The 132,500-nt window shown below is 35.2% G+C and overlaps 1 protein-coding gene and 3 long non-coding RNA genes across 5 annotated transcripts; 3 read left to right on the top strand and 1 right to left on the bottom strand.

Moving 5' to 3' along the window:
- Nucleotides 1-32,608: 32,608 nt before the first annotated feature.
- On the bottom strand, nucleotides 32,609-35,999 carry LOC127863668 (uncharacterized). Its single transcript, XR_008041140.1, has 3 exons — nucleotides 35,772-35,999; nucleotides 34,273-34,504; nucleotides 32,609-33,152 (listed from the first exon to the last, which is right to left on the bottom strand). It is a non-coding gene; the product is annotated as an uncharacterized LOC127863668 (long non-coding RNA).
- Nucleotides 36,000-41,342: 5,343 nt separating this feature from the next.
- LOC127863609 (uncharacterized) lies at nucleotides 41,343-75,077 on the top strand. The gene is made up of 3 exons (XM_052403211.1): nucleotides 41,343-41,825; nucleotides 52,001-52,971; nucleotides 74,491-75,077. The coding sequence occupies exons 1-3, from the start codon at nucleotides 41,488-41,490 to the stop codon at nucleotides 74,838-74,840; spliced, it is 1,659 nt and encodes a 552-aa protein (XP_052259171.1). The 5' UTR covers nucleotides 41,343-41,487; the 3' UTR covers nucleotides 74,841-75,077.
- Nucleotides 61,104-62,065, top strand: LOC127863676 (uncharacterized). The gene is made up of 2 exons (XR_008041144.1): nucleotides 61,104-61,778; nucleotides 61,936-62,065. It is a non-coding gene; the product is annotated as an uncharacterized LOC127863676 (long non-coding RNA).
- A 2,842-nt stretch (nucleotides 75,078-77,919) lies between the features above and the next one.
- LOC127863650 (uncharacterized) lies at nucleotides 77,920-96,486 on the top strand. 2 transcript variants are annotated; one of them, XR_008041136.1, is made up of 11 exons: nucleotides 77,920-78,738; nucleotides 79,173-79,302; nucleotides 84,262-84,800; nucleotides 85,504-85,630; nucleotides 86,892-87,654; nucleotides 87,771-87,855; nucleotides 90,653-91,167; nucleotides 93,347-93,539; nucleotides 94,038-94,149; nucleotides 95,424-95,553; nucleotides 96,114-96,486. It is a non-coding gene; the product is annotated as an uncharacterized LOC127863650 (long non-coding RNA). The 2 variants fall into 2 exon arrangements; XR_008041137.1 differs by lacking the exons at nucleotides 77,920-78,738; nucleotides 79,173-79,302; nucleotides 84,262-84,800; ... (1 more) ...; nucleotides 86,892-87,654; nucleotides 87,771-87,855 and adding an exon at nucleotides 87,963-88,080.
- Nucleotides 96,487-132,500: the final 36,014 nt, after the last annotated feature.

Raw genomic sequence — 132,500 nt, 5'->3', positions numbered from 1 at the left:
TGCGTAGCTATTAGGGCTGTCACGATTCACCGGTATATCGGTATATCGCGGTGCATGTCGTGAAAAAAATCGCACCGCGGTACGGCGTTGCCGGACCGGTTTTTTTAATATTATTATATTAGCACAGATATAAATACATTACATAATTATTTTGATATAGATATCGTTTTGAAAAATGTAGAAGCAATTCGAAAGGGCTAAATAAATAATCCGTTAATATCCAGGTCAAGCAAGCGCTTCCACTTGTAGATGTTTAACTTTCACGTTTAAAATACGGCGATGTATGGGTCCATACCTTTTTTGGAATTAGGGACAGATTTCCTTTGCAAATAAGTTCATAATTATCAAAAATATGTTTATTCTATTTCTTATTTTCTTTCTTTAGTATATCGATCGTTCAAAGCATGGCATTTCCGAATCATGTTATATTAAGATTCTGAATAAGTCGAGGAAGAGTCAGAACGCTACGGATTTTCAATATTGGGCCCGCTGACTCCGCATTTTGAACATGCCCTTGAAGCTAGGGCTGTCACGATACGCCGTGAGCGTACCGCGGTATATCGTGGTAGGGCAATACTGTATCGCGGTACGTACCGCGATATTTTACAGAATATGTCAGGCATGGCGAAATTAGAAAAAATCTGCCGGTCATCCGGACAGGCATTTCAGAAAATGTGCCGGTCCGGAGAAAATTTAGCCGGACCGTAAAGCAACAACAACTTAACTAGAAAATTCAAAAATGGCAGCGATCACATCTTGATCTCTTTATTCAACCGGCCGTTAAATTGATTTTAATCGCTTAGAGGTTACACTGGCAGCTAATTGGTGTTAATCGGTTGTGTAATGTCAATCATGTTGTGAAAAATTCGCGTGTCAGTTTTTATTACATGTATTCCCTATTAGAACGGTTCGGTGCGATAATTTCAATAACGTATGTGCAAGCCTAATAATTATCAAATTTAAGTTATTCGAAACGATTTAAACATTCTTACTTTAATATGATTGCAGTTTGGAGCGGCTGTTAAAATATACTGCGCACAGTACAAAACACGTTACCTGACATTTAATGATTAAGGCATTTCATTTTTCAGAACGTTTACTAGTAATTAATTAAATAAAAAAGACGATTTATTTACATGCTAACGCAGTGTAATTGTTAACAGAGATTCATTTTCATTTTTGACCAGTATCAGAAAGTCCCCGGGAAGCACGTTTTTTTACATGGCACTGCATATGATGCAATAAAAACATTTCTTTGTACATGTATCGTATTGCATTCAATCTAAATTTAAATTCGCTCGTCCAATGAAAGCTCTGCCCCATAATGCACTGTACTCTTTACACTTATGAAAAATGGCGTATGCATATGGCTGTGTTGATCACGATACCATATTTTATTGTCCTTATCCTACTCGAAAAATATGTAAAAGCTATCAAGATCTTTTTTGTTAGAACGCAGTTGGCGATTTTGCAAACGAGTTTAAAGTAGGTGTTGTGTAACAAGTTGGATTTGCTAATTGTACGTAACAAACCTACAGCAAACATCAAAACAACGAGCGATTTCATTTTCATGATGTAGTAAGCGATTAGCTCTTCGAATTTTCAACTTGAAAAAAAAAGATTTGTTTGCAATCATTTCACATTTTGCCGGTCACCAGGACCGACATTCTTGTTAAACCTGCCGGACCAAATTGAAATCTGCCGGTCAGGACCGGCGGACCGGCAATTTCGCCAAGCCTGTATGTATCTGTGAAGAAAACAGCAGAATAACAAGTTTTACAAACTTTATTTAACTCCATAATCAGAAAACACTGGTATCATAGTATGACTAGAAACTGTAAAAGAAACTGTAATAAACTTGATAGAAGTAGTCATTGTTATTGTTCGCGTCTTTTTCTAAAATGTCCGCCATGTTGTTTACAATAGCTGTGTAAATCGAACGCTTCAAGGGCATGTTCAAAATGCGGAGTCAGCGGGCCCAATATTGAAAATCCGTAGCGTTCTGACTCTTCCTCGACTTATTCAGAATCTTAATATAACATGATTCGGAAATGCCATGCTTTGAACGATCGATATACTAAAGAAAGAAAATAAGAAATAGAATAAACATATTTTTGATAATTATGAACTTATTTGCAAAGGAAATCTGTCCCTAATTCCAAAAAAGGTACGGACCCATACATCGCCTTATTTTAAACGTGAAAGTTAAACATCTACCAGTGGAAGCGCTTGCTTGACCTGGATATTAACGGATTATTTATTTAGCCCTTTCGAATTGCTTCTACATTTTTCAAAACGATATCTATATCAAAATAATTATGTAATGTATTTATATCTGTGCTAATATAATAATATTTAAAAAACCGGTCCGGCAACGCCGTACCCCGGTGCGATTTTTTTCACGACATGCACCGCGATATACCGATATACCGGTGAATCGTGACAGCCCTACTTGAAGCGTTCGATTTACACAGCTATTGTAAACAACATGGCGGACATTTTAGAAAAAGACGCGAACAATAACAATGACTACTTCTATCAAGTTTATTACAGTTTCTTTTACAGTTTCTAGTCATACTATGATACCAGTGTTTTCTGATTATGGAGTTAAATAAAGTTTGTAAAACTTGTGATTCTGCTGTTTTCTTCACAGATACATATTCTGTAAAATATCGCGGTACGTACCGCGATACAGTATTGCCCTACCACGATATACCGCGGTACGCTCACGGCGTATCGTGACAGCCCTAGTAGCTATGAATATTTAGAATATTTAAGTAATTGAACTTTGGCCGTATATAGACGTATATATATATATATATATATATATATATATATATATATATATATATATATATATATAATATTTGATATAAAGTGATAATGCTGGAACAAGCTTACTTAATCATTTAAATAAATAATTTTATAAAATTTTATAAATATTTAATTAAATAGTTTATTTAATTGCAGGACCTTTGCCCCATCATCATTCAATTATGGTTGTCAGGGACAGAAAAACCCGAGAAACCCGAGCTATTGTCATAGCCAGCACGTCCGCCGTCCGACGTCCGGGTGTTAAGATATCAATGAGGAGAATTCATAAACCAATTACCATACACTTAATCATTATTTACGAGTATACCTTTATTCAAAGGATTTGCACCCATCCACAACTCAATTTATGTTTCGGGGGATATGAATTCAACGAATGTACTGGTTCTTTTTTAACACACCTGAGAACAAAATGCGGTGAGCTATGGTAGTAGCTGGCCCAGCGGCGTGTCGTCTGTTGTCATTTGTGAGAGGTCAGTTGTCAATTAGCTCCAAACCGCCAAGCGTATTTTCATAAAAAAACACAGATTTAATAGTTGTTATGTCACATCATCAGTGGTCCTTTATAGTATTTTGTTCAAATCTAACCCAGCAACTACTTTAACTACCTGCTTTGACCAGCGCGCTTTCTCTGTCAGTACGATCTCAGACCAGAAAGTGGTTGACGATTGTCCGTGCTTACTAAAGGTGTTTTTAACCAGGTTTTCCGAAGGAAAAAACTGGTTATTAGATTGGGGATGTTGGCTGGTGGGCTGGCGGGCGGAACAAGCTTGTCGGGGCCATAACTTTGTCGTTCATTGTCAAATTTTAAAATCATTTGGTACATTTGTTCACCATCATTAGACGGTGTGTCACACGAAAGAATTACGTCGATATCTTCAAGGTCAAGGTCACAATTTGAGTTTGAAGGTCAAAAATGGCCATAAATGAGCTTCTCAGGGCTGTTACTTTGTGATTCATGGTGAGATTTTAAAATCATTTGGCACATTTGTTCACCATCATTAGACGGTGTGTCGCGCGAAAGAATCACGTCGATTTCTCCAAGGTCAAGGTCACAATTTGAGTTTGATGGTCAAAAATGGCCATAAATGAGCTTGTCTGGGCCATTACTATGTCATTCATTGTGACATTTTAAAATCATTTGGCACATTTGTTCACCATTATTGGACACTGGTTATTAGATTGGCGATGTCGGCGGGCGGGCTGGTGGGCTGGCGGAACAAGCTTGTCGGGGCCATATCTTGGTCGTTCATTGTCAGATTTTAAAATCATATGGCACATTTGTGCACCATCATAAGATGGTGTGTCGCCCGAAAGAATTACGTCAATATCTCCAAGGTCAAGGTCACAATTTGAGTTTGAAGGTCAAAAATGGCCATAAATGAGCTTGTCCAGGCCATAACTTTGTTGTTCATTGTCAGATTTTTAAATAATTTAGCACATTTGTGCACCATCATTAGGCGGTGTGTCGCGCGAAAGAATTACGTCGATATCTCCAAGGTCAAGGTCACAATTTGAGTTTGAAGGTCAAAAATGGCCATAAATGAGCTTGTCTGGGCCATTACTTTGTGATTCATTGTGAGATTTTAAAATCATATGGCTCATTTGTTTATCATTATTGGACGGTGTGTGGCAGGAAAGAATTACGTCAATATCTCCAAGGTCAAGGTTGCCACAACTAAAAATATATTGATTTTGAAACAACTATGTAACTATGAACAATCAGTAACAATGCACATTTTGATTTTGAGTTGTCTCTCTTTATCAGACTTTTTATGCCCTCGGTAGGATGGCATATAGCAGTTGAACTGTCCGTCAGTATGTCAGTATGTGTGTATGTCAGTATGTGTGTATGTCAGTCTGTCTGTCCGTCCGTCCAAAAAAAACAACAAGTTTAACGTTGGCCATAACTTTTGCATTATCGAAGATAGAAACTTGATATTTGGCATGCATGTGTATCTCATGAAGCTGCACATTTTGAGTGGTGGAAGTTTAAGGTCAAGGTCATCCTTCAAGGTCAAAGGTCAACAAAACAATAATTTCAAAGCGGCATTCTCATGAAGCTGCACATTTTGAGTGGTGGAAGTTCAAGGTTAAGGTCATCCTTCAAGGTCAAAGGTAAAAAAATAAATATTTTTTTTGTATTTATTTCAAAGCGGCGCAATAGGGGGAATTGTGTTTCTGACGAACAAAGCTCTTGGTTTTTTTTAATTGAAATCAAGGTCAATTTTACACAAGGGGGTTAACAATACACATTTTGAATTGTCTCCCTTTATCAGACTTTTTTCAACTAAAAACCTGGTTTTGTGACAATTTTGTCCCTTGTTTGCCATTTGTAGAATATAATAGACGATCTGTGTGTGTCCAAAGATGTACCATGGGGTCATCAGTGTCAAATGTGACGCATTTCTAGTTTCTTTGGAAGAATATATTAATTTAAAAACATATGTTTTTTAACTCAACTTTTCTTTAAATGCTGGCAAATTATACTCAACAGCCTAAGAAAGATCATATTTAAGTGATCTTAAAGGGAGGCATTTTTTGTGCAATCAATTATTGCAAAATTATGTCTGTCATTTTTCATGTGTTGAGATATATATATATGCGCTTCATAAAATTATGACTGTTTGTAGTATTTTGCTCAAATGGACTGAAAGCGGCACATACATATTTACATCATCCGATCTTCACCAAACTTGGTCACAATTTGTATGTAGATACTGTCTAGGTCATGTTTGAATATGGGTCATGCCAAGTCAAAAACTAGGTCGCGGGGACACTTTAAGTGAGTTTTAAAGAGAAAGTTTAACCGGACCAAAACTTTGATATTTATCGTTAGATTTTATAATTATTTGGTACATTTGTTCACCCTAATTGGACGGTGTGTCATGTGAAAAAAGTACGTTGATATCTCCAAGGTCAAGGTCACCCCTGGAGTTCAAAGGTCAAATGCTTTTCTGGGCCATAACTTTATCATTTATTGTGAGATTTTAAAATCATTTGGCAAATTTGTTCACCATCATTGGACGGTGTGTCGCGCGAAAGAATTACGTCGATATCTCCAAGGTCAAGGTCACAATTTGAGTTTGAAGGTCAAAAATGGCCATAAATGAGCTTGTCCGGGCCATAACTTTGTTGTTCATTGTCAGATTTTAAAATCATTTGGCAAATTTGTTCACCATCATTGGACGGTTAGTCGCGCGAAAGAATTATGTCGATATATCCAAGGTCAAGGTCACACTTTGAGTTAAAAGATAAAAAAATGGCCTTAAATGAGCTTGTCAAGGCAATAACTATGTCGTTCATATGTCGTTCATTGTAAGATTTTAAAATCATTCGGCACAGTTACTCATCATCAACGGACGGTGTGTTGTGCAAAAGAACTACGTCAATATCTCAAAGGTAAAAAATAGTCACAAAATGAGCTTGTCCGGGCCATAACTATGTCATTCATTGCTAGATTTTAAAATAATTCAACACATTTATTCACCATCATTTGACAGTGTGTCGTGCGAAAGAATTACGTTGATATCTCAAAGGTCAAGGTCACACATGGAGTTCAAAGGTCAAAAATGGCCATAAATGAGATTGTCTGGGCCATAACTATGTCGTTCATTGTGAGATTTAAAAATCATTTGGCACATTTGTTCACCATCATTGGAAGGTGTGTCGCAAGAAAAAAATTACGTCAATATCGTCAAGGTCAAGGTCACACTTTGAGTTCAATGGTCAAAATGGCCATAAATGAGCTTGTCAGGGCCATAACTATGTCATTCATTGTGAGATTTTAAAATCATTCTGCACATTTGTTCACCATCATTGGACGGTGTGGCGGGCGAAAAAAGTATGTCGATATCTCCAAGGTCAAGGTCACACTTTGAGTTCGAAGGTAAAAAATTGCCATAAATGAGCTTGTCCGGGCCATGAACTATGTGGTTTATTTTAGATTTTAAAATGACTCTGTAAATTAATTTTGTTCACAGTCATTGGACGGCGTGTCATGTAAAAGAATTCAAGAGTTCAATGGTCAAAATGGCTTTAAATGATAATTGCATAATAATTCTTCCAAATTGCCATAAATTAGATTCTCTTGTTTTGTGAAGAAAGCATGCAAAATAGTCTGTGTCAATGCGGCACATGAGGGTATACGTCACGTCTGTGACAAAGCTCTATTTTTGTTTGCAGATTTCAGTCTGAAATCCAACTTTTCTTTTACAACATTTATGCTTGAAATTGTTCAATCTATAAAAAAACACTTTTAGTTGGAAATTTTGTTATTGCCTCTTTCAAAAAGCACTTTTGATATTTAAACCTTCAGACTTGAGGAGGATGTATGGTACATTGTCCTTTAGTGGTTCAATACAGAGTCAAGAATACACACTTCAGCCACTAGTTTATAACAATCAGTGTTCTCCGTAACAAGGAAGATTTTAGGCGGGCTAGTCTATTAATAATGACAAATTTTAAACTGAAACTGAAAGACACACTCAATTAACAATGCTTTCATTGTTACTTCTTACTTGGAAAAGTATTTTTAGTATTACTAAGCATTGGTTCAAGAGGTTTGTATTTAGAAGATTTAATCCGCACTCTTATTATGCAATTTTAAACAAGCCCCACAATAGACTTTGCAAACAAATTGTAATTGACGGACATGTATATGTTAACATAAAATATATCAATGTGCTATGTTTTCTCCTAGATCATCTTTGACAGTATAGTACTTGCATATAACTGCATATACAATTGTTATCATTTATGTCAATGGTTTTCATACCTAGATTCAATAAATAATGTCCCTTTTGCCTTATAATAATGTCTTGAGCAAACGTTTTGGTTCAAATTGAAGTCATAAGTGAATTTTAATGAGTTAAAAATTTTACAGCAATTAACATTATAATTTCACCATTGGTAATAGGGCCTATATAGGAGTCACTTTGTCAGTCGGTCTGTCTGTCGGTCTGTCTGTCTGTCCAGAAATTTTGTCTGGACCATAACTATGTCATTTATTGTTAGATTTTAAAATGACTTGGTACATTTGTTCACCATCAAGGGACGGTGTGGTGCGCGAAAGAATTACGTCGATATGTCCAAGGCCAAGGTCATACTTGGAGTTCAAAAGTCAAAAGCTTGTCCTGGCCATTACTTTGTTGTTCATTGTGAGATTTTAAAATAATTTGCCATATGTGTTCACCATCAGCGGACGGTGTGTCCTGAGAAAGAATTACGTCGATATCTTAAATGTCAAGGTCATACAGTTTGAGCTCAAAGGTAAAAGCTGGCCATAAATGAGCTTGTCCGGGCCATTACTATGTCGTTCATTGTGAGATTTTAAAATCATTTGGAACATTTGTTCACCATCATTGGACGGTGTGTCGCTCGAAAGAATTGTGTGGATATCTCCAAGGCCAAGGTCAGTATACTTTTAGTTCAAAGGTCAAAAATGGCCATAAATGATCTTGTCCGAGCCATAACTATATCAATGTTTTTTTCAACGTTTTTTTCAAAGTCATTGGACGGCGTGTCATGTGAAAGAATTCAAGAATTAAAAGTTCAAAATGGCGATAAATGAAAATGGTATAATAATTCTTAAAACTTGCCATAAGTTGGGTTCTCTTGTTTTGTGAAGACAGCATGCAAAATAGTCTGTGTCAATGCAGCATGTGGAGGTATATGTCAGGTCTGTGACAAAGCTCTAGTTAATTTTGTTTTAATTAGTCCCCTACCAGTTTCACTGGAGGGGACTTATGGTTTTGTATCCGTCCATCCGCCAGTCCGTCACACTTTTCTGGATCCTGCGATAACTCTAAAAGTTCTTAGTATTTTTTCATGAAACTTGGAATATGGATAGATGGCAATATGGACATTATGCACGTCATTTCATTTTGTACCTACATCAAAAATTCCAGTTGCTATGGCAACAAATAGACTAGAAATACTGCTTAAAATGGTGATGTTTATGTCCCCCACTATAGTAGTGGGGGACATATTGTTTTTGCCCTGTCTGTTGGTTGGTCTGTTGGTTGCTCTGTTGGTTGGTTGGTCTGTTGGTTGGTTTGCGCCAACTTTAACATTTGCAATAACTTTTGCAATATTGAAGATAGCAACTTGATATTTGGAATGCATATGTATCTCATGAAGCTGCACATTTTGAGTGGTGAAAGGTCAAGGTCAAGGTCATCCTTCAAGGTCAAAGGTCAAATATATGGGTCAAAATCGCTCATTTAATATACCAGGGGTGTGATTTTTCCGCGGATCCGTGGATTTCCGCGGATCGGGTTGTCCCGGATGTCACTTCTGAGATTTGCGTAAATTCGTTTTAAAAAATGTGGGGGAAAAGGGGCTACCACTGAATCCGCGGACGTATTTCATAAGTGGCCCGAAATATCCGCGGCCCGCAAAATCTCTCCGCATTTTACACTGGTAGATTCTGCCTAAGCATTTTTAAAACGAGCCATATAATTGGCTGTCGTTTCCCAATCTTCCAATTAAAATTGTGTTCTTAAAATGCGCTCTGTGATTTGTTTGCAAATGGCGCCGTTGTGAAGAGAAAATTAAGATTATTGAAATAACAAATAGCAATCGAATAAACGACTGACATCACCTAGTCTGATAGGAATAATGAAATGTGTTTGTCAAAAAAAGACCACGTTTTAGATACAAGCAACACATATTTTGTGAAGAAATGTGCCCACTGAATTTGTGTCACGGAAACCAGTGTTTGCAAATTGGAGTTTAGTCTACTCGAGAAGTAAAACAATTTAGAAGAGTATCCTTCGAACATGGAAATAGACAAACATGATTTGATTTTTATATGTCTGTGGGTCTGTGTATAATCAGATTCATATGCATATTCTGCTTTATTATGTTTGTCACGCTGTTCAGTTAACTGAAATAGCTTTGAACTGAGTGAAGATGTGAAATGCAAGATATTGAAAGGTAAACAAATTAAATATATTAAGTTAACTCAGTTAATACATCATTAACACCAGAAGAACACTCAAGTGTGTTTGTTTATATTTAGTCTATTAACTGTAATTCAATACATTGAAAAACTGCTGCTATTGATCACACTAAATACTTACTTAACAGTTTACTTTGCATCCTCAGTATGTTAAATGTGAAGTTTAACAGGTTTTTATAAAGAAATATTGTTATGAAGTTCAAAAAATTGTTTATTTTAATGTCTGTTTTTATGTTTGTCATTTCGTTATGCGCGCCATTCGCGTAGTCAAAATCAGTCAACAGAATTTTCCTCCCCTCTGACTTTGCCTCAATCACACCCCTGTATACACTTTTGCAGTATTTCAATAGTCAAGATAGCAACTTGATATTTGGCATGCATGTGTATCTCATGGAGCTGCACATTTTGAGTGGTGAAATGTCAAGGTCAAGGTCATTCTTCAAGGTCAGATGTCAAATATATGTAGCCAAAATCGCTCATTTTATGAGTAGTTTTGCAATATTGAAGATAGCAACTTGATATTTGGCATGCATGCGTATCTCATGGAGCTGCACATTTTGAGTGGTGAAAGGTCATGGTCAAGGTAATCCTTCAAGGTCAGAGGTCAAATATATGTGGCCCAAATCGCTTATTTTATGAATACTTTTGCAATATTGAAGATAGCAATTTGATATTTGGCATGCATGTGTATCTTATGGAGCTGCACCTTTTGAGTGGTGAAAGTTGAAGGTCATCCTTTAAGGTCAAATATATGGGTCAAAATTGCTCATGTAATGTCACTTCTGCAATATTGAAGCTAGCAATTTTATATTTGAAATGCATGTGTATCTCATGGAGCTGCACATTTTGAGTGGTGAAGGATCAAGGTCTAGGTCATCCTTCAAGGTCAAACCGTCTACTGAATGTAATAACTAGGGTAACTGACATTTTGTGAATTGTTCAGGAATGCATATTTTCTGACATTTTCTAAAATATAGTAAGAGCACTTACGTGGTTTTTTGCATTCAAAATATTTGAGTGTTGAAATTATGGTAACTGGCCCTTTCTTAATTTTTTATTGTTTTAAAAAAGGCATATCAATTTTGGAGTTTTGTTTCGTTTTTCAAGTGTTATTATAATACTAATCAGAAAGTTTGAGTACGAAAACATGTTTTAATAAAACAGTTTTTTTGCTTCTCATGAAAATTGAACAAAATGCCAGTTACGCTACTTTTTACATTCAGAAAATGACATTTGTTCGTAATGTTAATTTCGAAAATTTGGTAAAAACACTATTTTTACCAAAAAGGTTGACTTAATATTTTAACAGTTGATGTATGTCACCTTAATAAACACAAAAATGGAAAAAAGTAAAAATGTATAAAAATGTCAGTTACATGACTTATTACATTCAGTAGACGAAACGTTATATAGGGGGACATTGTGTTTTACAAACACATCTTGTTTCTGGATCCTGCGATAACTCTATAAGTTCTTTATATTTTTTCATGAAACTTGGAATACGGATAGGTGGCAATATGGACATTATGCACGTCATTTAATTTTGTTCTTACGTCAAAAATTGTGGTTGCTATGGCAACAAATAGACTAGAAATACTTCTGAAAATGGTGTTTGTTTTTCTGGATCCTGGGATAACTTTAAAAGTTCTGAATATTTTTTCATGAAACTTGAAACATGGATAGATGACAATATGGACATTATGCACGCCATTTTATCTTGTTCCTACGTCAAAATTTCTGGTTGCTATGACAACAAATAGACTAGAAATACTGCTGAAAATGGTGTTTTTTTCTGGATCCTGCGATAACTTTAAAAGTTCTGAATATTTTTTCATGAAACTTGGAACATGGATAGATGGCAATATAGACATTATGCACGTCATTTCATTGTGTTCCTATGTCAAAAATTCTGGTTTCTATGGCAACAAATAAAAAAAATATTCTGACAATGGTGGAATTTCTGACAATGGTGGAGCCGGTAGGGGACTTTTATTGCTTGGCAATAGTCTTGTTAATTATCCTTCTACAAACACCCGCGACCTATTTTCTGTAGACATAGACTAAAATTCAAGGATGTTTTGCGATAAATCATGTGGTTTTACTGCAATAAATCATGGAGTTATTCTGCAATCAAAACCTATACATATTGATGGGCTTTTTTACTTCTTTGAGTGTGACCTGCATGGGTCAGCCATCTCACAATTTTGATGCAAGAGTTTTACAAATCGAATATATTCACAATATGTCACAAAAAACAGCCTTTCTAAACTGTTTGGCATGTACTTTTAAGCTTTACACTGTCAAAAGCATACATTTGACATTCAAAAGTACAATATGTGTTGCTGTTTTTTGTTTGCATTTCTGATTTTGCAAATTGTGTTTCCCACTCAGATAACGTGTTATGCTTATTTAAATGCAAAAGGCGGAGTGATATAGCTTTGTCATTGTCCGTGCGTCAGTCATCAGTCTGCCTATCAGTCCGTCCATCTGTCTGTCTGTCCCTAACGTTTAGGGCTATATCTCAGACACTATATAAGTTTCAACATGAAACTTCATAGGTGTTTAGATATTAATGAGGATAAGGCGGGGGATATCAATTCAACAAAATTGCTTTTTGTTAAGAATTGAAAATTATAAAATTGGTGAAACCACTGTTATGACGTAAGATCGGCTAATAAACCACAGTTACAACACCATTGCATTTGGCCATAAGTAAATTGTATAGTCAAACTTGAGATCCCTTGTTTAAGTGCTTTTTCACAGATTTGTGCATGTATTGAAGTTTGTTACTTAATGCTTTATATTGATACATGTAAACATTGGATCTAAAAAGCTCCGGGAAAAAAGCAAAAATTCAATTATAAACATTAAATAGTAACCCTCAACTGGAACCACTGGCCCCTGGAGTAAAAGTCTACCTCTTATACCACTCGGCCATCTGTGCTTATACAATCAGGGATGTATTTTATACTTTATATAAGCAATCGTTGTAGTTTCAAAAAATATAACGACAACAACAGAACACTCCAAATTATTGAATCGTTTTGCACTGCAACGCTTTATAATTATCAGATTTTTAAATTCTCAAAAAGTGCATATATAGTGCATATTTTAGATAATGATAAATGTTCAATAGTTCTGTTTCCTCACAAATATCATAACTGCAACGAAAATTTGCGAATCTGAAACAACTTTGTTTAATTAAGTCAATTTACCAAAACATGAAAAGGCCCCTTTAAAAAAGTCAGTGTAGATTCACTTTAAAGAAATCACATAAGATTAAAGCATGCACTTTTACAACGGAAATAGCTTGAATAAGAAAACACATGAGTAATGTGGTGATGACCGATAGCCAGATAAATGCAGCAATCTGGAGTTGATTTTGTAGTCTTATCCATTTATGAGTTTAAATATTGTTTGATTCTTTCTTTACAAATTGATTTAATTGCATTTTCGTGAAATGCGTTAAAATTTCAGACATTGTAGGGAATCCTGCGGGCATGTGACATGGAACAATTGTTATTGACAAAGAGTTTCAACTTGGAAAAAAATATATTGCTAACATTTCTCACAAGAGAACAAAAATCAATTTATTACTAATGTGTCAAACCAAGCAATAGACATAACATTATCAGAGAACATTTTAATGTTTGTCAAAAGTATTGACTATGGATCATTGACGATACAGTTAACCTGTCAGAATAACATGTTGCTCAGATGATATATGATTTTATTTTTTGAACGCACAAGTGCCCAGCCAAAGAAAATATGATAATAGTGTACTATATCTATGCATAGAAACATAATTTTACAATTTCTACAAGTATTCTGATTTTGCATTATTAATGTGTTTTCATGACAACACCACACCCAAATTGCAACAAAAATTGTCCAAGATGACAGTAGCCAAATGCAGATTGATGACGAACATGACGAAGCTATTTGTACAAGTCCTATGATACTTGAGTATGTTGATGACAAAGTCTATGCACCGAGCAATGGTGCTCATGAAACACTGGAAACAGTGGGACATTAGTTGAAGATGGTGTAGGCAAATTCATTAAAATACCATTTTTCAATTGGTACAATCACAACTTGATTTTCCCAATTGGGAGATTTCGCGACTCATTTAAGCTCACCTGAGCACAGCGTGCTCATGGTGAGCTTTTGTGATTGCATTTTGTCCGTCGTCCGTTGTGCGCAGTCAACATTTGCCTTGTTAACTCTCTAGAGTCCACATTTATTGTCCAATCTTCATGAAATTTGGTCAGAAGATTGGTTTCAATGATATCTTGGATGAGTTAGAAAATGGTTACGTTTGCTTGAAAAACATGGCCAAGGGGCGGGGCATTTTTCCTTATATGGCTATATATGTCTATAGTAAAATCTTGTTAACACTCTAGAGGCCACATTTACTGTCTGATCTTCATGAAACTTGGTCAGAAGATTCATCCAGATAATATCTTGAACGAGTTTTAAAATGATGCCGGTTGGTTGAAAAACATGGCTGCCAGGGGGCGGGGCATTTTTCCTTATATGGCTATAGTAAAACCTTGTTAACACTCTAGAGGCCTTATTTATTTTCCGATATTCGTGAAACTTGGTCAGAAGATTTGTCCCAATAATATCTTGTTATCTCAGGTGAGCGACTTTGGGCCTTTCAGGCCCTCTTGTTTCCCAATCTGATGGTTTCATGACGCGAAAAATTCCCAAGGGCATGTGTACCGGACCCCTTCCCAATTGGGTGAAAAAAATCACTAAAAGTAGATCACAGTTACAGTACAGATCTAGTTAAGCAAACTCCGACATTAAGATAAGGCAAATAAAAACATATTCCAAGCGAATTCATGCACATAATTTCACTATAGAAATAAAACTGTTTATCTGAAAAATATTTAGGTCTCGGTAAAATTTGGGTCAATGGATATAAAAACTGGTCAACAGGTTAAAGGTTACGCAAAAATTGTTGAAACTGTAGAAGCTACTCTTATGATTCATTGGTCCGAATTTGTATCATCGCAATATCACAAAAACTGTCAATTCTAATACTCAGTTTTATATCCAGTAGGGATAAAGATATACATATTTCATAGTAAAAACACTCTTTTATTAATATTTCGCCCAAACGGGCTTTATCAAAGTTATCAAACACGAATTCACTACATAGTTATAACTGTCGTATACACCAATATATGGTGTATACGACAGTTATAACTATGTAGTGAATTCGTGTTTGTAAACTTTGATAAAGCCCGTTTGGGCGAAATATTAATAAAAGAGTGTTTTTACTATGAAATATGTCAATTCTAAGTTAAGTGTATTAAAAACTTATGTTACCATTTAAATGCTTAGAAAAACTTATAGACACTATAAATGCTATATTTTGTTTTAGTCAAAAGAAACTTGGTCTGAATGGTTAAGGGTCACATGGTTTATGTAGATTTTATAAATATCAACATACTATGCACCATCAGCGCCCTCAACATGCAAAGCTAATAGGTTTACTATTTTGTATGTTGACTAACATCCTAAATGATAGTTATGATCCTGGAGTCTAGATTACATTCCGAACTCCATGGACCACATCCTTTTAAACACTTAGATAGACCAAAAAAAACTACTTTTACATGCTATATTCTGAACGGGCTTGTCACTTAGGTTTTGTAAATTTATGTCTAATGTTGTAAATGCATAGTGATTCTCTACAACAGCGGTTTAAATTTGAATGCAGTTGTATAAGCTGGTCACAAAAAGAGGTTCACACAATTTGTATAACAAAATGACTGTTAAATATTCTTTGCTTTAGTATATTCCTTGCATCTTGTATTTTGGTCCTCTAAAAATAGTTTTAGCTTATGTGGTTATTGGCTTGTCAGCTAACCGATTGAGGGGATCGACTTATTTTTCGTGGGAATGTTACAAGTTAGCTATGTTGTGGGGAAGGCTTACTAAGTATAGGGAAAAAATCCAGATAGAAAACAGAGGAGTGCAAAACAAAATAAAAGAGGAGTGCAGTATATTGTTTTGTGCAATCCTCCTTTATTTAAAGCACTGCTTTTATTTTCATTGCCTCTCTCATGCATTTAGTTTTGCATCCCTCTTTATTACTCGATATAATATACACCTCTTATCTACACTCATTTTCTCGACTCACTTAGTCATTCCCACGACATAGCTACTTCGTTCCATCAAGTTAATATGTCGTGGGAGCACGATAGAAAAAGAGGATTGCATTTAAAACAAAAGAGGAGTAAATGTCACCTCTATGGCAACGTACATCAGAGATCTAGATAATATATTTTTATGTCCCCCACCACTTATAATAATGGTTGACATATTGTTTTTGCCCTGTCTGTTGGTTTGTTTTTGACAGTGTTTGTTTCTTTGCTCCAAATTAAACATTTGCAATAACGTTTTCAATATTCAAGATAACAACTTGATATTTGGCATGCATGTGTATCTCATGGAGCGGCACATTTTGAGTGGTGAAAGGTCAAGGTCATCCTTCAAGGTCAGAGGTCAAATATATGGACCAAAATCGCTCATTTTATGAATACTTTTGCAATATATTGAAGATAGCAAGTTGATATTTGGCATGCATGTGTATCTCATGGAGCTGCACATTTTGATCGGTGAAAGGTCAAGGTCATCCTTCAAGGTCAAAGGTCAAATATATAGATTCAAAGCGGTCTAAATGGGGACATTGTGTATCTGACAAGCACATATCTTGTTTCAACCTAAAAAAAGTTTCTTAATATCATGCCACTTGAAATAAAAGTGAAAATGGCTTTTGGAACCATCATAAAACCAGAACATCCTGCGAGTAACTCGCATGCTCTTCAGGTTTTATGCTGTTTGCTGCTCATCAGTGGCTCATGGTTGGAAATGAAGCCTTTAAACTTAACTAGTAAGAAAGGTATTGTATTAAATTAAACTTTCTAAGGGACTTCAAATGAGTCAAAATGTGCATCAAAGTGGTAAGGGGTAACTACATTTGGAAGCAATCATCTATACACAACATGTAGTACTTTTAAACTAAATATATTATTTGATAAACTTCTAAATTGCTGACTGACATGGAAATTACATTTAATATAAATATATTTTAATATATTCATCAATAGTAACTTAGCATAAAACAGGAATACTAGGTTATGAAGTTAACATTGACTTATCAATGCCAATTTGAAGTTTAAAACACTGAACTTGTCAAATATATAGAAGCTTTTAATTGAATTTGCTATGATAGCATTACAATTGTAAGAATTTAATATTCACTCTCTACATACACACCATCTACATACTGCGAAAGGAAGATTTTAATACTTAGTCATGTCAGCACACTCTAACGGCTGCTTGAAAACCTTCTTCAATAACAAGGAAGATTAGTGACAGCTGGTCTGTTGATAGTGAGAAGTGTTCAATCAAAACTAAGTGATGTCGGAAGCATACACAGAATAGAACAATACCCCCATTGTGAGTATGTAGAAAAAGTATTTTGCTTTTATGGAATGAAAGCCCCAGTTCGGTCAACAACTTTGTTTTCAGAATATACAATGTGTACATTATTTTATTAATATGCTGAAACACTTTTATAGTCAAGTTTATAGTTAATGTAAGCAGAAAAAAATTAATTTGAAAAACCAGTTTCAGTCAAATTAAGCCTTGCAACGCCAAGGACCCCAGCCTATTTACAAACTTGTTGAATAAAAACCCTGTTCACAGTGCTCTGTCAATTCTAATACAGATGTACCTAGCTTGTTTTCTTCTTAGCTAACATTAGCACAATGTGCTTACGTAGTGATTTTGTGATGACATTTATTCCCATTGTTAAACATGCATAGCCCGTTATCAAAAATTACACTGTTAAAACACTAGAGATTATATTTATTTCAAATATTCACGAAACTTTGTCAGAACATTGGTCTAAATAAAAAATACGTCTATTACAAAACTAGGTACAAAAACTAGATCCCTACGTCAAATGAAAACAAAAGTGCATTCTAGAAGTAACATGTTTACCCAATTTACCCCTTGATGGTCTTGTCTTCAACCATGGCATACCAATATTGTCATGGTTTTCCATTGTGGCTCTTTCCTGCTTACTACTCAGTACTGATTCCCGGCTCTTTCATGCTTACTACTCAGTACTGATTCCCGGCTCTTTCATGCTTACTACTCAGTACTGCTTCCCGATATTCTCATGGCTTTCCATTGTGGTTATTTCATGCTCACTACTCAGTACTGATTCCCTGCTTACTACTCAGTACTGATTCCCTGCTAACTACTCAGTACTGATTCCGGGCTCTTTTCTGCTTATTACTCAGTACTGATTCCCGGCTCTTTCATGCTTACTACTCAGTACTGATTCCCAGCTCTTTCAAGTTTACTACTCAGTACTGATTCCCTGCTTACTACTCAGTACTATTTCACGGCTCTTCCATGTTTACTACTCAGGTCTGATTCCCGGCTCTTTCAAGCTTACTACTCAGTACTGATTTCCGATATTCTCATGGTTTTCCATAGTGGCTCTTTCATACTTACTACTCAGTACTGATTCCCGATATTCTCATGGTTTTCCAGTGTGGTTCGTTCATGCTTACAACTCAGTACTGATTCTCTGCTCTTTCATGCTTACTACTCAGTACTGATTCCCGAAATTCTCATGGTTTTCCAATGTGTCTCTTTCATGCTTACTACTCATTACTGCTTCCCAGCTTACATCTCAGTACTGATTCCCGACTCTTTTATGCTTGCTACTCAGTACTGCTTCCCAAATGAAAAGTTATGCTGGTCCGAAAGTGCAAGTTTTTAAAATTGTACATGTTGAATATACATATATATTTATAATAAATAAAATGAACAAATATAATTGCTTAAAACACCAGCCAATAATACAGACACTCAATTAATCTGATAATTATTAAAATATTATTTATATGATTTAATATATTATATCACATATCGTTACTATAAATAGTAACAAAATGATAACGAGCGGGCCGTTATTCATATCAGGTGGGCCGATATAAATCATATCAGCCCGCTTAGCCGGGCCGATTTTTCATATCAGAAAAGAATGGGATCGCCCCGCTAATACTGAACAATATGGCGTCCACATTCAGTCTTAGCCATAAAGAGGTAAAACATCATCTACTGGTTATTGTGCTACTCACCGAAGTTGTGTTATAACCATGTTTATTTTCGTGAAATTTAATTTGCTTCCATGACGAATTAAAATCTGGAAACATTTCTTCATCGCCATCCATCTTTTCCATTTAAAAGGACTGGATGTAAGCAGGCAATTCTTTGAGGATAGACATTCTTTGATCGACTGACAAAGGAAGGACGTATTCATCAAAGAAATCACCCTTTTAATTCAACATCGATTTCCTTCAAACAGTTAAAGAACCATTCACTGACGCTTATCTTAAATTTAGACATAATCCATCAATTGTTCAACAAAACATCGCGTTATTCGAGTCGACATTTTAACGAAATCGAAAATGCAGTCTCACCAGTTTCATTCACGTTTTTTATCCCAACACTGTTATTCAAATTCATAATATTATATTAATCCATCGTGCACACATTCACTAATCGTTCGATGCTTAACAAAATATATAACTGTTAAATAATTAATAAAACACTCCAAGTCCGATTTGTTGTTGTCCTAAAATCCAGAGAGTCTAGGTAGTTACGTCATTGAAATGACGTCACATGAGGTACGTCATAAACTGCGTAATCAATTGAATGAAAATAAAAGTACGGAAAGCTGTTTCTGTATAAATGTTCGTGGAGGACCAAAATAGTATGCTATGTGATATAAACGATAACACACGACAGAGCTGGGCCGGGCGTCTACAATCGGCCCTTGCCGAATAATGGCCCTTGGGCCAAAGGCCCTCGGGCCGTTATGTCGGCAGCGGGCCGATTATAGACGCCCGGCCCAGCTCTGCCGTGTGTTATTGTCTAAATAACATTGATTGAAAAATGCATTAAAATTGGAATACCTGATTTCTGTGCATGTCCCTTGTTGTATTGTTAATGTTTTTTAGCTCGACTATTATATATGAAATATATATGAAATATATATAGTGGAGCTATCCTACTCACCCCAGCGTCGGCGTTTGCGTTGGCGTTTAATTGCGTGCAAATGTTAAAGTTTTCGTACTACCCCAAATATTTTCAATGTCCCTTGATATATTGCTTTCATATTTTGCATACTTATTTACCAACATGACCCCAACCTATAAACAAGAGCAGACGACTGTATCAAGCATTTTGACATAATTATTGCCCCTTTTATACTTAGAATATGCATATTTTTGATAAATCTATGTTAACGTTTGCGTACTACCCCAAATATTTCCTATGTCCCTTGACATATTGCATTTTGCATACTTTTTAAAACAATGACCCCAACCTATAAACAAGAGCAGACAACTGTTTCAAGCATTTTTAAAGAATTATGGCCTCTTTTATACTTAGATAATTAAACATTTTGCTTAAATTAATTGCCATAAATTCTTTATTTATGATCAGATTCTATTAATACTTTGACAAAACAACACTTACCTGAATACCACAATGGATTCCACCCAAACAATACCCCACGCCCCAACCCAGAATATCTGCCTCCCTCCCCTCACCTTCCCCCGCCCCATTTTTTTCCTTTTTATTTTTGAAAGATTTATAAATGACCACACCCCACATTATACCCCCTTCTCAACCCCCCTACCCCCCCGCCAATTTTTTTAATTTTTTTAATTTTTGAAAGATCGTCTTATAAATGACCACACCCCACATTATACCCCCTTCTCACCCCCCCTACCCCCCCCAATTTTTTTTTCCTTTTTTATTTTTAAAAGATCTTCCATTATAAATTATTGAATATAAACAATTTCTCCATGATGGCTTATGTTAAACTGTCAAGCACTCGAATAGTCGTGTGCGCTGTCATCTGACAGGTCTTGTTTATAATTCTGATATGTATAATTTGTGCATAATGTTTTCTTTAAAAAAAGTTAAATACTCTACACAAATATCTCAGAAACTTGATCATGATCCCTATATGGTGAAACTGATCACAGTGTCCTGTTAGGGTGGACTTGTGCATATTGTCAGGTTTTTCCTTTACAATTTTTCTCAATGCAGATATAACTAATTGTTCTGGCACATTGATTTGCACATATATTGCCTTTTTCTGGAACTCATTCTTAAAATAAACCCATATATTAACTTAGGGCATTATTGGGGAGCATTGATAAGTTTTAATAGCTTAATTACGTTACCTGCTATCATATGCTACTCACCCCGAAGGATCGTAAATCATCCGGAATCTTTCTGTCCAAAGAATCCCACACTTTTCATAAACCCGTCGGTCAGGTCAGAACGGTCACATAGTGCCGTGTAGCCGTATGGTTTATGTCATAAGGTAAATATTTAACTCTTGAAACGGCAGGGTTCGATAATCAGAAAGATTTGTTTATTAGAAAATTTCTACCAGAACGGACGTGTCTGGATAAACGCAGGGTCACTGTACTACATTATTAATTGTGTGATGTTTTCTCAGACTTAACAACACCATTTCGAAGTTTAGAGCACAGATGATGCAAATGCTTTTAAAAGTTTTAATTGAACAATTTGTATGGTCATATTACATTCTTGTAATTTAATATTTGCCCTCTAAATACTGCAGAAGGAAGTTTTTAATACCAAGTCATAACCACACACTTCAACCACTGCTTGAGAACAGTGAGTGTTCTTCTTAACACGGAAGATTATAGACAGATGGTCTATTGATGGTGAAAAGTGTTTGTTGTTTTGGGATATAACTTTTCAGGGCTATATCTCAGATATGCTACAAGATTTAAACATGAAACTTCATGGCTGTGTAGAAATTAATGGGAAGATGTGCAATGCACAAGAACCATAACCCTGCACTTTTTTAAGAGTTATTGCCGTTTGTTGTTGTTATGTCCCTGGATCAAATGATCGGGGAATATTGTTAATGGCCTGTCTGTCTGTCATTCTGTTACTCTGTCATTATGTCACTCTGTCATCCCAAAACTTTAATATTGGTCATAACTTTTGCAATATTGAAGATAGCAACTTGATATTGTTTGTCATACATATTTTCACATTAATCTGTGATAGTTTTATTTAATAATTCACTTTTAATTTTACTCAGAATAAAACTATTCACATTAACTTAAATGAGCCATGCTCTGTGAAAAGGGGTTTTAATGCGTGTGCGTAAAGTGTAACACAGATAAGCCTGTGCAGTCTGCACAGGCTAATCAAAGATGAAACTTGTCATGTTATGGTATGTGTCGTTTACAGAGAGTATCTTCTTTGCAAAAATCTAGTTTAGGCGGAAAGTGTCGTCCCTGATTAGCCTGTAGGGACTTCACAGGTTAATCTGGACCGACACTTTACGCACATGCATTAAACCCGATTTTCACATAGCGGGGCTCATTTAAATTAATTAACAACAATCTGAGTAAAATATATCAAGCGGTTAATTCCATTAAAAGCAATACTTGTTTCTGCAAATGCATACCTATCTCACAGAATTGTCCCAGCCACCCATCCATAAAAATACTGATCTTTGCCACGGAACCAGTACACTCTCCTCTGTTCTGACATGTGCTATTGTAACATGGATCTTTAACTGAAAGACTTATATAGAAATAATCCCCTAAAACTTGGTGATCTGCGAACAAAAATGCCAATCAAAGAAACTGTTTATGCCCCGGATCGAATGATCGGGGATATATTGTTTTTGACCTGTCTGTCTGTCTGTCATTGTATGTGTCTGTCTATAATAGTATATGTCTGTCTGTCATTGTATGTGTGTGTCTGTCCCAAAACTTTTACCTTGGTCATAACTTTTGCGATTTTGATGATGGCAACTTGATGTTAGGCATGCATGTGTATCTCATGGAGCTGCACATTTTGTGTGGTGAAAGGACAAGGTCAACGTCATCCTTTAAGGCCAAATGTCAAATATATGGCTTCAAAGCAGCGCAGTAGGGGCATAGTGTTTCACAAACACAGCTCTTGTTAAGGCTATATCTCATATAGGCTATAAGATTTTAATATGAAACGTTATGGGTGTGTAGATATCAATGAGGAGAATTGCAATTCATTAACACAAATTACCCTACAAGTATTACTACCTTTTAATTATTACCCTACACTTATTTATTATACTGTATATCAAGGATCGATTTGCACCGATCCATAAACAAAGTTTATCAAATCAACAACTGTGGTTGTTTTCGAAAGATTCAATGTGTCAGTGTTTTTTTCATTCAAAATCGAGTCCTGTAATCTGACTTATTCAACATGGAAAAACGTATAATCGAAGGTTTCCAAAAAAGATTTTTTTTTTAGATTTCAATTAAACCAACTTGCAGGTAAATATAATACTGGAACACTTGTATCCTCAGTTTTGAAGCATTTTTTAGCGAAACAACATCAACGCTATTTTCCCAATTTTAGTCTAAATGCCGCTAGTTTTCCCAATCCAAAGGAACCGGGTCCATTCCCAAAACGGTGAAAAAGCACTGTGTGAATCAATCCCCACAAAATGCTATGCAAAGTAATTTAAGTTGACTAAAATGTATATTCAAGCCACATGCTTCATGGCTGTGCTGTGTTTCCTCCCCCACCTTCATGCCAAGAAGTACTTGTATATACCTGCGTACAAATTTGTGAGCATCATATGTCAAATATATGTAATATCTCGATATAAGAGTGCATTCCTCTTTTTCTTATTGAACTGGCTTAAACTTTATGTTTGGTCCAAATTATAGCAGCATTTTAGCTGCTATAAAAGGTGCAGCATTCTCCTGCATATTGCTATATTATTCTAAGACATGCATTTAGCAGTTATAAGCATAGTAAATAATTTGCACATCTCAGTTTCAATCAAATAACAAGAGCTACTGATAAATGTTTTCACTATTCAGACCTACACCATTTGTATAAGCAGCTGAAATGTGTTAGTTAAGGATAAAGATTTGTATATGGCGTTTGAAAACAGGGCATAGTATCAGGCTGCTCTTATGGAAGGGGATTTCCGCCAGTGCATGCATGATGTTAAATGACATTCTTATTTTAACAACTGTCATGTGCATTCTGTAACATGGTAGTTGCATTTCGCCTAGTTACATTAGCTGCACAAGCACTTCATATACTTGTGTCATATTGATAAATTGATATTTACTTCATATATATCTTTACTGCGTGTGTGTTATTGACAACTGCAGTTAACCTTTTGGACTTTTTGTATGAATGCTAATTCTAACAGCGTTCTTTGTTTTACTATGTGCATTTGGCTATGTTGCTACTGAATTTAACAAGCTGTTAATGTCTTTGTGGATCTATATTTCTTCTTAAGTCGATTGCTAGTGCGTCTCTGATTTAGGATTAGTTTTCGGTTTTGCATACACCGCCATTATAAATAGTTCACGTTACGAAAAGGAGAACCAGTATTCAAAAACATAATTCCAGCGCAAATTGCAGCGTAAATTACTATTGCCGGGAGATCACTCTAAACATAAAAATCAAAATCTTCGGTATCGATTGTGATATATCGACTATCTCTGGAATCCTCCGTAAATAAATGCCTCATTTAAATACAATGAATATTCATTATGTCGAAATACCGTCTTCCAATAGCCTCATTTACTAAAAAGCGGTGAGTGGGTAAAAACATAGCTGTCTGCAACATGCCTAATGCTGCGTCACAAATTACTATTAGCAATTTAATGTTGATGTTTTTACTTTCATGACGCATATCAGCTATTTTGTTGAGAATCTCGAACATGTTTTAAGAAATTGATAAGGAAACATTAGGCATTTTTCGTTTGTCTTGAACACTATTTAAACTAAGCTTTTGGTTGTTCGTTCTGCAGTCGGATGTTTCAACTGACCGAGTTTCTTGACTGTTTTGTGCCGTGGAGTTCACAATGCCTTCGTTCATCCGTGCGTCTGTTCGTTTGTCTATTCTTTCGTCCGTCCGTTCGTTCGTCCCTTCTTCCGTTCGTCCGTCTGTTCGTTCGTTCATCCGTCTACAGTTTTCGCTAGCGGCTGACAGTTTGTTCATTTAATACAGGTTATTGTACCAAAGTTTAGTTTTCGGCTACTTTTTTGGCTACAGTTTCCACTCGCGGCTGAAAATTTGTCAAATTAAAGTAACATTACTATTCAAAATCAACGAAAATTTCGTACAATTGTTCGTACAATAAACTTAACCAATTAAAAATCAGTGTTCCTTATGGCAATTGCCGAAATTTCAACGTCAGATGTGGTCTGGTAAAATAGATGTTTTTAGATACAAAATGCTCGTTTTTATTATTGTTTTGCATATCTATTCATACGACACATGGACACTAAAATGGTGTTAGTGTGTCGTATGAATTGATATATTCGTGGGAATTAATTGTGGCCACAAATAAATAAAAACGAGCATTTTGTATCTACAAAAATCTATGTAATCATACCACACATAGCGTTGAAATTTTGGCTATTGCTATAAGGAACACTGATTATTAAGGTGTTTATATAAAACTTTATTTTACGCAATACTTCACAAATTTTTTGTAGATTTTGAGCGTTATAGAGACTGGAAATAGTCCACTGTGTTCTGTTTCTGGCTACCTTTTGGCTTGCGGCTTAGGTAGCCAGTACCGTCTATAGGTTTTGGCTATTCAGCCGCAACCTAGCCGCTACTGGCTGACTTTCGCTACCTCAAGGATACCCATTTCGGCTGCCTAGCAGCTAGTTAGCCGCTACCTGTTCATTTCTGTAAGGGTGTCTTTAATGTTTCTTATTTATATGTGACGTGCTTTTTTTTAATGTATCTAATGATTTTACCTGTATAATTTAGCATAGAACGCGTATATAAAATAATATATGGTAAATAAAACGGATTAAAAGGTTAATCAGTTCGTATTATTGTATTCAACGGGTTTTTAAAGCAGTAGCCAGGTGCCTGTGTATTGAGCTGATAAGATTGGGATCACCACAGCAGGTTGCTAATACACAGTGTAGACTTCAACTGTTTTGTGTAGATTTGGGAATATCATTATGTAAGTGGTGTGTAACCTATATGTATTAAAGTAATTTTGTGAGAAAAATTACATATGGTCTCGAGTAAAGATGAAGCATAAAACAAAACAATAGTTGGGTAGATTTGGGTAGATTTGGGTAGATTTAGGTAATTCGTGTCGTCCCCGGAAAACACTACATCCAGATAATACTCGCTCAACACGACGTTTGTAACGTAAATGAAAACAAGTTTATAATCAGAGATCACGCCAATTTGCTCGAAAGCCAAATGAAAGCCTAGCGCTCGAAATGGAGAATAAAATATTATGCAATTTAAGTAATAAACAATAATACTTGACCTTTTAAAATTGAAAGGTGTCCACACAGTTAAAATGGCGCGATGAAGCAATTCGTCAAGGTATATATGTAACAACACCGTGCATAAAATTAACATTTTTACTTACACTACCGATAACTACCGAAAATTAATAGAAAACTCTGGTTCCCCATCTCTTATATGAATTTAGTATTACTAATGCGTTCGTCTTAGTGCAGTTGGCGTTCGGCTTACTTCATGATAGCTGCTGCCTTGTGCTTTAAAGTCATTTTGCTTAGTAAAACTTACAATAAATATGCATTTTCACGCATAACTTAGTATTAAAATGATGATAGTTCAGCAACATGAAGATAGGCACATGAACTTTTTAACAGAAATGATTCATTTGTCATTTACTGGCAAGAATACATGATTTGCATACATCGAGTAAACATTAAAACGAAGTATGCAAGTAATGTAACACTAACTGATACAAAAAAGCATAAACACGCAAGGAAGACGCAGTTATTTTAAAACAAATAAAACAAAGCAAAATGCAATTGTCATTTAGCAACATGCATGTAATCGCGGGTATTGCCAATTGTAATATAATATATCAACATGGTGTTGTCATGAAGTAAACTACAATTGTCATTAAGCAAAATGAAATTGTAATTTAGCAGCATGCATGCACTGGCGGATATTCCCTTCCATAGCTCTGACTAGAATATTATGAATGGGCGCGTGGACTGTTGGATAAGTGTTCGTTATATTTTATCAAGCATGAATGTATCTAAAAATATCTGTGTGACTTGCAAATAACAGGTCCCTATGTCCAAGACCAAAGTTCAAGGTCAAAGGTCATATGCATTTAATCTACACATATCACTTTGTTTGCAGCAACAGTTTATGCAGCCTTATAATACATGTATATTCTCAAATTAGATTGCATGGTTTTCCAGTGTTGTTAGACAGAGCGACTTGCACATAAAGAAATGCCCTTTGAAAGGTTGAAGTCAAGGTATTGTCTGGATTATAACCTTGTTATTGAAGCATGGATGGATTTAAAAATGACAGAAATAAGATTAATACAGAGTGTAAAACCAAACAACAATGTCCATCAATAAAAGTCAAGTTTTTTTTAATGAGAGGTCAATGAGTATTCAAAATTATTAAAAGCAATATGCTTCTCTGCATATGAAGGTCACTAAAGTGTAGTATTGAAATAAATAGCAAAAACATTTAATACATCTCCCTCTACAAATGCAAGGGTTAAGATTTAATATGTTTATATTTCCTGATAAAAATGAAGTTAAATAAATGAAGAATAAGACTAAACTACATATCTTTTCCAGAATTTTCAGAACACGAACCAACATTGTTATGTTAACAAACCCAGTCACTGTCAAACATCAATGTATGGGAATCTGAAGGGCTCCCCCCAGAATAAAATAATTAATAGCCAGCCACATGACGGGGGTTTAATAAGGCACAGAGTTTTTTCCTTGCTGTTCAGAACAAAATATAAGTGTTTCAGCTTTATCGCATTATAGACTACTTTGTTTCTCGTCTCAAAAGAACTGTAACTTCATGTTGACCTCATAAACTAATCTTTGGATGGAGGGGCATACAGCCCTATTTGGAGAGGTACTTTGTGTTGATTCCGCTTGTGAAAAGCTCTATACATTGCTGTTACAACAGTGGCTTTCATTTTTCTGCACGCGTTACGACCAAGTCATTTGAACTGTATGATGATAAGATTGGGTACCACTTCAAACCACTTCTATCATCACTATAACTACATATCAAAACAAAAACTTATCAAACGCATGGCAGTGTGTATATAGTAACCTAACATATCAAATGCATGGCAGTGAATATATACTAACCTAACATATCAAACACACAGCAGTGTGTATATAGTAGAGCTGCAACGATTCGATCCGATGAATCGAAAATCAGTTTGAAATGCGTCGATTCGATTACGATACCAAACCTACCAAATTGGATTCGATTCTTTAGCATAAAGACATATATATATATAAACATAGATACGTAAAGCTTGCTGTATTCTGACTATTTGATACGGAAAGGTGTAGGTTTTATCTGGTAATTACCTGTACAAGACCTGTAATTACGAAGCGCGCGATTGGCTGCTTATTACTATAGTCATCCAATCAATAAGTGCGTTAGGTCTACTTTCGGAAAAAGCGTCAAAATGGCTGAACAAGTTGTGGCCGACAAATTGAAATTATCAGATGCGCATATGAAGCTTAAATAAAAAGTGTTGCAGTATTTTGGGTTTCAGGATGGTATAGCGCTCCCAATAAAGCAAAGTGTAAACTGTGCTTCACAGATGCAAACATAACGTTGATTTAGCAAGACTAAGAGGTAGCACAAGTGCAACTACTTAAGTCTCCAGCCAGAAAAGTAGTTAAGTTTCTGTTGGGAATTTGTTAAGTTTATTAGAGAATGTGCTTTGTCCTACAGGTAACAGGTGATGCTGTCACGGCACAATGGTAGACATGCTTGTAGCGGTTTTGGATATAAGTATAATAGTGATAGTACTATCACTCCACTGATTCAAGATGTATTTATGATTATTTATTTAATTTTATATTATTGTGTATTCAACACAATCTTCTAGTCATAAATTTTTTATATTAAAATTGAGTCCTAATTTGCTATTCTATTGAAATATTGACAATGTTTCAAAGACAATTGGCAGTTTTTTGCAAAATATTTCTTACAAATGTTAATTTAACACACTTTCAACAGTTTTTAAAACACTGTTGAACCAACCAAACTATATCAAACAAACACACAATTTGACAAATGCCCAAGATATCTAGGTATGCGACACTTTTGAACAGAAATGTTTATTTTGAGGCAGAAGAGTGAATATGTGATAAAACTATGTTTGAAGATGAATCGAATCGAAAAAATCGGTATCGGAGTGTCTAAATTCGAAATCGAATCGAGCTGTATTTGAATCGTTGCAGCTCTAGTATATAGTAACCTAACATATCAAATGTACGACAGTGTGTATATAGTAACCTAACATATCAAACGCAAGGCAGTGTGTATAAAGAAACCTTACATATCAAACACACGGCAGTGTGTATATAGTAACCTAACATATCAAACGTACGGCAGTGTGTATATAGTAACCTATCATATCAAACGCACGGCAGTGTGTATATAGTAACCTAACATATCAAACGCACGGCAGTGTGTATATAGTAACCTAACATATGAAACGCAAGGCAGTGTGTATATAGTAACCTAACATAAAACGCGCGGTAGTGTGTATATAGTAACCAAACATTTCAAACGTACGGCAGTGTGTATATAGTAACCTAACATATCAAACACACGGCAGTGTGTATATAGTAACCTAACATATCAAACACATGGCAGTGTGTATAAAGTAACCTAACATATCAAACACAAGGCAGTGTGTATATAGCAACCTAACATATCAAAAGCGCGGCAGTGTGTATATAGTAACCTAACATATCAAACTCGCGGCAGTGTGTATATAGTAATCTAACATATCAAACACAAGGCAGTGTGTATATAGTAACCTAACATATCAAACAAAAGGCAGTGTGTATATAGTAACCTAACATATCAAACGCGCGGTAGTGTGTACACTGTAACTCCAATAAAAAGCACTCCGTTATAACGCTGAATCCAATATAACGCGGAGGGTGCTTTGATCCCATTTTTTCTCCAACCTTCCATTTGATTTCTTATTCAAATCCGTATTATGCAACTTCATGTATTTTCAGACAATTCAAAGATGGCGGCAATCACAGTCATGTTGATTGCTTTATTCAACCGTCCGTTGAACCGATTATAATCGCCTCGAGGTTAAACAACACTGACAGCTAATTGGTGTTAATCTGTTGTGTAATGTCAATAAAGGTGTGAAAAACTCGCGTGTCAGTGTTTATTACATGTATTCCTCATCAGAGCGGTTCAGTGCGATAATTTCAATAAGTTAAGTGCAAGCGGGATAGTTATATAATTCAAGTAATTCAAGTAATTCAAAACGATTGAAACATTCTGACTTTGATATGGTTGCAGTTTGACTATATTAAATGAGCGGCTGTGAAATATACTGCCTACTGTATAAAACAACTTTTTCTGTCATTTCATTATCATTCTAGTATTATGTCATTTAATCTTTCATTTCGTGTATAAGAAATTAAATAATGCAGACGATTTATTTACATGCGAATGCAGTGTACTGGCAATTGTTAACAGAGTTTCACTTTCATTTTCGCGCGGTATCAGAAAGTCCCCGGGAAACACGTTTTTTGCATGCGTATGACGCAATAAAACAATTTTTTGTACATGAGTCGTATTGCATTCAATCTAAATTTAAAGTCGCTCGTCCAATGAAAGCTCTGCCCCATAATGCACTGTACTCTTAACACTTCTGAAAATGGCATATATGCGTACGGTTGTGTTTACGAATTTCTTAAACATATATCGTCATTAATGTTCAAGATTATTATTTTTTAAGTGATGTTGCAATTTTATTGGATTATCGGATAAATGTGCACATTAGAAAAGCGGTATGTATACTGTTATCGATTCGGTTTATATGCATGTATTTGCGTCAACACAGCATGGCAATATACATGACCTATATTACAGGCTATTCTATACCTGGTTTTTTTTATAGCGCCCTGCAGTAAATGAGCTCAAAACCTATAACGCGGTTCCGTTATAACGCTGTTTCGCGGCTTGGACCCCATTGACCGCGCTATATTGGAGTTACAGTGTATGTAGTAACCTAGCATATCAAACGCAAGGTAGTGTGTATATAGTAACCTAAGATATCAAACGCAAGGCAGTGTGTATATAGTAACCTAACATATCAAACACACGGCAGTGTGTGTACCTAAGTTTTGGTCAAAATCTGGTTTACACCAAAGTGAGATCTTAGGGTTACAACACACCGAAATGTTAATCAACATAGCCGTCTGTATGGCTAATTAATTAATGAGTTCAATATTTCCCTGCTATTTATGCCCCCCCCTTCGAAGAACAGGGGTAATATTGTTTTGCACATGTTGGTCGGTCGGTCCGTCCGTCCGTCCACCAAATGGTTTCCGGATGATAACTCAAGAAAGCTTAGGCCTAGGATCATGAAACTTCATAGGTACATTGATCATCACTGGCATATGACCCCTTTGGATTTTCAGGTGACTAGGTCAAAGGTCAACGTCACAGTGACTTGAAACAGTAAAATGGTTTCCGGATGATAATTCAAGAATGCTTAGGCCTAGGATCATGAAACTTCATAGGTACATTGATCATGACTGGCAGATGACCCCTTTTGATTTTCAGGTGACTAGGTCAAAGGTCAAGGTCACTGACCTGAAGCATTTAATTGTTTTTAACGTATTGACACAATGGCTGCCACTACAACTGACAGCCCATTTGGGGGGCATGCGTGTTTTACAAACAGCCCTTGTTATTTTTTTAGATCTATTAATCAATTATCAAACTGTGTATTTTAGAATGAATATATGATAGTAATATTTAATTGTTTTGTAAATTAAATTTGTATCAGGATATTGTATTCCTTGCCTAATAAGAATTTGATAGTCTGACAGCATATTCATGTGTTGATGATTGCATATAATTTTAATTTATCTTTAATGGTTCAAATAAAGCATTTTTTCATCATACTTGCTATACTTTCAACGAGTCTAAAAAGAGAGATGTTGATGTTATTTGTACTAACTTTTTATGCCCATGGTAGGTTGGCATATAGAAGTTAATTGCCCGTCAGTCCGTATGTCTGTCTGTCCCCGGGCGTACATTGTCCAGGGTTTTCCATGGAAAGCCATGGAAAATATGAGGCTGGAGTATTCGGACTAAGTTTCCAGCCTTTCCAGCGTCAATATTAAAAAAAAACGGTGGAAAATTGTCCATGGTATGAGGAAATAGCCTGGAACTATTTCCAGCCTGAAGTTTAAACCCTGGAACATTTTCCAGGGTTTTCCAGCCAGCAAGGAAAAAAAACCGTCCGAATACTCCATGTAATCTGGAAAACCATGGATTTTTTTCCAGGGTTTTCCAGGCAGCATGTAATCTGGAAAACCCTGGAAAAAATTCTATGGTTTTCCAGATTACATGGAGTATTTGGACGGTATTTTTTCCATGCTGGCTGGAAAACCCTGGAAATTATTCCAGGGTTTTACATGCTTAATATTCCATGGTTGCCTGGTATAACATGGAAAATTGTCCAGCTTATACCATGGTCACTGGAAAGGAAAAATAAATTCCTGGTCTACAAAAATGAATACATGCATACAAATCTTCTAGGTCCATTATTTAAAAAACTTGCCATTACATAGAAGAACACGCCTGTCTTTAGTTAAACAATAAAAAGAAGCAAAATAACAGTATAGTACCCTCAAAAAGTGTATTCAAAGCCATAAAAATACAAATAAGTCCAGCAATGTACAGTCACAAACCTTGTAACAAGAGCACTGCATAACGGGTGCCAACACTCGGCTGCGGGTGCAGTTTTGAGAATAAATGAAAGCTTGTCAGAATATATTTTTTTAGAGGTCACAGTGACCTTGACCTTTGACCTGGAAGCACTTTGATTTTAGAGCCAATGTTAAAGTTTTAGCAGGACTCCTACAGCGGACGACACGACACGATGTGCTAGCTATGACAATACCTCGGGTTATCTCCGAAAACAACCGAGCTATATGCCAAGAAACAAAAGAAACAATGATCAATGGAAATTCTTTAAACATGTTTTGACACAGAATTATTTTAAGCTATTATGTCACAATATGTACACATGAGCACCAGGGTACTGTTTTTAGTATAGAACTCCCATCATTTATTAAAACTGTTTATTTAATTTGCTGGGTTTCAGTAGGCCGCGGATCTTCTCTCGCACTTGCACAGATTTGACCTTGTACTGCTTCTGCATGATCTCTGAAAGAAAAAGCATAATAGTCATTCATCTTTAAAAGTCACTGCGCAGCAATCATGAGATGGAATTTCTTTATTCTAACTCTCATTCATTATTAAGTCTACTTAAGATATTTCATATTGATCACTACACAAAGCAGAATATAATCTATTCAAATTTTGTCTACTTGAAAGTTGTTCATTTCAGTAAACATTTATGATTCAAAGTAGTTTGTTGGCATTAACTGAAATTAATACTCTGAAAGTTTGCAAGTGGCTTTTCGATTTACTTCCAGAAAGAAAAAGACATTCAGAAAAAAATCATATTACTTTCTAAAATACCTAATCACAACTGTAACAATAACTCAGTAACCACTTTGATTCAGTAACCAGACAGGGTAATGACGTGATAGTCAAGATGGCGATGTCCATACCGAGACCGTTATTTTTTTCGCTGTTTTATACCTTTTATTACTTTTGCTTATATTTTAAATGACGCTCACTTTTCAGCAATTAGCAGTAAAAAGGTGATTAGCGTTTATTTCGTATTTAAATTCGCTTTATATCTCGACTTTACTCTCCGCAGATTTTCATAATGTAGCCCTAATTATAAGGTTATCCCGCTAAGAAATTTCGCACCAAGTAAAGGTGAGATATTGAGCGAATATTAGTATGAAATAAAAGCCAGTAACTATTTTCCTAATATGGCTGGAAAGTGAGCGGAATAAAAAATAACAAGATATGTGTTTGTCAGAATGTGCAGCTCCATGAGATACACATGCATGCCAAATATCAAGTTGCTATCTGAAGTGATATAGAAGTAATGAGCATTTTTCGAAACCATAACGCGTCACCTAAATGCAAAGTGTGACAGAAAGACAGACAATCGGACAGTCCGATCACTATATGCCCTCCTTCGGGTGCATAAAAATAATTTTGTATAGTTACAAACCTTCTTTTAAATACCATATCTACTTAACGTGTATGCATATTTACTACACAATAGGTTCGAAAAAGTGAGAAACATCTCTATTTTGAACTTTTCCATTTCAAACTATTTTTAACAATCACTTTGACTGCGCATTTTCTTGTAATACTTTTATACATGTATACTCAAATAATGCAATACCCTGTATAAATTTACCTCTCAACAAATCCAGATTGTCGGCCAAGGACAGGTATTTGCTCCTCACCAGGGTGCGGTTTTCCCACTCCTGTTCCCCTTGAGCTGGCAAACTTGTGCAGGGTACCTTGTCTAAAAGTCCATACATCATGAGGTAACATCTCCCTTTCGCTCCATTTTTGGCAGCCGATGTGCACACATTCCTTAGGATCTTCTGTTCAACGTAAATTTTGCCTTGGGGCAAGAGTTTAACCTTCAAAATTAAAATATAAAAGTAAATATGTGGGAAAGCAATCTGTTTAGTATCATGACCAGAAATAGCTAAACAAAAATTAAGATTACAATAACCATTAAACCCAGCCATTATAATTCACTGTACACAACATTTACACTTTTTCATTTGTATGTTTATGTACTTGTGTTTCAAATTGTGTTTTTAACCAGGTTTTCCGAAGGAAAAAACTGGTTATTAGATTGGCGAATGCGGGCGGGCTGGCTGGCTGGCGGGCTGGCGGACTGGCTGTCTGGCGGGCTGGCGGGCTGGCTGGCTGGCGGGCTGGCGGAATAAGCTTGTCCGGGCCATAACTATGTCGTTCATTGTCAGATTTTAAAATCATTTGGCACATTTGTTCACCATCATTGGACGGTGTGTCGCGCGAAATAATTACGTCGATATCTCCAAGGTCAAGGTCACACTTTGAGTTCAAAGGTCAAAAATGGCCATAAATGAGCTTGTCCGAGCCATAACTATGTCGTTCATCGTCAGATTTTAAAATCATTTGGCACATTTGTTCACCATCATTGGACGGTGTGTCGCGCGAAATAATTACGTTGATATCTCCAAGGTCAAGGTCACACTTTGAGTTCAAAGGTCAAAAATGGCCATAAATAAGCTTGTCCTGGCCATTACTAAATCATTTGGCACATTTGTTCACCATCATGGGACGGTGTGTCCCACGAAAGAATCACGTCAATATCTCCAATGTCAAGGTCGCCACGACTAAAAATAGATTTAAAAAAAAAAAAAAAACTTACAAAGGGGGTTAATTTTTTTTGGTCATTTCAAAAGTTCAGTTTGAGTTTTCTCCCTTTATCAGATTTTTTTTTCACAATGAAAACCTGGTTTTGTGACAATTTTGTCCCTTGTTTCCCTTTAAATTGCAATATAACATAAGAGAAACTGCCATAGCTATCTTATATCTGAAAAAAACTTAACATTAAATGGCAAATTTTTTGTTATTAATAAATAAATTAAAGTAATAGTCATATTGCCATTTAATTAGGTCACTGTATTTTCAAGCAATTAATCATTACAGCCATGTTTGTTTTGAAAGATACACACATACAACTTTGACTGCATTATGTCTTTTATGTCATGTGAAAATATTGCAAAGCTAACTGGGTTGAGCATTCATTTGAAATGTTAACCACCTGCCAAAACAGATATTACTGTAAAACAATATTATTATAATAATCACAGGATTATAAGAGAACAATACAAAGTAAATAAAGACACAAACCTGTTCAGTAGTTCAGGGCATTCAAAAAAGGTCCATCATAACTCACTGAATCACTCTTTTCAGCTTTTACAGAATGTTGATTTCTACAGTTTACCAAATTATTCAGAATGTTCATCAAAGTACGTTATTTCATCATATTATCAAAACTTCAAATAAAAAAGTCCAAACATTGCTTTAAGACTACATTTCAAACTTTCAAGCCAGTCAGTAACAAGTCTGGCAAACACCGCGGTTATTTTCAAAATTTCTGACTTGCTCTGAACCAGAGTCTGTCTTATCAGTGTTTGTAGCATCAAATTACCCATGAATTCTTTGTTTATAACTGGGGAAATACAAAGATTAGAGGGACCAAATTGACATCTTACAACAAAACCCTACTGATAAACAGGGATACATTTACTGGACAATTTTCAACCTGCATACAGCCCTTAATTGATCAAGTTTACTCTAAGACCCACAATTCAAAGATAATAATGTTACATACATACATGTAGTAGATTTACATGTACTTTAAGTGTTGTATTAAGGTAAACTATCATAACAAAGGGATCTTATTGTAATAAAAAGATATTTGGTACACAGTAAGGTTAAGTCTTATATTGCAATTTTGTGATCAGATTTTTAGAAAATTTTAGTTCATAATAAAACTTTACATGTATTTCAAAGTATTTTTTAGAATATAAGAAAGAACTTAGCTGCACTATTTTGAATGATATTTTTTTCTATATTGCTTTCCGTGTATTATATATAATTTTGTAATGTAATTAAACTATGCAAATTGATTTATGCTTTATTCATATGTTGTGTAAATTGTTAAACTGTGATTAACTTTGCATAAAATGTGTTGCATTTGTATAAGTTATTTTCTCCTCTTAAAAAGTCTAAGTTTTTTCCAGGGTCAGCTGAAAATATTAAAGTATTTTCCATGCTTTAAAGATTCTATGTTCCACTTTCCATGTTATCTGGAAATATTGTCCATGGTTATCCAGCCTAAATCCACCTTCATTCCTTTTCCATGCTTTTCCATCCAAAGCTGGAAAATGCTGGAAAAAAAGTCCACATTTCATGGACATTTCAAGAACAAAACCCTGGAAAAAACTGGAAACTGTTTCAAATTCCAGGGATTTCCATGTAATTCCATGGTCTACCATGGATTTTCAGCACAAGTTCCATGATTACCCTGGACAATCTACACCCGGGTCAGTCTGTCCGAAAACTTTAACATTGCCCACAACTTTTGCAATATTGAAGATAGCAACTTGATATTTGGTATGTATGTGTATCTAATAGAGCTGCACATTTGGATTGGTGAAAGTCAAGGTCAAGGTCATCTTCAAGGCCAAAAATCAAATTTATTGCCATAAAGTGGCGCCGTAGGGGGCATTGTGTTTCTGACTAACACATTTTTTGTTATCTCTAAAACATCATCATCGCTGATGATATAAAATATATAATTTACCAAAGCAAAAAAATACCCTGTATTTGTGTTATGATTGAGAACCAGTTAATGAAATCCTTAACAATTTTGTTCTTGTACTTAGACCTTGCATTATTTTGCTATCTAAGGGCAATATTTCAACCAATCTTCGTGAAATTGAAAAATACTACAACTGAAGTTATGCCCTCGATGTTTAGAACTTTTAACAGTTTCATATATATGTTTATTTCGCTACTAGTTTTACTAACGGGGACTATAGGTTTACCCTACCTATCTTTATGTATGTATGTCCTTCTTCATGTCCGTCAGTCTGAATGTCCGCTGAACTAGATCCTGCAATGTCTCGGAAAGTAACTAAAGATACTTGCAAACAAAGTATGTTTTTCCCAAGTTACAAGACCTTAACATTCCAAATTGATATTTTTTGAAGATCTCAACATCTTGTTCATCTTCGATCCAGCTATGTAAGTTCAACTTTAGTGAATATAATACTGAAAACACTTGTATTATCAATTTTGAAGCATTTTTCAGCACAAATGGACAAGTTATTTTCAAAGGCTTTAGTACCCATCACTGTATAGCTTTTGTTGTTTATATTTAATTAAAAAAAATTGTATTTCATTATATTAATTAAGAGCTAAATTATGTGAACAAAAAACTAAAAGTAACTCTGTTCAGCTTTAAGCACCTAGGTCATTTGATGAACAGCAACCCTTCCACTCCTATTGGATAAATTACATATGTGGTTCAACATTTTAGACATCAAAAAGGGCTAAGTTCACAAAAGTCATTTTAAGGCTACCATTTAAAAGTTGTTCAAGAAAATTTGATTCGTCAAAAAACATGGCCACAGGAAGTTTAACTTTGCATGTTTATGCGTTTTTGCTATTTATTCGATATGGGATTAATAAACTATTTTCGTCTCAAACTAAAAGTTTATCGAAATACACTTGGAATAACTTTTTAATTATAAGAGATAAATGCATACATTTCGAGCGTGAAAGGTAGACCAACATGTTAACTATCCATAAATGTTAACCCTTTACCAAACAACACATTTTGGACTGCCCCAAATTGAAAGAGATTGCAGACGAGAAATAAAATTGTAAAGGACTATTTATTAAGTGGCTGGGTAGGATAAAAATTATTGTGATAAAAGGAGAAATTGCTCATAATGAGCAATTTTTCCTTTTTGAAACCAGAAGTCCTGTTTTCAAAACGAAAACAAACTCTGCAGAAGGAGTTATGGTCTATTGGAACGTCAGATGGAAAAAGTAAAGGAAAGTTAGGTCAAGTTCAGAGCTCCAGATAAGGTTTTGTGAAATTCTTAAAGTAACTACCAGATTTTCAAAAAGAATTCTTAACTCTGAAATTTTATTCTTACAAGGCTTTTTTTCCTTCTTTTTGACCCGCCGAAAATCGGCCCTTTCCCCTCAGATATTTTTTTCCCCTCAGCAGGTAAATTTTCCCCCAGACTTCATTTTTTCCCCTAAAAAAAAAAAAAAAAAAAAAAAATTTTTTTTTTTTTTTTTTTTTAACTTTAAATACATAAGTTAACCTGATCCAGTGTAGAAAATATAACATATTGCATAATTAAATTATCTTTTGCCTTAATTTTGTTTTAAAAACAGCAAAATATGTTGAATTGATTATTTTAAAGACTTTCCTTATTTTCCCCAAAATCCGGCGTTTCGCGCGATTTTTTTCCCCTCAAAAAAGGCCAGGCCCTTTCCCCAAAATCAGATAAAAAGCCCTGTCTTAACGTTACTACTAAGTTTTGGAAAATAATTCTTAACTTTTCTAAATGACCTAAAATAAATAATAATGGTTATTTTCAAGCAAAAAAATAAAAATAAAAATACTAGCAACTTTATTTATACGAGTTCAACAGTGTCTATTCAGTATTATACAATTTTTTTTAAAATACCTTCATATGCCCAAACTGTGCTTAGATTGCATGCCTTTGATTAATTTTTACATATTTCACAATTAAAACGGGTCTTCCCTTCAATCTTTTCAACGATTAGCCACGGAAATTGTCCCTTCCACTCGTTCAATATTTTTTTGTGTTTAAATTTGGACCAGTCGAGTCGCGTTTTTTATATAGCTTTTACGACTGTGTCGGCAACTGAGCATTCAACATCGTATAAGATCTTTTCTATAATGTCTTTCTTAACATTCAACTTCGGCTCACTTTGCGTACAATATGTTTTAAGCGTGTTTTTGCACGCCTTGCTTTTTTTTAACGCTCTCTGGGCGCCGCCATTGTTTTTTGACAGACTGTACACGCCATTTTTATTGGAAAACATGCGATTTGTTAAACAACCCGATAAGCACCAAAAAGATCTTAAATACGCGAAAAGAACTCAATAAAAATCGATACGAACCGATGTAAAAATAATATTCGTAACTTGATTTTGTAATTCTGAATGGTATGACAAGATATTAAAATAAATACGTAACGGACTTGAAAATAATTCGTAATTACGAAAATACGACCCTTTTCTGGAGCTCTAAAGCTAATTGTTTGTCATGATATCTCTTTAAACCTCACGCCATATACAAGTAGTGTTGCCATGATATCAACATCTTGATGAATTATAATTCAAATTTTTGTCTCATAAACATTTACTTTGTTTAACAAACAACCTCTACAAAGCTATCATTCCTACTGCCTTTCGGCACCTCATGAACCTGAACCAAAAAAACTCGTAACTTTATGTTTCCTTAGGCAAATATCTTATTTGTACAATTAACAATTTCGTCGCCACATTAACAATCCTGCTACACTCACTTATGCCTCAAGAATGAAGTAAAGTTCAGGTGATCTACGTCATTAGATATTTTGCATATGTCTCAGGCTTTTTCCGCCCTATGTCACGGATCCGAAATTCGGCCCCATTCCCAATGCAAATCTGGTTGTTTTTTTCCACTAATGCCTCAAGAATGAAGTAAAGTTGTTTTTTTTTAACCTTAAAATATATAAGTTAACCTGATCCGGTGTAGAAAATAGAAAAAAGTCTTGCATAATTAAAATATCTGTTGCCTTGAATTTGTTTTAAAAACTGTAAAATATGTTAATGATTATTTAAGACTTTCCTTATTTTCCTCAAAATCCGGCGCTTCGCGCGATTTTTTACAACTCAAAAAAGGCCAGGCCTTTTCCCCAAATTCAGATTAAAAAACCTGCACTTATCACACATGTTCATAATATTTTGTAAAATTTTAAAAGTCGTTTTTTACCAGTTAACGGCTTCTTTAAATATAAGAAAAAAATATAAGAAACACTATTAACATGCGATAATTTTTCCCAATTGAGCCAATTTTGCGATTATCTTTTTTCCCAAAATTGGGGTTTTCACGACGCGAAATTCCCAAAATTTCCAGTGTGGCGTTTTCCCAAAATGGAGCGGAAAAAGCCTGCTGTCTTGAAGTATATAAGTAACAGAAACTTTGAAACCTACATACACTTTTTGGAATTTAATGGAAAAAGATTCATGATTGAATGAAGGAACTTTCATTAATCTTGAAGAACAAGCGTAGATTTGATCTTCAGCATCTAAAAATATGTGAAATAGAAAAAACGATAATATCTTTTGGAGAGATAAATGTACCTACGCGATAAGCAAAGGACCTGTGCGACAATTCCCGGGCTTTTTAGTCTGTTTAGTTAACACCGTAGTAACATTTTCCATTAATAAAAATGCTCACCTTTCCAATATTAAGAACCCAGTTGGACGAGGGATAGAAAGAGACAGTCACATGCATGAGTACATTTCAACCCATGCGCATTGCACGCTTTTTTCGCATAAAAAACAGTGGAGCGATTCAGGGCCATCATGACCCTCTTGTTAATACTGTATGAGGGAAAGGATCTGATATTGTAATAAAATTGGTTTATGTAAGAACCTGCTTAATATTATCATTATAATTCCATGTTCATAACATGTCATTTATTAGAGCAATTAAAAATGTGGTGTGTTAAATAATTTGGTTTAAAGGTTTTATCTATACAGCTTGTTTGGTACAGTTTAAACTCAAGTAATCAAAACACACATTACCCAATAGTCATGTGACAGTATGCATAGTTACACTGTTAACCTCTATCATACAAGTGCCATTTGACGGTTAACTTGGGCGCTGTTCAGTTAGAAATTTCATATCACTTGTCTATGTTTAATAACATTGTGTGGGTGTGTGTAAAACATATGCTTGGACATAACTATTTCAAGTTATTTCAGATTGTAAAATCTTGTTTGTTGAAAGTGAATTAACAAAATGGCGACATCTGGAATTTCTAGAAATTCTGATGTGGTTATGTATTATTGTTGTACAATCTGCAAAACAGAGCGGTCTGTAGAAATAGATGCAGATTTTTACTGTAAAAAATGTCTTAAATACTTCTGCAGAACATGTATAAACTCCCACAGACAGCATGGTAGGTGGTTTTATAAAAAAACACCTTATGGAAAGGATAAAATAAGGAAGTGGCCACTTTCTAAGAAGATGGAGACTTCTCTTTTAATATGCATCATACACAAGCGTGAAAAGTTAACAATGTTCTGCCCGGACCACAATCATCTGTGCTGCTCTAAATGTGTTGAGCTTAATCACAGGTAGCTAAAATTATTGCTTATTTTATATCAGTATAAATTACTGCATTGTATAATTCAATTACCATCATCCATTTTCATTTGTTTGGATTATTGTAATATTAGTTATATAAGTATTTCCAAATCAGTGCATGTGAACAATTTGTTGTACAGCTTTAATTTGTTAATTTGTGTTTGTTAATAAATAACTCTTCAATGGTTCAAGTACATGGATTACAAGATATTGGCCATATTTCAGCAAAAAACATAGTGTAAAGTCTTTCACTGAAATGACTAAATTATAAACTCTTTCTTTGTTGTTTCAAGTAAAAATGGTAAATGCAATAATCGTGATGGACCTAAAGCTGTGACAATCAACAATTAAAAAAACAGTAAATTTCTCATAAATAATGACTCCCATGCGGCAATGCGAGCTTTGTTTCAGAAAAACCTTAATTCAACCTGCCTGTATAATGTCTGATGCATGTATTCCTTTACCCAATTTACATGTATGAAGGATATACGTCACACTTAATGGCTGAATGTTTGAGCCTGCATTTTTAACTCACTTGAGCTTTATTATAACCTGCTCATGGTGAGCTTTTCTCAGCCTGATCTCTTTATGTTGATTGTTCGTTGTCTGTCCAACAATTAGCTAATGAAAACTATAGAGGCGTCACATCATTGTATTGCCCAATATTAATGGGATTTGGTAAGAACATAAATTGCCTCAATGATATTTCTGCCAAATTTGAAACTGGGCTTTGTGAGATAAAAAAATGTAGGTCACATAGTCAAATTGAAAAAAACAACTGTTTTTCAACTCTATACAACAAAAGCATTGTTCACATACATTCTTAAATGTGCCAAACCGTTGTACCTGACCAACGTTTTGAAAACAGGTCCGAATGAAAATGCTTTGTTGTCGGTCCAAATGTCCAGTAAATAATTAAAGAGCAAAAGTTTCTTTATTTCATAGAATTAAAACATAAAAAACTAAAAGCGAGCTTGAATGAAATATGAGCAGTACAAATTACCTCGTTTTTTTGTTAACAGTCATGAAATGTTACTGCACATGCGCACCGAACACTTTCTCCTATGCAAGTAAATGTGTCAATAGGTTTTACTGTTAAACCAAAACATGTTCTGCAACTCAGATCGTTGTATTCGGGTATTTATACAGGCTTTTTCCGCCCTATGCCACGGGTCCGAAATTCGGCCCCATTCCCAATGCAAATCTGGTTGTTTTTTTCCCAATTCCAAAAAAAAAAAAAAAAAAAAAAAATTTTTTTTTTTTTACCTTAAAATATATATGTTAACCTGATCCAGTGTAGAAAATAGAAAGTGTTGCATAATTAACTTATATGTTGCCTTGACTTTGTTTAAAAAACTGTAAAATATGTTAATGATTATTTAAGACTTTCCTTATTTTCCTCAAAATCCGGCGCTTCGCACGATTTTTTTCACCTCAAAAAAGGGTGGCCTTTTCCCCAAATTCAGATTTAAAAACAAAAAAAACCTGCACTTATCTCACATGTTCATAATACTTTGTAAAATTTTAATAATAAGTTATCAAAATAGTCGTTATTTACCAGTTAACGGCTTCTTTGAAATATAAGAAACACTATTTACATGCGATAATTTTTCTCAATTGAGCCAATTTTGCGAATAATTTTTTTCCCAAAATGAGGGTTTTCACAACGCAAAATTCCCAAAATTCCAGTGTGGCGTATTCTCAAAATGGAGTGGAAAAAGCCTGTTACAGTTGATATTGATATAAATTTACGCTTAATAGTGCTTTTTCATTGATTTTTATATCTTTGTGGTCGGTTTGTTGATATTTGTAGTTTTATTCTGAGTTTGCATATAATTCAAGACCGGGAAATTTATGTCATTGAAATATTGTAAATACCTAGAATTGCTTTTAAAACTTAGTCTGTAAAATTATGTAATTGATAGCAACATGTGTTAAATTATTTGAGGTACTTCATTGAGTCCTTTCAAGTATAAAGGCGATGTTTTTGTGTAGAAATAATTTATTTACATTCTTCAGTCATCGTGACACCTAACTATAGGCATCTGAAAACATTGGTGTTCACAGAAATGTGCATGCCAGTATACAATTACTGAATTTTCAATTGAACACTTGCATTGTCTTTAACTTCATTTTGGTTTAAATATTTTTCTTAAGAATACTGTGATTGTGTTGTGATTTGTTAGTGTTAATTGTTCAGTGCTGTGTTTATTTTTCATTTCATTTTTATGCCCCCGGAGGAGGGCATATAGTGATCGCACTGTCTGTCTGTCTGTCCGTCACTTTGCGTTTAGGTTTTGAAAAATGCTCATTACTTCTATGTCCCTTCAGATGTAATCTTCATATTTGGTATGCATGTGTATATGGACAAGGCCTTTCCATACGCCACAACATTTTGACCCCTGTGACCTTGACCTTGAACTTAGGGTCCGTGTTTAGGTTTCGAAATATGCGTTTATGTTTCGAAAAATGCTCATAACTTCTATCAAAGCGTTTATAGGGGGCATATGTCATCCTATGGTGACAGCTCTTGTTCCAATAATCTTTTTGTCAATAAATTTGAGTTGATGACATGATGTATAGGTCTTATGAATCCCAGTCTGGTCGTACATTTTTTTTTAAGTCAACAGGACCCAATATCCTGTGACCTTTAAATACTTTTGGGAATGTTTGGTTTGTCCGATCTTCATTAAACTTTTTATAGAATATTTTTATGCCCCCCTTCGAAGAAGAGGGGGATTATTGTTTTGCACATGTCGGTCCGTCTGTCGGTCTTTCTGTCGGTCCGTCCACCAGATGGTTTCCGGATGATAACTCAAGAACGCTTAGGCCTAGGATCTAGAAACTTCATAGGTACATTGATCATGACTGGCAGATGACCTCTATTGATTTTAAGGTCACTAGGCCAAAGGTCAAGGTCTCAGTGACTATTTAGTAAAATGGTTACTTTTTCTTTTTTTTTTTTGTTTTTTTTTTTTTTTTTAAAGTTTTTTTTTTTTTTATTCAATATAATACATACAATGTATACATGAATATATACAACATAGTGATTGTACAAAGCAATAAAGTTCAGACATGTTATACAAGATATGCTAATATGTATTTTTCTTTAAAGAGAAAAGAAAAAAATAATAGAAGAATTGTTATGAAAAATGATGAGTTGTATAAAGTCGGAAGAAAGCATACTGGACTTGTGTGTTTCGTTGTATATTCAAAATGATCTTATAAGATTGAAAAAAAAAACATACAAAAATATTTTAGAAAGATAACTTACATTAGAGTGAAATGTATATAAGTGGACAAGCATCATGAGAATTTAATCCGATTCCATTTTTGTTCAAAGTTTTGTAATGTGTCATTACTGAGGGCTATTTCTTTCTCAATCTGGACTTTAAGTTTAAGACTATGGATAAAACAATTAAAATTTGGTACTTGTTTTTTGAACTTCATGTTAAAGATGAACAATTTCATCATTATAAGAATAAAATTCACAATATTATTACAATCTTTTGATTTCAATGAGTAAATTCCGAAACTTACATTTAAGAAAGATAATTTAACGTTTAGTTGCTGTTGTTCAAGAAAAGATGTTAAATGATTCCAAATAGGCTGGATGTGTTTGCACTCCCAAAACAGGTGTTCTATAGTTTCGATGTTTTCACTGCAGAAGTCACACAGATTTGAGTTAGATAATTTGCATTTAAAGAGGTATTTATTTGTAGCTATAATTCTATGTATGTATTTATATTGAAAATTTCTCAGAGTGCTTTCAATAGTTGCTTTATATGGCATGGTAAATATGTGTTTCCAATTAAGTTCATGTACTCCGAAAAGGACTTGCCATTTATTTTGGGTTTTTGAGTTTTCTGTTGGGTTTTTAATTTGTAGTGTGTAAAATATTTTATTTGTTTTGTTTTTTCTTCCAAGTATATTTTCTACGAATGTTGTTTGAGTACATGGTGTATTATTTGTATTGATTTCAGATTTAATATGTATGGGTATGCTTTTGATTAATGTGTAGTACTTCAGAAAATTATTTGAAGGTATTCCGTATATGTAGCATATATCATTAAAAGAGTAGAAATCCTTAATTCTGTAGTCATATAATTGGTCGACATATTTAATGCTTCGTTCAAACCAATCTTTATAGAAAAACGTCTTATTGTTTGAAGTTTTGTCTTTATTGTTCCATAGAATAGTTTTACTGCTTGTTTGGGTTTCTAGGTTATGCGTGACATCACACCATGCTGATAGAACATCAGACAGAAATATGTTTTCGTTTGCAATTTCATGTAAGATAGATTTGCTGATGTTACATTCAAAGAGTAAGGAGTCACCATATTTTTTTAGGATTTTCTGATAGAATAATTTCCATTTACTTGTATTGGCATTGTCTAGGTATCTTTTAACCCAGCTGCATTCAAGAATGAGTCAATGTTCGTTAATTGGATACCTCCATTTTCTACAGATTGAATTAACTGAGTTCGTTTTATTTTATCAGGCTTACCGTCCCATATGAAATTAAATATTGCTGATTTTATATCGTTAATAATATCATTTGGTGGTTTTGGGAGGACTGTTAATACATAAATTAATTTAGGAAGTGCAAACGTTTTCAATACTGTGTTTTTTCCGATAAGTGTAAGTTTACGGTGATGCCATGATTTTAAGCAGTTTTTAAAATTCTGTAATTTAGGTAGTATGTTTTTAAGAACTGTATCTTTTTCATTATTTGTGAAAGTAATTCCTAACGTTGTGGCTTCATCGGATGTCCAATTAAATTTCATTTCTTTTTTATATAGGACATTACTTTGTTTTAATTTACCTGCTCGTAGCACAGTACATTTACTTTTGTTTAGTTTCAGACCCGATGTCATTCCGTAAAGGGTTAGCGATTCTATTAGGTTATGGAAAGATCGTAATTGTCGTTTAAAAAATAAGTTGCATCGTCAGCAAATAGGGACTGTTTGATTTCTTCGTCAGGTTCTAGTGATATGCCTTTTATGTGTTTATTTGATTGGATGTGATGTGATAGATACTCGATGCAGATAATAAATAGCGATGATGAGAGTGGACATCCTTGTCGAACCCCTCGTTCGATGTTAAAACTGTTTGAAAAGAAGCCATTGTTAATGATTAAACTGTTAATATCGGTATAGAATAGTTTGACCCATTGAATGAGACTTTCACCAAAGTTCATATTTTCTAAGCAAGAGAACATTAATGAATGATCAAGCGGTTACTTTTTCTTGTTTGTCCGATAAAGTCCACAGTTTTCATCTGATTCTTTTCAAACTTGTTCAGTGTCTTCATATTAATGATGATTTGAACCCTATTGCTTTTCAGGTCACTGGGTCAAAGGTCAAGGTCACAGTGACTCGAAATTGTAAAAAGGTTTCCGTATGATAACTCAAGAATGCTGAGGCCTAGGATCATGAAACTTCATAGTTACATTGATCATGACTGGCAAATGACCCCTATTAATTTTTAGGTCAAAGGTCAAGGTCACAGTGACTCGAAATAGTAAAATGGTTTCCAGATGATAACTCAAGAATTCTTACGCCTAGGATCATGACACTTCATAGTTGCATTGATCATGACTGGCAGATGTCCTCTATTAATTTTCAGGTCAAAGGCCAGGGTCACAGTGACTCAAAACAGTAAAATGGTTTTCGGATGATAACTCAAGAATAATAAGGATCATGAAATTAATAGGTACATTGATCATGACTGGCATATGACCCCTGTTGATTTGCAGGTCACTAGGTCAAAGGTCAAGGTCACAGTGACAAAAAAGTATTCACACAATGCTGCCACTACAACTGACAGCCCATATGGAGCATGTTTTACAAACAGCCCTTGTTTAAAAAGAGCAATATCGAAGCAATAACTCTAGAATGACTTCCCCTTGAATATGAGAAAATTTTGAAATCCCGCTTGTTTACGTAATTAATTCCACAGTTTTCATCCAATTATTTCCAAATTTGCACAGTATCTTTATATCAATGAGGACTTGAACCCTATTGAATACGAGCAGTATCGGAGAAATAAGTACACGAAGCACATTACTCACATGTAAAGTCCATCTTCATGAAACTTGGTAATAACATTAAATTTTGTTCAAATGATGTCAGTGGAGTTCAAAACTGGTCATGTTGGATGTAAAACTAGATCACTAGGTAAAATTGAAGAAAAGGTTTGTTGACATACTTGTAGATAACATTTATTGCATTTTTTTTTTCATGACATTTGGTAAGAACATTTGTCACAATCATATCTCAGACTAGATCATAAATGATAAGTGGGTGCTGTAGGGTGAACTCTAGAGGCCAAATTGATTTTATAATGCTCGTAAAAGCATTTGTTTTAATGATATCTCGGCCAATTGAAAAACTTTCGAAGTAAAACATTTGTCCAAATGATTTCAAGGTTGAGTTCAAAGCTAGATCAATAGGTCATATTTAAAGAAAATATTATGAACACACAGTAGTAGTATTATATGTTTCCTCAATATCCTAGAAACTTGCTGAACATTTAATTGAGTTATTTCTCCACAACAAAAGATATGATTTAAGTCAATTAATAAACATGTCTTCAATGCAGCCGGTAGTTTTGCTAAAATTACATGTATCTTTTTTCACACAACAAGTTGCATTTGTGACCCGCTCTTAATGAAACTTTCTCAAAATATTGATAAAGTGTGCTGTCATAATATCTGTTCTGCATAAACATTAAACTTTTTTTTAAATGTACACCAGATGTTGGGGCTGTTTTAATCACCAGACCAGGAAGTGCTATAATTGTAATCACCATTTTTGGTGTAGTTCGGTGTGTGGCTGTAGTGTTAGGTGTTCGTTTTGTACCGTCTTTGTTACCACTTTAGATTCACATTTTAATATATAATCAATGAAACTTTAAACTTTGTTAGAATGTTTATCTAGACAGTATTAAGGCCAAATATGAATCTGATTCATGTGCGCGGCCGGTGCATACAAAACTTCATTATTGAATACGCCTGAAATTGGTGCGAAGATTTCACGTTGCATGCAGCACATCCGTGTATATGAATTCATTACTCATCATATGTTTGGCCAATAACAAAGGCTTATTAAATTATAAATAAAGTAATTCCAATGTTTTTCACACTGTCATAAACCATATATAAAACTGTCGTGTATGCACTGTTTGAAATTCTTTAAAAAAAATGATTTTAAAGTTATTTGAAAAAAGCATCACTTACCTGTGTGTTTACATCCATTGACATGAATTAGTGAACCCTTTAAAGTCATGTGATCCTGCTTCTTGAATATATGTCAAGGCCGAGTTCAAATTTTGTGTCATTTGTGTGTTGAAAGTAGTTTACCAGATGAACAATAAGAAAATCCTTTGTGCAACTACGGAGACCATATTTCATGACTCATTCTGGAAACAACTCAGAATGTGTACTGGTATCTTGGCAATATCTAGGCCAAGTCTGAAAGTGGATAACATGCGTCTAGAAACAATGTCACCAAGTCAAATCTTAAACTAAATTCTGAACACTCCAGTGGGGTCAACAATAGACCACCAGTTGAAGCCTTCCACAATTCATGTCCAGGAACTCAGATTGGCCCTTAAAGGGACTGTCAACCACAACAACGAAGATATAAAAAGTTATAAAATACCGTATATTTTACCATTATAAGTTTATATTGATTAAAATAGCACGACTGGTATATTACATTACTTGAAGAAAAAGTGTTAAGTTTTCATATTTTCAGTATATTCGGTAATAAATTTTACTGGGTATGTCTACCAGGTAACTACCAGGCAAAAAAATAAATAAGGCCAGTAGATTGAACATCATCGTCACGTGGTAAACACAGGAATGCAAATTGTGCATGCATAGTGAATTGTATACATTTTATATATAAAATGATCAATATACTTGCGTTATTTATAGTGTGTATATCGTTATGTCACATATTTTCGCGATGTACTTTTGATTTCACATTGCGAAATTGTATTACCTTATATACTGACAATATGAACTTTTTTCAAATTATGTAATATACCAGTCGTGATTTTTTAATCAATATAAACTAATAATTGTAAAAAAATGCGGTATTTTACAACTTTTCTTTTCTTCATCGTTGTGGTTGACAGTCCCTTTAAGGGCCATGATGGCCTTCTTTATTCATACTATGTTTTTTGTTTAATTTTAATATGACATGATGCCTACATTCTTTATACTCCGAAGAAAGTCAAGGGTGGGCTACTATGCAACCAATTATGATGGGAGCTAAACATTTTGAAACAATTATATTCAAAGAAATGGTTTCATAAATGATAACATGTTTAAATGCAAGATCAATTCGCCATGTTGGTGCAAAAATTGCTATGTGCCTTCTCATTTCAATGTCATATGATACCTTTTTGCACTAAGTGATAAAATTATACTGTTGAAAAATCACTTGAAATTCGTCCATTGCTTTACATTAGACGGTAACAAGAATTTATCTCTTGATTAAAAATAATGGAGTTTCAATATTTGTCAATATACTTGTGATTTGTGTCGAAATGGTTGAGTGTATGTGAGTATGTGCTAGCCCATTGTTAATTTTTACAGTATTTAACAATAAGTATGAATTACCACATCATTCTTCATCTATTTATTAATGACGCTAATGCCAATTTATGCAAGAAAGCAATTAGTAAAGAGGAATTAAGTTCTCATAATTTATAACCTTAAAAGAAAGAAAAATATTATAGTAAAAAACACATATTAACTGCTTATGCAAACACATATTTTATTTTATACTTAGATTGCCATTTCATAAGAATTATTATGCCCCCCTTCAAAGAAGAGGGGGAATATTGCTTTGCTCATGTCAGTCTGTCGGTCGGTCGGTCCGTCCACCAGGTGGTTGTCAGACAATAACTCAAGAAGGCTTAGGCCTAGGATCATGAAACTTCATAGGTACATTGATCATGACTCGCAGATGACCCCTATTGATTTTGAGGTCAATAGGTCAAAGGTCAAGGTCACGGTGACCAGAAATAGTAAAATGGTTTTTGAATGATAACTCAAGAACACATATGCCTAGGATCATGAAACTTCATGGGTAGATTGATCATGACTTGCAGATAACCCCTATTGATTTTGAGGTCACTAGGTCAAAGGTCAAGGTCACGGTGACCCGAAATAGTAAAATGATTTCCGGATGATAACTCAAGAACGCATACGCCTAGGATCATGAAACTTCATGGGTAGATTGATCATGACTAGCAGATGACCCCTATTGATTTTGAGGTCACTAGGTCAAAGGTCAAGATCACGGTGACCCGAAATAGTAAAATGGTTTTCGGATGATAACTCAAGAACGCATACGCCTAGGATCATGAAACTTCATAGGTAGATTGATCATGACTTGCAGATGACCCCTATTGATTTTGAGGTCACAAGGTCAAAGGTCAAGGTCACGGTGACCCGAAATAGTAAAAATGATTTTCGGGTGATAACTCAAGAACGCTTTTGCCTAGGATCATGACACTTCATAGGTACATTGATCGTGACCCGCAGATGACCCCTATTGATTTTCAGGTCACTAGGTCAAAGGTCAAGGTCACAGTGACAAAAATCGTATTCACACAATGGCTGCCACTACAACGGACAGCCCATATGGGGGCCATGCATGTTTTACAAACAGCCCTTGTTTCAATTTGAAACACTGAAAACACTGGATATGTCTTAATAAAAACACATTTTGTCTTGTGGCACTTCAATGAGTATAATAATGATGAGTTAAATATACATAACTTTATGTTATACACATGCATTCTAGTAATGACATTACTAAAGAGTGGTAATATCATTATAATGAATAAATGCACAATTTGTTGTTCAATGCGGTTTGCATTATTTCCCAAACACACAGTAGATAGATACATATTTATTTATATATTTTCATTTTAATAATAATCAATATAGTATTGCCTCTAGAAAAGTAACATGTGAATTGATGTAACATATGCATTGTTATTGTATGTGCCTAAATATTTTTTTTTGTTAAAATGCCCCTTTTAATTTGTATTCTAATTAATATCGTTTCGGGGTACACAGTTGGTTATTGGTCAGTTGATTACTATTCAATCACTTACTGTCTCCCATGTGGTTGTATTTCAGACTATGCGTACAAGTAACTCCATTACCTCAGGCTGCCGGAGGGAAGTCAACCAACTTCAAGAACCTGTCTGTCAGCACAGAAAATACTCTTTCACAACTGAAACAATGTCAGACGTGTCAGGAGGACAGAATCAAGTCTCTTAAGGTTTCATACAAAGAACATGAGAGGCTTATTGTGGATGGTTTGCGTGTGAATATAGTATCATATTTACGCGAATGTGAAACCAGCACAGTTAATACAACACATAAACATATGCAATACCCAATCAGTGAAATGCGTGAGGAAATCAAATATTTATTAGCAGATTTTGAGAAAAGCACTATTAAGGAGAAGAAAGAAGAGCTAAACCTGAAACAAGCTCCTCTCAAGGTTGTGAGAAACAGCTGCATTAGACTTCACTATGAATTGTTCCATCTCCATGTAGCCATACCGAAAGTACTGGGTAAAGAACTCTCTTTTATTGCCAGTAAAAAATGTCTGGAAAATATACAACAGTCTAATATATTCATAAAAGAGAACTTTCCAAACCATGTTTTCACTGTGAATGGGAAGTCTGTGCACAATGTAAAAATGCCAAGTGAATCAGGCACATGTCATATCACAGCAGTATGTGCTCTCCCAAATGGACAGGTCCTGGTTGCAGACTACATAAATAAGAGAGTAAAGCTTCTGAACCAGCAGTACCGTGTGGTGAGCCACTTGGATGTAAGGGATGGATTCATAGAGGACATGTGTCTTATCACACCCACTGAGTTTGCAGTGGCTATGTCGAATAAAGAGGTCCAGTTTATCACAGTAAGCCAGAGCCAGCTTGCCAAAGGCAGGAAGCTTAAGTTACAACATTATTGTGCAGGTATTGCCCACAACCAGAGTGACCTATATATCTGCTCTGGTACTGCTCTGTACAAGTTCACATTGAGTGGCGAACTGGTCTGCAGACTTTATGAAGATTCATCAGCTGATGTTACAGGTAAGAATCATGGTGGATTCATCCTAATAACATGTGTGATATGTACAGAGGTTTTCTAGCCATTTTAAGAAAAAGAGTCTCGTCAAATTGATATTTTTAAAATCGATAAAATGGCACATTGGGGAATTTCGTTATCGACTATATCGATTTTTTCTTAACAATAAATATTCGGTCTTTTCGAAACTAAGGGCAAACAAGAGTTGTCTCGCATTCAGGTAGGTATCAGGTAACAAGTAAACGAACCAAAAGAAAACAAGTTATCATATGCTTCTCAGATCTCTGAAATCGTAATATTTACTGTTCATTTCAATTTACATATACAGTTATTTCTTTATTGATTGATATACTTATATACTAGTTTGTGTACATTAGTATTTTAATGCTGTATTGCCATATAACTTTGCAACCAAAAGCTCTTCATCAGTAAAAGTTAAGCACCACTGATAATTAAGCTGTCTGCTTTTAAAACTGTGCCTGTTGCATTATTCAATTGATTCCCAACATTTATTACGTTCCTGTCAAGTATTTCATTGATTCATTCACCTCAGTAATGTGGGTTTATTTTAAATATTGATTGATATTCTTCTGTCACTGTCACACTTGACTATCAGTTTCTGAAAGAAAAATTGTTTTAACAGCAGTTTCATACCAGTTAACTTAGTACATTATTTTCTTGATTTTACGATAAATACTTTGTGATGTTTTTAACTGATTTTTTGGTTTAAATATCTTCTTGATAATAATGTGTGAGAGTGTTGTGATTGGTCATAGTTCAGTGTTGTGTTGTTTATTTTGAATGTCCACTGACAAAATTAATTGACCGGTTTCTTTTTCGAATACAGCACTCCTTCTAGCACTCTCTTATGCTACGGTTCATTACATTCACCTCTGTCGTGGGCTCATAGACTACTTTCTAACGCACGTGACTTTAGTCACATGATCATAGTCACATATTCAAAATGGCCCCGCCCATCGGCTTTGCTTTATCTGATAGTATTTGAAGTTTACAACTGGGCGCGTGCTATTCAATTTTATTTCATGCACATATTTAACTAAATGAACATATTGCAATATTAACAATGAGTCAAAGCTGTATATCTGTATTAGAAAATAATATAAAATTATACAGAAGCATCAATAAGTAGTTGCTGCTTTGACAAGATTTTGAGTGAATGAGAAATATTGAATATATATATTGACCAAAGTAAACCGTCTGTTAAAGTTTTACCAATGCAATGCCAGTTTGGTACACATAGACCCTGAAGATGTTTACTCAAACTAATTCTATGGTAAAATACACGTCTTAAAATAAATTGCAGGCCAACATCAGTACAGTTGTTTTGTTATTGTTGTTTTAACAATATACATTTCATTGTCCCATGCTTATCCTGAAAGGGGACAACTGGAAGCATCTATCATACACTGACAAGTTCATTCAGGAATATGTTTACAAATACAAAATTATATAAGAGAAATATGACAATCTGTCAAAGAAGAATAGTATCAAAACTTCACAAAATCAAATTATGCTGCTATAACAAATTCAATTCTTTACATGATCTTTTAACTAAATAATAAATTGCAATACTTGTAATACTCATGCCTTTTCCCCGGCTCTTTAAGCACCTTAGCGACTGAATCTTTAATTTATTACTTTATCTCACCAATTTGTGTTGCTGTAATTCTTCAATATCATGAAAGACATTAAAGATTCATCAGGTTTTTAAAGGCTGATTAGTTTACTTATATTTGTTCAATTATTGCACTTTCTTAAGTACAGTGCCTAACATTAAATTAATTCAAAGGAGTAACCCAGTACACTGTAAATCACATATTTTCTCCTGTGCAAATTTCTGGAAAAAGATCTGCATTGCTGATACAGTAGTGGATGTACTTGTTTTGTTCAATGTCAATATCATTATTCAGGATATTCAGAAGGTTCAGAAATGCATCAAAGTACACACATTTAAACAAACTTGATTACATATAACAGGATTTTTTAGGTATTCTTCGCAAGTGTAGAGGATGAGTTTAATAATAGAAAGCAATACGAGAAAAAGGGATGGTGGGGTGTAAATTTGAATGTCCTTAATTAATACTTTTTATGCCCCCGGATCGAATGATCTGGGGTATATTGCTTTTGGCCTGTCTGTCTGTCTTTCTGTCTGTCATTCTGTCCCAAAACTTTAACCTTACAGTTAAGTTTTGTAATAACTTTTAAAATATTGAACATAGCAACTTGATATTTGGCATGTATGTGTATCTCATGGAGCTGCACATTTTGAGTGGTGAAAGGTCATCCTTCAAGGTCAAAGGTCAAATATTTCAAACTTTTATATAGTAAAGTTTTGCAATAACTTTTAAAATATTGAACATAGCAACTTGATATTTGGCATGCATGTGTATCTCATTGGGCTGCACATTTTGAGTGGTGAAATGTCAAGGTCATCATTCAAGGTCAAAGGTAAAAATTTTAAAACATTACATAGTAAAGTTTTGCAATAACTTTTGAAATATTGAACATAGCAACTTGATATTTGGCATGCACGTGTATCTCATTGAGCTGCACATTTTGAGTGGTAAAAGGTCATGGTCAAGGTCATCCTTCAAGGTCAAAGGTCAAAAATTTAAAACTTTACATTGTAAAGTTTTGCAATAACTTTTGAAATATTGAACATAGCAACTTGGTATTTGGCATGCATGTGAATCTCATGGAGCTGCACATTTTGAGTGGTGAAAGGTCAAGGTCATCCTTCAAGGTCAAAGGTCAAAAATTTAAAACTTTAATATAGTAAAGTTTTGCAATAACTTTTGAAATATTGAACAAAGCAACTTGATATTTGGAATGCATGTGTATCTCATGGAGCTGCACATTTTGAGTGGTGAAAGGTCAAGGTCATCCTTTAAGGTCAAAGGCAGTGTCCGACAAATTCATTGCTTGGAGCCCGGGGGCTACCAAAATTTTTCATCGGGCTACTGAAATTTTCCAGCTGACGCCCGCCGGGCTACTATAAATCTATAAGAGCGGTAGCCCGGTTTATTGACAGACATACGTAGAATAAACACGCTGACCATGTGTTTGTACACTGTGTATTGCTTATAATCCGATAACAAAGTGCAATCAATTATCTAATCAGTCACCGATCACTTGCGGTAATGTCTTAAACAGTAACAGTGAATTTTAATCATCCAATCAGAATCAACATTTGTCGTCTGCTAATAATATAATGAGAGCCGGTTGGATAGTTGGCGCACATGATGTCGTTAAATATCCAAGGACGCCGAATATTAAATAAATCTAAACAATAGCGGATTCTTCAAAACGGTAATGAAACCGAAAATGAATATTAATAACAACGGTGTGAACGCGGGTAACACCTGCTAATAAGTTTGCATAGTCAATTAATAATTGGATTAATCGACTGTTAATCAATAATCCCATATATGTCCGATTTATATTTTTAAAACCAAATTATGGGTGGGTAATATAGACGATAAGAGTCATAAACGCAAACGTTTGAAATTTTCTAAAGTGTCAAATGAATTTCGGCATATGGTTCTATTTAAAGATATGATGAAATAAGCTATCAATCAGGACCGTACGTTGTATTGCAACTTGCGTAAATCACCTGCCACGGTTTGCACGCGTTGTGTACAGCTATTTAAGGTTACAAAATTCTACATTTCATAAATGAATTTCTTTGTCCAGATAAAAAGCGCGCGAAAATTGGCGTGGGTGTATTTATTTGTAAAATTATAAAAATTTCGTAGCGGGTACAACATTGAAATCATTTAATTTCCATTAAAAGTTTCGTTGTGAATTTCAACTAAAGTACCGGGGTATCTCGCGAATTATTTGGCATTGACATTTCCTCTTAATAAAATATAATGTAAACACGCTGTATCGTTACCGTTACGCTGTATCAGTTCCTTCATTATTGAAACAATTATTGTATTGTATACTGACTGCACACAAGTGTCGTAACATACGGATGCAATACGTAAATTCGGACAGTACTTAAAGTCAGACACAAGTAAATAAATGATTTAATACTCTTTATTTCTTGAAACTCGGTATTTGTTGTTAAAAAGGGCAATTGCATTGATTAACACCATACGAGTCAATCGTGTTGATCATCTAAACGCTTTATTTACGTTTCCGACTTAACGTGCTGTCGGAATTTAAGTACACATACATGTGCACATACATGTAATATCTACATGCAGTATATGATTTTCTTTGGTAAATTTACATTTAAGTACACGGTTCCTGTACTGTAACATTAATTTACGATATTGACTGTGTACATCCGACTACTTGCTGTATTATGTATATGTATGTATACATATTATGTATATGTAAATGAAGAAATAAAATAAATATGAAAACATTCCTCTTATCATTTTGTAGATAAAAATTTTATGGGCTACCAAATATTTTTATTGGTAGCCCAGTGGGCTACCTGAAAAATAAGAAATTTGTCGGACACTGGTCAAAGGTAAAAAATTTCAAACTTTAAGATAGTTAAGTTTTGCAATAACTTTTGAAATATTGAACATAGCAACTTCATATTTGGCATGCATGTGTATCTCATGGAGTTGCACATTTTGAGTGATGAAAGGTCAAGGTCATCCTTCAAGGTCAAAGGTAAAAAATTAACTTTTTCACTATTGAAGATAGCAACTTGATATATGGCATGCATGTGTATCTCATGGAGCTGCACATTGAGTGATGAAAGGTCAAGGTCATCCTTCAAGGTCAAATGTCAAATTTATGGCGTCTGTTCGTCTGAAAACTTTTCCATTGGTCATAACTTTTTCAATATTGAAGATAGCAACTTGATATTTGGCATGCATGTGTATCTCATGGAGCTGAACATTTTGAGTGGTGAAAGGTGAAGGTGAAGGTCATCCTTTAAGGTAAAATGTCAAATATATTGGGGTCTGTCCGTCCGAAAACTTTAACATCGGTCATAATTTTTTTAATATTGAAGATAGCATTGATATTTTGCATGCATGTGTATCTCATGAAGCTGCACATTTTGAGTATTGGAAGTTCAAGGTCAAGGTCATCCTTCAAGGTAAAAAAAACAAAACAAAAATCAAAGGGGCATTCTCATGAAACTGCACATTTTGAGTGATGGAAGTTCAAGGTCAAGGTCATCCTTCAAGGTCAAGGTTATCCTTCAAGGTCAAACAAAAATTCAAAGCTGCGTTATCATGAAGCTGCACATTTTGAGTGGTGGAAGTTCAAGGCCAAGGTCATCCTTCAAGGTCAAGGTCATCCTTCAAGGTCAAATGTCTTTTTTTTTTTTCAAAGCAGCGTTATCATGAAGCTGCACATTTTGAGTGGTGGAAGTTCAAGGTCAAGGTCATCCTTCAAGGTCATTCTTCGAGGTCAAAGGTAAAAAAATATATTTCAAAGCGGCGTTCTCATGAAGCTGCACTTTTTGAGTGGTGGAAGTTTCAAGGTCAAGGTCATCCTTCAAGGTCAAAGGTAAAAAAAAAATTTTTTTAATTCAAAGTGGTGCCTTAGGGGGCATTGTGTTTCTGATGAACACATCTCTTGTTTCTTTCATACACTTGCATACTTTTCCATAAATAATAAATGATTAAAATAAAAAGGAAAACACAGCTTGACTTTTAATGTTTAATCCCTCATGTTCAGCTTTATTTATTTTTCAACATACAGTACCATACCAATAGCATATTTTTGAGTCTCTTTTCAATCTAAACAACAATAAATATACATGCACATGCAAGCACTTCAAGATAAAAATATTCTAGCATTAAAATTTGATCTAACCATTTTATCTATATGAATGCTATTCATAATCATGAATTCTATTATTATGAATGGGTACATAATATTGCACTGATAAATGTAAACATTGATTGGAGTGAAGTTTATTCATTAAACAATAACTGTGATAATTTACTATTTACTATTATATTGTAATAATTACAATTAACTTATTAAGATAATAAATGTTTATAGTATTTTTGTTTAAAAAATATATTATTTATATTGTGAATAATTTGTATATGGGGCCTATTGTACCACAAGCTGTTTCAGAATATGCTTGGAATTATAAAACTTTAAACAAATTTCATGATACATGTACATTACATTAAGAATGGTTCTAAATGTAATCTTAGTCATGTATCAAAATTAAAGATAGCACATATATCCTAGTAAACCTGTTTAAAGGAAAGTGTAAGAAAATTTGACCTCTTTTCAAATGGGTTGACTGGAAAGTATTCTCTCTTGAAAAGCAAGGGCAGGAATTACGAATTCAGCAACGTTAAGCATTTCATTTATCATAATTTATTATATCTGTAAGTGGCAATAAAGACCTAGAACTGCAGTTTATACATTTATAGTTTTAAGCATTATAACAAAGAAACAATCATCTACTATTCTACATGTACATGTAGGTTACGGTAGTCAATTTACTCATAACTTGATATAAAGGTCCAATAGTATGATCGCACAATGGTGGCAGTTCCAAATTAGCAGGTTACAGGTAACCATAAATAGTGATCAAGAAATTAACTACATGTTTATTAATTGTACACATGTAAACAGCATAATCCTAGACACTGGCCCTGATAGCCAGGGGTAAAAGATTCGAGTTCCGGATTGGCTGTACAGTTGTCCCGTCCTGCAACGTTTGGTGCCCAATGTGGGACCATGGCACAATCTATTCTCAATAAAACCTGTTCATGGTTTGAATGGATCCAGTTTACAATGATCCCGTGACTCGAATTCTCGAAAAAATTCCAGCTTGGCAGAAGAAAATGTTAGTGCACGAAGTTAGTGATTGTCACTAAACAGAAGATGTTTTTTGGCATATCATTAGCTCAATCAGAAAAGCAAGGGGTCCCTGGTTAAAATCCCGGACTGGCTGCACAATTTTCTCATCCTGTGTCATCAAAACATAAAATACCATAGTATATTTACAATGCCCAGTATGTATTATGCTTGAGCATTAATTATGTGTATAATTTTTACCACAGGAGTTTGAAATTCTATACATGAAGCTAATCTTGTGGCAAAATAATAAAAATAGACCCCTATATAGTAAGTCTATATACTATATTAGTATATAGGGGTCTAGTTTTTATTATTTAGCCATTAGATTATTAGCTTCATGGATAGAATTTCAAACTCCTGTGATTTTTACTGAAAAAGCTTTAAAAGCAAAATATTGAACAAGCACAGAAGTAACATTTCTAAAGTAATTAATAGTGCTTGGTAAGTATTAAAGGGGCCTTTTCACAGATTTTGGCATGTTTTGAAGTTTGTCAATTAAAGCTTTATATTGATAAATGTAAACATATTGGATCTAAAAAGCTCCAGTAAAAAATATAGAATAATATAAAAAGGGAAAAAAAGGTAGCCCACAGCAGGGCTCGAACCAGTGACCCCGGAGTCCTGGAGTAAAAAATAAAATGGTGTAAACTTTTGCACATATTATTTTGTTCCTCTCTTATTCACAGTTTAAGTTCAAATGAAAATTTCTATGGAATGTGTTGTCTGTATTATTTTAAGGAGAAACAGCAATAACATGTTTTGGATATATAATAAACAGAGAGAGCTATATAAAAGTGAAGATAATAATAACCCTTGGAGCAAATACATAGAACCAATTGAGCACATTTTATCAACAGAGCCTGAGGTGTGATAAATTTACTTGTATTCCTTGCAGAACAAATCCTGCAGTATGAAAACATTATGTACAGTTGATAGAACATCATATTTCGGCTTAATAATAACTCATTTTTGAAAAATACATTAAAGATGTATTTCTGATTTACAAAACTGATCAAATATTTAAAAAATAAATTCCATTTGCTTTTTCATGACATTTTGAAAGTCAAAACTTTGGTTTCGTCTGTAGAAATTCAATTAAATGAACTGATTTAAACTGACCTAACTTGGTAAAGGTACCGGAAAAATGGTTAAAGTGTTGATATAAAAATAGTTATACAGTTTAATATATGGAAAAAATGTTTTGTTTTAAGTTAATGAAGAATAATAAGCATGTTTATTTGCTTAGTAAAAATAATTAAAACTTTCTTGTGACTTTGACGGACATACGGACATCTGGACCCAATCTAATTTTCTTCAGAAGCTGTGTTGAATACTTTTTTTTCTAAATAAACAATATATATAGGTGGGTGGAGAATGGGATTATTGATGCAAGTACCTGCGGTTCAGTCCTCGTGTTCATTATAAAGAAACGTGAAGTAGTACTTCTTGGACATTTTCGGGATGTTGATTTTTATACGCCCGTATAAAATACGGGACGTATTATGTGAAACCCCTTGGCGGCGGGCGGCGGGCGGCGGGCGGCGGGCGGAAGGCATCACTTTGTCCGGACTCTAATTCAAATTGTATTCATCCGATCTTCACCAAACTTGGTCAGCAGTTGCATCTAGTTGATATCTAGGCCAAGTTCGAATATGGGTCATGCCGGGTCAAAAACTAGGTCATAGGGTCAATAAGTGCATTTTCAAAGGGGCCACTTTGTCCGGACTCTATTTCAAATTGTATTCATCCGATCTTCACCAAACTTGGTCAGCAGTTGCATCTAGTTGATATATAGGCCAAGTTCGAATATGGGTCATGCCGGGTCAAAAACTAGGTCATAGGGTCAATTAGTGCATTTTCAACGGCGCCACTTTGTCCGGACTCTAATTCAAATTGTATTCATCCGATCTTCACCAAACTTGGTCAGAAGTTGTATCTAGACAATATCTAGGTCAAGTTCGAATATGGGTCATGCCGGGTCAAAAACTAGGTCACAGGGTCACTTAGTGTATTTCAAGCATTTAGCATGGTGTCCGCTCTCTAATTGAAGTAGTTTTCATCCGATCTTCACCAAACTTGGTCAGAAGTTGTATCTAGACAATGTTTAGGTCAAGTTCAAATATGGGTCATGCCGGGTCAAAAACTAGGTCACAGGGTCACTTAAACCATTTCAAGCATTTAGCATGGTGTCCGCTCTCTAATTGAAGTAGTTATCATCCGATCTTCACCAAATTTGGTCAGAAGTTGTGTCTAGACAATATCTACATGTAGGTCAAGTTCAAATATGGGTCATGCAAGGTTAAAAACTAGGTCACGAGGTCACTTAGTGCATTTCAATCATTTAGCATGGTGTCCGCTCTCTAATTGAAGTAGTTTTCATCAGATCTTCATCAACTTTGGTCAGAAGTTGTGTCTAGATGATATGTAGGTCAAGTTCAAAAATGGGTCATTTTAAAGTTATCAAGTTGTCCAAAGCCTTAAAACGGGCGTATCTTGTGACAGTTTGGCACTCTTGTTATCTAAAAAGAAATGTTTTATAAAAACATTACAGGATCTACATTTTAATAAATACGCACATTTATTAAACCTTCCCAAATCATTTAAACACACCGAAAATAATCGATGGTGACACCTCTGCAAAAACTCAAATTATTTTCAATTTCATATCACATAATATGGGCATGATATCAACAATGGTGTTCTGAAGATTAACTTTTCTAATTGAAATTGTTTCTGCTTCGTTTTTAATTAATTTGATTTTAAAATATGCTACATTTGTCTCGTTGTTGTTAATGTCTGTCATTTCGAAAATGCAATATGAAAATCATTTGTTAAATACTCACCAATTGGCTAATAGCGTGTGGTATTGGCTGCAATAGCCAATGAAAATCGCCGAAGCTTAATAAGTCGACTTGGCACAACGAAACAACCCGTATTATAAACACATTTTGAACAACACTTTTGGCAATCTCCGGATAAAATACGAGGACGGCGGGTGAAATGTAAATTAAAAAAACAAAAGTGACTTTTATTTTTATTTTTATTTGTCGAAAAATAGGGTCGGGTGCTCCCGTAAAACAAATAATTAAAAAAAAATGCTGGCCTTAGAAGCACATAGTAGTATATATATATATATATATATATATGTATATATATATATATATATATATATATATATATATATATATATATATGAGGTAGAGCAATAACCAAGACCAGCCTAGCCAAATAAGCAACACAAAGCAAAAGATAAAGCAAAATGATAAGCAACTAATAGTAATAAATAATAACTGAGAGATTTGCGCTAATCTAAACCGTAAGCTTACAATTAATGAAGACAATTAAAGACATAAAATAAGCATGGCAAAGAGGTTATTAAGCACATGGTAGTATACAAATATATGACAGAGCAAAAACCAAGACCAGCCTTGCCAAATAAGCAGAACAAAACAAAACAAAAACATTGATCATTATCTTCAAACAATGATACACTATTAATTATCAAAAATAATTATTATCTATCTATCCAAATTGCAAACTTACAATATGTTCCCATAATAAGCTATTTCATTTGATTACACATTTATATAAACATACACGAAACATTCAATGTGTTTGTAGATTAACGCTTGCTTTTCATCACCATTTCGGCCTTTGTTTACATTTTAGCGGAGTGATGCTATCTGCGTAAATGGCCATGAAAATTGTTCTCATAACTGTTATTAAATATCTCGATAAATTAACAATAAATGCAGTTTTTAAAGGTAACTACTTAAAATATTATGCTTGGTGTCCTAGATATTTCCATGAAAGAGCGTAAAATTACTTTGATGTGTTTCGCCAAGATTTCTGGAATTTATTGAGCCCGCTGCAGAGATGGTGTATGTTGAGGCACGAACAACAACTGTGCTAGTAGAATGTCTTTCTAGATCAAATGTTTTGTGCCTCCCAAAAAGAGATAATTTATTAATTAAGTGCCTTATTCGTCTGCTTGCTTTAAGATTCTGATTTCATTTCCAGTCAGTTAATATTAATGCTTTTTACTGATAATGATTTAATCATGTGAAATTAAATTGCTTGGATTATGAAGTTTCGATGAGTGTCTCCTTTATTTTTGTTCTTCATACAGTCAATCTTGTGGATGCGACCACTTGTATTAAGCGACCTTTGTCTTATGCGACAATTTTGAAATCCCACGGAGCTTTTTCGCTATATAATGATATTGTATTCAGCGACTTTTGTCTTACGCGACCGCTGATTTCTATGTATTTTGATGTCCAAATCTTGAATTAAGCGACCACTAGGAGGAAAAAGTGGTTAATGTATTGATCTTTCAGGGACAAATCCGTGTTAATTGTTTATCTAAGCCGATAAGATGTACTGTTACACCGCTGCTTTGTTACACACCAACCATTATGATTATGCTTTGTCTCGTTGACCGGTTCTGACCGGTATTGTTGTAGACTGCATATCAATTTATTGAGTTCAATAATAGAGGAACGTTTTACGCACAGTCTACAGCTTAAAAAGTTAACTATGTTGAACGTTAAGAGACAACGCCGATTTTTCTCGAGTATAGATAACAGGTGCAGAAACAATGCACTGTACGCGACAGACATTTCCTGAGAAGTGTGGAAAATAAACTATTAATCGGCAACATCTGTCGAAATCCGTACATTACCATAATTTGTAATTATGCTAATTAGTAGATATTTGTTAGCCAATCACATTGTTATTTACTTAATAAATTTTCCAATCAAGTCTGTTTGATTGTTTTCAATTGACGTGTTTTAATTTTTTCAGCTCATTATGTATCATAATCGAGTCAGATTTCCTTAAGCGTACATGCAGAAATTAAAATGTCAAAAGGAAAAGTGTTAACGTTGAACAAGAAAATTCGGGTTTTGGAATTGTCAAAGAGTAAAAGTGCACGTAAAGTTGCAGATGAGTTTGGAGTCGGTAAAACTCAAATTCAGAACATTCTTTAGCGTAAAGCAGAGGTGCTTGAAGACGTGGAAAATTATGTGTCAGGTAAAAAAAACGCGAAAAATATTTCCTTGTCTATGTTGTTTTTGCAAATAAATATGTACACACAATTCATTTATAATATATGATAATTTATAATAAGTGAAAAAATAAAACACATTATAAGTAACATATTGTTTATGTATTGTGTTCATATTCATTTTATTATAAAAGTTAAAATCATTTTTGACAAAAGAGATTATCCTTCATATAGATTAAAATTGAGGGTAAGCATTCTTCCAGAATGGCCTTTTTTATTTAAAGACCATTTTATTAAGAGACCACTTTTGATTACTCCCTTGAGTGGTCTCTTAATACAAGATTGACTGTATATATAGTAAAACCATCAATAGAGATACAATTAAAATTAGGAATAATTGTGGTAAAAGTGGAAAATTCTAAAAATGAGCAATATCTCTGTATCCCATAATTTTTAGAAATGTCTGCAAAAATATGTAATTAGATATATGTTCATTTATAATGAACCAAAAAAGTTTCCAACAGTTTTTTTACAGATACCTGAAGTGTTTTATTTTGATATCAAAGAAATACACTTATAAATTCATATGGGCACAGTAACAATATAAACTATTTTCATATTATTCTACAAGTCTTTGTTGGTTCATTATATAAACACATGGCCAATTGTTTAGTTTTTAATCTATTGGGAAATAAATATGGACTGTTGTGATAAATATATCAATCTATACTTATATGGCCTGTGATATATGTGATTTGAAAGTATATGTTACTGTCAAATGTGACTGTACAAAGCACTCAAAGAACAACAATACAATGAAAAGATACAACTCACAGGCTTTTTCCGCCCATAGCCACGGGTCCGAATATCGGCCCCATTCCCAATTCAAATCCGGTTGTTTTTTTCCCAATTGAAAAAAAAATTCCCAATTCGAACTTCCAATGATCGCAATCTTGATTTTTTTTTCGGCTGCTAAAAACGCGCAAAATAACGGTACCTTAATCTGCAAACTAAACATTGCCGAAAACCCGCGAGTTTTTGAGCCCGGCTTTGTATCGATCAATACTGCGCGCACGTTTATGTGCAGGTAACCATTAATCGTCATGGCGTCTCACAACAGTAAATACTACGTTCCGAAAATAAGAAAGAAAGATGCAAAAAATACGCCGACAATTTCGTCTCTTTTTAAAAAGCAAACCAAAAAACAAACAACATCGGGTTAGGTAAGTATAATAATGCACCGAAATATTTCTAGTAATAAACGAAGATCGTTATAAATGATTTCCGAAATTCTACAACAAGATGCGAGCGACAGTCTTTCTGGCTCGTTTTGTTTTTGTTATCTGAAATTGATACTAGATCGATTCATTTGTTAGTAATTGTTTTCTTTGATATTCTTCTTATTTTAAGGCATTCAATCAGTACTAAAATCTTAAACATGCATGCATAATATGCCCAACTGCAATATAAAAGGTAACTATTTGTTTGTGCAGCAGTGTCTCATAAATAACACTAGCTTTTATGCAGTGAAATGCTTTTATTTCAGCAGCCACAAGAGACAGATTTGATACATCAAACAGAAGTAACCCAGCCCCCACCAGGACTGACTGACACAGAGGTGTCCCATCCCCCACAAGAACTCACAGAAGTGACACAATTCCAATCAAATACAAGAGCACATTAGTTTGTGAGAACTTAAAGACCTCCGGTTCAGAAGCTGATGCCGCATATACAATTGTTATTGTCTTGTTACTTTGACATTTAGGTTAAGAAATGTTGAATACTGACACTGTGTTTGTTTATATTTTATTAACATAGGCATGGCAATGTACACTTATCACAAATATTCATAATATTTTGTAAAAAATTTATAATATGATTACAAAATAGCCATTATTTACCAGTAAACAGCTTCTTTGAAATATAATAAACACTATTTACATGCGATTATTTTTCCCAATTGAGCCAGTTTTGCGATTATTTTTTTTCCCAAAATGGGATTTTTCACGACGCGAAATTCCCAAAATTCCAGTGTGGCGTTTTCCCAAAATGGAGCGGAAAAAGCCTGACTCATTCAAAATTAACAAATGTTTTATTTATCAATACAGTACTTGCAATGAAGAGTTTTTTTCATTTTGTTGCATCACAATTCAAATAATTTGTTTATTATGTCATTGAAACTCATCAACTGGTCAACTTTTTTTACGCCCTTCTCAATCTTAACAGTTTTCAATTTTTCAGAACATAACTCGTAGGCAAATATAATAGATGTCAAAAACAAAGAATTAAAAATAACGAAAGTTGGGAAGTCCAATTCTGATGAAATTTCTCAGGTATGTTCCTGGGGTAAAACTCTTTCAAATTTTTTCAAAATATGCCCCTGGGGTAAAATTTGACCCTGCCCAGGGGGTCACAAATTAAAAAAAAATCTTATAGAAGGCCTATTTTGTAAAAACTTTCAAAATCTTCTCGTCCATAACTATTGAGCATAGGGCTATCAAATTTAGTATGTAGAGACATCTAATAGTCCTCTACCAAATTTGTTCAAATTATGCCCCTGGGGACAAATTTGACCCTTCCCCAGGGGTCACAACATTGAACATATGCTTATATAGGGTCTATTTTGTGAAAACTTGACAAATCTTCTCGTCCATAACCATTGGGCCTATAGGAGTACCAAATTCGGTATGTAGTGGCATCTTATAGTACTTTACCAAGTTTGTTCAAATTATGCCCCTGGGATCAAGTTTGACCATGCTCTGAGGGTCACAAAATTGAACATATGCTTATATAAGGCCTATTGTGTTTTTTTTTAAAAATCTTCTTGTCCATAACCGTATGGCATAGGGTACCAAATTTGGTATGTAGTGACATGTAATAGTTCTCTTCTTAGTTTGTTCAATATGCCCCTGGGGTCAAATTTAAAACTGCCCCGGGGGTCACAAAATTGAATATATGCTTATAAAGGGCTTGTCCATAACCATTTGGCCTAGGGCTACCAAATTTGGTATGTAGTGACATCTTATAGTCCTCTACCAAGTTTGTTTATATTATGCCCCTCTGGTCCAATTTGACCCTGCCCTGGGGGTCACAAAATTGAACATACGCTTATATGGAGCCTATTTTGTGAAAACTTTAAAAAAATTCTTGTCCATAAACATCGGGCCTAGGGCTATCAAATTTGGTATGTAGTGACATCTTATAGTTGTCTACCAAGTTTGTTCAAATTTTATCCCTTGGGTCAAATTTGACTGTGCCCTGGGGTCACAACGTTGAACATATGCTTATATCAGGTCTATTTTGTGAAAACTAAGAAAATCTTCTTGTCCATAACCTTCCGATCTAGGGCTGTCAAATTTGGTATGTAGTGACATCTAAAAGTCCTCTACCAAATCTGTTCAAATCTTATCCCTGGGGCCAAATTTGATCCTGCCCCTGGGGTCACAAAATTGAACATATGCTTATATAATGCCTATTTTGTGAAAACTTAAAAAAAAATATTGTCCATAACCATTAGGCCTAGGGCTACACAACTTGGTATGTAGTGACATTGTACAGTCCTCTATTTAGTTTGTTGAAATTATGCCCCAGGGGTCAAATTTGACCCTGCCCTGGGGGCCACAAAATCGATTATATGCTTATATTGTGCCTATTTTGTGAACACTTTAAAAATCTTCTTGTCCTTTAACCATGAGGCTGTGGCACTTCTAACCTTATGTGAATATATTAGTGTTTAAAGGTTCGTTTAAGTTGTGTAATTTTCCGTTTTGACTTAAATGTTCCTGAGGTTCGTTTAACTACTCATCAGTTTGCGAAAGAAAGCAACTAGTCTTTTTATAGCATATATAGTCATTTATTCTTGTTAACAATGTTTGTATATGTTGTTTTGTAAATGTATATTATTCTTATTTGTATTGTAAATGTGTGTACTTCTTATTAGTGCTGCAACAATACGCCAAAAACTGTATTGCAATATATTGTCAGTTCAAAAACCCGTATTGCAATATATCGCAATATATTGCTAACTTGTACCAAAATTATAACTTGCCATTTACCTGATAATCCCGTATATTCCAGTTTTAAAGCAAATTCTGGTAAATATTTACTATAAATGTGCTCAAGAATAACAAGAAACACAAACATTTGCAAATTTTCTTAAGTATCAAATACATTTTGGCATTTGTTACTATTTAAAGATGTGATGAAATAACGTCCAACCGGGGCGTTTTTTTCCACTGAGCACGCGTAATTCACCTGACGAGATGTTCCCATTTTTATGCAACACAAAATACACCCATACTTTCCATGCGACGTTCTACATGTCTGTATATTTTTCGCGCGCTTTTTATTGATACAAAGGATAAAGCAATTTTTATTTGACTTTAATTAATGTCGCAATAGCATTAAAATTTGGAAGCGTATTTCCGAAATTCGCATTACAAATTTAATAATGCTCAATTCAGAATCGAACGAAACATTTACAGTTGTTCGCAATTAATTCAACGATAATCTGTTCAAAAGCATCGAACGAATGCTCTGATGTAACAACGCTACTCCGTATAATACACTTTCAGAATGTTATTTTTACGAAAAAAATATTTACACTGCTTTGTTTTGTTTACCTTGTTATCATTATTTCGGATGGCTTTTCTGGACGAAATGTGAATGAATTTTGTAAAATGTTCGTACCGGTATGATGAAAATCGTATCGCAATACAATATTCAGATTGCGTATTGCGATATATACCGATATACCGGTATATTGTTGCAGCACTACTTCTTATTAAGAAATTGAACAAGATCAAAACAAGAAAGAAACAAGATACTCCAACACAAATATAATCCGTCCAGAAAGTAAATGTCCGTCTCTCCTGCACTTACTGAAAGCCGTAAAATTATAATGTTTACTGTGCGAGTTGCTATCAATAATGGCTCGATTTGTTTTAAAAATACCCCACTTTTATACTCATGCTTATATAAATGCTTATATAAACGGTCATGTTCCAGAAATCGTGATCTCAGCAAGTAAACAAAACTTTCCATCACCCTGTCAAATTGGAGTATTTTTTCCTAACCCCAGTAAACAAGCAGTTTTAACATCGGTCTGACTGCCAAATAACCAAGGCTTAAGAGCATCCCTACATGTATGATAATTTGAATTGAGTTCAGTCAGCTCACTAGAACAAAAGTGTTACAAGGCATAGGGCTACCAAATTCGGTATGTAGTGACATCTAATAGTTCTCTACCAAGTTTGTTCCAATTATGCCCCTTTGGTCAAATTTGACCCTGCGCGGGGGTCACAAAACTGACCATACACTAATGGGGCCTATTTTGTGAAAACTTTAAAAATCTTCTTGCCCATAACCATTGGGCCTAGGGCTACCAAATTTGGTATGTATAGACATCTAATAAACTTCTACCACATTTGTTCAAATAATGCCTCTGGATCAACTTTGACCCTGCACCTGGGGGGTCACAAAATTGAATAAACGCTTATAAAGCGCCTATTTTGTGAAATCTTTAAAAACATCTTCTTGTCAGAAACCATTCGGACTATTGCTGCCAAATTTGGTATGCAGTAACATCATTCTTATAGTCCTCTTATACCAAGTTTGTTCAAATTATGCCCTTTGGGTCAAATTTGACCCTCGGGTCACAAAATTGAACATTACATACGCTCATATCTTGCTTATTTTGTGAAAACTTTTAAAATATTCTTGTCCTTAACTCTAGGACCTAGGGCTACCACATTTTGTATGTAGTGAGATATAAAAGTTCTGTACAAAGTTTGCTCAAATTATGCCTCTGAGGTTAAATTTGACCCAGCCCAGGGGGGTCACAAAAGTGTACATGTGCTTAAATAGGGCCTATATTTAAGTATTTGCACATGCCAAGAATATTTGTTTCAGCCTTTTCTTCAGCAGTGGAGTGATACAGGGCTTTCATGGCCCTCTTGCTTGTTATTTGTGGATATTTCATGCTTGTCAGGAGATGCCTGCCCACCGACACTTCCAGAGCTGCCATCACCGACACTGGTGTCATCAGCATGTGACCTGGCATACATGAAATACATAAATCTTATATACATGTATACAGTATTTATTTATTTATTTATTTATATATTGTATCGTTTAATAATCTTGTTGTGGCATTGTAGATATGGTGCCTGCCTAGCCATTGGGAGGCCACAGGTTTGATCCCTACTTGGGGAGGGTTCTCATGATCTTTACAAAAACGCTATGTACTGGTTCTTCCCAGAAAACAGACTTGCGAGTATCTCAATAAGCCTAAGGCTTTGGATGCAGTCTAGCTAAAATGAATTAGTTTATTATTATACATACATTAATCTTAATGTTTATATGAATGGTTTTCAATAAAGTTAATATTAATTTCCTAGTCCTACCACATACAGTATGTTATGTTTTGTTCTCACAAAAACCATTCACGTCCATATTTAAAAAGTGGTTGTTAATCTTAAGAATCTTTGAACTAGACGCATGTTACTGTATAGTTAAAATTATATTTACATAAATATATACATAAATGCACAACCCTATGAAGAATAAATAGCCATTTTTGGAGACGACATATATTGATATCATTACCCATGAAATCATTCAATCTGATCCCTGGAATTACTCTAACTTGGTGGACTTGAAGAGTCATCATGACTGATTAGCACTTTCAAACACCTATAAAAAAGTAATAGCAAGATATAAATGCATGTTTCTTTTATATAAATACAACAACAAGCAAATATACTGATTAAATGCAAATAACAATACAATTTAAATTCAAAGGAGGTACTTCATACTCAAATTCTAATAACCAAGTGCCTCAGTGATAAGCTAGAAATAAAGGTTTGATATTTTGAAATGTTATTGAATAATATTGCTGCATACATGTATAAATATGCATGATCTGAGTGTCATATAACATACATTTTTTAACTGTTGTTGTTTTTTGCACTATTTTCTAATGAAAAGTTTAAGTAAAAATGCGTTGTCTATAATTAATTAATTTTGATTGCATATATTATAATGCCCCCCTTCAAAGAAGAGGGGTTATATTATTTTGCACATGTTGGTCTGTCGGTCCGTCCACCAGATGGTTTCCAGATGATAACTCAAGAATGCTTAGGCCTAGGATCATGAAACTTCATAGGTACATTGATCATGACTGGCACATGACCCCTATTGATTTCAGGTCACTAGGTCAAAAATCATGGTCACAGTGACTTGAAATAGTAAAATGGTTTCCGGATGATAACTCAAGAATGCTTATGCCAAGGATCATGAAACTTGATAGGTACAGTACAGCCAAAGCGGCACAAACATAATCCGCGGCTACGCCACGGCCAGATAATTAGTACGCGGCGGCCGAATCGTGTGTTGACGCGGCGTATCGCCGTGGCACTCGGCATCGATCCGCGCAACGACGCCGAGTCTGTAGTTAACCTCGCGTACTTTCGCGGAGTAAATACGCCGCATACGTACGCGGCGGATCGAGTGAAAAGACATCCACCTACATGTACATACATGTATGTGTAGCGTAGAATTAATTTACGCGCAACTATTAATGTTTCGTTTGATTATCATTATTAAATTTGTAATCCGAAACACACTTCCAAATTTTAATGCTAACGCGACATTTGGCAAATTCTAGCATCAAATAAACAGTGCTAAAATATCCTTTGTTTCATAAATAGCGCGCGAAAATTATGCAGACATGTAGAACGTCGTTCGGAAAGTTTGGGTGTATTTTGTGTTGTATAAATACATGAACATCACGTCAAGCGTAAATCGCGTGTTCAGTGGGGAAAAAAAACGTCTCGATTAGACGTTATTTCATCTTCTCTATAAATAGTAAAAAATGCCAAAATGTATTTAATACTAAAGGAAATATGGAGAATGTTTGCGTATCGTAAATATTTACCAGCATTTTCTTCAAACCTGGAATATACGGGATTATCAAGTAATTAGTAGCGATATTAACTATATAATATGAACAAAATAAATTGTGTTTATATACCCCTATTCAAACAATAGTAATAATTAGCTGATAATTAACAAAACAACAAATACGTCGTCACCGTCTTGTTTATTGATGTGGCTTCAATCTGCTTATTTTCTCAGCTTAAATATAATAGCAAATTCAACATGCAATTAATTTATAAATCCACCATATGCAGGAGCCTTGACCACTTGCATGTGTGAAAACATAATAACGTGACCTTGTTTATGTGTGAAATACATACACTAATTGGCCAGACACATTAACTATGCTTACATGTATATGCTAATACAATCGGCGCGCAATAAATTTATTATGATTTAAATTATTATTATAATTGTTCTTTCAAAATTTGTTAACTACATGTAACTAATAATTTTTTAAAGATTTTTTATTTCATGATGCGCATCGACTCGGCATCATGTCGCGGATCGCGGCATGCCTCGGCGGACAGATGCGAAGTTTCGCGGCGAAATGCGACTTGCCGCCGCATACTGACGCGGCTTCAACGACTGACGCGGCATCGACTCGTTTCACCTTGCCGCCGCGGATCGCGAAATACGTTTGTTCCGCTTTGGCTGTACTGTACATCGATCATGACTGGCAAATGACCACTATTGATTTTCAGGTCACTAGGTCAAAGGAGCTGCACATTTTGAGTGGTGAAAGGTCAAGGTCATCCTTCAAGGTCAGAGGTCAAATATATGTGACCCAAATGGCTTGATATTTGGCATGCATGTGCATCTCATGGAGCTGCACATTTTGAGTGGTGAAAGGTCAAGGTCATCCTTCAAGGTCAGAGGTCAAATATATGTGGCCCAAATCGCTTATTTTATTAATACTTTTGCAATATTGAAGATAGCAACTTGATATTTGGCATGCATGTGTATCTCATGGAGCTGCACATTTTGAGCGGTGAAAGGTCAAGGTCAAGGTCATCCTTCACAAGGTCAAGGTCATCCTACAAGGTCAAACATCATATAGGGGGACATTGTGTTTCACAAACACATCTTGTTTTAATCAACAAATATTGACCCATTAGGCCATTATCTTATTATTTTGAAAAAAAATCTTATAAATTATAGTTATATACTTTGTGAGATGATAATAAAATAAAATTCAGATGTAATAGCAGAAAACCCGCTGATGTATTATAAAATATTTGTTATATAATTCATATGTGCCCTTTGAATGCTACAGTGCATTGTAGCCAAAACAAGATTCAGAATTATTGATTTATAAACATGAGTAATGAAGTACTTTGACTGTCACTACATGACATGTCTATAAATAGAAACTGAGTTCCTGGGAAAGAGACACTTTCTGACCCTGTCTTAATTTTGTGGTTGTTAAATGATTGTACATGTACAATATGTTTACCTGTTGATTGAACTGAGCAATTGTTTAAGTATGTGTAATTGTTTCCATCTGTGTAATTTTGCTCTAATTCATATCTTACTCACCAGTCGCATTTCAACATGTCAAACGTTAACTAAATAGCTCTGCTACTGAAGTTTAATGTCACGCTTAACTATTGAATCATTGAAATGTATGCATATATTTTAGATGTGTAAAGGCCTCTTTATAACAACATATGTGTAATACAATATCACTGCAGTATGTTTAATAAGATTATTTAACAATTACAGTAATTCAATATCTTGATGTTACTCTGTTTTGCAGTATTCAAGTGTGCTGTGAGTCCCACAGGAGACAGGCTGTACATCACCAGCTACTGGCAGGACGAGCTTCTCACCCTGGCCAGGGATGGCACACTCCTGGCTACATACACAGACCCAGCACTATGGCGCCCAGTGGGTCTACATGTGACCCCTGCAGGCCAGGTGCTGGTCTGTGGTAGCCGGTCCGACACTGTACTACAGGTGGGCTGGGAGGGGCAGAGTAAGCTGGCTACTCTTGCTACTCAGAAGGATGGAGTGAAGTTCCCATGGTCAGTCTGCTACAGCAGCATAACATCATCCATCATTGTGGGACAGCTGGGGGACAACATCCTGGTGTTCAGAGTGGAATAGTGTGTACATGTATGTATTAGTTGTTGTTATTAGTGATTAGTATTTCAATGACAATGTGTTGTTTAGCATACGAACATAGTAGTGTGTGATGTTACAATACAACATTGTTTGTGTAGTTAAAGATACAAATAATTTATGTGCACATATTGTTATCTGATTATACAATGTGAGGGTTTTTGTTGGAACATAAGATGTAATGCATATTATGTTATGTTGTCATAACATTTGTGTCATAATGGTCCTAACATTTAGTTCTTGTAAACTTTGCATGAAAAAACAAAGCATTTCAACTGAAAATTTAATATTTCTACATATATGCACATGTACATAGCAACTGAGGCTATTTTTAGACTTTCATTTCTATAAACACCATGCCATGTAAGAAATGTATATGGATGAATACTTTTTTAATAAAATATGAAATTGTTTAAGTTATCTTTGGAGGAGTATATATTGATATTTTACGCAACTCAGTTTTATATCCAGTAGGGATAAAGATATACATATTTCATAGTAAAAACACTCTTTTATTAATATTTCGCCCAAACGGGCTTTATCAAAGTTTACAAATACGAATTCACTACATAGTTATAACTGTTGTATACACCAATAAAGTAAATGTTTTACAACGTCAAATATGACAGGAAATGACGTCATGACGTCGTACTTTACCATGCGATATACAATTGCGCCAAAATACATAATATACATGACATTTCGTTACGCAACGTTTACAGAAAGGTTACACTTGATGTGAGATTTATTAATTTGCCATATTTTATGATGTTGAACATGTCTTATTGATTGTTATTAAATTTATATCAGTGTGGGTGAGTCCTAAATATACATACAAGAAATACATCAAGCTATTCTGCTGCTTTATTTGCTGCTGGGTCGGGACAACGATGCTGAGGATGTGGGGGACAAGCATGACGCAGAAGGTAAAAGAGACGCTTTGTCAGGCCTTTTCTTGGCCACTTTGGGAAAAAATGCAATTTTGGGATTTTGAATTTGTTTTGTGCTAAAAGTCCATTGATTTGGGAAAAACACATTTAATATAAGTTTTAATTATACTTCAAATTATAGGAATAAAATCCTATTATAATAGTTATAAACTTTGTTAGATCTAATTGAAACATAATTGAGATATAATTTTCATAAGGAACAGCATATAACACGCTTTGGGTATTGGTCCGTTAAACAGACCCATGAATACTCAAGGAAAAGCCCTGCTTGTGTATTTCCTGTTTATTATGATGAGGTGGCAAAGAATGGTATGAATTTACATAAGGTAAAATATCCTTTTAAATTGTTTGTTTATTGTAAAATCATATATATTCGTCCGCATGTTATTTCGTGGTTTAAAAAAAGACTTTCATGGACGTGGTAGTTAATGCATGACTTTCTCAGTTTGGAAACAATAAATATGGAATTTGTGTAAGTTATTTTCCAGTGTGTTTGTATTTAATTTGTGGATCGTTTAACCCTTAAAATCAATAAAAAATAATGTCCCGCGAATAATAGTGTTTTTGCAGTGTATAAATAAGTGAAGTGTACGAGAATGATATGATATGATTTCACAGAAGGTAAAATGGCGTCTATTCTTGTGTATATCGTGTTTTCAGTACAACTTATTTTACTTGATGATCAATAACTCAAACCCTTTTCCAGCTCGATTCTTTATAACTTACCCATACAGACACCTCAAAAACACAACACCGCAATAATTTCTGTCATCCCCATGCAGGCCTTGAGTTTTTGTAAAGCTGTAAGATATTTAATTAAGCCTATTTGATTGGAATCTATTCCATCTAATGCCGTATAGAGTCTTATTGCGAGGAGGTGTTAAGTTTTCATTGAGTATACAGTGTTTTTTTTTTTAGTCAAAACAGGCCCCGTAACAAAGGAGCATGATTTACATAAAACCACCATTTTTTCACAGGATATTATGCGTTCTTGTTAGTTTCATGGAATAAATGCGTTTTGTTTCATGGAATTAACGAGTATTGAAAAGTGTAAAGAAAAATAATTAAATTGGAAAATTTGTATGGGAAAATAATTAAAACAAGCAAATTCGTTGAATTGATAGCACACGCCAATATGCTTCTGGACACAAAAGTATTATATTTGACACTCAAAACAACAATGTTTCAAGATACAAAGGGCCAAAACTCCGTTATGAACAGATGGTGTACATTGCCATTTGGCGTGCATCATCCTCTTATCCATATATATTCTCATTTCATATTTCAATAAAATAGGCCAAAGCACTTCAAAAATATGGCTCCGGACACACAAAAAGCATTTTCAAGATACAAAGGGCCATAACTCTATTATTAACTGATGGTGTACAATGCCATTTGGCGTGGATCATCCTCTTATCCATATGCATACTCATACCAAGTTTCAATGAAATCCGCCAAAGCACTTACAAGATATGGCTCCGGACAGACGGGCGGACGGACGGAAAGACGGACGGACGGAAGGACTGACAGACAACGCAAAACAGTATCCCTCCGCCTATGGCAGGGGATAATAAAAAGTACAGAATCTCGTATTGAGCACATCTAAACTCACAAATTCGCACTGAAAGAAGCCCAAACACATTTTAATAATATTATATTTATTCTTCGATATAGCATAAAAGAAGTTTACAGTATATTTACTGTATTCTGTTATATAAGTTAATATTATTTGCTCTTGAAAGCCCTTTATAAATTTAAGCACCGACAATGGAAGCCATATGTCTTATCAGGCATTATTATAATAATTTTCATTGTTCAAACATTTTTACGTAAAGGATCAATCTGAAGTTTGGCATGCACATTGAGGATAGATGAAAAATGATAAGGAAGTGCATATTTTTTGCGTTTTAAACAGTTCAGGTTGTCTTATAGGTTACATTATACTAAATAATCGTTTCATGTAGGGCTGTACTGACTTAAAAAATCATATTTTACTCGAAGCCATGTTTTACACTTTAGACTGGTGTTCTGACTTATCTCTTGGATATATTGGAAGGGAAAGAAAGGTGCTCAGTATTTAATCCCTGACATATGATAAAGTTAGAGACTAAAGTACAAGTTTGACCTGAAAACAGTTACATTGCACTAGAAAATGGCCGCAAAATTTAAGGCGCAAAAGAAGTAGAGTTTGATTTGAGTAAAGTAAATGTTTGGTTTAACATGACATATCTTTTTTATTGCTTAAATCGATTCAGCTTAGAATGAACTTTCAGAAAAAGTATCGTTATGGTGGTCTCTATGTTCAAAATGTTGCATTTATTTTCTCTTTAAGTTGTCGCGTTTACATTGAATTATATAGGGAAATCATTAAGTATATTGTGGCCTTTAATAAATTTAGCTTACACTAACAAGGGAGAGAACTGTCAATATGTACCAGCAGTGAGTTGTTGCCATTAAATTGTTTCATATTTATTAATTTGTAATATGTCTTACAACTTTTATGACATGATGGTTTACTTTGGAATTGTTGTCTAGTGTGAATTTAAACAGAGTTTAACACCAAAGACCTGTAAAGGCATGGTAAAAATGGTGTGTGTGTTTTTGTTACTTTGGGAATACATAAATATGAAGTTGTTGCCTCCCATTTATTATTATCCCCCGCCATAGGTGGAGGGATATTGTTTTGGCGTTGTCCGTCCGTCCGTCTTTTCGTCCATCCATTCGTACGGAGCCAAATCTTGGAAGTTCTTTAGCGGATTGCATCAAGATGATTTTCCTTTTGTTTTTGTTGTTATGCAGGAAAAACTGGCTAAAAACATCAATGAGCCACGCTGTGAAAAAATAGAGCTTAATGCATGTGCTTAGATTGTAGTCCCAGATTAGCCTGTGCAGTCCACACAGGCTACTTAGGGACAACAATTACCTCTTTAAAGGTATGTTTTGTTGAAAATAAGTATCTTCTTTTGTGAACATCCAGTATCGTCAGAAAATGTCCTCCCTGATTTGCTTATGTTGATTTCACATGCTAATCTGGGACGAAAGCTTCTTATATTGATGAGCGGCAAATTGGCTTATAAAATTACACTGAAAGTTAAGTAAGAATAATAATTATGAATTTACAGGTTATTAAAGCATTAGCCAACACGTTTAATGTTTTAATATGAAATGGTTTAATTGCATTAATTTTCATTAATTGCTATTTAGGACAAGACACCAATGAAATGCCAAATTAGAAATTCAGATAATTATGTTTTGCTGTTGAAAACCTTCACATCCAATCAAGAGGCATATATGTAGTGTATTATACATTGTAATATAAAAATGTATTACAAGTTCATATCCCCCACTCTAGTGTTGTTGTTTTCAGGAGAGCACCAGCATTGATATCGAGTTGGCCAAGCAACAGCACAAGTCCGGCCTGCAGGAGCCCCAATACAGAACCATCCTTTCCCTCCCCTGATCCCTAGCTCCTCCCACTGGACCTCTGGCCACAAAGGGTCAGCATCGTTACACAGTCTGTTCTGCAATAAATCCCCAGCACGTCAAGTTTTCATGCGCTGTTATGAACAACCAAAATGTCCGCGTCGAGATTTCCCCAAGCAAGCCCGAGTAGTTTTGTTTAGCTCTAGTGCCCGAGTGGGATGAGTGTTACAGAAGCGAGACGTTATAGCAGTACATATGGTAACGCAAACAGTTAACGCTAACAGTTAGTTCTCGCTGTGGACATCATGAAGAATCTCACAAAGAATTAAATGTTGAATAATTTGTTTCATTCTTTATAAGACACAGGGTTCGCACAGGGCTTGAAAAGTGCTTGAAAACGAGTCTTAGGCTTGAAAAGCCCTTGAACAAAGGTTGGCCTTAAAACAGTGCTTGAAAAGTGCTTAGTTCATGTAAAAAAGCCTTGAAAATGTTTATTTCTGCTCAAAATTACTTTTATCATGGCTTTAATTACAAACTTAAATCGTTCTTATGGGAAATATTACGAAAATGTATCATAGATTCCTTCGCGCAAAAAGTTGAGTACGAAATATAAGTTTCGTACAATATTGAGTACGAAATGTTATGTGTACACGTCACAGATTATGTGTGCTACGTCAGAGGTTCTCCATTGTGATCAATTTTCGCGAGTGAAAACGCAGCAATGGGGAAGTGTCGTTTCAAACCAGGGTGGTTAACTGAATATTCCTGGGTACAGAAAACAAATGACATTCGATTAGCACATTGTTGGGTCTGTATGAAGACTATTGATGTCCGGGGTATGGAGGAAAGCGCTTTGAAAAGCCACAAGACAGTGAAAACCCTCAAAGAAAACATGAAATTGAGAAGCAAACAGGGTTCCTGGGATGTGTTTTTTGTTAAACAGAAAGGTACTATTGTTAAAACTGTTAAATCTAAAACAGACTTAAAAAACAACAGCCCATCTGTGTCGAACCAGGAAGGCACAGCCACATGCAGAGAGTGTGCAGATAGAAGATTCAAATTCCAGGACCTTCGCAACTTTCAGCTGTAGTATCAAACTCGCAGACATCCATAGACAAATTCGTTTAAAAAAATGATATGTTGAACGCGAAAGTATTTTGGGTATTTATACCGTTTGCACACAACCATCCTTTAATTCCAATAAAAACATTACAAAGTTTTTTCAGGTTGTGTTCCATGACAGTACCATAGCAAAGCATAATTATGTGGCTGTTTTGGGGCTAGCTGAACATTTCAAAACTGTACTTGATAGTTCTATAACTTAATTAGTGGACAGTACTCAGTGTCTCAGTACTCAGTGTCTCAGTACTCAGTGTCTTTTGATGAAAGTTTAAACAAGAAAGACCAATCCAAGTAAATGGAAAAGGCATTTTATTTAAAGGAAACTAACGAACAGTTTACGGATTTGAAAATGAATATTTGGTCTTGGAAAGTCCTTGAAAAGTGCTTGAATTTAGATTTGAGATTTCTGTTTGAACCATGAGACATCTATATATTCAGCAAGGAACGAGAGCAAATCAAGGAACAATCGAAACGATTCATTCAGAAGTGTTTCTGCTGTAAATAGTTAGGACAGTAGTAGCGTTACGGACTGTCCTCAGCGCACAATTTATTTATGTGGTGCGCCTCAGACGCGAATTCCGCCCATTATTGAAAACAAGTTGCTAAAAGTAAACACATCCGGTTTTGTTACGAGCACTTTGCACTCCGAGCCAAAAGGGCATTGCATTGAATTGAGACTAAAGAAGGCTTGAAAACATGACCCCAGTTTTGTTGTATGGTCCAGTAGCTCTTCGACTCTCAACCTGAAGTTAATCAGAACTCAAACTCGGCCCTTAACAATATCCACGAGGCCAGCATATCAGCTCAGCTTCTGAGCTTCAGGTGAGACCGTACAGTGTTATTAATTGTGTCAAAGATTGGGCCTAAATTCAGCCCCATTCCTCAAAAAGTTTTTTTATAAATATTTACTGGTTAAAATTTACTATGCAATATTTGCCAAAAAAAGTGTTTGATAGGTTGCAACAATGAGTTACTTGCCTTATTAAGCCCTATAAGTTGAAACTTAGTACAATTAAAATACACATCAAAAATTATAAATTGTTAAATATTTGTGTTCACGTATAACTGATTAAGATTTTTATTTAAATTAGAAACCTGATGTTTGCAAAGACAAAATCACTATTATGCACTGCTTTCATATCCTTATGCACACACTTTCAACGCCAGTGACTAAAGTTTACATCTAAGGTCTGTCTTACAAAAACAATGGCATAAAATGTAGACATCAACTAGTATCGATTCAATATCACGTACATATAATAGATTTAACCAGAATAGGCTATAATTACTAGTATAATGGCCCCTGGTAGCAAGACAGAGTATCATATACTTAATTCACCATAGACTTTCATCTGTTTTTGCATTTCTGTCTAATCCATAGGTAAAACATGTGTGATCAAGTACTCATATACTTACAGTATCGTGTCTTATGATTTGTTGTATTGTCTATCCTTTAAAGTTGTTTAGTCTTGCGTAATAAGTTATGCACATTTAAATGTGTACAGTCTCATATTTTAAGTTGTTTAGTGTCATGTTAAAAGTTGTATTGTTTTACAGTTAAAGTTGCAGAGAATCACATTTAAAATTATATAGTCATACATTTTAAGTTGTTAATTCTCACATTGTTTTAGTCAAAACTATTAAGGGGGACAGTCTCGCACTTAAAATTACTGAAGTCATGCCTGTTTTTTTTATTTATTTTTATGCCCCCGGTAGGGTGGCAAAATAGCAGTTAAACTGTATGGCAGTCCGTCCGTCTGAAAACTTTAACATAGGCCATAACTTTTGCAATATTAAAAATCGCAATTTGATATTTGGCATGCAAGTGTATCTTATGGAGTTGCAAAATTTAAGTAGTGAAAGGTCAAAGTCATCCTTCAAGATTAAAGGTAAAAACAAATCCAATGGAAGTAACACGCTTAAAAGGGAGATAATTTATATTTAGCATTTGGCAGGTACAGATCATTTTTACAAGGGAAGTAGTATTTGTAAAGGGTTATAATAAAAAACAAAAATATATAATCAAAGCAGCGCAATAGGGGCATTGTGTTTCTGACAAACACATCTCTTGTTAAAAAAAGAATTACACATTGCTATGAACTGTACTTTACTATGTATTTTTTGTGGTTTTAAACCCAAAAATTTTAATATTAAGTTTTTTGGGCATAACATATTGATACAACGCTATTCTGAGTTCTTATTGGTAAAACAATAATTGCAATATTCTAAATATCAATTAGGCCACGACTTTTATATTTCTTGGTTTACAAAACCACCGACCCTAATTTTTGGAAAATGGGAAAAAAAATAAAATCGGAAAATCGTCTTTTTTTTAAATATTTTATTCCCGACCGCACTTCAAAATGAGCGAAAAAAACGATCCGGTTTGAGTACGGTTGCGAATAAAATCAAGTAAGTACAATCAACGATTGGTTCACATATATTGCAGAGATCGGGATATTTTTCAATGTGACACATTATGTACCAGTCCTTTTATGGGCACTTCTCAAAATTTATTTCGGGTAAAAATTACAGACAATAAGAAAATCAGCGTCAGTCAAATGTCGACCCCATCAAAATTTATTTCCGTGTCTGTGACGCAACTATATTGTTTAACATGTTAATTATATTAAACAAACCCGATAGTATTTGATAATAAGTATAAATAATCCAATAAAACACTGCCATTATTTACGATATATGTGTTTAGGAATTTTGTAAACACGTCCGCCATAGTTTATAGGAACTGTACAGAAAGTTTGGAAATCGGAACAAATCGGTATATCTCGGAAAATCATTGATAAATGTATTTGTCGTTTCAATGCTTAGGGCCGAGTAATTTCGGCAAATCGGAACTCAACTTGTGTAAAACACTAGCTCAATTAACCGTTAAACTCCGCCTCCGTTCTCTGCAAAAGATTCGAAGGCGGAGCTATGCACGTGCTTTTATTAAATTGGAGGATTGCAATTGAGAAACAAACACACGGCATGTTGATTGCTAGACAAAGGAAGCCAATTTTTTCGGCGCGAAATTTGTCGCTTTATTGCTTCCGACAGAAAGCGGCTTTCCTTTGATGACGTCAAACTGTCAATTCACACAGACTGCACATTTTCGGAAGACTTGAACTGACTCCTTGTTTACAATTCCACTAAAAAAAACTCTTGCTAACATTAAACTTTGGATTAAATTATCAAAATAAAGCAAAAGCGAAGTTGACAAATATGATTAAATTAATTCGCGTCAGTTCAAATAAGACGTTTTGCGTTGTAAATCAACGAGTTTTCATGACTACAACAACTTTGACAAACATTACCGCGACGACGCATGGATCGATCTACCTCGATTTTTTTTTTCATGTACGATCTCATAAGTCGAGTAAGAGCAAACACATACCGGGTAATTTGTGTATGAGTAGTTTATCTTATATAAGATTTATGCAACGGGCATCGCATTGCGTAATGGTGCGCATCCAATTATGGAAATGAAGTGCAGTTTTTCGTTTTAATGGGAGAAGAACGCATGTCATGTAATGGAGTGTTTAAAATTGCCTGATGTTACATAAGGTGCTGTTAGGACTCATTTCATTTGAAGATATAGATGTGTTTCATTGCATAATTTGATTTTTTGTCTCTGTGTTAAGGTTATAAAAGATATGTTGTCTTTGTTCTGATGTTATTAGCATTAACTTTTTTTTCCAATGATGTTTTTTTTTTTTTTTTTTTTTTCGACCGCCCGATGGACCATTTTCAAAATAATTTTTGTAAACCAATAAAAAAAAAAGTCGTGGCCTTATAGACGCAACGTTTGGCATTGAAGAGCAGGTGTGTTTAGTATTTTGTTGCAGGGCAAATTTATTTGTCACTAAGTCTAAACCAATCGGGTTTTAGTTTACTTTCTATTTTCTTTTCAGCAAACACTATAAGCCGCCAAGATAAAAACATTGTTGAAGTGAAAGTCGATGTTAATCCTGACCCCTTCGCTTAAGTAATTCAGCACAAAAACGTCTTGCGTCAGAGTAGCAAGCCTCCAAACATCTTCTCCCATGTTGGCTTCATCAACACTTCTTACAGCGGAGCCTTGGCGAGTTCGACTTCCATCCCAGCATCGATGTTGCTTAGCAACAATTCAATGCTGGGAATTGACAAATTGTTCTAGACGAGTCGCTTACACAGAAACAATCTGATCCAACAGATAGAGCAGGTGTTGCGTGACTTGTCCCTTATTGCGACTGACCTCGATAAGTTGCTCTCGAATAATGTTAACCTTATGTTAGTATGGGATTTACGCCATTTAACAACAGTTGTTGTTGAGAATTCCCGGGTTTGAGGTGGCAACTTTGGCGACGGGACTCGCTCCATCTCTGTCTATGGCCCAGTCAAAGCAGCAGCAGCAGCAGCAATAAGAACAACAAGTAGTATCTGAGCGGTGCTCTGGAGTACGGGGCTTCATGTATGTGCTTAAAGTGTCATCCCAGAATATCCTGTGCAGATTGCTCATATATTAAGTCCTATTAAAGTGTCAACCCAGATAAGCCTGTGCAGACTGCACATACATTAAGACCTATTAAAGTGTCATCTCAGATTAGCCTGTGCAGACTGCACATACATTAAGTCCTGTGAAAGTGTCATCTCATATTAGCCTGTGCAGACTGCACATACATTAAGTCCTATTAAAGTGTCATCTCAGATTAGCCTGTGCAGACTGCACATACATTAAGTCCTATTAAAGTGTCATCCCAGGTTAGCCTGTGCAGGCTGCACATACATCATGTCCTATTTTCCAAGAATGAGGCTCATATAGTTCACTTAACATCAGTCCTTTTTCTGCCTGATTGAAGAAAAGCTCCTAACATCAAATGTGAATTATTCGTTTTTAAATTGATCAAACTTGGAAAATAAATAATAAATAAAAGTTGATCTGATATCAATTTTAGTCATAGAAGGTCAGAACATAGTTTTGTCTATTTTTGGGCCAAAATTCAAACCCTGAACCAAAAGTTTCTCCTTGCATAATTAAAATATCTGCTTAAATCGAATTTGTTGAATTCTCTTTAATTTGAGTAAAAAAATATTTAAATGCATTCAGCACATTTAAAAATTGTTTTCTTCATTTATTTTCAATATTTAATTTTATTCCTGCATTTTGTTTTAAGAGCCTGTTCCTCCTGGTCCAGGACCTTTGGACAAATGTTCAAATAGTACTACCCACAGGATGAAGCCACTCTGAATCCGGGGCTCCATACTTTCTTGGCCAGGGGCCAAGACTACCTCATCAATAAGGTGCGTTGGTAATTTAATTTACCATGTATAATTTGTAGTGTTTAACTCCAAATGTCAATAAAAATAGTTTGTGTGTGTTTAATATTTATAAAACTCTATTCGTACTGCTAACTAAAACAAATCATTTATGTAATTGTAAACTATTTATAATAGCTGCCATTTGTATTGCCTTGAAAGGGCTTGATGGGAGTGGAAGCATACAAATTTGTCCTTGTATGTAATTTTCCCTGTCCTTCCTTTCATCCTTATTTAAGTCCCAAAGGGACATATAATGTTTGTATCAAGTGTTTAGTTTATATCTCATTTGTATGAAGATCCATCAAACATACTTTATTTCTTAAATATATTTTTAATCAAACAACATTGATTGACTTCTGATATAACTGATGCCATTATTGCGAATATTCAAAAGGAACATTTGTTTGCTTTTGGGGTAAGACAGTCAATTATTGTTTTCAGTGGAGTGAGGAAGTTTACATGTTTCCGCAGGTGCTCGTAAACATATCTATTTTCTTACTTTGCTGAGAAAAAGAATTCACGGTATTACCCCAAAAGCTAACAAATTTCCCATTTAAGTTAAATTTACAAGGACTATTAACCCATTTATGCCTAGCGTCTGGAAAAAAGGCCTTGGTCAGCAGCGTAGACCTGATTAATAGAATAAGTACAATAAAAAAATATTAAATGTTTAACCAGATGGTTTTCCTTCTTTTTGTTATGCAGCAAAAAATTGGCTAATAGAGAAATAAGCTGTGATGTGGAAAAATGGGGCCTAATGCATGTGCTTAAATTGTTGTCACAGATTAGCCTGTGCAGCCCACACAGGCTAATCATGGACAACACTTTCCTCTTAAAGGTATTTTTCATTGAACAAATAATCCTCTTTATGAAAATCCAGTCTAGTCAGAAAGTACCCTCCCTTATTAGCTTATGTGAATTTCACATGCTAATCTGGGACGACACTTTCTGACATTAGTGATCCGCATATTGGCTTATGAAAATACATCTCTGAAAATGGAGTAAAAATAGATATAAATGAACAGATAAGTATAGCATAAGCCAACACTTTTCTTGTTTTTATACAAAATGACTTAATTGTATTTATCTTCATGCTATTAAGGACAAGGAACCAATAAAATGCCAGATTAGAAATTCATGTTGTTGAAAACCTTCCCAGCCAGTCAAGAGGCATAATTTGTGATAGATTGTAAAATAATTTGCAACAAGTTCCTATCACCCACTGTGTTGTTGTTGTTTTCAGCAGAGCACCAGCATTGATATCGAGTTGGCCCAGCAACCGCACCAGTCCCGCCTGCAGGAGCCCCAGTCCAGAACGACCCTTCCCCTCCCTTGACTTCTAGCTCCTCTACCTTGACCGCCTGCCTCAAAAAGTCAGCATCGTTGAACAACTCCGTTCTGCAGCAAATTCTGAGCATGATTCTGTTCTGAACAAACGCAATGCCCACGTCACGTTTTCCAAACATAAGCCTGGGTAGTTTTGTTAAGCTAGAGTTCTGCGTGGGCCTGAAAGGGACGAGTGTTACAGACACAAACAGTTATAGCAGTAGTTATGGTAACGCTAACAGTCAGTTGTTGCTGTTGGACATCACAACAAATATCATGAAGAATAAAAATTTCGATTAGTTGTTCCAATCTTTATGGGACAAACAGAAATTGAACGGAAGAAAATCAAGGAACAATAAAAGCGTAAGCTTTCCTAGTGGGATACATCTGCTGTTGATAGTTTGGACAACAGTAGGGTTGCGGACTGCCCCAGATTGTCCTCTCAGCGGCCAAAATATCATAATAGAACGGACTTTTGGCAATGTTACTGACACAGAAAGGCAATAATGACTTGGTTATCAATACCCAGAGCACGATACATCCATGCTGACAAAGAAAGGCAGTAATGACTTGGTTGTGAACACCCAGAGCACAATACATCCATGCTGACACAGAAAGGCAGTAATGACTTGGTTGTGAACACCCAGAGCACAATACATCCATGCTGACACAGAAAGGCAGTATGACTTGGCTGTGAACACAGAACACAATACACCCATGCTGACACAGAAAGGCAGTAATGACTTGGTTGTGAACACCCAGAGCAAGATATTTCCATGCTGACACAGAAAGGCAGTAATGACTTTGTTGTAAACACTAAGAGATCCATACATCCATGGGGTGTGCAACAGACGCAAATTACGCCCACTATTTTGAACAAGGTGCTTAAAGTGAACACGTCTAGTTTCTGTTATGAGCACTCAGCACTCCGAGTCCAAAAGGCCTCGCATTGAATTGATGCAAGAGAAGGCTTTGAAAAATAACAGCAGTTTCGTTGTGCGGTCCAATACGCCCTTCGACTCTCAACCTGAAGAAATCAAAACTCAAACTCGTCTCTTAGCAATATCAGCAAGGCCAGCATGTCATCTCAGCTTCTTGAACTTCAGGTGAGACCTTACAGTGTTAATTATTTTGTTGAAATTGAGGCCGAAATTCAGCCCCATTCTTATCTCATAAAGTCTATATCCATGATTACTGGCTAAAGTTCTCAATTCATGGTTTCCCGGAAGAAAAAGAATGTTTTGATTGCAACATTGAGTTAATCAAAACTCAAATTCAGCCTTTGGCAATATCAGCTAGGCCAGCATATCAGCTCAGCTTCTTGAGCTTCAGGTGAGATCATACAGTGTTATTCATTTGTCGAAATTGGGGCCAAAATTGAGTCCCATACGTAATCTTAAACAGTTTATTTTTTCCATAATTACTGGCTATAGTTCTCAATTCAAGGTTTGACCCGAAACAATGTTTTAATAGGTTACAAATTGAGTTTGTTTCCTTATGCAGCTCTATAAGTTGAACCTTAGTGCAATTTATCTTGATAGCACTTATTCTCAATTTTTTAAATTATGTTTAGCAAAAACTACAACCATTTTCCCAATTTAATTCAAAACACTATGATTTCCAATCCGAAAATGGTAAAAATAAACTCTGCACAGAGCTAGCCCCTAGTTATAGAACATGTTAAAGTTTTTTATCAGAATAACTGGCTTAATTATACACCCACAAACGAAGTTTAGGGGGTTTATAGAAGTGAACTTGTCTGTCGGTCTGTCTGTTGGTCCGTATTAAGTTTTCATCCGATCTTCACTAAACTTGGTCAGAACTTGCATCTACATGATGCCTAGGCTAACTTCGAACATGGGCCTTGCCGGGTCAAAAACTAGGTCACGGTGTCACTTAGTGCGTTTTAAACATTCAGCATGATGTCCGCTCTCTTATTCAAGTAGTTTTCATCCGATCTTCACCAAACTTGGTTAGAAGTTGTATCTAGATGATCTTAAGGCAAAGTTCAAACATGGGCCTTGCCGGGTCAAAAACTAGGTCACGGGGTCACTTAGTGCGTTTTTTAACATTCAGCATGGTGTCCTCTCTCTTATTCAAGTAGTTTTCATCCGATTTTCACCAAACTTGGTCAGAAGTTTTATCTAGATGATCTGAAGGCCAAGTTCGAACATGGGCCATACCAGATAAAAAGCTAGGTCACAGGGTCACTTAATACGTTTTACACATTGAACATGGTGTCCGCTCTCTATTTCAAGTAGTTTAAATCAGATCTTCACCACACTTGGTCAGAAGTTGTAACTAGATGATGTGTAGGTCAAGTTCGAACATGGGCCAAGCCGGGTCAAAAACTAGGTCACGGGGTCACTTAGTGTGTTTTAAACCTCACCATGTTGTCCGCCCTCTAATTCAAATAGTTTTTATCCAATCTTCACCAAAATTGGTCAGAAGTTGTATCTTGATAATGTTTAGGTCAAGTTTGAATGTGGGTCATGCCAGGTCAAAAACATGGTCAGTTGGTCAGTTACTGCGTTTTGAACATCACAATGTTTTCTGCTTTATAATTCAAGTAGTTTTCATCCAATCTTCACCAAACTTGGTTAGAAGTTGTATCTAGATGATGTCTAGGTCAAGTTTGAATATGGGTCATGCCGGGTCAAAAACTATGTCACGGGGTATCTTAGTGAGTTTTAAACCTCACCATGTTGTCCGCTCTCTAATTAAGTAGTTTTCATCCAATCCTCACTAAACTTGGTCACAAGTTTTATCTTAATGATCTCTAGGCCAAGTTAGAACATGGGCCATTCCGGGCCTAAAACTAGGTCACCAGGTCACTTTGTGCATTTTTTAACTTTCAGCATGGTGTCCGCTCTCTAATTCAAGTAGTTTACATTCGATCTTCACCAAACTTGGTCAGAAGTTTTATGGAGATGATCTTAAGGCCAAGTTAGAACATGGGCCTTTCTGGGTCAAAAACTAGGTCAAGGGGTCACTTAGCGCGTTTTAATAATTGAGCATGGTGTCCGCTGTTTTTTGTGAAGATGACATGCAAAATATTATGTGTCAATGCGGCATGTGGGGGTATTCGTCACGTCTGTGACAAAGCTCTAGTTTGCTTATTTCACTAAGTTTAATAACTATTTTGAACTCACATCTATTGTTTCTTATTAAATGCCATACAGTTATATTGTCTCACATTAAAAGTTGTTAAGGCTCAGGTATAAGTCATAAACTTTCACATTTAAAGGTGTGCAGACTCACATTTAAAAATGTAGATTGTAACATTTAAAGTTGTGTTGTCTCACATTTTAAATTGCTGAGTATCACATTTAAAATTATGAAGTCTCACATTTAAAGTTCTATAGTCACACAATAAAAGGTGTACAGTCTCACATTCTAAATTGCTCAAGTAATGCCTGTTTTTGATTTACAAAAGAATAAATATTACACCTTGCTACAAACACAAAAAATTCCAATTTCAAGTTGGTGCGCGTAAAACATTGATACTACGTTATTCTGAGTTCTAATTAGTGAAAAATTAATTGCAATATTATAAATATCAATTATAGGCACAATGTTTGGCATTTAAAAAACAGGTCTGTAAGGTAAGGTGTTGCAAGGCTTATTCATGTGTCACTAAACAATCCGGTTTTAGTTTACTTTCCATTTCCTTTTCAGTGAACTTAACTAGCAAACATGACAAACGTCATTGAAGTGAAAGTCGATGACAACCCCCTTCTTGAACAAATACTACAATTGCTTAAGAAATTCAGCACGAAGACGTCTTGCGTCAGACTACCAAGCCTCCTATCAATATCTTCTCCCATGTTGGCTACATCAACACTTCCAACAGCAGAGCCTTGGTGAGTTCGACTTCCGTCTCGGCATTGATGTCCCTTAGCAACAATTGGATGATGGGCGTCGACAAATTATGCCGGACAAGTCGCTCAAACTGAAATGATCTGATCCAACAGGTAGAGCAGGCATTGCGTGACACGTCCGTTAATGTGACTGACCTCGATATGTTGTTCTCGAATAATGTGAACCTTAGGCCTGGAGAGCAGTATGCGATTGACGCCATTCAACAACAGTTGTTCTTGGCAATTCTCAGGTTTGGGGTGGCGACTTCAGCGTCAGGACTCGCTCCATCTCTGTCTATGGCCCAGTCGCAGCAGCAGCAACAAGAACAATAAGTAGTATCTTAGCGGTGTTCTGGGATATGCGGCTTCATGTATGTGCTTAAATTGTCATCCCAGATTAGCCTGTGCAGACTGCACCTACATTAAGTCCTTTTAAATTGTAATCCCAGATTAGCCTGTGCAGACTGCACATACATTAAGTTCTATTAAATTGTCATCGCAGATTAGCCTGTGCAGACTGCACCTACATTAAGTCCTATTAAATTGTCATCCCAGATTAGCCTGTGCAGACTGCACATACATTAAGTTCTATTAAATTGTCATCCCAGATTAGCCTGTGCAGACTGCACATACATTAAATCCTATTAAAGTGTCATCTCAGATTAGCCTGTGCATACTGCACATACATTAAGTCCTATTAAAGTGTCATCCCAGATTAGCCTGTGCAGACTGCACATACATTAAGCCCTATTAAAGTGTCATCCCAGATTAGCCTGTGCAGACTGCACATACATTAAGCCCTATTTTCCCAGAATGAGGCTCGTATACTTCACTTAACATCAGTATTTTATGTGCCTGAAAAGTTTCTAGCATCAAATGGGAATTATGTGCTTTTAGATTGATCACACTTAGTAAATAAAATGCAAATAGCACTTAATCTGATATCAATTTTAAAAAAAGAAGGTCAGGAGTGGTATTCCAGAAGCATCTTAAGTTAAATTTTATTTTTATCCTTAAATTGGGAATTTGTCTTCAGTGTTTTATTTCATACTGCAATAGTTAGGCATCGAAAATTACATCAAAATAACATCATTATGTCAATGTTATTTGAGAGTTACCAAAAAACATGCATGTCTTTATTGAGTAAAGAAATACAAAACATTGTATTTTTATACGCCCGTATAAAATACGGGACGTATTATGTGAAACCCCTTGGCGGGCGGCGGGCGGCGGGCGGGCGGCGGGCGGCGGGCGGGCGGCGGGCGGCGGGCGGCGGGCGGAAGGCATCACTTTGTCCGGACTCTAATTCAAATTGTATTCATCCGATCTTCACCAAACTTGGTCAGCAGTTGCATCTAGTTGATATCTAGGCCAAGTTCGAATATGGGTCATGCCGGGTCAAAAACTAGGTCATAGGGTCAATAAGTGCATTTTCAAAGGGGCCACTTTGTCCGGACTCTATTTCAAATTGTATTCATCCGATCTTCACCAAACTTGGTCAGCAGTTGCATCTAGTTGATATCTAGGCCAAGTTCGAATATGGGTCATGCCGGGTCAAAAACTAGGTCATAGGGTCAATAAGTGCATTTTCAAAGGGGCCACTTTGTCCGGACTCTATTTCAAATTGTATTCATCCGATCTTCACCAAACTTGGTCAGCAGTTGCATCTAGTTGATATATAGGCCAAGTTCGAATATGGGTCATGCCGGGTCAAAAACTAGGTCATAGGGTCAATTAGTGCATTTTCAACGGCGCCACTTTGTCCGGACTCTAATTCAAATTGTATTCATCCGATCTTCACCAAATTTGGTCAGAAGTTGTGTCTAGATGATATGTAGGTCAAGTTCAAATATGGGTCATGCCGGGTCAAAAACTAGGTCACGAGGTTACTTAGTGCATTTCAAGCATTTAGCATGGTGTCCGCTCTCTAATTGAAGTAGTTTTCATCTGATCTTCACCTAATTTGGTCAGAAGTTGTGTCTAGATGATATGTAGGTCAAGTTCGAACATGGGTCATGCCGGGTCAAAAACGAGGTCACATAGTGCATTTCAAGCATTAAGCATGTTGTCCGCTCTTTAATTGAAGTAGTTTTCATCTGATCTTCACCAAATTTAGTCAGATGTTACATCTAAGTGATATCTAGGTCAAGTTCAAATATGGGTCATGCCGGGTCAATAACTAGGTCTTGAGGACACTTTCAAGCATTGAGCATGGTGTCCAAAACCTTCGAACGGGCGTATCTTGTGACAGTTTGGCACTCTTGTTTAACTTAAGTGAAAATATTTAAGAAATGACTTAAGATGTTTCTGGAATACCACCCATGGGCATTAAGTTTTGTATATTTTCGACCGAAATCCAGCCCCTGAACCAAAAGTTTAAATCTGCTTTAATAGAATTGTTAAATTATATTTAATTTTAGAAAAATAATTATGTAAAAGCCTTCAGCTCATTTCATTTTTTTTTCTTCATTTATTTTCAATAATTATTTAAATTTCTGGATTTTGTTTTAAGAGCCTGTTCCTACAGGAACCCATGCAATCATAGATCGGTACCTAGCTGAACAACAGGCTGTCTGGTCAGTGACACTTCCTGGCCCAGGACCTTGGGGCCAATGCTCAACTAGTCCTACCCGCAGGGTGGAGCCACACTGAACCTGGGGCTCCATACTTTCTTGGCCAGTGGCCAAGATATCCTCGTCAATTAGGTAGGTTGGTAATGTAATTAATTATTTATAATGTGCAGTGTTTCACTCAAAATTTCAATTTAAACAGTTTGGTGTGTTTAATATTGATATAACTCTATCCTGGCTGCTAACTTAAACAAATCATTTATGTAAGTGTTAAATATTTATAATAGCCGCCATTTGTATTGCCTTGAAAGGGCTCAGTGGGGGGCATACACATGTGTCCTTGTCTGTAATTCTCCCAGTCCTTCCTTTCATCCTTCCTTATGTCCGTCCCACCTTTTTAGTGTTGTACGTTACTTAATAAATATTGGTTCCAGAGGGACACAAAATGTTTGTATAAACTGTACAATTTATAGAAGGCTATGTTTGTATCAAGTGTTTAGTTTTTATCCCATTTGTATCAAGATCCTTCAAACATAATTTATTTCTTAAATATTTTTTTACTCAAGCAACATTGATGGACTGCTTATATAATTGATGCATTTTCAGAATGCAATTAAATTATTTTGTTTACAGGGACACATTCCTGGGATGCCCTAAGGTCTTTCTATCTGTTCACAGAGGTCTTATACTCACAAGTTCAAGCCCAGTAGCGATGTCCACATTATCAAACTCTGCATCTCAATAGGTAAGTAACCCTGTTGTTGCAAACGAGTTCACTGTGACAAAGCATTCAGGAGACCCAGTTGTAATAGCCTCAACCTTTTGCTTTCACAAATACCCAATAGTTAAAATCCAATACAAACTGGGGTTTCTGTTCTTCAATTAATTGATCAGATTATCTAATCTAAGTGGGTTCAGCCACAAACTACTGTATATAATATAGAAATGTGAAGAAAATGCAAAAGTTTCAAGCTAAACCCTCAAATTTGCATTTTAAATTTAACATCTATAGTTACATTAAAACTCAAAACCACAACAACAATAACATGAAACAATTTATCAGCAGGTACCAACATATTTGACTCTTTAAATCTTGACAAAATCAGGTTCCATATTAACTGTAAATATGGTTTTAAAACTAACATTGAATTACGAAGAGGGATCAGTGACGTTCGTAGCTTTTAGTTTAGGTGAACATGTCTGTCGGTCTGTCTGTCGGTCAGTCGGTCCGTATTAAGTGTTTATATATGGGTCATGCCGGGTCAAAACATAGGTCACGGTGTCACTTAGTGCGTTTTAAACATTCAGCATGTTGTCAGCTCTTTGATTCAAGTAATTTTCATCCAATCTTCACCAAACTTAGTTTGAAGTTTTATTTAGATGATCTCTAGGCCAAGTTTGAACATGGGCCATGCCAGGCCAAAACCTAGGTCATGGGGTCACTTAGTGCATTTAATGCATTGAGTATGGTGTCCGCTCTCGGTCTCATATTGACGAAGTTTACTTCCGATCTTCATCAAACTTGGTCAGAAGTTTGATATAGATGATCTCTAGGCCATGATTAAACACTGGCAATTCCTGAAAAAACAAACTAGGTCACGGGGTCACTTAATGCGTTTTTCACATTCAGTATGGTGTCTGTTCTCTTTTTCAAGTACTTATCATCCCCTCTTCAACAAACTTGGTCGGCAACTTAATCTAGATGACCTTTAGGCCATGTTCGAACATGGGCCATTCCGGGCCATAAACTAGGTCAAGGGATCACGGGTGCGTTTTACACATTCAGCATGGTTTTCCCTATTTCAAGTACCTTTCATCCCCTCTTCATATGGGAGTATTCGCACGTCTGTGACAAAGCTCTAGTTTGTTTGTTTTTAAGCTAATGAATGGCTTTTTGAGAGAGTATCAAGTGTGTTGCCAGGGTTGAACCCGCATTTTGATACTTGACAATTTTAATGGAATGCTTATAAAGTCTTAAAAATTGTTTTCTTAATTTATACATGACATACTAAATTGCAGAAACCCGGATAGCAAGGCGTTGAGTTTGTTCTTGAAGCATTTGCACCAGAAGCAGTCATCATCTTGATATTCTGGAATCTCCATGGTGAAGGACCCTCAGTCTGTGAACAAAATGCAGAGCGAACCTCAGGTGAGTGTCCAAGTCATGTGCATGTTTTTTTACGCCCCCAAGTTCATAGATGTGTGGGTGAATGTAGATATACCTTTGTCCGTCCATACGTACATCCTGCTGTTGGATTTTTATGCATAGTCTAAACTCGAAAAGTATTGTTTCTAGTGTGATTAAACTAAACATATTTTCCATTCCATACTTTGAGCTTGCCTACTTATGTATTTTGAATTCGTTTTCTTTGACATATGTGGAATTTTGAGAAAAAAGCAAATTGTGGTTGAATGGTGGCAAACCCTTTCACTACTTCAAAAAAACAACATTTGATTCCGATGGCAAAATGTATATTCATCAAATCACAATCCAAATGATTTGGTAATAAAAAGAATACACTTCAATTAAATCATTTATTATTAATTATTATTTTATGAAAAGTCTCAAGACCATCATTTTCTCGATGGATTCAAATCAGATTAGCTGTATCATTCTGAAATACCAAGTGCTCTGCGTGTTCTTTTTTTCCATCGGTATCAAAAATAAAATGAAAAACTGACAATTACAGTAACAAGTCTTTTTTTTAGATGCCTTTTGACGAAATCAAATCATCCAGTCAGAAACACAGACTGTTGCAGCAGTTGTTACCATATTGACCCCAGTCAAACCTAAGAAGCTCAGAGATAAATACTGATTTAGTTCTGCTAGTCTCTACATACAGCCTGGTTTGGTCAGCACTTACTCTGACTCTTTGAATATTATGACGGATGGAAATGAATGACCTTGTTCAGATCGAAATGGCAGAATGACACATCACAAGAATTCAAGCGGAAAGCCAGAAAGTCATGTCAACAGCCACATTTTGTATGTCACCAGCCAAGTTGTATTCAAAGACAAACAATATTTATGCTCTATTGTGTATGTGACCAGCCAAGTTGTATTCAAAGAAAAACAATAGTTTATGTTGTTTTTTTTTATGTGACCAACCAAGTTGTTTGTATAGGTCCCTGGTTTAACAAAGCATTTAACATATTTTTAAAAGCACACAAAGTATTGCATGTCTATTCAATGTCTTTGCCTGTATTATGAAACTTTCACTACAGATGTTGATCCAGATGATAGTAAATAAATAGGAAATACAATGTTATCAAAGATTTGTTAAGATTGCCAAAGCTGTTTAAATGATGCTGGTAACTTGAACAAAATTGAAAAAAATATTGGAGTGCTTTCATGTTATGAGACATGTTTCAGTTGTCTGTTTTTAACAATAAATATAGATAAGCTAGTGAAAAATATTTGTTCAGGAAGGTGTAAAATGTTTACGCTTCAGATTTTTGTCTATTAACCTTCTGAAAACAATACTAGTAAATTGGCTCATTCGGGTCGGTATTCGATCATGAATCTTTTTTAGTAGCATACTATGTATTTCATGGGAATATAAATAAATTCTGGGCAAAATTATTTAATCTATCAAAAATAATCGATTCTGTATTTACTACTAATACTTTGTTGATTTCAATGGATATTGTTTGTTAAATGATTAGAGTATGACTCTTGTTGAAAAGCTAATGAAACTGTGAATTAAAAAATAAATATTAAATTTGTTTTAGAGTTTTATGAAAAATTGCAAAAGATTGTTAAGTTGTGTTGTTATATCATATACTAACATTATCATGAGTGTTAAAATTTGTTTTCGGACATAATAGTTTATTATGCTTTATATTTGTATATGTACATTAAGACAACCAGATTTTATCCTCTTTAATCAGTGAGTAACTTAATCAAGATTTCTTGATCACTGTATCAAGTGTATATTCTTCCATTTATAAATAGAGCAGCTGTAAAACAATTGTATTTTAAATGTAATGTTTTCATGTATTGTTGCCATTTGTATAAGATAAACTCTCTGTAAACATTAATTTGTACAAACCATTGTTATAAAAAACATTTCTTGTGTCAATGCTAAAATATGTATTAAACTGTTAAAATAATGTACAGTAACAACTTCTGAAGAGAAAAATATACTTAAGGCAATAGAAACACATTGTTATATGAAATGCTTTTTGTCAATAACACCTACTTAAAATTAGTTTAATTTTGTTTTACATTATCTGAAGAAAAAATAGTACCTTGTAATTTGAAATCAGTCAATGAAAAATTAAGGGAGTGTTGCCATATGCTAATAATAGTCAAGAAATGCAATTGTCTCTGTTGGTAATACAACAGAGCAATACAATTTCCTTAAACAAGAGCACCGCATAAAGGGTGCCATGCTCGGCTACGGGTGCAGTTTTGAATAAATGAAAGCTTGTCAGAATATATTTGAGAGGTCACAGTGACTTGACCATTGACCTAGTGACCCCAAAATGGGTGTGGTGTGAAGAACTCATCAATGTGCATCTACACATGAAGTTTGAAAGTTGTAGTTGGAAGCACTTTGATTTTAGAGCCAATGTTAAGGTTTTAGCACGACGCGGATGGCGGACGACACAACGAACTGGCTATGACAATACCTGGGGTTTTCTCCAAAAATACCAAGCTAAAAATAAAAACTAAGATGTCTGCTTTGCATTTTTTTTAAGTAGACTTAATCACTGGGGGCTGACGAGGTCAAAGCGTAGTCCGTTTCGCTACGACGTCGAGTATATGTTTTACTACGAAAACATTGTTTAAATACACATGACATCGAGAACGGATAAGTCGAAAATTGTGTTTAAAACATGTAAGATTATGATTTTGTAAAAACAAAACTCTGAATTTAAGCACAATGTCATTTCATAGGTCTGTTACATCAAATTATAATCCAAGATGTGTCTGGTTTATGCGGTTAAACATGAAATAGACCGCTGATTTATCAAACCGAAGTCAAGTTTCACTTTAAAAAAATGCAATTAAGGTTTACAACTGTGTTTAAATGACACAATTTTACAATTTCCATATTGATCTATGTATTGTTAAGCCACTGGGGTGTTTAGAAATGTGTAGGGTGACCCAGTTATCAGAAATAAAGGCTACATATTATTATAAGGCATGATCATGTCTCTGACAGCATACGTATATGCCTCGCTACGACAACGCTTTAGCGTGCATGCGTTTCTCACAGAATACGTATTGGTTATCTCTCAAAGGCAAAATAAAGAAGAAAAAAAATTAATACAGAGTCATGGAGTGGCTGGATGTTTCCTTTGAGACAGAGGTAGTAACAACGGCACAACATGATCCGAAGCGCACAGTCGACATGGTAATGCACATTATTATGATATAATTACATTCACGACTAGGCCAAAGGAAACGATTAAAATCGAAAATCCATATATAAGATGACAGTTGAGAGTCGAGAACCTAATGTCGTCGGTCTCAATAAAAATGACGCATCTTCACCTTTTGACAATCCCTTATACGTTCATTTTGATAGAGACCGACGATAGGTTTTCAGCATACGGTACTCTTTATCAAATGACATTCGATTCTCGTTATTCCCAACTCGCTTATCTCGAAACTCTGCTTATGTCAAAGTAAATCCCATGTTCCAACTTCGATCATTATTTATCTCATACGGATTTTGATTTTTACATTGTATATATCAAAGCGATTTTCTTGAAAATCGGTAATCGTCAACTAATTTTGAGGTGAATTTCATGTTCGTATACATGATTGTACCTGTAAAATCCACACCTGTAACAGCCGTAAGGTGTGGAAAGTAGGACCCCAATGGCACAAATCCGCAATTGCATAATCAATATATTGTTGTAAAGTTGTGGCAGTGGGTTTCTGTCACAGGTTATTGTTAACTGCGTACATGACGGCCGGTAAATTTACTTCGTGTTACAATGCGGTTAAGGCCCAGTCTCACTATGATGCCGGCGGAGCCCCAGTGCGTGATCAGGCATCTACCGGGATGAACCGGGGCCCTACCGGGACAACCGGTGCTCCACCGGGAAAGTATTAAAATGCTTAATACCTCCGGGATGAACCGGGAGTCACCGGGTAGGACCGGCAACGACCTGCGTGGCACCTGGAACAACCGGGACTGTACCGGGAACAACCGGGACGGCACCTTAGCTCCACCGGGGCCCAAAACCACCCCGGCAGAGCTACGGCAACGCCCCGGTGAATGCCGGCAGAGTCCCTTTATAGTTACGTTACATAAGTAAACCGGTGCTCTGACGGTACCGTCCCGGTTGTTCCCGATGCAGTCCCGGTTGTTTCCAGTGCCAAGCCGGTTATTGCCGGTCCTTCCCGGTAACTCCTGGTTCATCCTGGAGGTATTAAACATTTTAATACTTTCCCGGTGGAGCCCCGGTTGTCCCCGGTTAAACCGGGGCGTTGCCGCAGCTCTGCCGGGGTCTGATGCCGGTATAACCCCGGTGAGTGCCGGCGTAGTGACGGTATACCGGGGCTCTGCCGGGACTCTGCAGGCTTTCACCGGGTTCAACCTTTTCGTTTGGATGTTCATGCGCACAGTGAAGCACGGCATCTTTTGCACTGGGAAATGGCAGTCTGCAGTAACTGAAAACTGCATGTGATATGTCCAGAAATGGATACAGAAACTTCGTTGAGCAACCTATACATTATATTTGTACTTCGTTGCGCAACCAATACATACTCTGTGCGAAACCTTTGCATAAAACGACTTGTAATTTCCTTCGAAACAAAGAATTTGCATAATTAAAATATATGTTCGTAACCTGTTTTGTACTTTAAAATGTGTAATGTACACTGAATCGAAGTAAAATGTAGTTTTATTTCATTTAAGTTACCGTAATAGGCTATTTTAACAGAATAACCACCTTATGCATTGCTTCAAATCAAAATATTTCGATTTTAGCTCAAAATAAACTTAAAGGTTGCAACTACGCGCATTTGTTATTAGTTTGTTATTGAAAATAAGTACCTACCATTACTGGATGTTCCGTTCTCTAATCCATAAACACCAGAAAATATGGAACTCGCCTGATTAAGTAGTGTATTTACACCATGTTTTCGTAGTAAAACATATACCCGACGTCGTAGCGAAACGGACTACGCTTTGACCTCGTCAGCCCCCAGTGTTAATGTGCTTATATTAAACGTAAACAGTATTGACATATTGCTTACGATAAAGTTTAACATTTTATTAGCTCATCTATTTTTTGAAAAAAATTATGAGCTATTGTCATCACCTTGGCGTCGGCGTCGGCGTCGGCGTCTGCGTCGGCGTCGGCGTCGGCGTCGGCGTCCGGTTAAGTTTTACGTTTAGGTCCACTTTTCTCAGAAAGTATCAATGCTATTGCATTCAAACTTGGTACACTTACTTACTATATTGAGGGGACTGGGCAGGCAAAGTTAGATAACTCTGGCGTGCATTTTGACTGAATTATGTGCCCTTTTTGTACTTAGAAAATTGAAAAGTTTGGTTAAGTTTTGCGTTTAGGTCCACTTTTTTCAGAAAGTATCAATGCTATTGCATTCAAACTTGGTACACTTACTGACTATCATTAGGGGACTGGGCAGGCAAAGTTAGATAACTCTGGCGTGCATTTTGACAGAATTATGTGCCCTTTTTATACTTAGAAAATTGAAAATTTTGGTCAAGTTTTGTGTTTAGGTCCATTTTATTCCTTAAGTATCAAAGCTATTGCTTTCATACTTGCAACACTTACTAACTATCATGAGGGGACTGTGCAGGCAAAGTAATGTAACTCTGACTGGCATTTTGACAGAATTATGTGCCCTTTTTATACTTAGAAAATTTAAAATTTGGTTATGTTTTGTGTTTAGGTCCACTTTATTCCTACAGTATCAAAGCTATTGCTTTCATACTTGCAACACTTATTAACTATCGTAAGGGGACTGTGCAGGCAAAGTTATGTAACTCTGACTGGCATTTGGACGGAATTATGGGCCCTTTATACTTAGAAAATTGAAAGTTTGGTTAAGTTTTGTGTTTTGGTCCACTTTACCCCTAAAGTATCATAGATATTGCTTTCATACTTGGAACACTCGCAAATTATCATAAGGGTACAGTAAAGGGACAAGTTGCATAACTCTGGATGTCATTTTTACGGAATTATGGCCCTTTTTTGACTAAGTAACTTTGAATATATGGTTAAATTTTGTGTTTCGATCCACTTTACTTCTAAAGTATCAAGGCTATTGCTTTGAAACTTCAAATACTTTCATGCTATCATGAGGTTACTGTACCTGGCAAGTTGAATTTTACCTTGACCTTTGAATGACCTTGACTCTCAAGGTCAAATTATTAAATTTTGCTAAAATTGCCATAACTTCTTTATTTATGATTAGATTTGATTGATACTTTGACAAAACAACTCTTACCTGACATACCACAATAAACTCCACCCAAACCATCGCCCGTGCCCCCCCCCCCCCCCCCGAATCCCCCCTCCTATTTTTTTTTTTTTTTTTTTTTTTTTTTTTTAATATTATCTCACAACCACCACACCCTCACACTATATCCCCCCCCCACCCCACCCCCTCCCCAATTTTTTTTTTTTAAGGTTAAAAAACAAAACAATTTATTTTGCTTATTTTATGTTTGAAATACCGTCCAACCATCGCACCCAAGAATCCCCCCCCAACCCCCCACCCGAATCCCCCCCCCCCCCCAAATTTTTTTCTTCTTTTTTTTTTTTTTTTTTTTTTTTTTTTTTTTTAAGATCATCTCACAAATAACCACCACACCCTCACACTATACTCCCCCCCCCCCCCACCTCACCCCCCCCCCAATTTTTTTTTAAACGGTTAAAAAAAACCAAATATTTATTTTATTATTTTATGTTTGAAATACCGTCCAACCATCGCACCCAAGAATCCATACCCCCCGACCCCCCCACCCCCCCCTTCCCGATTTTTTTTCCCCTTTTTTTTGGCATTTTTGGAAGATAATGTAATAAATGTCCACACCCCCACACAATGCACCCCTCTTCACTCCACCCCTCCCTCCTTTGTGATTGAAAATGAGAGTCCCTTCACCTATAAAAAGAAAATAGATGAGCGGTCTGCACCCGCAAGGCGGTGCTCTTGTTAGTTTTGTAACAGCGTGTTTGACCTTTCACATTGACCATCCCACAATCCCACATTTGCTTTCAGTGGGGCCAGTTTCTGTAAATCTTCCTCTACAAGTTCAGCAAATGTTTTATGACCAGATTTCCTCATATTTGGGAATGTTTATATTTAACTTTTATTGAATGCATGAAACATGTTTGTTCTGTTGTTGAATAGCTGAAAATAGCTTGATGTTTGAAAATTGTGTGACATGTTGATCAAATCGATACATAGAAAAAAGCACATTTTGCATTAATTTGTATTGGTAGCTAAACAACACATGTTACCAAATACAAATTTAAGTATTTGGTATAAATATATAATGATTGTGCTTTATTCGTAATACCGTATGAAATGCAATTTTAATTATAATGTGTTTATATGTTTGTCTACTCCAAATAATCATTTTGAATAAGTAAATATAGGGTAATAATGTATATGGAAAGTACCTGTAGGCACGTTTCAATTGCTTGTGTACCTCATATGGTTCAGGGTTTTTCTAAATTAATGCATGATTATTAATGCCTATGTCTGATTGTGTAAATATCTTCAAAGATATTTGTTAAGAGGATTTTAATATAAAAAGATAAACTAGCATCTAAACTTTAACCAGGCATCTTTTGCATTTATTTTAACATGTTTATATTGTTTGGCTTACCAAGTTTAATATTGTCTATATTCGTGCGTAATATTATTGTGGTTGTTTTGTTAAGACAAAGCGCATATCACTAATGCTGTTGTTTTTGTTTTATGTTATATGTAAATAATTAAACCTGTTAATTTTGGTGATATGTATTTCCCAATCTAAGTGTAATGTTGCATTCTCAATAAAGTACATACATGTAGCCATATGCGTGGAATAGTATTGCTAAGTGACAATTTGTTGTTATGCCCCCCTTCGAAGAAGAGGTGGTATATTGCTTTGCTCATGTCGGTCGGTAGGTCGGTCGGTCCGTCCGTCCACCAGGTGGTTGTCAGACGATAACTCAAGAACGCTTGGGCCTAGGATCATGAAACTTCATAGATACATTGATCATGACTTGCAGATGACCCCTATTGATTTTGAGGTCACTAGGTCAAAGGTCAAGGTCACGGTGACCCGAAATAGTAAAATGGATTCCGGATGAAAACTCAAGAATGCATACGCCTAGGATCATGAAACTTCATGGGTAAATTGACCATGACTCGCAGATGACCCCTATTGATTTTGAGATCACTAGGTCAAAGGTCAAGGTCACGGTGACCCGAAATAGTAAAATGATTTTCGGATGATAACTCAAGAACGCATTATAATAATACATTGATCATGACTTGCAGATGACCCCTATTGATTTTGAGGTCACTAGGTCAAAGGTCAAGGTCACGGTGACCCGAAATAGTAAAATGGATTCCGGATGAAAACTCAAGAATGCATACGCCTAGGATCATGAAACTTCATGGGTAGATTGATCATGACTCTCAGATGACCCCTATTGATTTTCAGGTCACTAGGTCAAAGGTCAAGGTCACGGTGACCCGAAATAGTAAAATGATTTTCGGATGATAACTCAAGAACGCATATGCCTAGGATCATGAAACTTCATAGGTAGATTGATCATGACTTGCAGATGACCCGTATTGATTTTGAGGTCACAAGGTCAAAGGTCAAGGTCACGGTGACCCGAAATAGTAAAATGATTTTCGGATGATAACTCAAGAACGCTTTTGCCTAGGATCATGACACTTCATAGGTACATTGACCGTGACTTGCAGATGACCCCTATTGATTTTCAGGTCACTAGGTCAAAGGTCAAGGTCACAGTGACAAAAGACGTATTCACACAATGGCTGCCAGTACAACGGACAGCCCATATTTTTGTATTGTTTAACTATAACACAACTGATATTGCCCTTTGCTACAACAAACTTTCTAACTTTATAATGGAGGCATCTTTGAAAAGGGGGCATAGCTTGGTTGAAATTATGAGAAAGCAAATTGTATAATTTTTGAGGGGGCACGCTGTTCCAGAATCATTTGGACAATAGAGTGTCTAAGCTGCCATTATGGCTCTGTTGAGGCAGAAATGGCCAATAATCCCCTTTGAGTAGTAATGCCCTGTTGTCCTTAACACTAATGGTTAGTTATGTTAACATTCTTAAAAAATAACTTTCTTTTTTTACCAGAATTTAAATTAACCATGATATTTAAGAATTTTGATTTGTTCTATTTGTGTAGTAACATCAATGTGGTATTAAAAACAAGTATCCTGCCGATCAGCTTTGTCATGATCTGTTTATATAAGTGATGAATGTCCAAAATACACAGAATCTTCTGTTAATTTTATTTTATGCCCCCCTTCGAAGAAGAGGAGGTATATTGCTTTGCACATGTCGGTCGGTCTGTCGGTCCGTCCACCAGGTGGTTGTCAGATGATAACTCAAGAACGCTTGGGCCTAGGATCATGGAACTTCATAGGTACATTGATCATGACTCGCAGATGACCCTATTGATTTTGAGGTCACTAGGTCAAAGGTCAAGGTCACGGTGACCCGAAATAGTAAAATGGTTTCCGGATGATAACTCAAGAACGCATACGCCTAGGATCATGGAACTTCATGGGTAGATTAATCATGACTCGCAGATGACCCTATTGATTTTGAGGTCACTAGGTCAAATGTCAAGGTCACGGTGACCCGAAATAGTGAAATGCTTTCCGGATGATAACTCAAGAACGCATACGCCTAGGATCATGAAACTTCATGGGTAGATTGATCATGACTCGCAGATGACTCCTATAGATTTTGAGGTCACTAGGTCAAAGGTCAAGGTCACGGTGACCTGAAATAGTAAAATTGTTTTCGGATGATAACTCAAGAACGCATAGGCCTAGGATCATGAAACTTCATAGGTAGATTGATCATGACTCGCAGATGACCCCTTTTGATTTTGAGGTCACAAGGTCACGGTGACCCGAAATAGTAAAATGATTTTCGGATGATAACTCAAGAACGCTTTTGCCCAGCATCATGACACTTCATAGGTACATTGATCGTGACTCGCAGATGACCCCTATTGATTTTCAGGTCACTAGGTCAAAGGTCAAGGTCACAGTGACAAAAAATGTATGCACACAATGGCTGCCAGTACAACGGACAGCCCATATGGGGGGCATGCATGTTTTACAAACAGCCCTTGTCTTTACAAATAAAATCTGCAAGGATTGTCGTATCAATAATACTAGTATATAGCTTGCCCCTATTGAACCTGGGTAAAAACGTGACCGTGAGCTCATTTTGTTTTATGTTGACTGCCAATATATATATGTATATATATAGAAAGAAATTGTTCAAACAGTGTAAAAAATGTGTATCTTATACCCTAGCGCTTTTGACTACACGTCAGGGGTGTATACAGATACGAGTTAACGATTCCCCAGTGCGAATGCACAATAGAGGTTAACTTTTTGGCTTTCAGTCTTGTTTTTTTTTAGTTATGTGTCGTTTTATTTTTGTATTTATTTATTTATGCATATTAAAATTGTGTTATAGACTGATGCTCGTAATATAAATTTTATCGATGTTATAATGAAAAATATTATAATTTGCAGTGAACGATTTGCATTCAGTATTGTGTCATACTAGTATTTATTTTTCGTTTTATGATAATTTACATACACTTATTAAAATTGTGTGTTATAAAATGGCGCTTGAAATGTTTATTATATCGATTTAACGTTTAAATGATTAAAATGGAAGTTAGAATTTAGCGTGAAGTTGTTTTATTTTTGATATGTCGTTTTTATTTATTCCATGGGACTGAAGAGTATTGAGTCGCCTTATATATAAATAGGGAGAAAGGTGTGTGTACAACCAGATACACAGACAGACATACATATTCCCATTTGAGTCTTCGGCGTGTGCGCCTAGCTACGGTGCAGAACAAGACATACATACTATGAAATCCCCATCCCCAAAAAAGGATGGTTCATACATATACATACATATATACACATACACAAACATATATATAACTATATAATAAAATATAATGGTCGTCGGATGCTTCTATACAAAAAAATGATATTGTCAAACGAGTGGCCAGATTCGCTGAAGCGTGCGGCAACGGGAGACCTATTGAATCTGCGAGTTTTCCAGTCGGCCTATATAGGTTAATGCGCTTGTTCAATGCCAGTTTTGTTTCGCCAACATACTGTTTCTTTGATTCTCCTAGAACAGCTTCTTCGGAAATTGGTGTACTTTTGACACGTACCAGTATGGGTCTTCTATATGCCAAAATGGGCTTTTCAGGAAATATATGTTTAAGCTAGCTTGATTTTTCGTTTGTGGTCCAGTGGCAGTCAAAGATGTCTTTTATTTTAGGTAGCCCTGGATGGTAAGTGACCTCAAACGGTATACGAGTGTTTGGCGTTTTACTTTTGTATTTGAGTAGGTTTACATATATATATATATATATATATATATATATATATATATATATATATATATATATATATATATATATATATATATATATATATATATAAAGGCGCGCTCTATGGAAAAGTGGTTAATGCACGTGCGTAAAGCGTCGTCCAAGATTAGCCAGTGCAGTCCGCATAGACTAATCAGGGACGACACTTTCCGCCGAAACAGGACTTTTGCTAAGAAGATACTTTATTTTAACGAAAAATATCATAAAAGCGGAAAGTGTCATCCATGATTAGCCTGTGCGGACTACACAGGCTATCTGGAACGACATTTTATCGACATGCATTAAACCCCTTTTCATAGAGCAAGTCCCATATATATGTATGCAGTGCCTTCCCCAGGAATTTGTTCAGGCGCCCCGGGGTGGGTTCGGGAGGGGTGTCCCCTCCCGACGTTGATTTTTTTTTAATTTAACGTGTCAATTCACGTTCTGTGGTGCGTTATAACTCAAAGAAAAACAGCGTCAAAAGACGTCATTTGGTGCGCTATGACTCTTCAAAAAAATCCCCCAGTCATTTAAAAATATATTTTTTTATATTGTTTAATTGTTTTAAAACTTTTCCGCACAGATAGTAAAATCCCGACTCGAACGATTCCCCAATACATCCGTTTCAACCCGACTCTATTACTGTATACTTACTATTTTTCAAGTTTCTATTTATAACCCGATAATCCCGTTTATTCCGTTTTTATCAATCTCTTTCTGGTTAATATTTACGATAAAAGCTTTCAGTTATTTCTTTAACACAAACCTTGCCATTTTTTAAGTGACTATTTATAGATTTGATGAAATATTGCCTCTGAATATGCGTCAATCCCCTGACCTGTTGTGTGCTTGTTAAAACGCTCAATACACGCCATGTGTATGCAATAGACGCGACGTTGTACATGCTGCATAATATTCGCGCTCTTTTTAATTGAGAAAAAGATTCGACACAAAATAAATTTGCACTGCTAATTTGAAGCAAAAATATTTAACGTTGCGGTAACATTTACATTCGGAAGTGTGTTTTGGATTAAAAACACGTTAACATCGACTTACGGTAATGGGTTTCGGATTACAAATTTAATTATTCCCATTTGACATTTCAACAAATATTAACCGTTGCGTTATAAATTCAACGATAATTTGTTAACACACTTTACGACTTGAATAAATGTTTTGACGGAATTATGCATGAAATTCACGTTGTCCACGAGGATCACGGTCGGTTGCCATCATCAGTCTTCTAACTATCGATTATCGGACGAAACATTTACAAGTGTGCGTAATTAATTCAACGAAAATTTGTTAAAGCGCTTTACGTGTCGAATAAATGTCAGAAAAACGAGGTGAATCAGTTCTATAAATGGACATGTTGAAATATACATGTACTGGAATTAAATAAATTGTTATCACATAATTGCAACCGCTATAATAATTAATTGTTTACCACTTGCAATTAATTTCTCGTATTAATTATGAGTCATAGGTAACACTTGTTTACAGTAAAAAGGTGTAATGATGATGCCCGAAACCGTCTTTAATGTTCTGTACTGTACTAATTACCGGTTTTATATTACTCAAATGGTACAACTACTTGCTAATCAAGCTGCGATAAACTCTTACTTCATGCCCGACGTCAATCAAAAATAATGGTCGATAGTTAACCCCGCCCCCATAAGCATTCGTGTAACCGATTGGACGATGAACTTCACAGTTTGACGACTGGAAAGTTAACAGATACATCCTTGTCAGCATTTAAATGACCGTGTAATGTGGCTAGAATAATCGATACGCGCGTCATGCTATTCTCTTATCAGTAGATTATCCATTACCACATGTGGTGTTTATGGCGATTACTTGTGAAAGTAGGTACCGAGTGCTCTTTTAAAACAGGGAATATTGATACACTGATAGGGAAACCTTGATTTTTTTGGACAATCTCCACTTTCTTTTACTGAAGAATACACTGATCGGAAAATTTCAAGCGCCCCGGGGACTCTGATTTCGAAATTCAAGCGCCCCGGCAAGGGGCGCTTAAATGGCCTGGGGAAGACCCATATTATGGGTAACAAACAAACAAGTACTTCTTCGACTGTAACAGGAAAACGAACACCGTTGACGTTATGTTGTTCATTGATTAAAGAGATTTTTTTTTGCTCAATAATAAATCAAAACACATTGCGCATTCAATCCCGATCTGTCGGCTGCTAACATTCTCTCAGGTGCATAGTGCAGAAAATGGACGACAATTAGTCTCACACACTTGTGTTACTTCAAATACTTCCAGTCCGCGTTAAACATCTCGAGGGACGCGTGGTTTGTGTGTTTTCAAACAGGCGCTTAATTGGTGTGAATCAAGCGCCTCTAATGCAGTGACCAGAGAGACGCGCTTAATTTGAAATCCAGATTTGCAAGGCTTAATTAATTCCAAAATAAACAAACACGCGGACAGACAAAACATGGAGTGCCATTGATAGTCTGTTTACGCGTGCCTCGTACATATGGCTTTCAAATGGAGGAATTTAAATATGAAAATAATTCAGCAGCGATCTTTGAAAACGGGGCTTTATGCATGTGTGTAAAGTGTCGTCCCAGATAAGCCTGTGAAGTCCACCCAGGATAACAAGGACGATACTTTCCGCATTTATTGCATTTTACATTTCAAGGAAGACTACTTCACGAAATCTAATCAAGGCGTAAAGTGTCGTCCCTGATAAGCCTGTGCAGTCAGCACATCTTTCTATCTATCTATACTGTCTAACTCTCCTTGCGGGTATTATTGACAGGTGGATGCAACACATGCAACGACACTCTCCTTATTAACGAAAGTTTTCGTTTACAGGAAGTATTTCTTCAGCGAAAATGCAGTTCTGGGTAAAAGTGGCGCAACGTAATAACTTAACGGACCTATAGGCTAATCGGGACGACACTTTACACACATGCATTAGGCCCCGTTTTCCAAGTGCGCGTCTTAAGTGTTTTGTACCTCTTGCCGACGTCATATTTTGCAGCGGTTATTCCTGAAGTATGCTTTAAAGTATACAAGTTATTTCTGTGTTGTAATGACTTTGAACGAAGATGAATACCATTTTAATATGTTTATGCCACTAAGTTAAGAAAAACTTATATAAGCCATTCATTTTGTATAAACCCATCTGTATATAAATTCCACAACTTACTAGTTTCATGTGACAAATCAATAATTTATAATGTTTGTAGATTTATCAAAGAAGCTTTTGTTAAAAGAAAGACAATACGTAATAATACTGTTCATTTAACTTCAGTACCGCCTTGATAGAACCCAGGTGTTCTTACCATCGATTGTATTTATTGGTATTTTTATTCTTTAATGTTATCTTGTTATGCCTTGTTTCGAGACAGATTAAGCTCAGCCCTTAATTTTTTGCAGAATAACCAACACTTGATTTCCTTCTTTGTCTTTAGAAAACAAGTCGCGTGCCGTGTTAGAATTCTTAAATAACTTATGGGCGGAGCTTAATGTTTCGAAAATAGTTCCGAATAAATAAAGAAAATATTGCAGTAAAATGCACGTGCTAAAACCCGCTCTAAAAGAAATGTAATAAATGCAGCATGTATATAAATGTAATGAAACAACAAATTGTATATTTGGTGATAAGTGGCATTACCACGCCTCCAAAGAATGTTATTTGTTAGGAAACGTAATTCAAAAAACATTTATAGCATGTCAGCTTTTCAGTAGCATCAATAATCGTGACGTCATTAAGTTTCTACGATTGTTGTTTTCAATGAAAGTGACGTCATTTGCAAAAATTTATTAATGAAAACGACGTCATATGTTTGTACAATTCAATGACGTCACCAAATATTGAACTTTGTACTATTAAAAAAGGGCGGAGTATTGAAAAATATAGTTCACGTTCTAAAGCCTGAACCAAATTAATTGAGGAAAACTGAATTCTGAACATTTAACATGCTCTAAATTATCCATTATATGCATTCTTTGACAATTTTAAAACCTTAAAATTATAAAGTGTTGCAACGCGAAACGATTGAATAATTTGAAGAGTTCATGTTGTTGTCTTTATATTTTGTGACACTACGAGGATTGTTTATATAAAGTATTAGAACAGCACTTATGGTATGAGCACGGATGGCCGAGTGGTCTAAGCGTTTAACTTTTACTCACGGGATCAGTGGTTCGAGCCCAGTTATGGGTTACATGTTTTTCTTTTTGTAATTTTATTCTTGTTATTTTTTTACACGAGCTTTTTTAGATCCAATTTTTACATTTATCAATATAAAGCATTTAATGACAGACTTCAATACATGCCAACATATGTGAACATGTCCCTTTAAGGCACTTGATTACACGGCGCGAATGCTGAGGCTGGTCTTGGGCTACGCTTGGCGCATATCACACAATGCACAGTTTCGCATGACTCGGCTCCAATCGTGAATGATGCACATATTTTGGCCATTTAGTACGTTATTGCAAGCAAAACACAAATTGTATAACTTCATTGTCGGATATCGAAGTTTTCTACGATGCTATCGTTTGCAACCAGGTAGCATCACTGTTTTTTCGTGCACTTTTGTTTAGTGAAACTATATCTACTGCGATGCAGGAGGTGTCTTTATACACACTTTATCTTAGTATTCACTATTGAGCTTCCATATCATACAAACGCATCAAATAGCACAGCAAACGCTGTTGAAACATCTGAATTTAGGCATGTTCATAGCTAAAAAAGGGATACAAACCCAAACAAGTAAATAGTATTGCCCCGGGATAGCGACGTGCCATACATATCAAGCGACGAATCTTGTGTATCTAATAAGCATTAAGGTGTCATATACATAAACATAATCATGAAAGAAGCGAGGGTCTCATTATGAAAATAATTATCATAATTCTTGCGGCCACTTGAATGCATCAGTACTCAAGAGAAAGTCAGCAACACAACGCCTCTGGCTTCGGCTACGCGATCGCTCGACTGATGCGATCGTATTTGCAAATTATTAATCATGCCCTTTGTCTCTTTTATTCTACTGTGTTCCTTCTATAGCATGTTGGCAATTTGAACTTTCATGGCAGCAACTGAGCGAACATTCTCTGATCTCTGACATAAGCATGATTTTTTTATGAAAAAGGAAAATTACACTGAAAAATCCCTGAAAAATTAAACTTGCCTGTTATTAAAATAAAATGTGAAGCATAAAGCTATGGGACGTCAATCCAGCGACCTTTCGTGAATGATAGATATGCGTGATTACAAGCGCTCGAATAAGATTCAGTTTTCACGCGCATAGGAAGTTAACTAAAAGTTGCAAATGTGATTCTAAAGTTCAAAACTTGTTACAGAATGGAAATATTTAGCTAAAAAGCAAATGTGTCATTAATCGTGTTTATATAATTTAAAGTTGAAATGTGTGACACACAGAACACTTAAGTATTAAGGCTTTAAAGGTATCCGGAACAACGGCAGCCGGACAATCGGCTCAATGCGGTTTTTTTGCATTACCCAACGATCGGCACGGGAATGTCCGGGAATGCCAAAAAAAAACCGGGTCACCCACTGGTCATGTTTATTATGCCATTAGTTCAATTAAGCCTGTCTCTGATAAAACGGGCTTTAATGCATGTACGTAGAGTGCCGTCATAGATTAACCAGTGCAGTCCGCGCTGGCTAATCAGGGACGACACTTTCCGCTCTGATGTAATCTTGTAGTTTAAAGGAAGTCTCTTTTAAGCGAAAATCTAGTTTACGTGGTAAGTGTCGTATCTGATACGTCTGTGCGGACTGCACGGCTAGACGGGAACGACACTTTACGCACACTTATTTAGCCTTGTTTTCACAGAGCGCGGCTCAATTGTATACATGTATATGAATGCAGCTTGTGATATCTGCATATGTAATGTAAATGCAACAATTCGGAAGCGATACAATCAATCGTCACGCTCGCAATTTAAACACGGGAAGTCAAGTAGTGAGTAAACAACATCACGCTTAAATGCCAAGGTCAAAATATGTTTATGGCGGGAAATTATATCAGACAGATGCTTAATCTACTTTAGTAAATATCACGCAATTGATAAAATAAGAGTAATCATTATCAAACCCGTTTACTCCGCTCGTCCTCTCTTCATCGCATTAACGTATGTACTTTAGTCTGTCGGAAACGGATAGCTAAAGTATCAATGACATGTAAATGCATATGATATTCGTCTGATTTGTCGTTGAAATAAAAGTTAGTTTGTTTTCGTTGTCGTGTGCACACGCTTGCTCGTCATTCCTATAATGTGAAACCTATGCGACATCTCTTGGTTAATGTTGACAATTAAAACTTCGACACTTAGTCTGTTATCAAGTATTATGCAAAATAGATGGAAATCGGTTGTTTTAAAGAAACATGTTGTGTGTCTTAGTATTTTTGCGCTTTTATTATTGCGGAATTCAGTAATAGGTCAATAACCACATGCAAAGCTTCAATGATCTACAGCCGAGCACGTGTCTCGATACGTAAACTATGATTAGATCGTCATCAACTCTTTCGAAACTAGTAAATAAATCATTCTAACAGACAGTAAATCTTTCCCGCTTTTTAAGCGTGCAATTACATAAGTTCTTATTGTCAAGTAAATAGTGAAGCATATTAAACTGTCGCATGCATCAAAGATCATCAAGGCGCAGTTACGCGTGTATTTTCTGAACAAGCGAATCATGGCAATAAATAGTTTTTGAAAGTTGTAAGAAATCAAGGTAATTTCATTGCCAACATTTCATTGAAAAGTGACATGTTTTATTATCTTTATTGTTGAAATCAAAAGCAGTGGATGCTTAATCTAGAACGTCAACGTGATACATCGATTTCAAAGAAACCAAGAAAGCAACTACCCGCAGCCAAACTTGCTAGTAAACCCTAAACATTTAACACAGCAGGGAAATAAAATACTTGAATGCAAAAGACCAATTCATGCCTCAGCCAAATGGTAGCAATATAAACTCTTATCCGGGGTCGTCCGGTTTGCCGCAAAGTGAGCCCAAAATGTCTTGCATCCCAGCAACATCACGAGGTAACGTTAAATATTTGGATCGTTCAAGAACAAACCTTGAACCCACCTTTTTGAGCAGGAAATCTTAGCAAGGAACGAGTATGGTGGATATCAAACCTACACAGACAAAATAAACAACCTCAGGTACATCAACAGTGTTCAACGCCTTAACCTTAAGCTAGTGTAGCAGAAGAGAAAAATGCTGATTAGAAGTTTGTTGAGGATGGACAGTGAGAAAAGTGGATAGAATTTAGCTATTAGACAAGTTAGGAAAAACACGGTGAAAGAAATCATGTCATACCTGTATCAGCTAGAGTTGAAGCCATTTATAGTGGATGTTGTTGCTCCTAGGGAGGGTACAGCAGAAACGCAGGATGGTGCTTTTTGTATTTCAATGAAGGGTTTGGGGTAACGTGTATCAAACCAAACCTCTATTTATATAATGCCAAGAGCCTGTCTGTGGGAAAGCGTGGCTAAATGCATGTGTGTTAAGTGGCAGTCCGCAAAGACTGATGAGGGACGATATTGTTTGCCCAGACTTGTTTCTCGTTTAGAAAATACTACATTTAAACAACATTTCCTTAAACGCAGAGAGTGTTGTCACTAATTAAGACCGCATTGGCTACGTGGCACTTTACTTTACTCACATGAATTAAGCACGGTTTTCCCAGAGACAGGCTCGTCCTATATTGAACAGTTAACATTGACATTTAATTCATTCATGCACAGTAGCTGCTTGATCAAGCTAGCTCAAAATCTTAATATTATTCATTGAGACCAAGACATTTTTACTGCCTGCCAGTACAAAGATGGATTGAATAGAAATTAACTGGTTCAGGGTATTTGGGTTGTACTTCAGTAACATGTTGTTAATTTTTTAGGTGATAACACCTGACTTAGTATCCACTTTTAAATAAATGTTGCAGACATTGTTCTACACTCATCAAAGTATTTTTTATGTAATATTATTAAAATGGCCACGATGCAAATTAGATAAGTCATATTATATTGCAAACATGCATTATTCAGAGCAAGTGGTAAACATCATTAAGTTGTACGAGAATATTTTTACAAATTCATTTTTTTTCACGGGTCATATAACAGTAATTTGTGGGGGGGGGGGGGGCTTAAATACGGAAATTAGAGTTCCCGTGACGTTTGAAATTAATGTATCAAATAAATGTATTTTTACAGCAACTGCAACTTGCCTTTTTTGCGATCATGCAAAGTTTGCAAATCCTTTCCGTCTTATGTATACATTTGTTGCTAGATTACGTAGTTTCGGATCTATATCAATAATTGTAGAAATAGAGTATTTTATAGAGTAACCTATTGTTAAATTCTTAGATGATGAAAAAAGTTCATGTTCATGAACATTTTGTTTGAAGTTTGTTTACTTTTTCAGGATAATGGCATGTTTATTTAGTATACCACTGTGCCAAAATATCCATTTGTTATGTTCAGCGTTGTTTATAAAAATACTTGCTAATGTGCAATGCATTGTTTACAGTAATGTTGGCAGAAAAAGTGTTGAGATGCCTCAAATTGCAGACTTTAAATGTAACAATATTAAATAGTGATTATAGGCCGTTAATTTGTCCCCCAGATGTAAGACGAATATTCTGTTAAGTTTGAAAAGATAGGATACAGTCATAAGAAAGTGTGTTCATTTCATGCATAGTAATTGTTTTATGTGCGGATGTTATGTGTAGTTGATATTAAACTTGTGTTCAATGTATTATTTCACTCATGTGAATAATCATAGTAATAACACATACTTATAGGCGCTATACTATTTAATGATGTTACTACGCTGGTGGCTCAAGTAAAACTGTATCAGTCTCGTTGCTTGTGCTTTTTAGCATCACACTCGAGGCTCCACATCTCGTGTGATACGTCATTAAACAAGCCACTCGACTGATACAAACTCTTTAAACAATTGACTAGCGTTATATTCCGCATATAAATCTGTTTTGTAACAAGTAAAGTACTTCAGCTAAGGTTTCAAAAATAAACGACACATTGTTTACTAAAAAGTTATCAATTGTTTCGTCGGAAAAAACTGCAGGATACTTATGTCAGGAGTACCAGACAAACAAAATCTTAACATCCTTTTTCTTGAAATGAAAAGTAACACATTTAGATTTAGAAAAAAATATGTTATTCTAATCTAGAAAGGTATTTTCTATAGGTAGGGTCTTCTCATGATGAAGTATATAATTAATTTGAAATACTGGAAATAGAATAAATGTCGTGATACATATATAGTACAATAAAGCATAGTAATTTTTAACGAAACCCATATCATAGGATTTGTATATACTCACTTCATGTTGACGAAATGCCTATTCTTTTTGAAAAAAATACCGTGTGCAGTCGAATTAGTTTTTGTGGATTTTCTATACATTTTATTCAATGTATATACACATTTATATATAATACTATATATGTTGTATAACATTCAAAGAACCATGTTTTAACACTTAATACGTGTCCTTTTATGTCGGTCATTCAAAGGACCATGTTTTAACACTTAATACGTGTCCGTGTATGTCGGTCATTCAAAGTACCATGTTTTAACACTTAATACGTGTCCTTGTATGTCGGTCATTCAAAGTACCATGTTTTAACACTTAATACGTGTCCTTTTATGTCGGTCATTCAAAGTACCATGTTTTAACATTTAATACGTGTCCTTTTATGTCGGTCATTCAAAGTACCATGTTTTAACACTTAATACGTGTCCTTGTATGTCGGTCATTCAAAGTACCATGTTTTAACACTTAATACGTGTCCTTTTATGTCGGTCATTCAAAGTACCATGTTTTAACATTTAATACGTGTCCTTTTATGTCGGTCATTCAGCCCATTTAGCCGCATTCTGGGAAAATGTGACTTAACGCATGTTGGTTAAGTGTCGTCACAGATTGGCAGTCCGCAGATGCTAAGTTGGGACCAATCTAAACGCATCGGACAGTGGGCTACACCACACCGTCGCTCTGATGTACGTAGGCGGCCGTCATATTGGATTTGGAACTACTTTAGAAAACAAGATGGCGGACCCTTCGTAAAGAGGAAAAATTTTAATGTGTGTTTTAGCTCGTCTTTTTTAAGAAAACATTCTTTAAGTAATAATTTAATGTAGATCTGTGAATTCCCACAACGTACTTAAAAACTTAAAATTTAAAGATGCCATTACTGACATACTGATAGGAGTACTTATAGTATTGACATCGAGTAAATTTAAAAATTAAATCGACTGTTTTCGTTATATTTTGTGAGATACGAGGATTGCTTACATAAACTTGATAGACTTTTACTCCATGGGGTCAATGGTTCGAGCCCATTTGAGGGTTACTTTTATATTTGTATTCAATTTTATTCTTTTTTTTATTGCAGCTTTTTAGATCCAATGTTTGCATTTATCAATATAGTTCTGGCTACCATAACTTTAAATGTCACTTTTTATGATTTTTGAATGACGCGACTTTATAGGTCTGTCAATACTATGTAAACTGACCGCTGAAGTTTCTTTAGCTATTATCAATATAGCATAGAGTATAATGAAAAAAATAATTTGGGGAGTTCTTATGTTATAGTTAGATTTTGTAACAGTACAAGGATTGCTTATATAAAGTATAAAATAAACCACTGACTACATAGGAGCACTGATGGCCCATTGGTTTAAGCTTTTACTCCAAGGGTCAGTGGATCGAGCCCAGTTAAGGAAGACTTCCTTTCTTTTTTTATATTTTTTTTTATTGAGGTATTTTGCTCAAATATTTACTTATCAATTTAAAGTATTTAATAACAAACTTCAATACATGCCTAATTTGTGAAAACGTCCCTTTGAAATTGCTAGTTTTCCTCTTTCATGCCCTTGTATTTTAAGATAGAATACTTTCCTCTCCAGAGGAAAGAGGTATGGGTTTGAATCCCATCGGGGGCTTCAGAGGATGATTCATTTTGAGACAAATAATTATAGTTGCTTTAGTGTATCCCAAAATTAACCTAATATTTTATATAACTGTGAAAGATAATTCAAAATAATGTTTGTTTCTATATACATTGTGATCCATGGACATGAACATTCAATTATGCAAGAAACATTTATGATTTGAGGGAAGAATACAACAGCAAACTTAGAATGGACATTCATTTTAGATTGTTAAGTAACTAAAACTATAAATGTTGCAAAGCTTGTGTATGACGTCCTTGCTTCTGGACAGCAGAACAGTTTAGGCATAAATGATTACTCTTGTTCTTTAGAATCAACATTGATGCATTATTACTTAAGCAAAGTGGAAATTTTTAAAAACTTGATGAATTGGGGACTGAATTTTTCATGTTCGTTGCTTGCAATTTACCAGTACTGAACATAATGTTACTGGTGAACAAATGCCTTCTCTCTTTACACTTAACAGGGAGATGGTGTTTTTCATAAATATCCAGGTTTATTTGTATAAATACGGGGTAAGACCTCGTATCATATTTATATACATGTAAGCTATACATTTATGATAATGACATTTTGTGTTTCGCTGTAAATTTACAGAGAAAATATACTACAGCCGCATGTCACCAGAGTTGTTAAAAGAGCATTTAGACAGTATTGTCCCTGACTTTTGCCCATTTTGACATATTCTTATAAACAAGAGGGCCGCGATGGCCCTGTATCGCTCCACTGCTGAAAAAAAGGCTGAATCAAATACCGGTATTCTCGGCATGTGCAAATATTTAAATATAGGCCCTATTTAAGCACATGTACACTTTTGTGACCCCCTGGGCTGGGTCAAATTTAACCCCTGGAGCATAATTTGAGCAAACTTTGTAGAGGACTACTCTACCTCACTACATACAAAATGTGGTAGCCCTAGGTCCTAGAGTTAAGGATAAGAATATGTTAACAGTTTCACAAAATAAGCAAGATATAAGCGTATATAATGTTCAATTTTGTGACCGCCGGTCAGGGTCAAATTTGACCCAAGGGGCATAATTTGAACAAACTTGGTAGAGGACTATAAGATGTTACTGAAAACCAAATTTGGTAGCTGTAGTCCGAATGGTTTTCGACAAGAAGATTTTTAAAGATTTCACAAAATAGGCGCTTTATAAGCGTTTATTCAATTTTGTGACCCCCGGGGCAGGGTCAAATTTAACCCAAGAGGCATTATTTGAACAAATTTGGTAGAGGTTTATTAGATGCCACTACATACCAAATTTGGGAGCCCTAGGCCCAATGGTTATGAACAAAAAGATTTTTAAAGTTTTCACAAAATAGGCCCCATATAAGCGTATGTTCAGTTTTAACGGCCACCGGAAAAACTTTGCGAAACCGAAATTTCGCAAACTTAAGTACCCTTTTTCTTGAAGGTTTGCTTATTTGTGATAAAGTATAAGATAAAAGTCTAACTTGTGATTAATAATTGGTTATTTTTGCTTGTTAAATGCGTTTTCTTCACTATGAACTTTATTTGCAAAGTTGGGGTTCCCATGGGATTTTTGTATTTTCCCATGGGATTTTTCATTATCCCATGGGAATTTTGGTTTCTCCCATGGGATTTTTCTCCAGCTTTTTTTATGGGAGAAAAAATCCCATGGGATTTTCAAAAACATAAAACACGTTCGTTTGTGCTTAGTTATCGATTTTAAGCATTGTTAAAGCATTTGTGCTTATTTTCGTTCAATTTACTTTGATAGAAAAAAAATCCCATTTTTTTATGGGAAAAAAAATCCCATGGGATTTTTTTCTGATTTTTAGAGATTTATTCATGTAACCTTCAGAAACACTACCTTTTAACAAATGATGAGCATTTCTCGCGATTTCAACGCGTTAAATCGTGTTTAAAAAAAATAAAAAAATCCCATGGGATTTTTTTGTCCCATGGGATTTTTCCCATGGGATTTTTTTTTCCAATTGGATTTTTTTTAAGGTATAAGTTTCTAAAAGCTATATAATAATAATAATAATAATAATAATAATAATAATAATAATAATAATCGTGCTCAATATGATGAATTTGTACTTTTAAGCGACTAACATTTTTATTCGAGCCGATCGTCGAGTCCGAATGGTGAGTATAAGAGCAATTTACCAGTACAAATAAATCTCACTTGTTTAGAGAACGCTACCGTACTATAAAATAATCTTGATAATAAGTCATATCATTTTCGACAGAAAATGAAAACAGTATCCATATTGATGTCAGCAATGTCCCCTGCTATGATAAATATTAACAAAATGAAAAACCTTGACAATAATTCCGTGTCGAATACGCATTAGATTATAGCAATCAAATTCATATAAGCATTGATAAGATAATATGCGAAAATGGGTCTTATGTCAAATACGGCCAGCGTAGCTCCATTTCATAATGTCCGGTATTAAGTCACGTCAAGTTTCGTGGTCGAATTATAGCATAATAATCATTTTCACATTACGCGAATCATATGAGTTTCCCTACATATATTGTGTTAAAATTTATGTTACACTAATGTGCGATGATGAAAAGGGGATTTCGGTAATTCTACATTCGCCCGCCTAGTACCGAAATCCCCATATTTACGCCTTAAAGGGTCAATAGGTCATCGGTATGAATGGTTTTTGACTTCACATGAATGTTAAGGTGCAAAAAAATGATATTAATTTTAATTATTAAGCACTCTTGACAGCATTAAGTTGCCTCTCAGTGGGGATTTCGGTAATTCTACACTAGAATTTAAACGCGCGCCGGTACCGAAATCCTACTGTACAAACCTTCAAGTGTCAACAAAATTATTATAGTGTTTTTTTTTCATTAGCAACCAGTGACATGTATTATCTCCCATTCGGTTACATCTTTTGGAAAATAATTAGCGGGGATATCGGTACTGCTACATTCGTACGCCCAGAGCCGAAATCACCCATGTTTACGCCAATCCCTCATATTACGCCTTAAAAGGTCTATATGTCATTATGTTTGGGTTTTGGCTTTGCATTAATGTTGATTTGTACACAATCATATTAGTGTTAATCATTTAAACACTCTTATTAGAATATTTTTCCATTATTAAATAGTTTATTAATGTGAAAAATGTGTAAACGAATGTAAAAAAGGTAAAATGTACATTTAAAACATTGGTTACACAAAAGTATATGTAAATATAACATGACATAGTAATAATAAGTCTTCAGAAAGTATTTTCCAAACAAATCTGATGAAACAAATGATATCGTACTACTTTATTTACAATATGCTATACACTTTTGCAATTTAGTTATCAATGTTTAATCAAAGCATAAATCAGCATATGTTGCCTCTTAGCGGGGATTTCGGCAATTCTTAACAAGCACATAAACCCGCGCCGGTACCGAAATCCCCGCTGTGCAAACCTTCAAGTGTAAAAAAATACTGATTTAGGTTTAAATAAAGGGAACTATAGTATTTTTGGCCACCAAAAAGCACTTCCGCGTCAACAAAAAGATTGAAATTATGTCAGAAACCCAGCTTTTCATTGTATATATTGCAATACACCATCGGCCGCCGAGAGCGGAATACTGCGCTTGGCCGCTAAACAATGTAGATTGCATTAAATTAAATGTCAATTTTCGATTTTATTACAAAAATAAATACTGCCTTTTTATAAATATGTCAAGCACGTACACTTAACAAAAAAATCGATATATCTTTATGTAATGTAGAAAAGTAAAGCGCTTTATATATAACAATGTTTTATAATGTCTCTCTGGTTGAGAAAAAAAACTAAACATAACCATGTAGAACATATAATATGTTTTCATAATTAAAAAAAATTTTTTAATGATGCACGTGATGTTTTATAATTGATATAAGTTCACGTGTCATTGAACGAGTTAAGGGAGAGATGCGAATTAAATTACACATAATTAAAAACTGATACTATACTGTCAGCTTGATTTATAAATTGTGTTTTATCGCGCCAATATATTCATTGTTCCATGAAATTGTGTATAAAAGCAAAACGATTGAAATTATGTCAGAAATCCTGCTTTTCACATGAAATGATCTTTAACACTTTATTTATTCCAATCAGGAAAATAACAAATACAATAATAGGGGAAGTCTATACTGTGTATTAGAAACTTGTTGTGGTGATCCCTATCTTATCCGCTCAATACACATCCACCTGGCTACTGTACAGAAAAAATTAGATTTACTTCCAAAATAACTGATTTCATTAATTGCTAACTTGTTGTCTACATTTTAAATTAACAACGATAATGGATCAACATCACCGTTGCACAATTATTAAGTTCACAGTAATCTGTACTTTAAATAGAGCCTAATTAAAGACGGTGCTAATAAAGAACAAAGCGTGAATGTGGATATTAAGAAATTAGATCCTTTTTTGCATGACACTGGCAGTATATCATTTTATCTTATATAAATAAGCGACATTTAAGACATGGATAAAATTAAAATAAGACACATTTGCATCTTTCATTTCTTGAAAAAAAAATAAGCACGCAGTCACATATAAATAAGATACATTGAAGACACAGAAAAAAATAAATAAGACACATTTGCATCTTTCACTAAATTTTCTTAGAAAAACATGTGAAACTGAAGAAAAACATTTATTACTGACACATTATTCTAAAAGTCGACTGACAACTTAAGTTCAAAGAGGGATTTACAATTAAATAAGATCCATTTTCGCATGATGCTGGTTGTAGAGCAAGCAATACATTTCTTACTGACACATTATTCTAAAAGTCGACAGGCAACATTAATTCAAAGAGGGAACCACAATTAAATAAGATCAATTTTCGCATGATACTGGTTGTATAGCAAGTACATGTAGTCACATATTAATTACATCTTGCATTAGTTGCAATTATTTTGTTAAGTGCGCGTGCTTCTGAACGTTGCGTTAAGCGAGAGTGTTGTCATTTTGTTAGTTTTATATTTTGGTATTATGTATGATTATTGCTTGTTTTGAATTTGAAATAAACGCTTTCTGGCAAATAAGCATTGTCTTAATTTTAATACAAATAATGAACATTTGACATACAAAATGTCCAATAACATACCGGCAATAACATTATATATATGTTAATTTCTTTGCATGTTTATACCGAAATTATAGCCGACATCGGCAGTTAGGGAAATTTTGTGACACACTTTAACACATCAAACATGCATGATAGTTCTTTTTTCATATGATATTCCCCTGGTTGCTTACCGGTGTATTGGTGCAGTTGATAACCCCGCCGGGACTACAGTAGGGTGCTAATACACACGTGTATCGTGTTCAATACAATCGTCTTAATTTTAATACAAATAATGAACATTTGACATACAAAATGTCCAATAACATATCGGCAATAACATTATATATATGTTAATTTCTTTGCATGTTTATACCGAAATTATAGCCGACATCGGCAGTTAGGGAAATTTTGTGACACACTTTAACAAATCAAACATGCATGATAGTTCTTTTTTCATATGATATTCCCCTGGTTGCTTACCGGTGTATTGGTGCAGTTGATAACCCCGCCGGGACTACAGTAGGGTGCTAATACACACGTGTATCGTGTTCAATACCCGATCCATGCTACAACGTGTAAGAACGGGAATTTCGGTAATTCTACCTTTTTAAGCTTGCGCACCTCTAATGGGCACATATCCAAATATAATTTAATTAATTATTTTCCTAATCAGCATCATTTCACTAAACTACATGCAAATTTGTAGGTAGGCTTTCCATGCTTAAAAAAAATAAACCGATTTTTTCAAAACCACCCTCACGCTCGGCTTTTGTCCAGTTTATTTTCACCCCTGGGGTATATAAAAGTTCCATAATTCATTCAAATTTCCAAATATGGGCATGCAGTTGGTGTGTACAGATGCAGTAAAGGTGTTTAAAGTTTAAACAAGATGAAATAAGTATTCTTTTACAGACATTTATTTTTTACAAATTTTAATCTATGGAATAGCGCCATGAAATGTAAGTGATATCAGCCAAGTAAAAATTGGGTCGGTTAAAAACAAAGTGTCATAAAATTCAAAATAGTATCATTTAAGTTATATTTTAAACTAAGTTTTTATAGAAACACTATATACAGCAAAAATACAAAAAAAATAGACAAATTTACCGTTTACTTTTTTAAATAAAAATAAAAATGCAACATGCATCATTCGTATTTTCAGCAGTAAATTAATCAATTTAGCCATAACGTTGTTTTAATTTTAAAATTGAAAGATGTGCATACAATTTTCAACATATTTAACAATAAACATAGCTTATGTGCTATATTAAATCAAATTACGTTAGAAAAGAAATAAAACGCGTCGCAAAAAGTATGCGATGTCGGCAGGAATCGAACCTGCGCGGGAAAATCCCAAAACATTTTTAATTCATCGCCTTACCCACTCGGCCACGACAACTTCACATCTGTGTAACCTTAAATTAGATATATATAAGTAAAAAGGTAAAAAGGCTCGCTCGATCTTTGAAGAAATCGCGAAATCGTATTTTTCAGTTGATAATTGGATCAAAGTCAATATTTATAGTGAAACTAATGTAATCTAAATGAATAAGTTAAACATATATCAAAATTCGAAGTTTGAAAAAAATAAAATGCATCTCTCGGAAATAAGCGATCATTGAAGATCGGCAATGGCTTATGTATGAAGTGAAAGGACAGTTGAAAGTTTCCATTTTGCACGTTAATGATTCTGATAATATGGTGACAAAGGCAGCAGTCATATGTAGTATTGTGTTTGACCGGAGAGTAGCGTGATCTGTGTCGGTGTTGGGCGCTCTGAGGGCGCAATCCGGCTACATAGGTACATAGGAACCTCTAGTGGCTATAGTCCATGGATCGGGTTCGGCAGACAGGGAACATGTAAATTTTTATATGTATGTTTTATATCTTAATTACCTAAACGTATATTTATCCTGGTTACTTATTTACTGAGGTTTGAGTTAGTCGCAATGATTGTAGATACGTTGTACTATATTTAGTAAGTATTTGGAGGACGAGTGGCACGGGCACGCGCTTTATTATCACTTATGCTAGGAACGCGTTTTGTTTATATACGTATTTTTGATATTCCGATAGGCTTAAGGGAGGTAACTTATTCAAGTAAAACGCGATATTTTTTGCGATGCCTTTTTATAACTCTTGTTTAATTAATTACATACGAATATACAGCTAAATTTAAGATGATTTTTACCAGAAAAAAATTTCGGAGAAAGATATATTGAGATTTTGATATTCCATAGAATGCGAGTCTCCATATATATTTTCTATTGCAGGGGAGGTAATTTAAAAATTTTAAAGTCTCCGAATTGGTCTTTGTTGTATCTATTTACGTTTATTTTCAAGCTAATGGCGATTAAAAAATTAATTATTATTAGTATGTTCTCACATGGATATTGGTACGGATATATCGTGTTCATATAACTGTTACTACATCCATTTCATTTATCATTACAACAACCACACTTGGGTAAATGAAAGCCAGAATACAGGACATAATCTGTAATATTATGAGTTTTACAAATTAACATCAAACATAAATAAATCATATTATATATCAACGGAGTTTTTAGATCACTTATTTACTTAACCTATCCAACTATAATAGCAAATACAACATAACAGCAAAATTAATACATCCCAGCTTGATATATGGTCTGGATGTTTGGCAGGCGGGTGGGAAGGAACGATGGTGACTCTGGGTAGGGCTTTGAATGGCTCCATGGTTGGTTCTCGACTGATTTGTTGTCGCGCGCAGCAAGTGGGTGGATGAGGGTGCTTGTCTCGGGGGTCTTCGGCGGTTGGGTGCTCGGGCCGGGGCCGTATGCGGGGGGGGGGGCTCGGGCTCGCTCGGCGTGGGTGCGCTTGTGCGGGGGCGGCGGGTTCTGCGATCTGGGAACTGCAACAATATACAACCCTTCACGACTGACCGACGACCGTAAATTACCGACAGACACCTCCTCTTCCGCTCCAGACAAATGCACAACAATCACATACCACACACTATACACAACCATACACAGATCACCACCAAGGAACCCGGAACACACGGGCGTGGCGCTCTCATACGCGCCACCCGTAATGAGTGGGGGTGTGAGAGCGATACGTGTGTGTGTTCCGGGTCCTACGTACCGGGTGGTGTTGGGATGTGGGTCGCGTTGAGTGTCTTGTACATTAGTAATGTGCGGGACACTCGGCGGGATCCGCTCCTCATCACCACCTTTAGGTAGATAGCACATTAAGGTCTCATTGGCCAACGTGCAATGAACTCTTTTAAAAATTAAAGTATTTGGCGAATACCCGGGAAACCGGGGTAAATTTGACCGACTTTGACTCTAAAATTAATCTTTTTCCCCTGAGAGGTCACAGGGGCAGGTCGGGCTACCGTAACCTCGTGAATAGGCCAGAAGGACCTGTAAATAAACTCTGAAACACACACACTCATTTATCATTCAGGTCGGGCTACACAAATCTCGTGAAGAGGCCAGTAGGACCTGTAAACAAACTCTCATACACTCACTCTTCACTCATCGTGGCGCTCTCGCATGTCTGAGGCGATATATAAGACCGATGTCATATATAATACTGTATTCGCTGGTATTTTCGGTTGATATGTTTGATTGCTTAGGACGCAATTAATATAGTGTATTTATATTTAATCGAAGTGAGCTCATTGTTGTTTCTGGCGGTATTCAATTTCTGGTAATAGTTTCGCGATTAAAGACGTCGGTTCTCGGTTAGGTGTGGAATGTTCTTATTTGTTAATGTGCCAAGTGCTTAAAGGCGGTTTATCGCACTTTATTAGTCGGCGTTTCAAGAGAATGGGTAATACATGCAAATCAGTAGGTGCTTAGAAGACTTAAGTACGGCAAGAACCACAACTCACTCTGCTAGGAACGATTACCACTGCCTGTCTGCAGCAGACGACAAATGATTCTGCTCTAGCAGTGAATGTATATACCAGCTTGTAAACGCCATTGGCCAGTCTAGTGTTTATCATTAAAATATGCACATATTGGCTGCTTTCATGGAAAACGAGGCTTAATGCACGTCAAATAAGATTAGCCTGTGCACAATGATAAGCATATGCAATGCGAACAAGCTAATCAAGGACGACAACAGCGAACAACTTCAGTGCCTTCAGCGCTTTGATTTATAATATACATTATGTCCTATGTTATATGGTGTATAGCTACTTATATATGTGCGTATAAAATATGTTAACCGTCTTTATTTTTTAAATAAATGAAATTATACTGAAACTCTCCGAATTGAGGATTTACATGTTTTGATGAGCTGTCAAAGATTATTACAAACAACAATTATTATCTTTTTTAATGCAGACACTTTAAAAGACTGTGGGTGCGGACCCAGGATCCTGCGATAAATCAAACGGAAAGGTACTTTAGGTACTTAAGCTACGTTGAAGAAACTCGGACATTGTTGACGCCCTGTCTTAAATAAATACTGTTTTTGAGTGAGGTAAAACTTACAAATGTATTTGTTAGCCAATTGACGTTTATCGTGGTATTTTGAAATTATTTTTAAAATAACTGGACTAAGCATTGGTTTCGGTAGAAAAGTACTGCAACAATTTCGCTAGATTTGAACACATTTTAACACTCCGCATTATGATATTTTGATTCAATTTTTCATATTTATACCAAGTGAGTTTTCATTTGACCGCCTTGCGGATACAGATCCATTAGCATGTGCTTGTGTATTATAATAACAATTAATGAGTTAATTTACTACTTACAGTATCGTTATTTTCATCAACATCATCGTTTTCATCGTTATCATCATCATCATCATCAACATAGTCATCATCTCATCATTATCATCATCATCATCATCATCATCATCATCATCATATCATCATCATCATCATCATCATCATCATCATCATCATCATCATCATCATCATCATCATCATCATCATCATCATCATCATCACATCATCATCATCATCATCATCATCGTCATCATCATCGTCATCATCAACGTCATCATCATCGTAATCATCATCATCATCATCATCATCATCATTATCGTCGTCGTCGTCGTCTTCGTCGTCGTCGCCCTCGTCCTCGTTCTCGTCCTGCTCCTCCGCCTCCACCGCATCATCAGCAGCAGCATCGTCATCAGCAACAGCAGCAGCATTATCGTCACTATCACCAACAACATCGTTATGGTCGCCATCGTCGTGATCATAATCATCAGTGTCATCATCATCATCATCATCGTCATTGTTATCGTCGTTGTTCTCCTCCTCGTCGTCGTCATCGTCATCATCGTCGTCATCGTCATTCTCATCATGAACAATTTCAACAACCGTAAAACCTATCGCTCAGCTCATTTTTGCAGTGAATTCGGATGTTATATCAAATCTTTTTGATTAATAGAGTTTGCTGCTTAATGTATTAATAACTAAATAATAATGTTGATAATATTGAAAATAAATGGTTTCAATTTTATTTATCCGTTTAAGATGCGGTATTTGACCAAGTCAATTTGTCGCTAAAAGTATTCATTACACATTCAATCCAAAAAGCGTTACGAGTTGCTATTGAAACTATAATCGCATTCCGATAAAAATGGTGTCTGTATTAGGGCCTGTTTAATTTCTACGCTTCATTGCAATTCATAAAAATATGTTTAAGGGTACCGGTATATCTAGACACACTCTGTTATCCAAACAATCCTTGTGATCATAAACAAATAAACAATGAAATATAAATAAAATTAGATGATAAAAAATGGTATCTTCCTTTTTGCTGTTGCTAGTTATCAACAGAGTAGCAAAACTTTTAAATATAAATTATATTCAATTCATAGCACGCTTAAAGATTTGAAGTTTATCTAAATCTATAAGCACAAACATATTTATGTTTGTTAATACAAAGCTGTAGCAGTTTTCTGATTGCGCTTGAAAAGATGTGATTGTTGTTGTTGCATTAATAGTATCATTAGTTTGTATTTCCAGTTTAGGTATTCCACCATACATTTTGTTTTTAATCAGATGTCTTATAATTGGCATTGCAATATTTCAATAACGAGTAATCAACACAATTGACTTTATGTATTTTTAATTGTTTATCCATATTATCATTAACACTTGAGGGAAAAATAAGCTGTGTCATTTTTTATTTTTTATTTTACTTATGGTTCAGACAACTCTGCTTTTACTATATGCCGTAATAATTATAAGTTTCCGTTCACTTAAAGATATTGTTTTTCGTGTTGGAAAATTTAAATACGAAAAATATTTAGAGACAAGTGTGTTATGTTTGTTTGTCAATTATTTAATTGAAGTAGAAATAATACATCAGTGTACATAATTTTATTGTGTTGTTCCCTTCGTTCTTTACTTTAAAAATACAACTTAACAGCTTTGCAATCAACTGAAATAATATATAAAAAGTAAAAACAATAAACGTTTGGCTTTCTTAATACGATATCATTTCAAACGCTGTTGGAAGGAACCATTGCTTATTAGAGGTTTACAAGGTAATTTACCCAAGTACGCAAATGTAATGGTCGATTGCCCTTAGGCATGATTCTGTTTTATTACTTTAATCCGGTTGTAAAAATGCATGACCGAAGGGTCATCAGATAAGCAAAAACAGGGCCAAAATCTGATAAAATAGCGCTGTTTAGCTGACTGTACGAAAATCCGTATGTCCGAAAATTTAGAATCATGAAAACATAAATATTTTGGCTTAAAAAGGAAATGTAAGAAAATTTAGAATGTAAGAGAAAATACGGTGGTTTTATGGTGTTTTAAATCGATTAGAAATAGCAAAACCTAAAGACATTATCTCAAGTGTGATTTTCAAATGATTTTATATGAATGTACACACACGGTAAAACTAGTCTATTAAAATGCAATACCTTCATTGGTTCTCATGTTTTTAATATTTATTAAACAAAGGTATTTGTGAACACTTGTTGTTATATAATATTGAAATGTACACGCATACTGAACATAAAATCATTAGCATAACGGCTAAGTTGGTTTTTACTAAGATTGCAATAGTGTTTATTTTATTATTATGAATCTTATGAGGATAATTTTGAAAGTATGACACAGAGTATCTGAAAAAGATATATACATAATCACATATGTTGTTGTTGTTGTGGTTATTGTTTCAATATTTTTATGAGTATCATACATTCAATGACGAATAGCTATTAATTTGTCATACAAACACCATAATTATTATTGGATTGCGGAGATTAAACAAATCGATTCCCTTGTAACTGATATAACTGATACATTTTTTGAGCGACAATTTGAAACTAAATCTAGTATTATTTAAATTTGATTATTTTAAATTGCAGACTTTTTTTATTAACCCCAATTAATGTGTACGCAACGTTTCTTTTATTTAAATCGCTGAGTACGAAGCATCTAGCTATTTTTTAATTAATTGACAGTGATCTTTAATGTATGTCATAATATAAATTGAAATCAATCTTAATTAAAGCTTGAGTGGTTGGTTTGTAATAAGTTTTGTAAATGTTGCTTTAGGATATGTATTCACAATAAATACTAACGCTCTGGCATATTGTGATGGTGATATGATTATATATTGCACAATAAATATGTTCTTGTGATAATATTGAGGCTATAATTAGTTTTTGAATTAAGCTAGCTAATTTCAAATAAGATACAAACACATCCCAATCCTAAAATTATCAGTAAGTTATAGTATTGTTTGCCTCTAGGCGCATAATTAATTGAAGGCCTAGTTTATCTGTTAATCCTCGCCCCATGTGGTGTCCCAGTGGGTACACTGATATTAATACACGATATATTGGTCCACAATTAAATCTTTTATAAAAACATGTCTCTCAGGTGACTGAAAAATGGCTGTGTAGATACAACAAATACTACTACAACGGAGACTAAGATAACACATGTTACAATTAATTTGTCTTCCTTGCGTTCTTCTTATACGACAAACACTTCTAAAACAAAAGAGCAAAAAGCCGCTACTGCTACTGCTTCGGCTACTCTTACTGCTACTGCTACTGCTGCCGCTGCCACTGCCACTGCCGCTGCCACTGCCGCTGCCACTGCCACTGCCGCTGCCACTGCCACTGCCACTGCCGCTGCCAGTGCTGCTGTGCTTGCTACTGCTAGTGCTACTGCTACTGCTACTGCTACTGCCACTGCTACTGCCACTGCCGCTGCCACTGCCGCTGCTGCTGCTGCTACTGATAGTGCTACTGCTACTGCTGCTGCTGCTGCTTCTGCTGCTTCTGCTGCTGTTGCTACTGCTACTGTTACTGCTACTGATACGGCTACTGATACGGCTACTGCTACTGCTACTTCTACTGCTATTCTACTGCTACTTCTACTGCTACTGCTAGTGCTACTGCTACTGCTACTGCTACTGATTCTGCTACTGTCTTCTGCTGCTGCTGCTGCTGCTACTGCTGCTGCTGCTGCTACTGCTACTAATGATAATATTCTCCTTCTACTTCTCTTTCTACTATTGCTAGCGATGCTTCATAATTTATTTTTAAATGTATCATTTTGTTAAAACAGGAAAGAACTGTTATATATATTTTCTTAAAGGTGTAAAGAATCTAAACTTTTCTGCGATTAAAGTTTTATTTAAACTGGATTAGTATAGGCCACATAACAGACGCTATTGTACTGATTTGTACTAAACAACATTTTGTCATAATCAACAGTTTTAACATGCCGCAGTTTCCTTGGAAGTTAACCTTTGATTGGAGTTATGTATAAAACATTAACAAGGTATTTGTTGACAGTTTGTCCTGTCACAATTATATATTAGTTGATCCAAACGTGTTATAAAGCATCCCTTTTGGGGTGGCGATAAATACTATTTATATTGTTCAACAGTGGGAGACTGAGAAAACATATGTTACAATTAATTTGTCTACTTTGCCTGCTTCTTCTTTATATATTTTTCTTGCTAATCGTTTAGTTTTAGTTAAGTAGGTATATCAATTTACATTTTTTGATAGATATTTATTTGGATAGTAATAGTATGTTTTATTTGACTTGACATCATTGAACCGGTTTATTCATTGATAAGATCGGGATCTCCACAGGTGTTTATCTCGATTGTTAGGTGGGGAGAAGGGTCCGAATGATAATGTTGTCGTCGGCTTTACGAATCACATTCACAAGTTTTAGACAAATATGCATACGTTATAAACCTAATTTAAGTATAACATTGTAATAATAACTATCTTTATTTTGATGAACTACGTTTAAGGTATAAAACTATAATTATCTATGTGCTGTGTGCCGCATACATACCATCTTGCTTTTTTTAATATTGATCACAACGGTCCGAAGTCATAAACATTCATTATGCATGGTTGCTAAAGCACAGTGTATACTAACGAACCTATGTTTTATGTTGTTTGCTAGGGTTATTTTT

The sequence above is a fragment of the Dreissena polymorpha genome, chromosome 1 (assembly GCF_020536995.1).
Source record: "Dreissena polymorpha isolate Duluth1 chromosome 1, UMN_Dpol_1.0, whole genome shotgun sequence".
Classification (NCBI taxonomy): Eukaryota; Metazoa; Mollusca; class Bivalvia; order Myida; family Dreissenidae; genus Dreissena; species Dreissena polymorpha.
This window is presented reverse-complemented; position numbering and strand designations above follow the sequence as displayed.

Bases quoted from the DNA above. Each gene is read 5' to 3' on its own strand.
- LOC127863609 (XM_052403211.1), top strand. From the start codon at position 41,488: ATGGCGACATCTGGAATTTCTAGAAATTCTGATGTGGTTATGTATTAT. The intron at 41,826-52,000 runs GTAGCTAAAATT...GTTGTATTTCAG, and splicing joins TGTGTTGAGCTTAATCACAG to ACTATGCGTACAAGTAACTC. The intron at 52,972-74,490 runs GTAAGAATCATG...TCTGTTTTGCAG, and splicing joins TTCATCAGCTGATGTTACAG to TATTCAAGTGTGCTGTGAGT.